The sequence below is a fragment of the Dermacentor variabilis genome, chromosome 8, assembly GCF_050947875.1.
Source record: "Dermacentor variabilis isolate Ectoservices chromosome 8, ASM5094787v1, whole genome shotgun sequence".
NCBI lineage: Eukaryota > Metazoa > Arthropoda > Arachnida > Ixodida > Ixodidae > Dermacentor > Dermacentor variabilis.
The window spans coordinates 143,562,379-143,706,557 of NC_134575.1; the positions used below are offsets into that span (position 1 = coordinate 143,562,379).

Consider the following 144,179-nt stretch of genomic DNA (forward strand, 5'->3'; position numbering starts at 1 on the left):
AGACGCCACAGACAAATCGAACTCGTTGGAAGCAACATCAGTTAATTGGCTTTAATGTTAAATAATTTCACACCAGAACTTCAACAATCAAGGGCGTGCTATTGTTTTCCATACGGGACGTGCACACGACGCCTGGAAACCATTCTATGCTCGCGCAGCAGCAGGAGCGAAACGCCGGTGTTGCACAGCGGCACAATCCAAATTTGTCGGACATCTCAATCTGTGCTGGAAACACTGGGAGGCAGGAAGCAAGGACAACATTAAATCCTACAGGCCAATAACTGTCACATCAGTCATATACAGAGTAGCAATGCAGATGGTGAAAAAGAGAATGGAGGAATGGGCAGAACGTGAAGAGATCTTGGGAGAACTGCAGAATGGATTTAGAAGGAACAGAAGGCTAGACGATAATTTATTTGTTATAACACAGTGCATAGAGATAGCGGCAGCCAGGCAGAAACCGCTATGGATAGCTTTTTCAGACATTAGAGGAGCCTATGATAATGTAAACCGAGAAAAGTTATGGAGCCAATTGAGGGAATATGGTCTACATAGTAAGATGATTGGGTTCCTGCAACAAGTTTATACAGATAATGAGGTAGAGATAACATGGGAGGGGGAAACTACAAAGCCAGCTAAAATAAGAAGAGGTCTCAGGCAGTGCTTGTCCATTGTCGCCCCTGCTTTTTATGATATACATGAGCCAAATGGAAAAGAGACTAGAACAGAGCACAATAGGAACCGACATAAGCTATAAGCTGGAAGGACAGAAGGTAGCTCAAGTACTAGCCGGACTGATGTATGCAGATGATATTGTACTGCTTGCTGACGCCCGAGTAGGGCTACAGGAATTAATGAGCATATGTGGAGAGGAGGGAGAAAAATTGGGACTGCAATTCAGTAGAGAGAAGTCTGGGATAATAGTATACAATGAAGAAAGGGGGGAACCATTGGAAATGCAAAGCACTAAGATTGATCATGTTGAAAAATATAAGTATTTGGGCATATGGCTAAACGAGGGCAAAAAGTACTTGGAAGAACAGGAAAGAATTATTATTGAAAAAGTGAAAAGGAACTCAGCTGTAATGAAACGCAAGGCACTATGAATAGGTACGAGGTGGTTAGGGGCGTATCGAAAGGGGTTATGGTACCTGGCCTCACATTCGGAAATTCAGTACTGTGCATGAAATCAGAAGTTCAGACATACATGGAAACGAGACAGAGAAGTGTAGGCAGGTTGGCCTTAGGAGCTCACGGGAACACCCCTAATGAGGGAGTGCAGGCGGACATGGGATGGACGTCATTCAAAGGTAGAGAGGCAATAAGTAAGCTAAAATATGAACAGAGACTCTCAGCACTGGAGGAAAAACGGTGGGCAGGAAAAGTGTACAAATATCTATACATGAAAAGTTTAAACACAAAGTGGACACTCAGAACGAGTAAGCTGAGGAATAGATACCTACAGCCGAGGGAGGGGGTCCAACTCGGTTCTAGTATGGGAAAGGAGGTGAAAGAGACGGAAAGAAAAATGTGGGAAGAAAGAATGCTCGGAAAGCCAGCGCTATCTATGTATAGGTCAAAAAACAGGAGATTAAGAGAGAGCTCTTATTTGATAACTCGCGGGGCAGCTCACTATTATTCGAAGCTAGGACGGGGGTTTTGAGAACGAAAACATATAGGGCTAAATTTGAAGACGTGGACCTTTTGAGCACAGCTTGCGGGGCCGAAATGGAGACCACAGAGCATATAGTGCTGAGATGCACAGACCTTCGCCCGACTCTGGCAGAGGGAACAGTGACAGATATGGAAGGAACATTAGGTTTTCCCAGGGAACGAGGGCAAATAGAGGAGAAAATGGTGGCAGTAACGAAAGGGAGGCTAGAGGATTGGTGGAGGAAGTCAAGGGAGAGATAATACCATAAATCGGGGAGATAATGTTTCCTATGATTTTTTAGATAGTTATTTTGGGGGGAGGAGGGGAGTGAAAACTAGTGTAAGGAAAAGAAGATATAAAGAAAGTGAAAAAATAATAGGAGGGGAAGCAAAAGGCTAGGTGGCGCCAGCCGCCGCCCGTTACAAAGGTTGTAGCCGCCATCCATCCATCCATCCATCCATGAAAAAACGGCCACTGCCGCCCGCAAGTTGGTTCTTTATTTTATTATGCTATGTCTCGGTCGTGGGTTCGTTATCCAGTTGTGCGTCATTCTAAGCCGTTCTGTACACTTATACTGGATATTAACTGGAGTCATTTGGCTGTGCGGATGCTGTTTGCCGTGTGTTGTGCATCAGTGCTTCGTGACATCGGCTGTATTGCGTGTTTTCGCCGACGGCTTACTACCACAATGGCAGGATCTGCGTTCGCCGCCTTCGTGTCTCGGTGCGTCTTCGTGCGTCGCATGTTCGGATAACACTTTTTCCGGTAAGTGAAATACATTGCACTTCGTTTTTAGTCAACAATGTGAATATATTTAGGTATTACCCGCGACAATTCTTGATATATATGGGCTCTTCTGCCCTGCGAGTTTTCGTCATTACTTTTATACGAGGGTTCTGCTTGTGTTCAGCCGTTCAGCACTACCGCGCTCCACGACTTCCGCAACACCAGTCAGAACTTTGCCCTGCTTGTTAGTCTTTGTGGTTAACGTAGCACGAGCCAACCGAAAGGAGTGCATTCGAAGACGACGTGCTGGCTGTAATGCTGAACCAGACTGAACCCGCCCTATTTTGTGTCCTTTTGTTCTTGCGTGTGCGCGCGTGTGTGTCAGTGACTATGAAGTCTGTAGCGTTCCCACTTTATAGCAAAAGAAAAATATAACTGCAATGTTTACTTCATCTATTCAATTTCAAATTAAATCGTCTGCTGATGTACAAATTTCTCTTGTGTTTTGTTCTAAATGAGCGGCAAAACCTTTAACCTAGTAGGTGCTTCATCTGGGAGTGAAATCACGACAGCTTGGCATTTATTCATGAGTGACTGTGACTGCTTCACCTTATTTGTAATTGCAAATCTGCCTTTCAGCTGACTTGATGCTATCTTATTTTGTTCATTTCACTCTGTAGACGGCTGGACATCGTTCTTGTACCTTGGCGCTAGCTGGATGACGGGACCTCATCATGATCAGTGTAAGCCAATGTACTGTACCCTCTCTGGTCCTTCCAGTGCATTTTATATGGGTTAAGGCCAGGAAGCGCTTCGTGGTAAAATAGCTAGTTGGTGTCTCACAAACGGGCATTTTTTTGCACTGGTCCATTATAAGCTGCCACTATTATAACCAATTTTCCGTGCCAGTGTACATACACAATTCTACTGATAATTAGTTTCCCTAAACCTTACAAAATTTGCCTGTAGGTAGTCATTGCTATGTAAGAACTCAAATATTAACTCTGTTGTGTAACACAAGTATTCCATACATGAGTGAAAATTTGCTACAACAGTGTACATTACACCTTGCTTCCCTAATGCACAAATGTATTCAAGCCAGTATTTGATTAGTTTGATATTCTAAATGTTTTCTGTGTGATTTAGTTTCTTTACAGGAATTTACTGTAGAACATCAGCAAGCAGTCTAATTTAAGATTTATGTGTGCTGTAAAAGGTGTGCTTTGCTGCTAGAATTGATAAAACGTGGGCCGAGGCTTCCGTACAAGGACAAACTTCAATTTCGCTCAACCACCGTCAGCACTTGGCTGGCGCTTGCAAAATTAATTACATCAGGTAGCTTGTGCCAGACTGTTTTTTAACCTTATTGTGAGGAGATCACAAAGTGATGTGTGGAGGTGCCTGCGTCTGAGATATAGATTGCGCTGCAACATATGCGCGTGTAGAACAGGCATGATGCTGAGGATTCCAGCAGTTTGCAGAGGTGCTTTTAACATTTTGTCATAACGGTAATTTTACCTGTGCTGTTTTTTATCACCTACTTCAATAATATTATTGGAGGTGTTATCAGAATTTTGCATTCTATTTGCCCTGGCCTATTAGCCTGCCACTTTTGACTATTCACTAGGTGGGAAATTATTCAGCATGGACCATTACTTGAATACACCTTCTTGTGTACAGTGGCTTCTCAATTGCGAGTCAACATAGATGCTCAGATTTACCTGAGGCTATAGATGCACTGATGAATCTGCCACCTATACGAATCACTTTGCACTTTCTCGCGCAAACAGCATGTTAACACTTCCAAGACAGTGGGCAATGTTATCGTTTGATCACATCATGAGATACTTTAAATTTTGTATGAAGCATCATCCAAGGTGTTGCATCATTTGTGTGATGTATTGCCCTAAGCCAATTAGGGTCACATGAAAATATATCACCAGAAGTGGTTGATCCAGCTAGAAGTGTTGCTTTGGAATACTACTTTATCACCCGTCCTCCTTTGCATGCTACCTGCTTACTCTGTACAGTGTCATGTTTAAGTTTGAAAGAAAGGCAACAGCTTGGCAGCGCAAAATGCCAAACTTGCTTTTAGTTCAACAATATAAAACGCTATTTAACTTTTTAATTAAGTTAGTACATCATTTACCTGCAGAGTGAATTACTGTGTTAAACTGATTATATTTTGCAGGAAGCTTCTAAGACTTGTTTGACCGGTTGATAAGTGGCTTTTTAGCCACAAAACACCATGTAATAATTTAAAGGCCTACTTTGACTCTGCTGTGCAACTTAATGACTATATGCCAGGAACAAGGTCTCCAAGTTGGGGCGCTGGCCAGCACTCCCAGGGTTCTACTAGGACACATAAATACCCAAGAAAGTGGATGGGAAAACGACGCCGCTGTAGCTCAATTGGTAGAGCATAGCACGCGAAATGCGAAGGTTGTGGGTTCGGTTCCCACCTGCTGCAAGGTTTTTTTTCATCCACTTCAATTTCCATTAATTTATCGTTTCTTTATTTCATTTATTAAGCACAAGTAATTTCCCCTATGTTGTCCTTGGTGTCAGTGTTTGTTGGATTCTTATGATAGGAAATACACTAGTCATTTTAAACATCACCGCATACATACCTTAAGATACCCGTAATTTAAGAGAAAGGAATGCTTAAATTTATTTTTAATGTGAGCCAAACTTCTTACTTGGCACATATTGCTAATTGAAGTTCCAATTTCAATATTCCCATTTCCTCCCTCGCCTTTTTTTCCCTCTTCTGTGCAGGTATTGCTTGCCCATGTCTACAAGAATCATCATGCGTGGCCTGTGACAACAAGCTTTTGTGGGCAGCTAGTGCCCTACTACGAAGGCTGGCCTACTCTGGCAGAGGCGGCAATCATCTTCAAGATTTATCCATGATCACCTTTGCTGCTATTTGTCACTCTTGTTAATTGCACTTTCTGCATCTTTTCTAATTTATTAGGTAATAAAGTATGAGTATGTGACATGGTGTGAAGTTGATGTCTTGCTGCATTTTCGCTTGCAATCATATTTTATGCATGAAAAGCTCATCGTACGGTTTATGAAAAAAATAACTGCATATTATTATTCATCTTTCAGTTCTGGTAACATGCAACGTACAAGGAATTCACTAATGGATGGTATGCCGAAGAACTGGTCATTATTTCTGTGTGATGCTGTGCAAGCATGTGGCGTTACTTTACAAAAGGCACCCACAAAGTAAGTTACAATTTACTTTTAAATGAAGCATGGACATCAGAAAAAATATATTTATATTGCTAGTTAGAGTGGTTCGCAGAGTCTTTTTCCAGATGTGTATTATCCTTTATTTCTTAACTCGTTGCACCACAGTGTTGTGTTTCGTATACCGGTGTAAGGCTATTGTGGCCCCTGTAGCTGAAACCAGGATGTAATTTTTGCCTGAACTGCAGCATCACTGACAAAATGTTTCCCTGCTAGAACCTATTTCAATTTGGTGGAGACTCAGCAGGGTGAAGTTTTGTCGATAATAACGTGTTTCATGCAGAGATGTTCTTGTTTAAGTCAATGGGTGAACATTGGAATGATATCAGCATGGAATACAGATCTTGTTTTATTTGCAAAATAATTCTGACAGGCGGCATTCAATTGATTGGTCTAATTAAAAGGACCAATTGACTAATGAGGCTGTGCTACACTATTCCCATGGTTCACATCTGGAAAAACTACCTGTGCATCACTCTATCCGACAATATAAACTTTTTTTTCTGATGTTCATGCCTCGTTTGAAATAAATTGTAACTGTGGACGAACGTCGCGTTACTGTAACAGCTGCCGCAAAAATTTGAGGGAATGTCTAATAAAAGTCTTCAGTTGTTCTTGTCAAGCTGTCCATTAGCCAACTTTTAGCGTAACGTTAGCAGGGCTTACTGAAGTACTTCTAGACGTCCATGGCTACAAAATGTCTTGATCAAGACAGCTACTAGGCTTTTGAATTAGCCGTTCAAGACATCTTTTAGACATCAAATAGCTGCTTGCGTGTTTCGTGGGTTCAGCTAGGATGCGTTCGATGAAGCAGGCTTTGTGCTGAAACCGCCGCCAACCTCTAGCCTCATCGCCGTTGTGACGGAATGAGTTCGGCAGGCCAACTATTGTTACCAAACTCCCCAACGCGGACCTGATCTGCTACGGGTGCGCGAGTTGCCGCGGAAACGTCGTTTTTCGCTCCTTTCCACGCACCGACCAAGACGCAAGACAACGCGTTACCCGGAACGGCTCCGAGTTCTATGAAATTCGTGTGGTGTCGGTTTCGGACCGTAAACACGTGTGTGTATGCGTGTGTGCGTGTATGTGTGTAAACCGTGCCGCGGAGAGGCGGCTAGTTTGCGATGACTAAATGAACGTTCGCATCACCTTGTATCGGGAGAGGACCGATTGTTTAAAAACCGCTGTTGTGCGGCTGCTCAGGTCACTCTCTCTCAAGCAGTCATGTTAGACTGATGTACTTTCTCAAACAGTCATGTTAGACTGATATAAATACTGTAAATAAACCCATATTCCTCGTTCTCGATGAGAAGCAGTCCTTCCCTCCATCAACGTCCTCAGCGTGGATAAGTTGGACGACGGCATGGGCCAGCTACCTTCTAATTCATGCCCGACTCCAATCTTGACAACGGATCACGAGCGATGAGATTGAGCCCCCAATCCTGACAACGCTGCTTCCCACGTCAGCCCGGCAGTGCAGGCGAGCTTGGCTCCGACATGCAGATAACTGCGCCGATATCACGAGCATTCGCTGAGCGTTTATAAAGCTGGAAGTGCGCACGGTGTGAAGTTGCTAAATGACGGCGTACTAGCGACGGACGCACAGAGACAATAGAAAAGAAAGACACTTCGCGTTTCAGTCAACCAGGTCGCGCGAGCTCAGAGATCGTTTGTTTCGTTAGCTCAAACATACATTTGCGTCTTCGTCGAGATTATTACAATTCAGCAATGACAATGGCGAGTGCAACTCAGCAATAACAAAAACAGAGAGACAAAGTGCATATGCCAATACATACCTATCACAAAGTGCAGCCCTAATCCAGGCTTCACGGCGCAGCCGATCGCGTTTTACCGACGGAAATCGGAAAATCCGCATTGCCCTGCTGGGATGGTCACGGGAGGTGCAGCTGTAAACGAGACACAACATTGGCATCGCGCCAAATTTCGATGACAATAATCTTCGAAAGGCGTTCCGTGCGCGCGGCAGCGAGAATGGCAAGGCTGACAAGTGAGGGAAAGAGCTTTATTATAGTTCCGCCGAGGACGCGAACTCGTCGCGCACCCGGCTAGTCCCACGTCGGGAGTGGCAAATCTAACCCACCCCCCATCACGTGCACGCCGGACAGCCAGGATTTGCTTGTCTAAAGCAGGGCCACGCAAATGCAATTCCCACTCTTCCTTGCTGAACATAGGGTATCTCGACCCGCACACCCGGAGCGTGTGTGCTAGAGTGGAGGTCTGCCGCTGGACGGACAGGCGTCGTCGCGATATACGTCGGGGTAAACCGCCCAGGATGACAACACACTGATATGGGCCGGTCTGTAAGAGTCTAAGAGAAACGGATGGCGCCCTATTGGCGGCGAGGAGTTACGGAGTCGCCATCTATCGGAAGCGCCTCGCTTGCGTAGTATGAGGGAACACGCGGCGCGCTACTCATAGGTTTTGCTGTCAGCGCTCACTGAAAACACCACGCGCGGGCTCTCCCGGTCATTTCTGTAAGTACTTTCGAAACGAGAGAAGTTTTTTACTGTCTAAATAATAATCTTGGGCAAACTGGAAGCACACAATCGTTTACAGACGCTATCTCTTTACCGAATACGTACAGTGAACGCCACTGCGCGCGGTCGCCCAAAGCCACCTAGAAAAAAAAATTGAGGACGCTTAAGCTTCGCCTTCAAGAGTGGAACGCGACAGCGTTCCCGTCGACCCGCCAAGGGGTATTGGGCTATGGCGCAGCGACTACGCGCCCCGCATCGGAAGCGGTGAGCGTCGAGCAACGCAGCGTTCGGCGCGACAACGAAATGAGCGCCTGAGCAAGCGATGCACGCCTGAGCCTTAGAAACAGCTCGTTTCTAAGGCAACAACGCGTTCACTAGAGGCGCTTTTGTACCGCTTTGAAGCATCGAACTCGTGGCTCAGTGGTAACGTCTCCGTCTCACACTCCGGAGACCCTGGTTCGATTCCCACCCAGCCCACCTTGGAAGTTGCTTTTTATTTATGAAGTGCCTGCCGTGATTTATCGCTCACGGCCAACGCCGCGGACACCGACGCCGACGACACCGGCTTTTCTGCGACACGAGCTCCTTAACGCTATCGCGTTAAAAAATGTAAGGCCTCCGCACGCCGGTGTGACGTCACGCTAGTCGGATGGGCCGGACAGTCGACGGCGTCGGCGTCTCCGCGCTTAGGTTCGTTGCGCTTGCAGTGTGTCTCTTTGCGCGTCGCGGATACTATGGCATGAGAAAATTGGTGCTGTCCTTAAAGTGACAGCAACCTATAAATTCAGATGCTTCGTTTCCAAAACAAGACACGTATAGCTGACGCAAAAAATAAGGGGGAGCCCCTGGTTCACTGCAGTCAACACCACCATAGAAAGCAACATTATTTCTTACCTTCCCTAGATTACTTGACTGGCGACATTTTTTTTTTGCGTCTATCGCAACACGACCTGCCTTATTGTGCTTGTGATGTTTGGTCGGGACTAAGACAAGCAAACTGCATGCTGCTTGGTCACTCAACTTTAGATGGAACGAAAGAAAGAGGAAAACTGCATATTGAACACACAGAATATACTTTATTCACAAATGATAAGAACTGCATTCAGAAACAAACATTTTAAATCTTCCATATACAATTATCATTCTCACTCTTGCATTGCGTAAAACAGTCCTCGCTAGACACACGAATATCGAGGTTCATTTTATTGTGAAAATTTTATCATTATAGGCTCACGCACAACTAATAGTCAAATAGAATAAGCTTCCGTCTTTGTTGTACCATTTCTTGTGGTTATTTTATTTCCACCCGCCTTGTTTGCGGGCCTTTTTGGTCTTTATAAAATAGTGAGATAATGGTGAAACGTAAGTCAAAAACGAGAGGCCTACTCTCAGTCCTAAAGGAAAACATGCAATTAATGGATTGCGGTAGCATGGAGAGTTCTAATCATAAACAGGTAGCACAATGCACTCAAACGCTAACATTTGAATTGGCCAAAATGCAGGGTTTAAATTTTGATAATGTAGGCAAATAAGTCCTAGCTACGCCACAGGTTTCTTTTTAGAAGGGTTCTGTCAACACAAACATATGTAGATGTTCAACAAAACATGAGCTTCATGAATAAAAGATAAATAATGAGAAACATGTCAGGCCCTCAAGGTCTGCAATTTTCGGTCGTTCTTGGCGTTGCGTAATTTGTCGTTTTCTGTGCGGCACAAGTTGTTCAGCAGTGTATTCGCTGCAGCACTTACAACATGCCCCATTACCTCCTGTGCAGGATGACCGAAATCACACACATCGACATCCTCAAAGTCATGAAGGGTAGCGAACACAAGGCCGACAAGAGTATCTTTCTGCCTAGGAAGGCTGAAAAATCGTAAAGCATATTCTGGTGTCCTGAGCTTGTCCAATATAATTTCAGTAAAGAGTACAGCATTAACTACAACTGCTCGTGGAAACTTCAGGCCACCCCTTGTCATCTTCGTGATTAATGCATTCTCAGGGTCATCTAGATCGACGTCTTGCATCACAAAGCTTTCACTGCAAGATGCGCATGTCAGCTTTTTTAGAGCTGCATGGGCACAATAGCCGGCAACATAGGTTAGTGCCGGTAGCCTTGACGTGTTTTTTTTTCTCAATGTCGGAGTCGGTCACAGTGACTTGAAACTGGCCGTTTCCTGAATGTACACTTGTCTCCAACGTGTTCGCGCTCGGTGGTAGTAGAATGTCCAAATCTGGCAGGTCCAGAACCTTCTGCAAACGCAATTTGTTTTCAGATTCATATATCTGCCTTATAGACACGTGGTAATTGGCACCAGACAATTGCCGGTACTTTCCAAAGCGATCCTCTAAGCTATCAGTTTGAAATTTGCCCAAAAGAACATACTCGAAATAAAGCTCTTTGAGACAGTATATGGCAAGTTCGTGCAAGGCATGGGTAGTGTGGCTGAAAGCTATGTGCGTTTCACGTGTCAAGCGGCCATTGTCATGTTCGAGGCTTCTCCAGTGATCAAGCCATTGAACTATTCTCTCTCAGAATTCTAGTTGAGGACATGACGATGAAACTATTGGACCTTGCAATTGATCTCGCAACCGCTGTCCTTTTCTTGGCGTCTTGACGTTAACAATGTTCCACCAAGTCAAAATGGTGTCGACATATTGAGAGGTTTCCTTTGCATGCTGGAACGTTGCAACACTGAGAGCAGCAACAGTAGATGAGTTAAAAATCTTTAAGGCCAGTTTAACGTTCTGCCGTTCCATGTTTGAATGGTTCAGTGCCTTCCAAGTGAGCGTTGGTGCCAGCTTCAAGAGCTCATGCTTTTCAGCTTCGTGCAGCTGGCATAATACCTTGAAAGATGCTGTAAGTATCTTTGGTTCAGCCTCATCACTCTTCGGTTCAGGAAAGTACATGCATTTGCCAATGTTTCTTTGATTCAGCCAGTTATTTCTTATACACTTTAGTATGTGAATTGGATCCACCACAAAAAACAGGGGTCGTGATGGGTCAGCAGGATGCTGGTAAACAATGCTGACACTTGCCGGCTTAGCGAAGTAGGACATGGCTTTTCTGTTTATGGAGTTATTGTCCGAGATCACTGCGATTATTCTAAAACCAGATGCCTCTAGATCAAGAACAATCTTCCGAAGGAAGTCGTGCAGCGCCTTAGCATCGATTTGTGCCACAGGAAGGATGTGTGCAACATCCTTGTTTGAAGAAAGCAGGCTCTGTATCATAAATACGCGGGCAGTTTTTGCTGCAGTCGATGAATTTACCGCAGCACCAGTAACCAAACCAGCCTTGTAATCAAAAAATGATTCAAGGTGAATCTCATCAATCATTAACGTTACAGTCTTTTCATGCTCTTTATATGTGCTTACAATACGCTTTGCATAGGAAAGAAAGCTACATTCTTGCTGCTCCGTTTCAGGGCGTACATCGTACGATGAACAGTCTTCTGATCGTATCAGGATGCGGCATCTTAAGCTTCATCGAACTTCTCAGGAATCTATATGCATGAGGTGAAATTGTGAACAAAAGGCTAGCAAAAACCAATAAATCGGGGGGATATCGGCCAGCATCATTCAAAACAAGATCAACTTGACTCTTCAAGAATTTAAGCACTTCCAAATGCCATTCTTGCAACTCGCATGCGAAATGTTTTCCACTTACTTCCTCTAGCAATGTCGAAGCCAATGTCAGTAGATGACTGGCCTTTTCAGAACGCTCAGTGCTGATATCCTTACGTGTCTGTTCGATCATGTGTAACACACTTTTCAAATCTCTCAAGTCGCACAGCTTTTCAAGAACTAAAACATCACCACACTTCCTCACACCCGTTTCACCAAAAAATACTTCGACGCGCAGGTCTGTGGACACGATCACCGAAGTACGAACTGCACGAGCAGATTGAAGTGACAAGTCCAAAAAGAAAACCTTGGAGCCCTTCTTCAAAACTGTCCAGAAGTCCGAACACTGAAAGCTTGGCAAGGCCTTCAGCAAGTCCGCAAAGCTACCAATCCTCTTCTGCTTGGGTTTGCTGAGAAAGCATTATTGCTTTTTGCAAATATGTGGCTTCCAAGCGCGCTCTTTTGGCAGCCGGCGCTTCTCGAACGCACACTTGCGGACGCGATAAATAGGCAGGGCAATTGGGAAACAAGCTCGGAACTGCAGTTTTCTTCAGACGGATGTTTTTCATGGCAACTTCGACCACTTTTCCTGTCTTGACGTCCGTGTAAGATGTCGTCTTCAAGTAATCCGATGGCAAGAAATGCTTTTCACAGAGCTGAAAAAAAAATTGCTGTGGCTTAGCTAAGGTTAAGCCCAGGATGCGAAGCATACTAGCCTTTATTTTAGTTGTTGAACCACTGTTTAGCCTGGTGAACTGCTGTTGCTTGGCTATATTTGGTTCGGCTAGACGAAGAAACAACTCATGCGTTACTCTGCTTATTCCTTTATTTTCAAACCAATATCGGTATTCTTGCGTCTGTAGTAAAACCATCTCTTCTGCGAGCTGCTCCTTTCGTTTCTCGCTTTGCCTCTTCCTGTGAGCACATTCCTTTTCGAGACGCTGTTGCCTCTGTTCCGGAGTTTCTTCGGCACGTATTCTCCGCTTGGTTGCATTTCGCCGCTCCGAGCGAGTAGAAGTACTCCCAGATACACTCGCAACTTCATCCTTTACCTCGGACTCTGGAGCAACGCTGCTGTTTAGCCGCGTACAGTGCACGTCGCTTGGCAAGCCGAACTTCTCGTTCTTCGGCCGTTTCCGTGGCTCTTTGTAACTTGCGCTTTGCGGTCTGACGAGCGGCCCTTTCCTTTCCCGCCATCGCACTATACAACTGGCCTCGACGAGAGCGCGCCGCTCTTTTATACAGCTGTTATGACGCCAGTGCCCTAGCGGGAGGAACGGGAGTTAGGCCGCAGCACCGGCTGTGCGACCGCAGGCGAGCGCAACAGTTGAGCCAAAGCCACCTAGAAAAAAATGTAAGGCCTCCGCACGCCGGTGTGACGTCACGCTAGTCGGATGGGCCGGACAGTCGACGCCGTCGGCGTCTCCGCTCTTTGAGACAGTATATGGTATAAGCTCTTTGAGACAGTATAAGCTCTTTGAGACAGTATATGGCAAGTTCGTGCAAGGCACGTGTCAAGCGGCCATTGTCATGTTCGAGGCTTCTCCAGTGATCAAGGCATTGAACTATTCTCTCTAAGAATTCTAGTTGAGGACATGACGACGAAACTATTGGACCTTGCAATTGATCTCGCAACCGCTGTCCTTTTCTTGGCGTCTTGACGTTAACAATGTTCCACCAAGTCAAAATGGTGTCGACATATTGAGAGGTTTCCTTTGCATGCTGGAACGTTGCAACACTGAGAGCAGCAACAGTAGATGAGTTAAAAATCTTTAAGGCCAGTTTTTCCTGTCTTTTCCTGTCTTGACGTCCATGTAAGATGTCGTCTTCAAGTAATCCGATGGCAAGAAATGCTTTTCACAGAGCTGAAATAAAAAAAAAACAAGCCGTTACAGGTATGAAGCTCGACGAAAATGTTGAATTTACAAGCGCGTCGACAGGTGCAGAGACCCATCTATTGTGCACGCGTGCACGAATGCATTGCGCACTATGCTGACGAAACCTATTCGTCTGGAAACCCAGAATAACAATAGAGAGAAGAAATACTTACCACTGTGTACTTCGTTGGCAAGAAGTCCTTCCGAGGAACTGCTCTCGTCCATGCTTCCCGAGTGGCTCGGTCAGATGGGAACTTGTGCACTCGGACACTTTGTCCTCCGTCATAATTGGACTTGCAGTTTGGTGCGCAACAACAGCCAGGCATCGTTGCGCTTCCGTGTACGACGAACCACGCACAATCGAAGAAAAGCAATCGCGTTTACGGTGCAGCATGCCACACCAAAGCCACCAAGCAAATGCTCCACGCGTTGCCGCTCTAGCGTTGCAGCCACGGAGAAAATTTGTTTTCAGAACGGGCGCCGCGTTCTAGAAACGCAGCGCTCCCCCATCCACCGCTACCATCCGACTTTCGTGACGTATTGACAGGGGAGAGGAGGTGATGCGGAGGCCTTACATTTTTTTCTAGGTGGCTCTGGGTCGCCGCGATGGAGTCTCCCGAACCGGCTTCTTGCGTGAAAGGTAGGTAAACGCTGAGAGCAAACTATGTGAAATACGTTCTTATAGTGTTTGTATAACTAAATGGAGCGTAATAGAACGAAGCCTCAATGCAGCGATCGCGCAGATTCGCAGCGACCGACTGCGCGTCTGCATGCTTGTCCGCGCACTGTTTCGCTTTCTCCGCGCGCGCGTTCTCGCACCGTGCCATGAGCTTTATGCCGCAGAATATGAGCATTTGACAGTATACAAGCAATCATTGTGGCGTGGGAGCTATCAGAGCTGTAAAAAAAATAATTTCATTGTAGAGACTTCGACGCCTACAGGGACTATGATGTGCCGTCGCGACGATTCAATCTTCTTTTTTTCTTCTAAATTCTTTGAACTTTCAATATTATTTCTCGAGTTGCATCGCACTGTATGTTTATCGGTGTTCTCAGCGTGCAATTTCCCGGTGCTCCTTTTTTTGTAATCCAGTGCATTAATTCATAACACGAACATGACCATATGCCATACTTTTTTTAATGTGCTTCTTACCGCTGCCTTTCCACTCCACTGAACTTGCCAGTATCTATAGCATCGACAAGTTCATATACCAAACCGTCATGACATTAGTCGGGCAGCGAACTCGGGCGAGCGTCTCAGTGTGCGTTTTCAGAACATCGCAGACCGGGCACCGTAGCAGAAATCTTCCTCGCGTCTGTGCTTGCTGCATACCCGAGTTGTAGCCGATGACTGTTGGCCGGTTTTATGTTTCGCGAGCCAAGCTTCACGCAGCTTCTTCTCCTGCGGCTACGTGTGAAAAAAAGGCTGACACCGGCGTCCGTTACGTGCGTCCGGCCCTGCGGCACCGAGCAGTAGCCTACCACGTTGCGCGCCTTCAAAGGCAGCCACTACCTATGGTAGTGTTTCCAAGCGTTGTAAAGGAGACGCTCGAAGCGGGAAAATTTCGCCACTAAATGAGGACCGCAGCGTACGAGGGAATTTAAAGTCGTTTTCAGCTGGTTTCGGCGCTCCCGAAGCAGCCGACGCCATAGAGTTTCTCACGACGCGGCCGCTATGTCCACGTGATCCCTCCTAGAACGTCACGCCGACGGTGGCGCTAGCTTTTCCAGTGGTGGAGCTCGAGGCCAATTCCACTCACCAGTGCAGCGCCTGCCACGGCCGTACTAGGCCCTAGCCGTACTCCACTCACTCGGAGGAACTCGGAGGAGGGGTCGAGTCCGGCCGTGCGCCTGCCAAATTGCTTCGGTCCTCAGCCGCTAGGGCACTGCGCATGCGCAGTTCGGCGTCGCAAAAAGCGGGATGCGCCAACAGATTCCAACTAGCGCGCGCGAATTTCCTACTTTCATCACTCCACCTGGTCTTATGCCGTCCTCGACTGCGTTTCCCTTCTCTTGGTACCCACTTTGTAATCCTAATGGTCCAACGGCTATCTAACCGGCGCATTACATGACCTGCCCTGCTCCATCTTCTTCTCTTGATGTCAATTAGAATATCGTCTATACCCGTTTGCTTTCTGATCCAATCCGCTCGATCTCTTTCTGTCTCAACGTTATGCCTAGCATTCTTCGTTCCATCGCTCTTCGCATGGTCCTTGTTCTCGAGCTTCTTTGTCATTGTCCAAGTTTCTGCCCCATGCATATCTCAGAACCAGTAGAATGCGCCGCTGATTGTACACCTCCCTTTTCAATTAAAATAGTCACCTTCTAGTTATGAGCTGACAATGTATGCAGCCGTATGCGATCCAACCAATTTTTATTCTTGTATGAATTTCCTTCTCATGATCAGGGTTCCCTGTGATTAATTGACGTAGGTAAACGTACTCCTTCACATACTCTAGAGGTTAACTGGCGATCCTGAACTCCTGTTCTTTTGCTCGGCTATTGATCATTATCTTTCTCTTCTGCATATTATTCTTCAACTCCACTCTTACACTCTCTCTGTTAAGGTCCTCAGTCATTTGTTGTGACTTGTCTGCATTGTTGCTGAATAGAACAATGTCATCGGCAAATCGAAGGTTGCTGAGATATTCACCGTCGATCCTTGCTCCTAAGCCTTCCAAGTTTAATAGCTTGAATACTTCTTCCAAGCACGCAGTGAATAGCATTTGAGAAATTGTTTCTCCCTGTCTGACCCCTTTCTTTAGAGGTATCTTCCTGCTTTTCTTGTATAGGATTAAGGTAGCTGTAGAACCTCTGTAGATATTTTCCAAGGCATTTACGTAAGCGTTCTGTACTCCTTGATCACGTAATGCGCGCCTCTATGACTGCTGGTATCTCTACTTAATCAAATGCCTTTTCGTAATCTATGAAAGCCATATAGAGAGGCTTATTGTACTCTGCGGATTTCTCGATAACCTGATTAATGACATGGATGTGATCCATTGTAGAGTATCCCTTCCTGAAGCCAGCCTGTTCCCTTGGTTGACTAAAGTCCAGTGTTTCCCTGATTCTATTGGAGGTAATTGTGGTAAATATATTATATAATACTGGGAGTAAGCTAATGGGCCTATAGTTTTTCAATTCTTTAACGTCTCCCTTTTTGTGGATCAGTATAATGTTTGCATTGTTCCAGTTTTCTGGGACCCTTGCAGTCGATAGACAGTTCGTATAGAGCGCTGTCAGTTTTGCAAGCATTATGTCTCCTCCATCGTTGATTAAATCAACTGTTATTTCATCATCTCCTGCCGATTTTCCCCGTTTCATGTCTTGCAAGATCCTTCTGACCTCATCGCTAGTTATAGGAGGAGTCTCTGCAACCAGTGGCGTAGCAACGGGGGGGGGGGGGGGGAGGGGGCGTGGGCCCCGGGTGCAAGTGGCCAGCAGGGGGGGAGGTGTCATGTACGTCTGAAGACACCCGGAAATTGTTGATATCCTCGCCTTCCTCGACTACACCCTGGGGGGGGGGGGGGGGGGAGGTGACAGCAGACTTATGGGCCCCGGGTGCCAGACGACCTAGCTACGCCAGTCTGCAAACTGTTCATTACTGCTTCGAATGGAGGTATCCTTAACCCTATGGGTACTGTACAGGTCAGTATAGAATTATTCCCCCGCTTTTATTATACCTTCGACATTGCTGATGATATTACCCTGATGATCTTTGAGTCCCAATACCTTGGTTTGTCCTATGCCAAGTTTCTTTCTCACTGATTTTATGCTGTGTCCATATTTTACGGCTTCTTCGGTCTTTCTCACGTTGTAGTTTCGAATATCACTTATTTTCGCCTTGTTGATCAGTTTTGACAGTTCCGCGAATTCTTTCTTATCTCTTGAGTTGGACACTTTCATTATTTGTCGTTTCTTATTAGGCCCTTTGTTACTTTGGAGAGCTTGCCTACTGGTTGCCTTGGTGCCTTGCCTCCCACTTCAATTGCTGCCTCTGAAGCCAGCCTAGCTGCGGTTGCATTCCGTAGCTCTATGTCATCTTCATCTCTCTGTGCTAAGGCTGCATATTTGTTTGCAAGTACCAGCCTGAATTTGTCTGCTTTTACCCTTACTGCCTCTATGTTGACCTGTTTCTTCTTGGCCAATTTTGGTCTTTCTCTCTTCAAATTGAGGCGAATCCTAGCCCTCGCTAACCTATGATCACTGCACTTTACCTATCACTTCTACATCCTGCAATATATGTTGGAATCAGCAGAAAGTACGAAGTCAATTTCATTTTTTGTTTCACCATTAGGGCTTTTCTGGGTCCAGTTTCTGTTGCTACGCTTCATGAAAAGGGTGTTCGTTATTCGAAGCTTATTCCTTTCTGCGAATTCTACCAGCATCTCTCCTCTAGCATTCCTAGAATCGACGCCGTAGTTGCCAATTGTTTGTTCACCAGCCTGCTTTTTCCCCACTTTTGCATTTGCCGTTCGTCATTTGCCGTTCGTCATTTGCCGTTCGTCATTGGAAAGTTCCGGGCTTGCAGCGATAAAGAAAGGAAACGCATCAAGGCAGATGACGATTATTTTTGTGTGGCAGAAGGGGCAAGCCAAAGGGTGTAAACTGTTCGTAGAGTGTAAAATATCATAATACACTCTAAGAACAGTTTACACCCTTTGGCTTGCCCCTTCTGCCACACAAAAATAATCGTCATTTGCCTTGATGCGTTTCCTTTCTTTATCGCTGCGAGCTCAGAACTTTCCAGTAACGAATGGCACGCGCGCTATCAGCATAGAACAGTTTACACCCTTTGGAGTGCCCCTTCTGATAACGCGCGTGCCGTTCGTCACTTGAAAGTTCCGGGCTTGCAGCGATAAAGAAAAGAAACGCATCAAGGCAGATGACGATTACTTTTTTGGGGCAGAATGGGCAAGCGAAAGGGTGTAAACTGTTCTTAGAGTGTATATTCTTACCTGTGGTGAAGAGAAAGACGAAGAAGGCGCTCTTGTGTCGGCTGTGCGCATGATCAGCGTTCATCTACTGCCAGTGCTACTAGACTGTGCCTAGTGCCTCGTAATAAATCATCTTATTACATTTGGTGGAAGGTGCTGCACTCCCCGACCTCACCCTGGAACTTCGCAGCCGCACTTTAACATCTGCTCCAGCCGCTACTATGAACGCCGCTCCCAACAATCCGCTTGGCGCATCTGCCGCTCCTGTCATGTGCGGCGCCGTGCAACGGCAGCGGGACCCTCCTGTTTTTAGCGGCTCAGGTGAGACTGACGTAGAAGATTGGCTCTCGACCTACGAGCGCGTCAGCGAACACAACAAGTGGGATGACCCGACGAAGCTCCGTAGCGTCATCTTCTATCTTGCTGACGTTGCGAACCTCTGGTTCCACAATCACGAACGGGAGCTGCAAACCTGGTCCGCTTTCAAAACTGCATTCGCGGAAGTCTTCGGTCGCCCAGCCTTGCGAAAACTCCGTGCTGAACAACGCCTCCGCCAGCGCGCTCAACAGCCCGGCGAGACTTATACTAGTTACATTGAGGATGTCGTTGATATTTGCGCCCGCGTCGATTCCACCATGACTGAAGAAGACAAGGTGAAGCACATCCTCAAGGGCATCGAGGACGACGCATTTCAAATGCTCCTGGCGCGGAACCCTACTTCTGTCGCAGCTGTCGTCACTCTTTGCCAGAGCTTCGATGAGCTGCGTCGACAAAGGGTCCTTGCGCGCAGCGCTCTTGCTCCTGGCGACTCTCTCTCGGGCCTCACGCTTCGCTCAAACACCACGCCAGCAGCATCGCTCTCTGTTGAGATAAAGGATTTCATTCGGCAGGAGGTGGCGCGCCAATTGTCTATGCTGCCTCTCAACGATGGACCTCCCCTGCCTGAAACATCTCTGGCTGCTCCCATTAGGCGGGCCATTCGCGAGGAACTTGCTGGGTCTTTACCTTTCGCCCCACCCTGCCCTCCCGTGGCTGCACCTCTGACTTATGCCGAAGTCGCCGCGCGACCTGCGCCGCCGACGTTCTCGTTTCCGGCGCCAATGCGACTTCCTGCTGCACCTCCTCCCGCGTCGCCTCCCGTTCCATCTCGACGCCCAGTTCAGACCTCTTGGCGCACACGCGACAACCGTCCCATATGCTACGCTTGCGGTGTCGCCGGCCACGTTGCGCGCTTCTGCCATCGTCGCATGCCAGCTGCTAACGCTCCTGTCGCACCACCTGGGTATGCCTATTCCCACGATACCGCCGGGCATGCGATGCTTCCCGACCACGAGTTTTCGCCGCCTCCTCGACGCCCTGTCGGCACCCATCGTTTGCCATCACCGCGTTGTCGCTCGCTTTCGCCCTTGCGTCGCCGCCAGTCACCTAGCGAGGGAAACTAGTTGCTGCAGTTCCGCAGGCACGAACTGCAAGCTTCGCGACTTCTACAAGGCCTGCACAGTCGCCACGCAATTTATTGGACGTTTTGGTCGAAGGAACCGCCGCAATTGCGCTTATTGATACTGGGGCTGCAGTTTCTGTTATCGACGAAAAGCTTTGTCGCAGCCTCCATAAGGTCACAACGCCGTTGTCTGGTATGCTTCTACGCACCGCGACTGCGCAGCATATAGCCCCGGTCGCTCAATGTACTGCAAGGGTGGTCATCGAAGGCATTGTCTACGTTGTTGAATTTCTCGTGTTGTCATCATGTTCACATGACATTATACTCGGCTGGGACTTTTTGTCTCACCATCGTGCCATCATCGACTGCGCCCGGGCCGAAGTAGCGCTTTTCCCGCTTGCCGATGCCCCGCTGCCTGACCCTTCTGAACAAAAAGCCTCCAAGCTCACTATTGTGTCCGATACGGACATACCACCCGACATGTGTGTGCTTGTGCCCGTCTCTTGCTCTACCGCGCCAGACGCTACAGTACTTTTTACACCGTCGCCAATTTTTCTACGTCGCAAGGCCCTACCTCTCCCATTTGCCGTCCTCACCACTGTGTCTGGATTATCCTCAATGCTTGTGTGTAACCCGTCTCACTACCATGTGTCGTTACTGCGCGGCGAATCACTCGGTCGTGTTCAGCCCCTTGACCCGCTTCACATTCTCGATGTTTCCGACGACACTGCCTGTTATGAACTCGACGCCCTCACTTCTCCTGTGCCGTGCACATCATCATCATCATTGACGTCGTCGTCGTCAAACGTTCTTGAATCTGTCGTAGACGCCGATCTGCCGCCTCCATATCGCCAGCAAGTCTTCGCGCTTCTTCAGAATTTTCGCTCGTCGTTTGACTGTGACCAACCATCTCTGGGGCGTACGGCAACCGTCACTCACAGCGTACACACTGGTTCCCATCCTCCGTTACGCCAGCGACCATACCGCGTGTCGGCAGCCGAGCGGAAGATCATTAACGAGCAGGTCGACGACATGCTGCACCGTGGCGTCATTCGCCCTTCCCACAGTCCTTGGGCGTCTCCTGTAGTATTAGTACGCAAGAAGGACGGGTCAATACGCTTCTGTGTGGATTACCGTCGACTCAATAAGATCACTCGTAAAGATGTCTATCCGCTGCCTCGGATAGATGACGCCCTCGACTCCTTGCAAGGCGCAGAGTACTTCTCATCTTTGGATCTTCGCTCCGGCTATTGGCAAGTGCCGATGGCAGATGATGACTGTGAGAAGACAGCTTTCATCACGCCCGATGGCTTGTACGAATTTACCGTAATGCCATTCGGGCTATGCAACGCGCCCGCTACTTTCGAGCGTATGATGGACACCATCCTTTGCAACTACAAGTGGAAAACATGTCTGTGCTACCTTGATGATATCGTGGTGTTTTCGCCAGATTTCCCGACGCACCTCGTGCGCTTGCGTGAGATACTGACCTGCCTCACCTCTGCTGGCCTCCAACTTAACATCAAAAAGTGCCGTTTTGCTGCTCGCAAGTTAACAATATTGGGTCACGTTGTATCGAAGGACGGCGTGCTTCCTGACCCAGCCAAGCTTCGCGCGGTCGCAGAGTTTCCGACGCCCACTACTCTTAAGGCGCTCCGCAGCTTTATAGGGCTCTGCTCTTACTTTCGGCGTTTTGTGCGCAATTTCGCGACTATCATCGCACCACTGACCAATTTGCTTACCGCTACCAACGGCATCTCCGCGTGGTCAACTTCCTGTGACGAAGCCTTCCAGCAACTACGTCGCCTACTCACTTCGCCACCGATTCTTCGACACTACGATCCCACAGCGCCTACAGAGGTACATACGGACGCCAGCGGTATCGGACTTGGTGCAGTCCTCGCACAACGGAAAGACGGCTATGACGAGTACGTCGTCGCGTATGCGAGCCGAACTTTAAAGAAGGCAGAAGCCAACTACTCAGTAACCGAAAAGGAGTGCTTGGCCATTATTTGGGCGCTCGTCAAATTTCGTCCATACCTATATGGTCGCCCTTTTGACATTGTCACCGACCACCATTCACTTTGCTGGCTGTCCTCGTTGAAGGATCCGTCCGGTCGCCTAGGGCGATGGGCACTCCGCTTACAAGAATATGATATCCGCGTTGTCTACCGATCGGGCAGAAAGCACTCTGACGCCGATGCGCTTTCCCGATCGCCGCTACCTTGTGATGTGGCTTCAGTGTCTCCGCTCTTCGCATCCATGTCAGCCTTCAACGTCGCTGATATGCCGGACGAGCAGCGTAAGGATCCCCTGCTTTCAACTATGCTGAATTTCCTCCACGACCCATCCGCCACATCCTCTTCTCGAACACTTCGTCGCCAAGCCGCTCACTTTACTGTCCGCGACAACGTTCTTTACCGCAGAAATTATTTGCCTGATGGTCGCAAATGGCTCCTGGTGATACCACGACACATGCGTTCTGACATATGCGCTTATTTTCATGCTGCTCCTCATAATGGTCACGCCGGTGTTCTGAAAACGTATACTCGGCTAAGGCAGCGTTTCTACTGGCACGGCATGTATCACTTCGTGCACCAGTACGTACGCGCTTGCACGGCGTGCCAACGGCGTAAAATTCCACCTCGCCCTCCTGGTGAGCTACAGCCGCTACCCTGCCCGGCTCGGCCCTTCGATCGCGTCGGCATAGACCTATACGGGCCACTTCCCTGCAGTTCCGCGGGTAACCGATGGATAATTGTAGGTGTCGACCACTTGACGCGCTACGCCGAGACTGCCGCACTCCCGGCAGCCTCTGCGCGCGAAGTTGCGTTCTTCATCTTGCGGAACTTCGTTCTTCGACATGGCGCACCACGCGAACTGCTCAGCGACAGGGGACGTGTCTTCTTGTCCGAAGTCATCCAAGCCCTTCTCGCTGCATGCAGCATCGTTCACCGCAAGTCTACAGCCTACCACCCGCAAACGAATGGCTTGACAGAGAGGTTCAACCGCACACTCGGTGACATGTTGACTATGTACGTCGCCTCGGATCACAGTAACTGGGACACTGTTTTGCCGTTCGTCACGTATGCCTATAATACGGCCACACAAGCTACCACTGGCTTTTCGCCTTTTTTTCTGCTGTATGGACGCGAGCCCTCGTGTACTTTGGACACAATGCTCCCATACCGACCCGATGCTTCCGAATGCACGCCTGTGTCTGAAGCCGCCAAATACGCCGAGGACTGTAGGCAGCTCGCGCGAACCCTTACGACCGCTGCTCAAGGTCGTCAAAAGCTGCGGCGTGACAGTGACGCGCTTACACCAGTTTTCCCGACTGGTTCTCTTGTTTGGTTGTGGGTCCCGCCTCACAGCCCTGGCCTTTCGACCAAACTCCTCGCACGCTATGATGGCCCCTACCGCGTCATAGACCGTCCCTCCGCTGTCACCTATGTTGTAGAACCTGTGACTCCTTCACCCGACCATAGGCATCGCGGGCGTGACACGGTTCATGTCAACCGACTTAAGCCGTACTATGACCCCCTCATGCTACCTACGCCGTAAGTCGCCAGGATGGCTCCTCTTCTCTCCCGGGGGCCATTGTGGTGAAGAGAAAGACGAAGAAGGCGCTCTTGTGTCGGCTGTGCGCATGATCAGCGTTCATCTACTGCCAGTGCTACTAGACTGTGCCTAGTGCCTCGTAATAAATCATCTTATTACATTACCAAACGCCCGCTACCCGCCATGTACAGTTTATGCGGTTACACTGACGGATGGATGGGAGGATGGATTTTATGAGCGTGCCCTTTAATGGAACGGCGCGGTGGGCTGCGCCACCAAGCGCTTGCTATAATAAACTGTCTAATGTCCTACCTAGGTTAAACAATAAAAAAAGAACCCCTATGAACTCCCACAAACAAATTTTCTGATCCCCCGTTGGGAACTTTGCTTTTGTACATCTCCATTTTTTGTCATTTACCTACTTTTCTTCCACCAATCTTCCAATCGTCTCTTAAACTAATCTCTATTGCCCACATGTTTACTTTTCCATTGCTCTCGCTGAACCCAAGGGCTTCAAGGAGGCCAGTGGTGCCTAAGTCGACCGCTGCGCAGGCGTCTTCACATTCTAATAAAACATGCACCATCGTTTCCCCAGCTTTACCACAGCATGCACATGCTTCTTGTTCTTCCTTCTTATATCTCGCTTTCTAGGTGCATGTTCTAAGGCATCCCGATTTCGCCTCGAGAAGTAATGAGCTTCCCTTTGAGTTATCATAAATTGTTTCTTTCCTGGTATCATTTTTTCCTCTTAAGTAGTTACTCATGGCAGGTTCTTCTCCATTGCTACCACCCATGAGATTATTTCAGCTTCTCTGACTTTCTGCTTGACGTTCTTTGTTGCTGTGTTGCCCACGCATACTTATAGGTAAGCTTCCTAGTTCTTTTCCTCCACCGTGAATCAATGTTTTTCCTGTACACTCTCCCAGCCCATTTACTTTCTTCCATATTCCTCAGTCGTTCTTCATAATCAATCTTACTGTGAGCTTCCCTCACTTCAAGACTAGTCCAGCCCATATCACCCTGCACAACTTCATTTGTAGTCTTTCCGTGAGCGCCCAATGCGAGGCGTCCCACTGACTTTTGGTTCCCATCGAGTCCTGATTGTACGCCTGATTGAAAGCAAACAACCGCATTTCCAAAAGTAAGTCTTGGAACCGTTACACCTTTTCATATATACCCCGGAGCACATCGTACCTATTGTATCCCCATAGCGCTCTGTGCTTCACTATGGCTGCATTTCTCTTACCCTTCACTGTTGTTCTTTCCTGTGTGTCCATATATCTATTGTCTTCTTTTATTCATATACCAAAGTACTTACATTCTCTTACCCGAGGTATTTCCTGGTCCTGTATTGCCACTATCTGTTCACTGTTTTCATTGAATACCATAACAGCTGATTTTCTAACACTAAATTTCAAATCTAGATTGTTGCCTTCCTGTCCGCAGATATTAGCCAGACGTTGCAAATCACTTTGCTTGTTAGCTAGCAACACAATGTCGTCCGCACAAAATAAACCTGGAAGCTGCTGCTCCACTATTGTACCCGCTTGCTTGTATGAGAGATTAAACGGGAATGTGACAACAGCTCCTCTGGCGGCTGCATACCACAGGAGGTTCACACTGCGCCTTGTATCTGGCGCTGGTTCCGGTACTCTCTTCCATGCTCTCTTCGCGAAGCAGCCGAAGCGCCGGCGAAATGGTCAAATACAAGCCGAAAGCACGTCGAAGGAGCCGAGTGTGTGTGGCTGGTGTGATGATAGTTGCGCTTTGATGAGTGAAAAGTGCCTGTAAACATTTCCGAAGATGAGGCGCGCAATCTCCAAGTGAACTGAAGAATCTTTTGACGGTGTTGTCATTTCCGATCGGCGCCGAAAAGCTGTAACGTACAGCTTGAGCGGGAGCCGTGCGGTCAAACGGTGCGGTTTGCATTCACATTGCGAACGTTAGCTCGAACGGTTTCAGCTCGAATCGTTCTGTCGGGAAACGGAACGAGAGAAAGGAACGCGCGGATGTGATCTTTGTAAGTTTTTGTCGCCCATGCCTTCCGCCCAAACCGGTAAAATGTCGAAACGCGCTCCGTGGTCCGGCCGGCGGCGCGGTGTTTAAACCGCACTTTCCGCTCGAAAAACCCGTTCAGACTTCCGCTCCTTTTGTCAGAAAACTCCGAGTGCAAGTAACGGTTCCTTGGAGCGGTGTGTGCTGAATCGACGTTTGTCGCGAGCTCAGTTGATCTCGGGAGTGCTGCCGCGTCGCAAGTATCCCTACGAGGTTCGTACAGCAGATGTTGCATGCGGGGGAAGTGGGATTGCCGCGTGATCGTTGCGTGCGCCGAGCTGTGTCTAAAAGCATAACTGGGAAACTTCTTTGGTGGGTCACGTGGTGCATAGTCAAGGAAGGCGAAGCAGCTAATAGCTAGCTGCTAATGTTGATTGGAAAACAAGGATGCCGGATTCACGTCGGGTTAACGAATGAACATTTATTTGTCAGCACATTCCTGCAGAAAATCACGAACTTGTGCGGGACATGTTACGCTATCCCGAGGTCTGTACATAGCATTTGCACCATTCCAACTGTCTTCTTCACTTTTTAATCAGTTAATCGTATTACATAGTGGAGTACTCGTACGTTCTTTTGTACAATATTGCCGCAAGAAGCGTTTTAACACTTATGGGGACCCCATTTCGTATTTCTTTCTCCCACGTTTCTGGAGTGAAATTAAACAGTAAAGACAATTTTAATTACAATCCTTCACATAATTAATGCCCCCTACTGCTGATAGGTTTTATTTCCCGTTTTGTTTTGTTTCCTGCCCTGCAAAGGCACTGCATGGTCACTTAACAAGGCGTTTACTTAGCTGTGAGCTTTGTGGCAAGCTGATGACTGCATTGCCAAGTGTGTTACAGGTCCATTCAAATGGCCTGCACTCCGTGAATCATGAGGGTGGAACCAATAAAAGAACTGACACAGGAGAACCACATTCAATTATTCTTCAGCAAAGTTCTCCTGCCGTGCAACAGTTTTCCTGTTTAAATAGCTGTAATAGACTGCCACAGCAAAAGTTACGACTTCTCTACTCTGTTCTACGCTGTACTACAATCTCAGGTGGCCATGGGTAAAGTTTCCCAACAGTGCTTGTGGGGCTGCATTATAACTCTCGGACCTGTTGCGTTACTGTTTGCTATTATAACACTTCGTCTCCTAGTGTCTGTACCATATTGTCATGAATTTGTTTTGTTGAGAAATTTTTTTCATCTAAGAAATGATGGAATGATCTTCAAGCTTGCTTCTTTTGTATTGTCATGTTGACCCACTTATTCTCTAAGTACTTGACAAAGGAAGGCTACATGTATGTCATAGCTTATGCAAATCCAGAATACTTTTGGAGGCGTAATATGGCTTTTCCTTAATGCCACTAATCCTTTTATACATATTACTTGTCAGCCTGCGCTCTTACTTCAGGATGTGCAGCAAATTCCAATATTAGTTTGGCAAGTTTGACGTGGTTGAAATGAATATTGCCATTTCTTTCACAAATTAAAATGTCCATACGCAGTGAATTCACTGTGTTTCCTGCTTTTTGCAAGAGAGCTAGAGCAGGCTTTGTGCATGCAGTATCAATCTGAGCACTGAGCTGCGTGACACAGTGCAAGGACGTTGACTGCTCCAGTGCGCCCACCTGAAACTCGCAAGGAAAGTAATGCATATTGTAACATATGCAGTTTCACTAGCTGTATGATTTATTTCTGTCACTCTTTGTGATGTACATTGGGCAAGAAGTCCTCACGTATACAATGAAAAATACAGGAATATGTGTTGGATGCCCTATGCACGTAGCAATACCCTTAGGGAAACAGTTAAAATCTAAAGTTTGCCGGTAGCCAATCTGGCCGGGAAAATACCGGGTCTCGTTTGATGTTAAGACACCGTTCACAAGTGTTCCAGTGAAACTGGCTGTAAAGGTTTGCACCGCTGCCTTTGAATCTGACGGGTTGCTGCCCGAGGGGTCTCCAATTGATGTTCTAGGACTTCTTAGGTTCTGTTTTGTCGAAAACATACTTTGTCTTCCAACTGAATTTTTACCTGCAAACGCATGGTACACAAGTTGTGAATTCATCTATCTCAGTCTCTGCTGGAAATCTTGTCTTTGAGGACGTCGGGCATTTGCATCTTTTAGCCCTTCTCCAAAGGTTTTCCTTAGATATGTACATGATTGCTTCTGCATAATTCACAAGGATGCTCTCACTGCTTTCACTGCTCATCTTAACAGCATGGAAAAAGTGATTCAGTCCAGCAAGGAGCAAATGGTTGTCTCTTGTTTCTTGGTGTTGGTGACTCTGGCTTTTCTTCCTATGTCTACAGGAAGCCCACACATGCCAGCCATTACCTGCATTGTAACTCGGTACATCCATATTCACACAAAAGGTCTGTTCCTTCTATGCTGTCCAGCAAGCAAAAACCGTTTACACAAGAAATGAGGACTGCATGCTTGATATTGAGAGCGTCTGTGAAGATTTTTGTGTCCTTTTTGTCCTCGGTACAGAAAAAAGTGTCACTCCCAGAAAGACAGCGCTGTATGTAGTCTCCAAAGAAGCGAGCTTCCATTCCATATGTCCCTGGCACAAGTGAGACCACTGCTCGTATCATGCGCAGACATCAAAGTTGCGCATGAGTGAACTCGCAAACTAAGGAACGTTTTAGTAAGCGTAAAAGACAAGTTGCCGTAGGAAAATTTCCCCAGTGTAGTCTATTCATAATGTGCGAGAGCTGTGATTACAAGTATATTTGGGGAATAGATGACTTCAAGAAACGTGTGAAACAGCATTAGTATGATGTCAGGAAACACCGCGTGACCTCGAGTGCCCTTGCTGGACGTGTGGAATCTACAGGCCACAATATTGACTGGGCAAGTGCATGTGTTCTGGCCAAGGATCGAAGAGACGCTTGTGTCACACCTGCATCTAGAATTCTCGCACATAAAGACCACGGTGCACATGCTGAATAGAAATGATGGGACACTTCTGATGGTGTACACTCGCTGCTTGCGTCACGTACTGAAACATGCATACGCTGTGTCTCTGTTATGGGTTTTATTGGGAACAAGGCTGCCGTATGGGAAGCCAAAATGTGATTACATTTTCAGTTATCTTGGTTGGCATATCTTTTCGCACTTCTTCAATAGGAAAACAGTTCACTGATGTAAGTGAAAGTCTTGAACAAATTGATAATGTAAAGGAACAGTGAAGCAATGTTTACTCTAAAAGCTGGTAAGCCACTACATCTTGCAAAGCACTGTATTGCTCCAAAATTGCTTGCATTCCACAACATGTAGCCTTCTTCATTGCTAGTGTTCTTGCTCTTTTTTTAGATATCACATTATGTGCCCATATTAAACAGTTTGCATTATTAGGACAAACTCTAGTGTTAACAGGCAACTGGTTTCCATTGCTTGCTGTGTATAGGGATGCAGATGTTAATCCTCATGCAGAATTGTTCATTGGTGCATAGTAATCACAGGTAGCTGTTAGGAGGCAGCAACAGAACAGCTGTACCTACCTTTACTCCATTCTACTCCAGAATGCTATTTTAGCAGGAAAGTGCTCTGTACCTTGAAGCCAAATGAAGCATCAGAAGAAAAGCCTTTTTCCATTGATTCAGCCTCGGTATAAAAACTGCAACTAAAGCCTAAAGTGTGCAGCCATGTTATCACCATACTGAAGGTCGAATGAGTGACCATAGCTATGAATATAGCTGATGCTGCTTTCGGTAGTAGTATTTGAAAGTTCATTTCTACATAACATCAAGAAGACAAAAGAAAGAAAATTACTGCTGACCACACTATAAATGTCTAGCTGCATCTGAACCTGAATACACCTGAACGACTGTCAGCAGTGGCTGTGGGTTTATGGGAAGAGACGGGGAAAGGGGATAGTGAAAAGGGTTGAGTAAGCGGAAACGAGCTATTTACATACTATACAATGAGCTGAAGGTATTAAATAAATAAACAAATGCGACTATGACACCCCTGAGGGTAAAATAAATTATGACAATGATGATGGTTCTTCATCTGCGGTTCTTGAGCCTGTGTTGCGTTTTTGTACTGCTGCTATGTGGTCTTTTTTGATTGTGTCGTTTGTGCTGCAGTGCGATAGTCCTTGTGCCAATGTGGCACGCAGCTCGCTTGAGGAGTTTTGTATTGCTAATTCAGAGTATAGTACTTCTGCTTTTCAATGTTTATGTTTCTGAACCACGTTCCCAGTGTTTACATTACTCAATTGTGCCTATAAATATTGTTTTGTTTTCAGTGAACCTTTTGTTTGCTGGAGCATCTTGCCATTGCTTCTTTCTTATCTTTGCTTGTGTTTGCACTTTGTTTCTTAAGATGATGCTACACCAACTTGCCAAAGTGCCAAAGTATAATGTCGGTGCAGTAGAAATTACACATTGATTGTGAGGTGTGCTTTCAGAATGTGTTCTTTTTTTTTGGAGTAACTACTGTTTGCTGCGTGAGCAGAGGAACGTGTACCTTTTTTTTTTCATTCCTTCTGTGTAGCTGAGTAGAAACGTTCAGTTTCTTGTATGCAATATATTTCCGCTGTTTTCGTGTAATTATTCGCAGGTTATGCAACTGAGCATAAGCAAGTTCAGACTGGTCTGAGCTGCTTTTTTTCTCCACAGTTTAACTGTAAATAAACTTTTTTTCTGCTGAACTGGAATTAAAAAAAGTTGTGGTTTGACAATCTAGTCACAGTGCGTCTCAGCTGGGGTGGGATGACGTTGACTGACCTTGCGCAGGGCCCAGGGTAGAGAACCATGGCAGCCAGGCGTCGTCTCATCGACATCGGTGCCAACCTGACCGGTGGGTCAACACTCGCTCACCATGGGGAGCGGGTTGTGCACATTGCAGAAGTTTATGCAAATCCCCTTCAAGCAGAAGTTCTGTTCTTTGCAAGCTTAGTTTCACCACAATTCTTGCACCTTCGGAAGCACTGAACACCTACTGCGTCAGAACAGATTAAAAATTTTACACCAAAGCTAGTAAATTGAGTTCGGCAACAGGTTCCAAGCAGCAGTGAAGGCCAGCATGTGACAGTGGTGTTGGCACCAAATGACGAAAAGCAGCCCGCAATGCACCTTGTGTCAGAACTCCAAATTTGCTTGGAAACTTTATTATGAAGAGTTAGAAAAATTACCCTGTGAACACCTCAGTCAAGCAGACAAGAACTTTGTGCGGTATATCTTAGCCACCAATCCCTCATTTTTGTTTCTCACGTCATGTTTCGACTCTTAATTGGAGGTCAGCTAGGAGGGGTCCAAATCGACAAACATTTCCTGGGTATTGTGTCCTGGGCTTTTGGCCAAATAAATTTTGGAATCCGTTCTGATGAGCATGTTTGCACCATGCCCTGTCTTTTCTTAAATGATAAAAAGTACCCAGGTCTCCTTTCAAAACTTGGATACTATATTTAAGCACACGAAAAGGATTAGTGAATCATTTGCAAAGCCTTGAGCAGATTTCTGGCAGGGGCAAAACGAACTCCTAATACTTTGAAGGGTGTGAGAAGTCATGCATACAGCTTCCCTGTTCTTTGATGCATCAGTTGCTCAGACTGGCATACACCTGCAAAGGTATTTCATTTCTTCATTTGGTTTTGTCAAGTTTACAAAATGTGGGCTCTTGTGAGCTCTCTACAGAGATGTCGGATGTGAGAACATCCACTATTACATGTCCAGCATACTTGGGAAGCAAGCATCAAGCCACTTGAAAAATGTCGCTTGTCGTGAGCATAACAGTTGGCCGTGTAGTAGGTTTGCCGCTTCTGAAGATGCACTCTCAGTGAAAGTGTCGGTCGGGACCTGCCTGCTTACATTAGATTAAACGTAATAGTTTTTGTTATGTATATAGTAACATGACTATATGCTTGATGTAAAGCAATTTCAGAAACAATGAAAGGAGTGAAACTGCTAGTACATTACGTCATACTGGCACCAAGAGCTAGTATTCGGATGTCGACCTTCTAAGTCCTTCCACTAAAACACTTTGTATACAAATGTGCAGCAAAGGTCCAGGAAGAATTGTCTAAGAAGTATGCGGCACATTTTAAGCATCATTGTTTTCATCAGTGCCTTTGCATTAATTCTCAAGATTTTACACACGGCACCTGCAGCAGATATTCACTCGCACTCATATGAAACACAGGGCTTCAAAGTAACACCACCAGCTATATGCAGAAAGCTTCGGGAACTTAAAATTTACAGATGTTATTGTGTATAGTCGGCTCCGTGAATGTAAAACAGAATGCAAGTTTGTTTCTTAGCCCACCTTGGCTTCTGATGTTTTAGTTCAAATGCACACTAAAAAATTCAGCACCGGCAAAATAGTAGTAACTAATGGTAAGCTGTGGTGATGATGATATGTGGTTTTGATTGGCACAAGTGCCAAGTCTGGCCAAAGAGCACCATACAAGTGATTATGAGTATTCAATTAACAGGTAAGCTATGGTAATGTTTGTTTGGCAGTGTTTGGGCAGAAGCTTGAGGCATCGTGTTTCACGATGTCATATGCAGCTCTATTGTAGACTTGAAACAGGTCAGCCCACAACTTAAGCTACTAAATGATGTGTAAATAAGAGTTTCACCTATAGATAACTCTTTTCGGCTCAACTATCTGCATTAAGATCTTGTACTAGCTTGTCATTTCAAAATGAATATAGTTTAGTACCACATTTTGGTATATTACTTGCCAGTTTTATGGATAATAAACAGAAGTACTGTACTGTTCACCCAATTCTAATATACCCACACTTGTAATGAGTGTATGAGTCTTGTGGCCAGAAAGCTGAAATGAAAAAAAGCAATGTACCTTATTCACTCGTGAGATTTTCATCAGATTCAGAGTTATCGTGATTTGTTCTTAATTGGAGAAAGGAATTTTATTGCATTCGAGCTGCAGTGGAGAAGACACCTCATCGTCGCTGTCGGATGCTTCCTTGTGACTATCATTAGCCTGTAGTGTGTCATATTCAGTGTTGGCCATTGTATTTGAAATATCACATTTCTTTAATGCCTTGCCGATCATGGTAGCCTAACCAACTTACAGAGTGGGCACAAACGATCCTGCAGCTACTGCAGCTCCTACAGCTGCATTGCCTTGTGAATTGGATTGGATTCAGGTTATTGAAAAGCAGGCGTGTAAACATGAGAAGGAGCGAAAAGGACCAGTACAAACACTTTTTCATTCCTTCTGGTGTCTGTATTTGCACGTCTGTCTTTGTGTGACACGAATCCTTACCAACATGCTCAACTCTCATTCGGATTGGATTGCTGAAATATTTAGTGCTAATGATGATATCTTACTGCTATTGCAGTGTTAATTATGTATTCTTGTGCACACGTCACTTCTTTTATTTGTGGCAACTGTCATAGCCTCTGTGATGTTAATCCCCATCGATTGTTTCATACATTAGTCAGTCAATGAAATAATGAATCAATCAGCCCAGTCCTTTGATTATTTTCAGATGCTTTCAATTTGGCCTTGTTCTTGGACCTTAGTGAGGTATTTTGCATGTGCAGACCCTATGTTCCGTGGCCTGTACAACGGGTCACGCAAGCACCCTGATGACTTCGACCAAGTGTTGCAGAGGGCACAAGCCAACGGAGTGCATAGGGTGAGTTTCTTTAGTTACTCAATGAAGTGACGCTTTTCTTTTCATAGTGCAACATGACACCTCTTTGCCACCACACTCCCCCATCCACCACCACATCAGCACTGAATTAGCGCTGTCAACATGACAGAAGTTTTACCCTTGTTCTCCTGCACAATGGAAATTTATCCAGAAACAAGTCAAACAGATCCTTCAATAAGGCCTCTTTTAGTCGTTTTGTAGTTTCTGGGTAGCTCCAGTTTAGAAAAAAAAATACCATTCACAAAAAAGAAGATTCATGGAGATTCTACATTGACTATTGACACCTCAACTCGGGGATGGAGGAAGATGTATATTTCCTCCCACAAATAGATGAGACAATTGACAGGCTACATTCTGCCATGTAAGTTGCCATGTTGACCTGTGCTCTTTGACCTGCTCTTCATGTGACTCCGCCATACAGTGTGCCAGTATTGTTGCGGGGATTATTAACATGACAGCGTTAACGACCCCGTGTTGCAGAAAATCTGGTGTTGGCAGCATTGTTCATGAGAGAAAAATCATCCACCACCGTGCATCTTGAACCACGCAGGGCCTCCGCATGGCGCATATGCATTACTGAACCACAGTCGATGACCCATTTTGCAAACATGCTCGATAATTCGCTGGTAGGCTTGGCATGAGGCACAACCCTTTACGCTTTTAGCGATGTCACCATCAATTGCTGGCCTCCGAGCATGGCTTCTGGCAATTGACTTGCTTTTCTCAATGCCAGGATGTCCACCATAAAGAACAGTCAGGGCTTTGCCTTGCAGAGATTTTGGGATAACAACTCTGGAACTTCACAGCAAGCAACCTTCATGGAGGCTGAATTCACTGCTTGCTGTGAATGGATTGCCCTCTAGTCCAACTGGAAGCCCTTCTCCTCACAGGAGATCAAGAACTACATGATCCAGGAGTGGATCATTTCTTGTAGCCTCTGCTACAACAGTTGGTGACAAGAGTCCTGGGCGTGATTGTTCAAGTGTGAACACTAATTGGGGTGAAGCTTGCACAGGAACAGGATTATCAGCACTCAATGATCCCAGTAGTAGTTTATGATCTGTATAAGCAGTGAAATGAATGCCCCACAGGTACTGGTGGAACTTTTCTACTCCAAATATGAACTGTAGTGCCTCTTTGTCAATTTGGCTGTAGTTTTTCTCCGCACAATACAAACTTCGGGAGACAAAGGCAAAGGCAGTTCTTGACCATTAGCTTCTTGATGTGCCAAAACTGTGCCGATCCCATACAGAGATACATCAGCACCGAGACACAGTGGTTACTTTGGATCGAAATGTACTAGGACAGGAGCTGATGTTCCCTACGGCTTCACTGTAGTGAATGCATCTTCTTGCTTGTTTCCCCACTCACATTTTTTCTTGTTCGTGAGAAGCAAATGCAGATGGTGGGAGGCACGCAGAAATGTTTGGAAGGAAACGCCTATAGGAATTCACAAGCCCCAAAAAGCTTTGCAGTTCCTTGACGTCATGGGGTGCAGGTGCATGAAGGCTTGCAGATACCTTGCTCAAGCTTGGAGATAGCCCTTCTTTGCTTATTATGTGTTCTAGTGTCATGGGTTGTTGATCTCGGGGGCATGCGGATGCTACAAGAGATGGGGTTGCGAGAGGCAGAGCAGCACCACAGATTTTTATTACACTATACCCCAAACTCAAAATAAGACTCACTCAAACTATAACACAGCGAAGAAATACTAACACTTATGCAACCTATTTGATAATCACTACACATGTCCTTATTCAGCTACGTTAGTCCTTGGCACTCACTACGCGAAAGTCAGGCCGCCCTAGCCTATGGCTGCGACACTACTAGAAAGGACCGTTATTACTGGCTTTTGTCGTCACATGTATCGTCCGAGTCCGAAGCATGTCGGATCTTCAGTGTTCTTGCTGACTCCGTAAACATTGCTGCCTTGGTGTTGGCCAGTCAACTTGTCCATCTCTGATGCTGGTGTTCCAAACTCTATCGGTGATGTGCACTCTGGCATCACCGGTTAGGCCTAATTCCGGGTTCTGCCCTACTTCTTCGGGTACCGACGAGATTCCCCGCGGACTATGGTATGTGCTGGTCTGCCTCTGAAGGGGGATCCTTTCTGGAGTGCCCGGCGCTGTCGTGGGAGGCTGCAACCGGTCCATGGAGCCTCGCTCGAACATCACCGAGGTCGACAGCTACGCCCTGGACCACCAGCGTCACGAACTTGATCGAACCTTCATGGCTCCCATCACCACTGCGATGCTGATGACGCTACAACCTTCTTGGCCCAGAGCCACGTCGATCATCAGTCAGCTTGGCGCCAGATCCCAGCTCGGCACCACTTCTCCCTCGATCACCGCTTGGGTCATGCACCTTGAGGGCTCATGCCCTTCGGACCGATATATTCAAATCGTCCTCCTCCTTTCTTTCTGCACCGCATTCCTCTTACATATGATAAGGGTCCCCTTTTGAGGAGTTCTTTTTTTTTTTTTTCAAAAAATGCCTTCTGTCGATTTTCATGGTGGCGAATTTGACTTTCCCACTGTGACTTAGGTGCTTTTTCTTGTGTCGTCGTGGCTCACAACATATCACCACACTGTCATGCACACTTCAGCACAAGCACTGTTAACAACGTTTGTGAGTTCATTGTTCCCACCACTTTACATGTACGTATACATCTGCTCCGTCCGCGTTATGCTCTTGATACTTCATCACTCCATCGCCCTACTCGTAAAATCTGCCCCCAGATTCTGTCATCCTTTAATGTACTCTATATGGAAGCGGTATTCTTTCAACGTGAGGCTGCATCTCATTATTCTGCCATTAGCTTAGCTTTGCTCAAAAACTCTAGGGGCTGGTGTTCCGTTTGCCAAATAAATAGATGTGGAACTTCTTTATTGCTCATACAAAGGCGACACATTCCTTCTTTACAGTTGAGTATAATTTCATTCTGCATTGTTAATTCGCCTGCTTGCAAAAAATACCGGATGGAGTCTCTTGTCTTTCTCTGGCAAGAGTACTGCACCTAATGCCTTATCGGAGGCATCAGTGCATAGCACGAACTCCTTCCATATGTCAATTCACATTCCTCGAATATGTGAATCAACTCTCTCAACTTCTCTACTTGTGTTGCTGCTAGGGATTGGTTCAACCTTACACTCTCTACCCCCATGGTCTTCTTATCGATATAAGTGTGCACCTCCCTGTGGTCCTCCCCGTCCACTCTTCTTAGCCACTGGAACAATAGGTGCAACCCAAGCTGAAGAGGCAACTGCTCCTAGAATGCCCTTCCTTTTGTAGGCGCTGAAGCTCTTGTGACACCCCATCCTTCACGGCAAAGGGTAGGGAGTGTGGCTTGAAAAACTTGGGTACCACATCTTCCGGAACATGAATTGTGGCTTTTGGGCCCTTGATAGTTCAAAGGCTCTGTTCAAATACCTCAGGAAATGCTTGAATAACAACGTTAACATCAGAAACAGCCTGAACATCTGCTTCCCAGACGGCAATGTCAATGCCCATTTCTCGAATCCATTTGTGATCTAGCAGTGTTAGTGAACCTTCCCTAGTCAGGAACAAAGGTAGGACTGCTTTTCTGTCGCAGAACTGTACTGCGACATCTGCTTTGCCCTAAACTTCGATGAGCTCGCCTGAGTCTCTGCAGGAACACATCCAATGGCATGACAGTAAACAACAGTACTAGCTCCTGAGGATGTTTTTTTGCAGTAACAATAATGCTCGCCCCGGTGTCCAGCTCCAGAGGGAGCGGCTTGTCACAAACGCTGATGGTCACGGTGAAAGGGGGTGAAAGTGCGATGGTGTCGACTGGCCACATGTCAAACACATCAGCAGGTGCGTTGTTGTATACAGTGTTGACTTGGTGCATTCCACTTTAAGTTTTGTGAGCTGGAAGTGCAGAACCATGTAGTTTTGCAGACATGCCCTTCCGCAATGAAGCATGTTTTTTTCTTTGAGTTGGACGCTCGAGCAATGTGTCCCAGCTTCTGGCAATAGTTGTACGTAGTGCTCATGTGCTTGTACTGAATCGCGAGGTGTTCCTCCCCACAGTGGTAGCATGCGACAAGCCTCTTATAAACAGTAAACAAGTGCTTACTACATCAATAAGCTTTTATTTACTGAATGAGCCAGCAAATTCTGTTTCTTTTTCGTACAAGAGTGGTGTGAAAGGTGCAATTCTCGTATCTCGTGGCTGACATGTGCTCGCTACGGTGAAGACCTTGCAACTTTCTTCACAGTGTGCCTCTTCATCGTGAGACACGCTTTTTCCTCCCCCGAGTGCATCTCAATTATTATTTTGCCATTGAGCTGGTCGTCAATAGATTCTCTGTCCATCAAGATGTAGCCAGTGCTCTTCATCCTCGACAGCTCCCGCCATGTATGTGACATCATGCGCGCATCCATTACACTTAGTCAAAATGATACTGTTGCAGCCACTGCAGACCAAATGGTGGTCATTTTCATCGCAATCGAGGATGGCGACTACACATATATAAGGGCACGTGCAAAACACATTGGTATGCAGGGGGAAAAATGCAAGAATAAGGCCTGTAAAGGCACAAATAGGCACAAAGTGTTCCAGAGTTCCAGTCGTTCACGTGTGGTTTCGGCTGATGGCTATGACGATGCAGACTCCACCACTTTGTTTTGGTTGGAAGCTACAGCCGATTTTGCTCTGTTTTGGCACACATTTGCATGCTCGCCGATCTCTGAGGGTTGTCCGAATTAACTGGAGTGCAACCACATTTGTCCAAATTAACGAGTGCTTGGCTCCATTAAATAATGCATGCAAAGCCCTGTGCCCCTGCTAGGGAGAAAAATTAATCCTAAGCTTTCTTTTCATTTGCGATCCTTCGAACATGACACTGTTACAAGCAGCTGTGATGGCACAGAGATATCCTGACACCAAGCTCAGAAGTGCTTCGCAAAATAAAAGGTAACTTATTATCAGTACAGATTATGTAGAAACAGCTGACCGCCTATGCCTTTTCCTATCCGCATTGTTGTGCATGCCAGACTGTGCTTCAGATGAGGCTTGAGCTAGGGGGCTTGTGAACTTCAACCATAGATTTTCCTACACGTGAAACACAGAAGTGCTTCTATTACACAACAGTTCATCTGATCTGAATGAAGCTAGTTTCACATAAGAGAGCAAGCTGAATTGTAAAGACTGGTAGAAGCAGAACTTTCATTTAGGGCCTCAATTACCATGTTGGAAAAGAAAATGTTTTTTTTAATTTACAAATACAGTGAAACCTCGTTAAACCGTAGTCGGCCGGAGCTCGGAAAAAGTACGTACTAAACGGTAGTACTGTTTAAGCGAAATAGCATGAGATCGCCCACTTTTCCTGTCAAAAACCGAACTCAGAGAGAGTGCAATGAAAGGAGAAAAAACATGCAGTATTTATTCACTTCGCGGGACGTAAGTGTTATTTTCGTTTGATGTCGCGGCGGCCTAGCACGACGACAGCGGCCTCAAACTTACTGAAGCTGCGTGTCAGCTTCTGAGCCAGCCCCCTTCCTCTCCGCAAACACTCGCACGGCAGATTCCTCGTTGGCGTTACGTATTCTCCGTGCACGCGCGCAGTATTGCTGCATAAGTCCCAGGGCGCCTTTTTCATTGCCGGGTGCCGGACTTCGGAAAACTTTTCGTTTGGAATAGTTACGTTATCGCGCCCCTGTTTTCCTTGCGACGATCGCATTCATGAGGCTGACGTAACGCGCAGCTTCTGCCACTGCCGGGCCTGAATAGCCCGTGCTGTCGCTTTCCGTGTCGTCCTCATCACTGTCGCTAGTTGACACTTCGGCAACAACAGCGGCAACGATGGTGAAAAGTCGAACCTCGTAGCCGACATCTCTTCGCGGTCGCAGCAGCGCTGCCGAGCAACTTCGCATTCCAAATGCCACACACTGTAGTCAACAGCAGATCCATGTCGCGGGCCAGCGCCGACTTCTTCGTGTCACGTTCAGTAGCACGGACGATGTCTAACTTTTCTTCTATGCTGAACATCCGGCGTCTTTTTTATCCTAGCTTAGGCATGACGCGAGTCCTCGCTTGCATGACGCCACAACGCTCTCTGGCACGGCGTCCATGCGGCGTCGAAATGATGTTGATGTTGATGCGGCTTCACGTGCAAACGCACTGGGCGCTTGGAGGCCGTTGTACCGATCTCTGAGGCTTGTTGTTCTGCCGGGCCGCCCGATGGAGACGACGCACCGCCGTGTTTGCGCGACGAAAAGTGGAAACGCTACGTTTTAACCGATGCGTACGCAATAAGCTGGTACGGTTTATGCGGATACAAAATACGTTATGTTCAATGGCCGCTGAGTCGGGGAATTGACTTTACTACTTTTAAACCGAAACTACTGTTTAAGCGGGTACGGTTTAACGAGGTTTTACTGTACTGCTGTCTCAGTTTCTGAGACATAGCAGGAGTGAGTACAGAGTAATAATAATAAAAAATACAATTACAAATACTTTCAACAAAATTCACCAGAATACAAGAAAACATTAACAGAATACATAATTACGCAATTCATTTTCAAAATGCTCAGTACCGAGTCTGCGCAGAGACCCATCAAGTTTATTCCATAAATCCACCGTCTGCGGAAAGAAGGAAAACTTAAAAGAATCAAGATTCGACCTGAAGGGCACAATGTTCAGGGGATCAGATCGTCGAGTACAGCGTGCAGAAGCTGCAACAAAAGAAATCGGCGCCAGGACATTCAAGCCGGTGTGAACTATCTTATGTAGAAGGATAACGCAATCAGAAGTACGCCGATGTTCGAGAGATTGCAGCATTAGAATGTGTGCATGCGAAGTAGGCGAGAATTGCCGGTCATAGCGACAAAAAATGAACCTGATTGCTTTTTTTTTGGACAGATTCTAACATAGCTATGTCGTGTTTGAGGTGACGTGACCAAACAACCGATGCATATTCTAGCATGGGCCTGACCAAAATTTTGTGCGCAGTCAATTTGCATTCTCTTGTTGAGTTGCTTAACGTGCGTTGGAGATACCAAAGTTTTCGACGAGCCTTATTGCAGATTATTTCAACATGCTTGCGCCATTTTAAATTTGATGTTAGAGTTACACCGAGGTACTTAAACTCTGTAACAGGTATTAGACTGACTCCGTCATTAGCATAAGTAAAAGAAAGGGGCTGTTTCTTGTTTGAAAAGGTCATAGTTACAGTCTTTTTTAAGTTAATAGACATTTGCCAGGTTTCACTCCAGTTACAAAACAATGAAAAAACGTTATTTAGCACAACCTGATCATGAGCATCAGAGATGGTGTTGTAGATAACGCAGTCGTCTGCATACATTCTAAGTTTAACTTGAGTATCACCAATGATTTCTGCTACGTCATTTATAAAAATAATTAACAAAAGCGGCCCCAGCACCGAGCCTTGCGGCACCCCAGATGTAATATGTACCTCTGACGACTTCGCGTGGTTAAACGTAACAAATTGAGAGCGCGACCATAAGTAATCAGCTATCCAATCAACCAGCTTGCTGTTACCAAAAAATGTACGAAGTTTAACTAAAAGCTTAGCATGGCAAACCAAATCGAAGGCTTTAGAATAGTCAATAAATATGGCATCAAGCTGTCCTCGGCTGTTAAGGGAAGAAGCAATGTCGTGTGTAAATTCAAGCAACTGTGTAACAGTGGAATAGCCAGAGCGAAAACCGTGCTGCGATCGGGAAAGAATATTGTTTGCATTTAGATATTCCACAATGTGCTTGTGAATAATGTGCTCCAAGAGTTTAGAGCTGGTGAAAAGTAAAGATATTGGCCTATAATTTGGTATTATTTGTTTGTTTCCGGACTTGAATACGGGCACGACGTTAGCCAATTTCCACAGCCAGGGAACTGTTGTAGAGCCTATTGATTTTTTAAATATTATAGTCAGATAGTTTGCGCACCATTCCGAGTACCTCTTTAGGAACATATTTGGAATGCCGTCTGGGCCTGGGCTTTTCGTTACATCGTTTTAATATGAGGTTATGTACTCCGGAGGAGATAACATCAAGATTTGGAAGAGAGGGCAGATTGCGGCACGTGGAAAATGGGGGATTGGTGCCATTATCGGTTCAAGAAAAACAAAAATCAAGGGGGACATTACAAATCAGTAACTAAGCACTAAAAATGGATACAGTGAACCCTCGTTAAACCGTAGTTGGCCTGAGCTCAGAATAAGTACATACTAAGGGGTATTACTGCTTGACCGAAATAGCATGATGTTGGCCGCTTACCTGTCAAAAACGAAACTGTGACAGAGTGCAATGAAAGGGCAAAAAACATGTATTTATTCACTTCGGGCAACAAAAGTATGTTATTTTCATTTGATGCCACGGTGGGATAGCAGCGACGATGGTGGCCTCAAACTAGCTCAAGCTACGAGTCAGCTTTTTCACCAGCCCCCTCTTCTCGACAAGCACCCGCATGAGGCTGATGTAATGGCACTGAAGGCACAGTAATGACATGCACAGGTCATACGCTTTGCTTTTTATTGTACATTGTGCACCCCCTGGTGGTGTCAGTTACTACGCTTCCTCCCCCCTTAACACAACAGATTAACAGCATATAAGCAGTTACAGTTCAAGGAGAAAACCGAAACACCGGACGGCATTCCCTAGTGCTCCGACAAAGCTGAGGTGTGGAAAGAGGTGGGGAGCAATTGGCATGTGTTGATGTTATGGTGTCACTGGCCTCCAGTTGATAGGGCTCGCCGAATAGTAGTAGTTGACCCTCCAAGCTTGTCGCTGCTTCGGGCAAACCACTGTCAGTTGTAGCTCCGGTCCCTGAGGATAAAGTCAAATGTGGTTCCGAGCGTGCGGTAGAAGGGCTGGAGCACTGACGGTTGTGCTGGTTGGGCATCGACTGTGGCCTTACATGGTCGAGACGCCGGGTCCATTGTCGCCCATCATCTAATTGTAGCTCCTCCTGTGAATTGTGTTGCCTGGTGATTACAGCAAGAATCCAGCTCCAACCTGGCCGAAAATTCCTGGTGAATACTCTTTCTCCTGGTTGTGCTGGCACCCTACGTTTCGTTCTTTGATCGTACTCCATCTTCTGAGTGAGTTTTCTGGAGGACTGTTTTCCTTAGGTCCGGCTGCAGCAGATCCAATGCACTCCTGAGCCTCCGTCCCATCAACAGCTTGGATGGGCAACACCTGGTGACTTAATGGGATGTCGACCTATATGATAACAGTATTCATGCAATTTGTGCACGAAGCCGCACCATTAGAAGCATGGTGATAGGGCAGTACTAGCATCCTCTTGACGCCGTTCTTCAAGAATTTTTCGTACGCTTCACTCACGAATGTGGGTTTATTGTCCGATACCACCATGTTTGGGAGGCCCTGATTCGCAAACATGACCCGCATGCATGCAATTGTACATTCCGCTGAGGGTGATGGAAAGGGAAAAACTTCAGTCCAATTGGAGAATGCACCAATTGCAATAAAAAAATAGTTATTCCAGTAAGGTCCCTCATAGTCCAAATGGATCCTTGACCAAGCCCTGTCTGGGAACGGCCACAGCATCATAGGCGCTGGTCTCAATGGTTTCTGTTGTTGGCAGGCAAAGCACTCTTGAACCGTGGTTATGATGTTGCAGTCTAACGACGGCCACTGCAGATGAACTCGGGCAGTGGCTTTCATTTTTGTGACCCCAGGGTGGCTCTCGTGTAGTAACTCGAGGACTTTCCCTTGGAGGCTGGAGGGTACCACGACACGGTTTCCCCCGAGCACACAGTTCTGACGCATACTCAACTCATTGAATCGGGACACGTATGGCCCCTCCTCTGATGTCAACTCTTGAACATGACCAGACCATAAATCCTGTAGCACTCTTGACAACACTGGATCTCTTGCAGTGGCTACTGCAACACCTTTGATGAGAGGACACGGGGATAGACACCTTCAAGCATGAATACCTCCATAGGCACCACTGGAGAGCAATCAGTTGTTGGCAAGGGGAGTTTATTCAACCCATGTGTATGGGCTATCAGGCCTCCAGGCCTATAGCTCAAACTGTAGCTGTGCCCTGCCAGCAGCAACGCCCAGCAAAGAAGCCTCGGCGAGCATGTTTCCGGAATAGGCCTTCCAGCAACAGGCCCAACAAGGGTTTGTGGTCAGTAGTCACTTCAAATTTCCGTCCCCAGAGATACTGCCTGAACTTTGTGATGCCAAACACGAGAGCAAGTGCCTCTTTATCCAGTTGACTGTAATTCTTCTCAGTGGCCGTGAGGCTTCTTGATACAAAGACTATCGGTCGCTCTTCTCCAGTAGGCTCTCTCTGTGCCAGGACTGCCCCTAGGCCATCAGGGGAGGCATCAGTGATCAACACCGTGGGTTTGGAGGGGAATCGCCAGGGTAGAAGGAAGACTCAGCGCCATAACAGAAGGCTACGCAAGAAAATTTCTGAAATCAACAAGACGATAGAGGCTCATTGCAAGGTGCTATGCAAGCAGCAATGGGACGAGCTGTGTGACTTGGTAAAGGGCCAACTCAAGAACGGTAAAATCTGGAGTCTCCTCAGGCACCTACTGCACGATGGCAGCACCAAGTCCAATCAGAAGAGAGCTTTGGCGAAAGCTGTCCATTTGTCCACCGACTCGACTCCAGATGAGGCGGTCATGGAGCAGCTCATAGACAAGTACCTGGCGGCCACAGACAATCCGGTGCCCCCCCAGTTTCCCGAGTATGAAGGGCTTGATGTGCCGTCTATGGATGAGGATTTTGTTGTGGCTGTAGTCAAGCGGGTTCTTGCATCCCTCAACAGCAGATCTGCCCCTGGGCCCGACGTGGTCACCAACAATATGCTCAAGCGTCTCGACGACGACTCAGTCGAGTTTCTTACACACAAGATGAATGAAATCTGGTGCAGCGGCCTCATTCCCAAGAGCTGGAAAGCAGCCTACACAGTACTCATACCCAAGCCACGTAAGGCACCGAGCATCGGCAACCTAAGGCCCGTCTCCCTGACGTCGTGTGTTGGGAAGATGGCCGAGCACGCCATGCTTAACTGCCTCACTGACCATCTGGAGTCTAACGAATACTATACACACAACATGATTGGCTTTCGGTCAGGTCTCTCGACTCAGGACGCCATGAGACTGATCAAGCACCAGATCATTGACTCTACCTCTGCCGACACTAAGGCAATTCTCGGCTTGGATCTGGAAAAGGCTTTTGACAACATATCGCATGTCTTTATTCTCAAGAGCCTGACAGAGTTTAACTTCGGCAAGTGGGCGTACAATTTCGTGTGCTCCTTCCTTTCCTCGAGGTCCACTAGACTCAATATTGACGAGTTTTTGACCCATGAAATTCAGCTTGGGCCAAAGGGAACACCTTAGGGGGCGGTGATCTCCCCAACGCTGTTCAACATCTCCCTGATCAACCTGTCGAGGGCCTTGAACAAGATCCTGAACATTAACCACACGATCTATGCGGATGACATCACTATCTGGTGCTCCAGCTGATGTGAGGGTCCGGTCGAGGCTGCTTTGCAAGAGGCCATTGATGTGACAGAGCGGTATCTTATCCCCACCATGCTAAGGTGCTTGCCCACTAAATCCGAACTCTTGCTCTACAAGAAGAAGCCCAGAGGCAGTTCTCACCGGTCCTGGAAGCCAGCAACACAGAGCCACATTACGTTATTCACTGGTAAGGGCTCCCCAGTACCGCGGGTAGACACTATCAGGATCCTAAGAATGTTTATTGAGTCGAACGGGGCCAATGGAGCCGCTCTAGAATGCATTTGTTCCAAGACCGAAAGTGCTCTCGGCCTGATCCGAAGAATCGCCAGCAGGTACCGCGAAATGAGGGCGAACAATGTGATCCGAATTATCCACGCCTTCGTGCTATGCCACCTTGCTTATTCAGGGGCTATGCACAACTGGCTCATATCAGAGTGCAACAAGATCAATGCCCTAATCAGAAGAGTCTTCAAGCTTGCCCTCGGCCTTCCTGTCTGAACGCACATAAAAGACTTCCTCAATTTGGGAATTCACAACACGTTCGAAGAAATCGTTGAAGCCCAAGAGTTTTCCTAGTTTGTCAGACTCTCTGGTACCCCAGCGGGCCGAGCCATACTTGGCAAGCTGAGACGTAACCCCACGGTCGTCAGTCTCAACGCTGTGAAGCTGCCCAGTGACGTAAGATCCAAGATTTACATGCACCGGATGCCACGCAATATGCATCCCACCTACAATGAAGGACGAAGATGAGCCAGGGGTAAAGCTCTGCTCACCAGTGCCTGCTTGAACAAGGACCGAACATGCTTCATAGATGCTGCTTCGTACTTTCAAGAAGAAGCCTTCTCCTCAGTGGTCATCGACTGATTCTACAGTCCTTAGCTGCGCTACCATCCGCACTTCTAGTTCCAGCATTGCAAAGCAGGTTGCTATTGCTCTTGCATTGACGGACAGTGTACATGACACAATTTATTCACATTCTAAGGCCACTGTCAGGGCCTTTCAGATGGGGATGGCGGCTCCCCAGGCTCTATGTATCATCCAAAATGCTAAAGACATCAAACATCACTCTTTCGCCTGGTTCCCTGCGCATCTTGGAACCATTGAGGGTGGCTCGATCAACCCCAACGAGGAGGCGCACTCGGCTGCACGAGGTTTGACTGACCGTGCGCTGGGTAACGCGTCCTCCCCTGGCCGATTCGAGCCTCTCTGCTCGTACAACAAGATTTGCAAACATAATTATCTGTCAAGAAGACTCCTCCCTTTGCCGCACTCCTTGCTGTGCAGGGCCCAGGCAGTCACTCTCAGACTTCTGCAAACAAGCACTTACCCGAGCCCCGCGGCGCTGCACAAGATGTACCCCGAACGGTTCCCAAGCCCGGACTGCCCTCTGTGTGGTGATTATGCAGACTTCGAGCATGTCCTGTGGGGCTGCGCCTCTGCCGGTCCCCTTTTCACCCAAAAGGAAATGATGAAGCTCATTAGGGCCCAGGACCAGACCTCTCAAATCCTGGCAGTCCAGAGGGCTCGCAAGAGGGCCGTCAGGTTTCACCTGATGGTCCCCGAGTGGGCTAAGCCAGGTGACTTTGAGTTTGCTTGTGTCCATAGTGGTTCAAATAAAGTTGTTTCACTCACTCACTCACCCACTCGTTCGTTTCTGAACCTCTTCTACAAGGCAGCGAAACACACTTGGCCCTAAAGTGAATGTTAAAAGTTGTGTATACTAATCTTAGTTAACTAATATAGCGAAATATAAAAAATACTCTAAGAAACGCCGCATGATGGCAAACCATATGCCATTGGTTTCATTCAGCTGCAGCTAACCACTTTTTTTAATCCTTGGCACAAGTTATGTGAAACACCCTGTATAAGTTATTTACACATTTTCTTGTGTGGGCACAACAGTGCGTAGACAAAACTGATTTTATCATCAGAACCACCCATGGCAGAAAATAACTTGCAAAACAACCAAAACACAGGAAACTGCTACATATCAAGGTGGGCGAATTCATTCATGTGTAAAATGACTGGCTTGACTAGCGGAAGCTTCCCCTTTTTCTTATGTGTGTTTTTTAACCAGTTCTTTCTGCGCTCTGCTGCATAGGCACAAGAAAATGTGTATCTGCTTATAGAGTCTGTGTCCAATAAATATTTTCATTTGTGTATGAAGCACTGCACTGTCTGCTTTTCATTTCAGTCTCTTTTTGTGTGTGGGCTGGTGTGCTTCAACATCGGTCCATTATGAACTTCGACCAACCAGCCAGACTCGCCATCTTCTTGCATTATATTTCTCCATTCCTGTGTAGTATTTACTTAAGAACTGTTGAGGTGGAGGCTCTTCACAGTAGAATGTCATAATTCTTAATATCACAATGCTGGTAGAAAAATGGAACACGAGCTAAACTACACCTGCAGTTCCAAGTGCTGTTTCTTGGGGGATGGCACGTACCCATGCCACAGATCTGAAAAAAAAAAAAAAAAGAGAGCATGCGGCAATTATCTTCTCAATGTGTTAAAGCGGTACTGATAGACATTTTCAAGGTTGTAGAAACTCTACCTCACACATTTAAAAGGGATGACACCTAGTTAGTAAAAAGGTTCATAAGCACTTATAAAGCACTTACTAGTAAAAACTCCATATAACAAACATCGATATAGTGAAATTCTCTGTATAATGAAGTATTTAACATTTTATAAATTATTGTCCGTAGAACACCATGTATTTTGAAACATTAATACAACGAAATGTGCTTTACATAATCTCAATGTAATGAAATTTCACTGCTGTCGCAAAGAAATACCGAGACAGCAAATTGAAACTTCTGTGTACATAGATCATTAAATAAGTTGAATTACACGCGGCTGCTTCCAAATAAACCTCTCGAATTGTGCGCTGTGCAACCAAGAACGATAACCAAAGCGGAGCAGCGTCATTTTCCATGTAAAGTCTAAGTGCAATAAGATTGTATCATGACCTGTGCATTGTATGCGAGTGAAGGCGTGAGCCTAGAAGGATGGTGACTTCATGAGCGTGATTTTCTCGCATAACCAGGCGCCGAGAATGGAGGGAAGTTGGGGGCGAGAGGAAGAGGGCAGGTTGGTGCCTGTCTCCTTTTCTAGCGTGACCGTGGTTGCATACGTCTGTCAGTGCGGTTGAGTGCATACGCAGCCCACGTGCCCTGTTTTAGACGCAATCTGGCAATATTACATGACTGGCAATATTACATGACTGCAACGTTGCAATCTCACTCAATGTGTACACAGTCCCTTTATACATGAATTATGGTACACTGTCAATAAATGCGTAGAAGTCAAATAATTTTACTCGACAGAGTTGGAGACTGTCTTGAAAGGATGCAGAGATAGCAGGAATATCCTTTCCGCATTGTTTCATGAGTTCTTGTTAATACAGAGTAATAAAGTTTTTACTTGATGTACAATCAGTATAATGATACATTAGTTGTTTTATAAAAAGGTTTAAATCACCGGCCCAAACCACATGAACAAGTTAATTACTAGGTGCAGGCATAAAGCGGATTAAAAAAAGAACTACTTCACCGCTGCTGACAGAACAAAACATTGAACATGTGCCGAAAATTGCCTTTGCATGGTCCCTTTAGTGAATCTGTCATGTGTAGCACCACTCTGCAGTCTGATTGAGTGAACTGGAGTTACATTGGGTAGGCAGCATCAATTGACCCGAGTTCAATTTCTGTGGTTCTTTCCTCGCCGCTATAATGGACAGAATAAGCAAAAAAATTCCCACCCACGAGCGATGTGGAAACCATGACTCAAGGAGCTACACAAGGTTTTTTTGTTTGTTTGTTTATTTATACTGTCAGCCCAAGGATGGACCATTACAGGAGTGGATAGAAATACAACAAAGAAGATACAAAATATCGCTACATGTAGAACAAAAAACAATACAATAGCAGTATATGCATCAGAAACAAATGCTATGATGCAGTCATATCCGGAAAAATAAGATTCTCCAAACCAGCAGTAAAAGTACTGAAAGAGGAACATGTGACAAGTGGATTGGGTAATTCATTCCATTCTTTGATTGCCCTCGGAAAGAAACTATACTTGAATATATCATTCCGTGCAACTGGCGGCTGTATGTATAAAGTGTGCTTGTGTCTGAAGTGTCGATCTGGTGAAATTATGCAGAAATCTGTTAAAATAATTTTTGACCTGGTTATGAAAAATTAGATATAAAAATTTCAGTTGGTCAAACTTAGTCCTTAGTTCTAAAGCGGAGAGGTTTGCACGTCTGCATAGTTCAGTAGGAGAGTGCACGGTCTGGTACTTATTAAATATGAATCTGGAGGCGAGTCGTTGAACTCTGTCCAATTTATGATGGATGGTTACAGTGTGTGGGTCCCATACAATGTTAGTGTATTCAATAATTGGCCTTACTAATATGTTATATGCCAAGCTTTTCACGTCAGGAGTTGCGCTGCACAGTCTTCGCCTGAGACCCCATAAGACTTTATTTGCCATGCTGCACACCTGATTGATATGCGTATTCCACCTCAAACCTTGAGTAAATATTAGCCCTAGATATTTATATTCTGTTACTTTTTTTATTTCGCGTGGACCGATGCTGGTATTTGTACCGCAAAGTGACCTTCTTTCTTGTTACGGTCATACAAACTGATTTTACTGGGTTCAGTGACATTTGCCATTCATTACACAATTTTAATATTCTTTGTGAATTGTTGTTCAGTTCTAACTGGTCACTTAAAGATTCGATCCTATTGTGAATAATGCAGTCGTCTGCAAACAACCTTAGTCAAACAGTTATATCAGAAGGCAAATCATTAATAAATATAAGAAATAAAAGAGGACCCAGGACACTGCCTTGGGGTACTCCAGACAAAACTGGTTTGGGCATGGATTTAATTTTGTTTATTTCAACATACTGCTCACAGGACTGAAGTAGGATTTAAGCCACTTAGTAATATTTGGATTTCTAAATATTTCATTCATTTTTAAGAGGAGTTTAGGATGTGATACTTCATTGAACGCTTTGGTGAAGTCTAAAAAAATTAGGTCGACCTGTCCTCGGCAATTTAATGTTTGTGAAAGATTGTGAACGGTTTGAACAAGCTGCGTTATTGTAGACAACCTCTTGCGAAAACCATGTTGTGCTGGTGATAATAAATTGTAAGCTTCCAGGTAATTTGACAGATGTTAACAAACTATATGCACAAGCAGTTTGGAGCAGGTACTCGTAAGAGAAATAGGCCTGTAGTTTCCTACCTCAGATGTGCTCCCACTTTTGTGAACTGGAATTATTTTAGCTTGCTTCCAGGCTGTAGAAAATGTTCCCTGGGTGAGTGAAGATAGAAAGACTATGGTAAGATATTTAGCAACCCACGGAGCATGCCTATATAGCAATTCAATCGGGATGCTGTCAGGGCTGGGGGATTTCTTAATGTTAATGCGCAGAGAAGGTTCAGGACTCCTGCCTCGTTGATGAGAATGTCAGATGCTGAAGGGCGGTCAGAGGTGTCAGGAAAGTACGGAAGTGTGCCATCATCATCGGTGAATACAGAGGAAAAAAAAGAATTGAAATTTTCTGTACGTTGTTGGTTATTCCTTTCATTCTCATCTTTGTGTTGTTTATTAGAAGGGTTCACATATCTCCAAAATTTACTAGGTGTGTTATGAAGGAAATTTTTCAGTGTTGCATTAAAGAATCTCTCCTTGGATTCCTTGATCAGACGGTTTAAGTTGAGCCTCATGTTATGAAGCAAAGTCTTGTTTTGGGCGCTAGGATCTCGAGAACAAGGTTTTCGTTTCCTTTTGGGTTATCCATAGGTTATTTTGTTTACATTTTTTTATGCCTATAGGGATAAATCGCGTAATGCAATGCATTGTAACCTTAAAAAAAAAGTCCCAGAGATTGTCAGTGCCACCATTGGATTCATAAACAGGCATAAAGTTATCAAACGACCTTTCAAGATAATCCAAGACACTAACATCATCAGCAGCTTGAAAGTTTAGATATTGGATGCTTGAATCCTCGTGCAAAGGGTACGATGACATGTTCAGAGACAGAATAACCATTTTATGGTCAGATAGCCATTAATCAACAAGACAGTCAATCACATGCGGTGTTAAAGCATTTGAGATTAATATAAGATGAAGTACAGATAACCTTGTTGCACACACCCTAGTATATTGGTTAACAAGCTGGGTTAAATTGTAAGAATATATTAAATCCAAAAACATCTCAGAAAATGTAACATCTGTGTCTCCGGCTACATATGAATCCCAATCAATAGCCAGTACATTAAAATCACCTAGTAACAGTATGCTATCTTGCTCTTTCATGTGCGTTTTCATAAATTCTCTTAGCAGCAAAATGTGTTCTACTGGGGAGTTCGGAGGCCTGTATACCGCTCCGATGAATACAGTGCAATTATTCAATTTTGTAGTAATCCATACAGCAGCCTCAATATTTCCTGGTACTTCTAAAGTGGAAAATGTGATATTTCGTTTCACCAGGAGGGCCACGCCTCTTCCATCTCGATCCCTCCTAACCAGCGAATATCTGGGTGGCGCGATTTCGCTATCGAGTATATTTTTATGCAACCAGGTTTCAGCGATTACAGCAATGTCAGGTGTGTGATCAATAACTAGAGCTTCAAGTGCATGCGCTTTGTTTATCAGGCTTCTTGCATTTACTTTGATTATTTTGAAACCAGCATGTTGGCCCTGCATGCGTCAATTATCACTTGCTCCTGTATCAGTTCGCAGTTTGCACCTTTCCTCACATTCTTCATTCCAGCTGTACAGCGTATCGTGTACTTTTAATTTATCAAGAAGAAGCTTTACCTTCTTTCCTGCCTTCTTCTCCTCACTTGCCGAAGCCCATAGCTTTTTTCTTATTCCTTGTACTCTTTTAGAGAAATCTTCGCTTACACTGTAATCTGTGTCTTTCAGTTTTGTGCAGTTTTGCAAAACTTTCATTTTATCCCTATAGTCTGCCACCCTCAGGATGACTGGTCGAGTTCTACCAGAGATCTTCTTGCCTAACCTATGAATTCATTCAATAGAAGATACATTCACTGTCAGAGCAGCGCTGAAGATTCCGTCTTTTACTTTGCTTAATAGGGTGTCTTCGTTTTTAATTCCTCTAATGATAAGTTTATTTCGTCGTGAACGATTATCCTGATCATCCAGATGTTTGACCAGAGTAGATGTTTCAACGCTGTGGTCAGCCACAATTCCTTCAAGAGTTGCGAGCCTGTTCCGAGTCTCGTCTAAGCTTTGTACCTTACTCTCGATAACAAGAAGCCGGCTCTGCATGTCTAGGATTTTTGTTTCAAATGAGTCTTGCTTGTCTTGAACCGCAGTGAGTTTCGACAAAATGTCTTTCTGGTTTTGGAGCATTTCCCTGCACATTAATTCTGTTACTGGTCCTGGATTTTTCTCCACATTCCCAGAGAGACTCAACAACAGGCCCGCAATAGAAAAACAGTCGCATATACAGTCAACGACAACCTGTGGACACGGCAGCACTATAAGACCAAGAACATCACTATCGAAGTCATTTTTTCGCTCACCAACCTGCATGAACAGCAGCACGTCAGACAACATCGTCACGGCGATGCTGCCGTGTCCACTGAAGCTGGTAGGCGATGGGCATGCTTTTATAGCATACAGCTGATCCCTTCTGGGCATGCGTCCTGACGTCATCGTGCCCCCAGATGGTGACCCAAAAAGACCAACCACGTGTCGATGCCCCTGGATACCGGTGAGGTCAGCAAACTGGCCGAAGTATCCGCCTACGTAGAAGTGTCGCGGCAGGCCAGCATCGTAACGAAGCGTGATGTTTCCAGCATCGAAGGGTTTTGCAGCTCCTCCAGCGATGAAACTAAGGCATGCGCAGAGAACCTGCATGAACAGCGGCACGTCAGGTGACATCGTCACGGCAGTGCTGCCATGTCCACTTTGTTCACTACGGATTTGAATGTGCATACCTTTGAAAGTATACACATTCAAATCTCTATACAGTTAAACCTCAATATAACGAAATTCTCGTCGATATAACAAAGTATTTAACTTTTCATAACCTCTTCTCCATAGAACACTATGCATTTAGAACCTCGATAAAGAAGTTTGTTTGTGTGCGATTTCAATATTACGAAATTTCGCTTATGTCGCAAAGGAGTGCCAAGACAATCAATGGTAACTTCCGTGGGCGCAGATAGTCAAATAATTGAATTACAACCTGCTGCTTACAAGCGCACCTCTCAAACTGCGCGCAGCACGACAAGAACAACCGCCTGAAGCCACATCATGTTTCGTATAAATTAAGTCCAAGTGTGATCAGATCCTATTGCACCCTGCGCACTTGTGCTTTAGGTGCGAGTGAAAATGTGCGAGGGTGGGACAAGTGAGATGGTGGCTTCACGAGTGCTGCCTTCCAGCGCGAGCAGAGGGAAAGTGTAGGAGCAGAGCAAGTTTACTGTAATAAGCGCGCGTAAGGAGCAGGGAGGTGAGGAGGATTAGTTGGCGTGCTCACAATTTCTGGCACGCCTCTCGGCTGTGGCTGCGCATAGCTGTAAGCGCTGCAGAGTGCATACGCAGCCACGCACGCTGCTTTAGAGGTAATTTGCCGCGCATGCAAAAAGTGGGCATGCCGAGATGACTTGTCGTCATGTGTGCTGTCTTCTCCCATGTTTAGCACTGGAGGTCGCATGATCGTGAGTTTCGGAGATGCATTGAAGTGAGAGGCAGATAAAGTGTTCGCTCCCCTCTGCCGGCGCTTTTCATGGTAGTGTCTTCCCACTGCGGGAAATACCATCAAATGCGAGGGATACCATCAAATGTGAGGGCAGAGTGGATGCGAAACCATGACTTGCTTAGCTTCGTAATGCCAATGTGAAGGTATTGTTGACATGGCATAAATCCGTAGCTTTCACCGCCATTTCTCAAATCCTACGTAATTAAATTTTTTCGCATTCAAATTTGCTTTTTACAATTGCCCAATAATTTGGAAAATTTCGCGGCCCCTTCTGTGAAAGAAAAATTCCACTGGTGACTGTACTTGTTTGCATAAAAGGTTGAATATCAGTGTAACAAAATTTCAATGTAAAGAAAACTGGCTTAGTTATATTGAGGTGCATGCTTGGAGTGATGCCTGACACCAGCAAAAGATGCCGAGAGCGAGTGGAGCTATACTAATTCAGGTACAACCAAATTAGGAAGGCCCACTAAGCTTCAGCAAAGACACTCCCTCACCAGAACAGGAATTGGCCTCCCTAGTGCAGTAGATGGCCACCCCCTCTCAAGTGACTCCAACAACTAAACCATGGCCCTCAGTCCCCAGTAGCTGCGGAGCACTTGACCAAGGCAGCGATCAGACCTTTTACGCACCAGAGGGTGCTAAGAATCTCTGGGCCCGGACAGGCCGCCAATGGAAACTGACCCTGTCAACCTTTAACGCCCGAACTCTGTCGAGTGAGCCTAGCTTAGCAGGACTCTTTGAGGAACTATCAGACATTGTTTGCGATATAATTGGCCTTAGTGACATCTAAAAACTGGTGAAGCTTATACAGTGCTGATTAACGACTATGTACTCTGCTATAAAGGTCTCCTAAATTACAAGCAATACGGGGTAGAATTCCTAATCCATTAGGACATAGTGGGCAACATTGATGAGTTCTACAGCAATAGTGAGAGGGTAGCAGTAGTCGTAATCAAACTTAATAAGAGGTATAGATTAAAGATAGTTCAAGCCTATGCTCCAACATCCAATCACGATGATGATGAAGTAGACCAGTTTTATGAAGATGTTGAATCAGCGATGAGAAAAGTTCAAACTCAGTATACTGTAGTAATGGGCGACTTCAATGCAAAAGTGGGGAAAAAGCAGGCTGGGGAACAAGGAATTGGCAACTACGGTTCTAGGAATGCTAAAGGGGAGGTGTTGATAGAATTCGCAGAAAGAAATAAGCTTCGAATAATCAATACCTTTTTCAGGAAGTGTAGCAAACGAAAGTGGACCTGGAAAAGCCCTAATGATGAAACAAGAAGTGAAATTGATTTCATAGTTTCTGCCGATCCCAGCATAGTGCAGTATGTAGAAGTGATAGGTAGGGTAAAGTGCAGTGATCATAGATTAGTGAGGGGCTAGGATTGACTCAGTTTAGGGAGAGAAAAAGTAAAATTGGTCAAGAAGAAACAGGTCAGCCTAGAGGCAGTAAGGGTAAAAGCAGGCAAATTCAGGCTGGTACTTGCCAACAAATATGCAGCCTTAGAACAGAGAGATGAAGGTGACGTAGAGCCAATGAATGAAACCGTAACTAGACTGGTTTCAGAGGCAGCATTTGAAGTGGGAGGCAAGACACCAAGGCAACCAGTAGGCAAGGTCTCCCAAGTAACAAAAGACCTAATAAAGAAACAACAAAGAATGAAAGCATCCAACTCAAGAGATAAGATAGAATTCACGGAACTATCAAAACTATTGAAAAATAAAAAAAATGAAGAATGTTTGAAACTATAACGTGAGAAAGACTGAAGAAGCCGTAAAAAATGGACACGTCCTGAAATCAGTGAGAAAGAAACTTGGCATAGGACAAAAAAAGATGTATGCATTGAAAGATAAGCAGAGTAATATCATCAGCAATCTCGAAGGTATAGCAAAAGCAGCGGAAGAATTCTATACTGACCTATACAGTACCCAGAGGAGCCTTGATACCTCCATTCGAAGCAGTAATGAACAGGTTGCAGAGACTCCTCCTATAACTAGCGATGAGGTCAGAAAGGCCTTGCAAGACATGAAACGGGGAAAATCTACAAGATAAAATGAAATAACAGATTTAATCAAAGATGGAGGAGACGTAATGCTTGAAAAGCTGGCAGCTCTCTATACGAATTGTCTATCGAATGCAAGGGTCCCAGAAAGCTGGAAGAATGCAAACATTATAATAATCAACAGAAAGGGAGATGTTAAAGAATGGAAAAACTATAGGCCCATTAGCTTGCTCCCAGTATTATATAAATATTCACTAGAATAATCTCGAATAGACTAAGGGCAATACTGGACTTCATTCTACCAAGGGAACAGGCTGGCTTCAGGAAGGGATGCTCTACAATGGATCACATCCATGCCATTAATCAGGTAATCGAGAAATATGCAGAGTACTATAAATCCCTCTATATGGCTTTCATAGATTACGAAAAGGCATTTGATTCAGTAGAGATACCAGCAGTCATAGAGGCATTACGTAATCAAGGGGTACAAACTGCTTACATAAATACTTCGGAAAATATCTACAGAGATTCCACAGCCACCTTAATTCTATACAAGAAAAGTAGGAAGATACCTATAAAGAAAGGGGTCAGACAAGGAGACACAATCTCTCCTATGCGCGTGCTTGGCAGAAGTATTCAAGCTATTAAACTGGGAAGGCTTAGGAGTAATGATCGACAGCGAATATCTCAGCAACCTTCGATTTGCCAATGACATTGTTCTATTCAGCAACACTGAAGACAGGTTGCGACAAATAATAGAGGACCTTAACAAAGAGAGCGTAAGAGTGTGGTTGAAGATTAACATGCAGAAGAACAAAGATAATGATGAATAGCCGGGCAAGTGAACAAGAATACAGGATTGCCAGTCAGCCTCCAGAGTAGGTGAAGGAGTACATTTACCTAGGTCAGTTAGTCACAGGATACCCTTATCATGAGAAGAAAATTCATAGAAGAATAAAAAATGGGTTGGATCACATACGGCAGACATTGTCAGCTCCTGACTGGAAGCTTACCGTTATCATTGAAAAGGAAAGTGTACAATTTGTGCATTTTATCAGTGCTGACATATGGGACAGAGACTTGGAGACTGACAAAGAAGCTTGAGAACAAGTTAAGGACCGTGCAAGGAACGATGGAACGAAGAAAGCTAGGCGTAGCGTTAAGAGACAGAAAGAGAGCGGTTTGGATCAGAGAGAAAACGGGTATAGCCGATATTCTAATTGACATTAAGAGAAAGAAATGGAGCTGGGCAGGTCATGTAACGCGCAGGTTAGACAACCATTGGACCATTAGGGTAACAGAATGGATACCAAGAGAAGGCAAATGCAGTTGAGGACGGCAGAAGCAGGTGAATTGCAGGTGCAATGAAATTAGAAAATTCGCAGGCGCTTGTTGGTATCGGTTGCCACAGTGCATAGGATCTGCATAATTTTTCTTCTGTTGCTCTCTCTGCTTTGTCAAGTCAAGTTCGAATAAATGAAAGTGTTCCTACCTCAAGTACGGGTGCATGATAGCTTTGAGATAGCTGATAGCACGGGACCTTTAACTCTTGATTGGAGCGGTGGCTGTTCTGACTCTAAATACAAGCCAAGCTTAGACTTAGAAAATGACAGCTTGTCATCTGAGGAAGACACTTTGACCTCATCGGATTCTGACACAGACTTCTAAAAAAAATCCGAAGTGCAGTGATGTTTTCCTGTCTGCTGCGCATTTTATTCCTTTTGTCAGATAGAAATGTGAGGATTATATTAAGAGAGCATTTGCCATTATGCATGCCATCTTTTCCACTTCTGCATAACGAAAAATGAACAAATGTGCTCGTTTTTGAGTATCCAAGAAAAAAATGCCAGGTGCTGGGGATTGTGTCACCTCTGTAAAAACTCGACACTGAAAAGGGTTTAAAACAGTGTTGACTCATTCTTCGGAGTTGCATGAATTTTGTTCATGATCTCTTTTTGTGCCTCTTTTTCTTCATTGTGCACAAAATTAGAAGGCTGATTGTGTGCTGTTTTCGGGCACATAAATGAATAATTCAATTCAACATTATGGAACACAAGGAATTTGGAAATCCAATTTTGCTTCTCGTGCATGGTAAAAGTCCGGTGCTATTTCTTGTTGCCCTACGTAGATACTGGTGACGGGAGGCAGCCTGGAGGACAGCCGTCAAGCTCTGGAGCTGGCTAGCGCCCACGGCAAGTGGCTCGCCTGTTCAGCATGCACGGCACTGGTTGCTAAGGTTTCCATCATGGCAATGGCCCTGCGACATGGGCTCCTCACACGCCGCGGTAGCGTTGTGGCTATGCGGTTTCAATGAGCTCGATGTCACAGGATCTCTGGTCCAGTGACTGCATTCCGGTCGTGGGTGAAATGAAAAAATGCTCATGTACTTAGAGTTAGGTGCGCATTAAAGAACCCCAAATTATCAGAATGAACCCAGAGCCCCCACTACGGTGTACCTCATAATCATAGCATTGTTCTGGCACTGCAAAGTTGAATCGTTCTTATGTGGACTCCCTGGATGCACCAGCACAAGGCAGTGACTGTGATAGCACTGTCTGAGTAAGCTAGGATGAAACTAATGCTGATCGGAAGTTACTGCTGGTGCACATGGAGTAAAAGGTACGTGAGGACATCAATAATGGCTGCCACTATGGAAGTCGCTGTGTGCTTATGTCGGACTAAAGCATGATGGCTTTTAAGCTTCTTGATTAAGGAGGTGTATGAACGACTATTCAGCACAACACTGCTAATGTTCCTATACAACAGCTCGCAAAATTAATTGAACATCTTGCAACTGGCGCCCAGTGTCTCAATTTACCGGAACTTAACATTGTGCCGAGCTGCTTGTTGCAACAACACAGTGACAAAAGCCTCGTGTTGTCTCCTGGAATGGTATTCTTAGTTGGCCACATTTAAAAATATAGCTTCCAGTAGGTGCTGATTGGCTAAGTCACCAAAGAGAGCACTGGCTGCTTCAGTGAGGCATCGCACGAGATGTCACATCATGCAGAAGTGAAATGATTGACTGAGAATGTGACCTCTGGCCTACTTTCCATAACTTTAATGAATAGCATAGGCACCCATTCTGTTACTCTGAAAGACCACTGACTGTCTGCTACACACATACATTACCAGAATGTGCTTAACTTCCTCTTTATCTCAGCATGAATACCGGCTCTATTTGTCTGCTTTCTGGTCCATTCCGTTGCCTTCTTGTCTCTTAGTACATGTGCACGTACCACCCCTACCAATGCAGGGGGCCTGCTGTGGAGCACGGTCGGCTGCCACCCAACCAGGTGTGGGGAATTTGAGGGTCCACATGGTCCACCTGACCGCTACCTGGAGCAGCTGTCAGGGCTGGTGCGGCAGGGTGCCGGCAGGGTGGCTGCCCTGGGCGAGATGGGACTCGGTGAGGCAGTCTACAAGAGGTGCTAACATATGGTTGGCTGGTTGGTTGCTGTAGGTCAGAGTTTCCAAACTTTTTGGCCAGAGGGCCAGATTGGCAACGAGTGACAGTGTTGTGGGCCGAATAACAAACACTTAAATAAATGTTGAATTGTATACTTAAATAAAAAAATTAATCAATAAAATTATTTAACATAGGTGACAGTACTGGACGTAGACTAAAAACGGCATTTCATTATTTTGACTTGCTTCATTCAAATAACTCTTTATTTTAATTAGTTGCGTTGACCTTCTGGGATTACATCCATAAAGGGAATGAAGTAACCACATTAGGGTTATAATTTCCCTTTTACTGCTACGTCTTGGTGGATATACTGATATTGAATAAGATTAAATATTCGTTGTGACAAACAGGCTTGTCCTCATGTTCCAGCAGCATGCAAGTTTTTTTGCTTGTTCACATATATTCTGTCTGCACCATGCAGATATCTACAGGACATTGAGGAGGTCTGGGAAGCATTGCTATTCTTTACAAACACGAATGCTTTTAACCCATCCACACTTCTACAAGCCATTCGCAGGTGGAATCATCTTCCAGATGTTATCGCCTCTGATAATAACCTGAATACGTTTCGTCACAAGCATGAGGTACATTGTTTGCAATACAGTAGTGCTGTAACATGGATTCATCATTTAATTTCTTAATCTTCTTATTTTGTCATCTGTTGTTGCATTTTCTTTTCACTTGCAGTCAAACGCCCTTTTAGTTCTTTTTTCGCAGGCTTATTCTGTTTTATTGCATTTTTTTCTTCTTTTTTTTTTCACTTGTGTTGGAACCTTGTTTTGTATTTGGCAGTTTACTTTGTTGCATTGCATTTGGATGTTAATTTGCTTTGTAATATTGTTCCTTACTAGTTTTCTTAACCTTTCATTGTAATAATGAAACCTCCCTTAACTCAGTGCCCTTTGGGTCTATAAGGTATATTTAAATAAATAAATAAATAAATAAATAAATAAATAAATGGCCCTTTGTTTTTCTGATGTGTCGTTACTGCAACTTCCGTACTGATTCTAGTCCATAGTGCTTATGTTTCACTAGTGTAGAACCGTTGGACACTTGGTGTAGCATTGCCAATGATCATCATCAACCTATCCCCTGTCCTGCACCAGCTGATTCCACCTTGAGCATGCAAATTTCTTAATTTCATCACCCCATGTAGTCTTTTGTTGTCCTTGACAGCGCTTCCCTTTTCTTGGCACCCATTCTGTAACCTTAATTGTCCACTGGTTATCTTTCCTACGTGTTACATGGCCTGCCCAGCTCCATTTTTTTCTTTCAATGTCAATTAGAATATCGGCTATACCTGCTTGATCTTTGATCCACGCTGCTCTCTTGCTGTCTCTTAATGTTACGCTTATCATTCTTCGTTCCATTGCTCTTTGTGTGGTCCTTAACTTGTTTTTGGGCTTCCTTGTAAGTCTCCAAGTTTCTGCTCCATATATGAGCACTGGTAAAGTGCACTGATTGTACACCTTTCTTTTCAGTGATAATGGCAAGCTTCCAGTCAGGAGCTGACAATGTCTGCCGTATGTGCTCCAACACAATTTTATTCTTCTGTCTATTTCCTTCTCATGATCAGGGTCTCCTGTAATTCACTTGGATAAACATACTTCTAAAAAAAATTTGTGTGGTTTTACGTGCCAAAACATCAATCTGATTATGAGGCACTGCATAGTGGGGGACTCCGGAAATTTTTACTACCTAAGGTTCTTTAACGTGCACCCAGATCTGAGTACACGGGTGCTTTCGCATTTCACCCCCATTGAAATGCGGCCGCCATGGCAAGGATTTGATCCCGCGGCCTCATGCTTAGCAGCTCAACACCATAGCCACTCAGCAACCACAGCGGGTTGTAGACATACTCTTTCACGAACTCTAGAGGCTGACTGGAGATCTTGTTCTCTTGCCAGGCTATTGAGCATTATCTTTGTCTTCTGCATAATAATCTTCAACTCCACTCTTACACTTTCTCTGTTAAGGTCCTCAGTCATTTGCTGTAATTTGTCCCCAGTGTTGCTGAACAGGACAATGTCACCTGCAAACTGAAAGTTGCTGAGATATTCGCCATTGATCTTTACTCCTAAGCCTTCCCAGTTTAATAGCTTGAATACCTGGCTTTCTGACAACGATTTCAATTTATACGGTTTTCCATCTTACAGTTCTGAGTACTATCATCGTCCGTCTAATAATCATGGAGGTGCTGCTATTTTCATTGCTTCGGACGTCACTTATACCCGTAGGCACGATCTTTCAATAAATGTTCGTTCCTGTGAGGCTATTTGGATTGAGGCTGAACAACCTTTCTTTGCACATAATCGGAAAAATCTTATTCTTGGTTCATCTATCGATCCCCATCATCTTCTGTCACTGACTTCCTACTTGCTCTTGACGTCATACTTAACAAATTATCATTCGAAAACAAGAATGTTTTAATCATTGGCGACATTAACATCAACTTACTCGATACAAATACCAGCGCATATTCTGCCTACTCGGACTGCTTTTTCGGATATAGCTACGAGTCGCTTATTAACCGCCATACCAGATGTAGCCATAACGGAACGCAAACACTTCTTGATCGTGCGTTATCTAACATAACACCGTCCCCTGTGTCTGGAGTAGTGCCTACTGATATAACCGATCATTTTCCCATTTTCGTTACATTTAACAGTCTAGTGCCAACCCCCAACATCTCTTTCAGTACATCAGTATTTAATCAAGATACATTTATTGATACCATTAGCAATACTAATTGGACTCAGGTCAATCTATTGGAAGATCCGGCAGCAGCAGTTGACAAATTCTCTGCGTTGTTTTTACATGCCGTATCAATAAGCACCCGGACCGTTAGGTGTAAGAATAAATATAAGTATGCCTGCAACCCGTGGATGACGTCCGCATTACTGACCAGCTTAAGGAAAAAAGATAACCTATACAGGAAAACTAAGCGGCAACCTTTTAACTCTAAGCTGGCTCTGGGTTATAAAAAATATTGTTATGTTCTTAACACGCTACTTAAACAGGCTAAAAGGCGCTACTATGATAATGAATTTAATAAACACAGCAATAATCCAAGAAAGCAATGGAAGCTTCTGAACGTATTCATGAATAAATCTTCTACGCCTGAACAATGTTCTAAAATTAACCTGTATGGTACAACATACCGCGAGCCCACTCATGTTGCCAATGCCTTTAGCGACTATTTTGCTCTGACACAAATAAATAACAACCCAGTCACTCAGCCAACCTTGTCTAGGTTACCTCACTCATTTTTTCTTTCCCCTGTTACTGTTCCAGAGGTGTATTTAACAATCTGTAGCCTTAAAAACACAAGTCCAGGTTTAGATAACATTTGCGCATGCCATTTAAAGTTAGTTGCTAATATTATTTCTGAACCAATATGTATCATAACTAATCGCATTTTCGAATCTGGCACTTTTCCTCTATGTGTAAAGAAGGCTAAGCTTATTCCCGTATTTAAGAAGGGTACCAAAGACCTAATTTCTAACTACAGACCAATATCTACTCTTTCGTCTTTAAGTAAGATTATTGAACATTTATTAGTTAAACGTTTAAATAACTACCTTGAAGAATTTAATATAATTAATCCCTGTCAGTTCGGATTCCGTTCCGGAAGTTCTACTTGCTTAGCATTGCTCTCTTTAACCAATTTTTTTAAGAAATCTATAGATTGTGGTAAATTCGTTGGCTCTGTCTTTTTGAATTTCACCAAAACTTTTGACACGATTAACCACAGCATTTTGTTCACTAAACTTGAAGCATACGGTATTACTGGTCCCGCTTTAACTCTATTAAAAAGCTATTTGTTGGATAGGCAGTACGTGGTTTCTGTAGCGGGTGCCCTTTCTCAAACTAAAATAATTAACTTAGGTGTACCCCAGGGGTCCATTCTTGGTCCATTACTATTTATTATTTACATTAATGACTTACCTGACCTTTTACATTCATCTCACTGCGTTTTATACGCCGATGACACCACCATATCATTATCAGACACATCGTTAATCTCATTAACATCAAAGTTAAATGCTGCGCTAACTGACGTTATAGAATGGTGTCTCAGTAATTACCTAATTATTAATCCAGAGAAAACTAAATATATATTATATTTAATAGTGGTCACAGGGTCCGAACTACTCCACTAGCGTTAACACTTGGTCCTCATCAAATTCCACCCGGTGACTTGGTTCTATTCCTCGGTGTTCTCCTGGGGCGCGATCGGAGATATTTTGTTCGATACGCGTTCTGTTCGGTTGCTGCGACGTCACTAAGTGGCAGTATGCAAAATTTGTGACAACGGGGCGGAGAGAGCAGCCAATCAGGAAGCGGTGACCTCCCCGGAAGTTTGCTTCCGTCGTTTGTCGCCTGCTTGCAGACAGTATACTGCAAAACGAAATGTTTCTTGTCTTCCAAATGAATGAAATCTTTATCTAAAAAATATATTTTTTCTTCTCAAGCCCAAACACGTTTTCAAATAGTAGTACGTGCGACTACTGCAATTTATAACTATTAGTTTCTTTGCGTCGTCCCTAGGTGGCGTCGCGCACAGCGAGAAGAAAAAAGAAAAAGAAACGACGGGAAGAGTGGCGCACTTTTCAGGAGGCCGCGACAACATTCCAGTGGCTCACTGGCACCGGTGATGGGGTCGATTTCGCTGTACAACCAATGAATTATTTGTTTCGAGAAACAGAAACAACGCTGGAATGCACTTTCCACCATTTCTTCAAACGCGTTTCGCACCGCCACCCGCTCTCCTCCTTCCTCTAGAAATGCCAGCGCAACAACCTAAGTTCCCAACAGAAGCGCCATTTTCTCGAATTAAACTATGGATTGGATCCAAACGTGCCATGTCGCAGCCGCCGGTTGAATCCTATCCAATCCACCAGACGCGCCATGCGAAGCCGTATGATCGCTCCAAACTTCCCAGCTCCCGTCGGGTTCGGCGCCTAGCAGACGAAATGCTCGGTGGGAGGATGATTGACAGGAGCATGTCGTCATTTTGACGTCAGCAAAAACGTGGCCGCGCCCCGCGGCTGGCGACGTCGGCGCGGAGTAGGCCAATCGCGCGCACCGGTAACTGAACGAACACGCCGAACAACCATCTCCGATCGCAACCCTGGACGCTAACCTCAACTTTGACTCCCACGTTAACAATATTAAGAAAAAAACGGCATTTGGCATTCGTGCTCTAATAAAAGCATGCGCCTTCTTTTCTTGCAAGGCTCTTTTATCACTTTACTTTGCTTTTATCCATAGTCATATTAACTATGGAATCGCTGCCTGGGGCAACACGTACAATTGCCACCTGTCATCAGTTCAGCATTTACAAAATCAAGCAATTCGTATCATTACTAGCAGTGCTTGTCAGTCAAATGCATCCATTTTGCTCTGTCAAAACCTCATTTTAACGACCGTGAACTTGTTTCAATATAATTTAACAATCTTATTTTTCAAGTTACTTAACAACCAATTGCTTTACGAATTCGTTAACCTAAATGATTTACATAACTACAATAGAACTGGGTTTGCCTTTAACAGAAATTTTTTACTGCCTCGTGTCCGTACCAACTATGGTAAACTAACATCATCTTTCGCTGGCATATCCTTGTGGAATCACTTACCATCAAACATAAAATCACTCACATCATTCTATGCCTTCAAAAAATCCCTTAAAGAGTTTCTTTTGACGCAGTGACGCAATTATGGTTCCAAATGTTTTATTTATTATCACTATTTCTCTTATGTTTTGCTGTTCACATGCTTGCTGTTGCCTTTAGTCGTTTTGTTCATAATGCTTCTTTTTATGTATTCTCATGTTTTTTGTGTCTGTTGAAATTTTGTATATGTATATTTCTAGCACACTTATATTTTTACTTCATGTTCATCTCGGCCTGCCGATCATATTTTTCTCTGTTTCGTTCTGTTCCTTCTTTACATAATTTAAAGGTTCTGTTGTACGCCGATATTATTTTTATTTTTTGTTAGTAGTACTGTACATTGTAATCATAATCACTTTTCTGTTGTTGCACTAGAGCTCTTCGTTTCTGTTAGTGTACATTCTATAAATTTTATTTCTGTCCTGCCACCTATGTAATTTGATTTCTTATATTTACCCACCGAGGGTCCCGGTTACAGTCTTCGACTTTGGGACCCTCGTCTGTAAAACGAAAATGTAACCGTTTCTTTGTTTGTAATGAATAAACTTGATTTGAATTTAAATTTAATTTGAAAGTATGCAGTGAATAGTATCGGAGAGATTGTGTCTCTTTGCCTGCCCCTTTCTTTATAGGTATCTTTCTACATTTCTTCTGGAGAATCAAGGTAGCTGTGGAATCTCTGTAGATATTATCCAAGATATTCATGTATGCCTCCTGTAAGCACCAGCCTGAATTGGTCTGCTTTTACCCTTACTGCGTCTAGGTTGGCCTGTTTCTTCTTGACTAATTTCACTCTTTCATTCTTCATATTGAGAGAAATTCTAGACCTCACTAACCTATGATCACTGCATTTTACCCTTCCAAACACTTCTACATCTTGCACTATGCTGGGATCGGCAGAAAGTATGAAATCGATTTCATTTCTTGTTTCACCAATAGAGCGTTTCCAGGTCTACTTTCTGTTGCTGTTGCTGAAAAAGGTGTTCATTATTCGGAGCCTATTCCTTTTGGCGAATTCTACCAGAATCTCTCCTCTAGTGTTGCTAGAATCGACACCGTAGTTGCCAATTGTTTGTTCACTAGCCTGCTTCTTCCCCACTTTTGCATTGAAGTCACCCATTATTACAGTATACTGAGCTTTCAGTTTTTTCATTGCCAATTCAACATCTTCATGAAACTGTTCTTTTTCTTCACCATCATGACTGGAGGTTGGAGTATAGGTTTCTACTACCTTTATTCCATAGCTCCTACATAGCTTTATTATGACTACTGCTACCCTCTCATTAATGCTGCAAAATTTGTCAATGTTGCCCACTATGTCCTTACAGATTAGGCATCCTACCCCATACTTTCTCTTATGTGGAAGTCCTCTGTAGCAGAAGACGTGGCCATTTGTCAGCACTGTACAAGCCTCACCAGTTCTAACCTCGTTAAGGCTGATGATATCCCAAACAATGCCTGATAGTTCCTCAGAGAGTGCTACTAAGCTAGCCTCGCTCAACAGACTTCGGGTGTTAAAGGTTGCAAAGGTCAATTTTCATTGGTGGCCTGTCCGGGTACAGAGATTCTTAGCACTCTCTGCTGCATTACAGGTCTGACCGCCACCTTGTTCAGGTGCTTCGCAGCTGCTGGGTACTGAGGGCCCTTGGTTAATCGAATGAGTCATTCGGGAGGTAGTGGCCATGTACTGCACCAGGGAGGCCAATTCCTGTTCTGGTGGAGGAGTGTGTTGTTGAAGCTTCGTGGGCCTTTCTGATTTGGTTCCACCTGGAGTAGTATAGTCCCACTGGCGCTTGGCATTTCTTTTCCCTTTTTTGCCAATGTCAGGCGCCACTCCAAGCCTGGAGATGTAGTTGACTGGAGGAGGATTCTAACTTACGACTTTCACATTGGAAGTTCAATGTTCTATCTCTGCTCAAAAAAGGAAAATAAACAAAAAAGGAAAAGGAAAAAAAACAAAGAAAAAAGAAGAATAGAGGGGTGGGAGGATTTGAATTTCTGACTATAGCAACCGAGATAGCTCAGTTAGGTAACCCTGTAGGTGGCGAGGCCACCTTATGGTGCAGAACACCTGCACAGCGGATTTTACATTCCTAAAAACGCCCTTGAATTTTCTGCGATAGGCGGCTTATTGTTGCATCTGGCTGTCCCAGGCATTGAATAAGTCTTTTCAGACCCAGTCGCCATCGAATCAGGAATGGTACGCTATGCCTCTTATGTACATCAAACGCATCTGTCCTCTAGAGGTGGTGTGATCAGTAAGGCATGGTTTGAACACTTCGCGCAGGGGGACAACCATGCATGAAATATTCACTTGAACAAATCTTGTGCCATGTCGAAGGCCAATCCATCGAGTGTGACTAAGGTGCGCTGGCAAAGACATATACCTTAGTAGATATGGACACTTTTGCTTAGGGACAAATCCGAAGAGTCCAACGCCGGATTTTCTGCGAAATGGTGCCCTTGAGGTGCTCACGTTAAAAGAATAATGTGCACATGCCTTCGCTTCGATTGCAAAAGGGGGGCATCTAAGCAAGCATGTTTCGGCAGCGCGCTTCAAAAGTTGCTGCAGATAAATTCTTATACATTTATTATGTTATGAATTGTACAGTGCTAACATCTAGTTGTGTATTAAGTTGCCTGAATATGTTTGCGAGATAGATATGAGCAAATTCATATGTAAGTAGGTTTACGAAGGGGAAATCTCGTCCACTTTTTTAAAAACACCATGTATATCCAGTAGATGAGTACTAAAACAGGTGTTAAGAATTTGTCCAGTTTAGATTATTTTTTGGGTGTTCTCACTAGAAAGTCAGTGCAAGATATGTCAGTAGTGTCAGTCTAAGCCCTTTTTGTAAACCCTACATGCCTAAAACGTTCCTTGAATTATGTGTGATAGACGGGTTTTACTGATTGCGATAGGTAGCAGTGCGTCATTACAGATTTACAGATGGTTCTAACAACTTGGTTCTGAACTGCACATAAGCAGACAGCCGTGAACGCGGCTAAGTACACTAGACATTTTCAACAAGCTTGAACAGCACTGAAACGAGAATGGAAGGAACTACGTAAAACAGTGCAATACACAGGGCAGAGAGTGCTCTTGTTGGTTTGTCTTGCTCTCTGTCCTGTGTGCTGTGCTATTTATGCTTGACAATGTTTAAATTCTTACAGTCAACAGTAAAAAAAAAATAATTGTGTAAGTTGTAGTGAAAGCTTACTCAATAAAATTAGTTAGAAATGTTGTGCGACTACCCGTTTGAAAAGCCACCCCATTTTCTTTTCTTTGTGATTACAAACACGGAGCCTTAATTGCTATACATGTATTACTAAAAAGCACTTTCCCCCTTGTCTCGTGTCTATTTTATTTCTTTCATGCCATGTAGGTTTTCTTTTCTTGCACTCTTAAGTTATGTCAGTTGCTATAGTTTGCGGTATGTTTTTTTATGACCAATAATCAATACCGCAATGGATACCTTACTCTGTAGGAAGACAAGTTACTCGAGGATATTATTAGTTGCGCAGAAACATCTTTGACTGGACGCTAAGCTAATTTTTTTGCATGGTTGGGTCGATTAACCTGGTTGAATAATTACTTGTGACTGATCGACTAATTACTAAATAATGAATCGACAAAATTGTTAAGCCCTAAAAAGTCATTAAGTGGGGTTGAAAACTTCAGAGCTAGGTGGTTGCAAGTGTTCTATGTGAGAACTCTATATCTACGTAATGCCCACAATGTGCCCATAGTTCCTACATAGAACACATCAGGCATATCAAAGGCCTTCTAGGGTGCACAGGAACCTCCATAGTTACAGGAAACGGGAGATGAATTGAAATCACACATATGGCAATGACAATGTGTGACAGCACCCCAACAAGGCATGAAGTACAATATGCATCAAGTCGCAAAAAAATTTCACATAATTATGAAAGCTTTAGCAACATATAGTAAACCTTTAGGGGTAAATTTTTTTCGCCAGATACGACCCCCTTGGGTCATTCTTTTTTGCAAGATTTAAACTAATCCGAGTGACCCACTTGCACAAAAATTTACTGCAATTTTTTTAGAGTGACCATAAATTTCCGCCCGTGTGTTGCAGAATTTAGGTTGCCCCGCTACAGTAGGTATGTAAACGGTCTTTTCAAATTTTTTTAAGTTGTCCTTTCCTGTTATTGTACCATCTACAATAACAGGAGTGAGTAAAGGAGCTTTAAAGGGTGTTCCAGCTAATGTTAGCCAAGCTGATCAAAGAAAGAAGATTCAAAGAACAGTGTGCAAAACACAATTTTACTTACATTGTTCGGTCATCGGAGGTCTGACGACCGAACACGATAGGTTCTAAGATAATATCTGGCACCATGTATTTTAAATATTTCTTTTCTTTGAACAGCTTGGCTAGTGTTAGCTGGGGCATGGCACATGTGCTGTAGTTCCGAGGGCCAAAAGCGGGCTAAAGCTCTCTCATTCTAGCGCGCCTGGGTGAAGTCGAGAAAACTTTGGTGCGTCTTCTGACATGGTGGCGTGAGGCTCCCGATTCCTCGGCACAGCCTCAGATGAGGCACCGTCGTGACGTGATCATGTAACTACAGTGAAGCCAGCTCCCAGGAAGCAAGGAAATAGCGCAAGGTTTTGTGGAGAAGTCCTGCTCCCAGGTGGAATTGCAGCAAAGGCTTTGCGGGCCGAGCCATCATAGGATGGACCACCGCCAGCCTCGGGCTAGTTGGGAGGCATCCGCGAGCCAGGTCCAGCGTGCGCCGTAGTTTGGAGACCCCTGGTTTAAATGATTGATTGATTGGTTGTTTAGGTAATTGGTTTTGATTGATTAAGCTGGTACTGAGGCGATTTTTCAACCATGTCAGGGTTATGGAAATTCTATATTCCTGAGACCCTCCTGTCTCGTGTCTGATAGCAGAATTTCTCAGCAAATTAAAAACAATACTGTATAAATGAAAAAATTAAAATTGCAATAGTCGTCATACATTTTACACTGACCAAGTAGGTCAAGTTGTGTAAGAGCTTAGGCCACTAGGTATGTGGTCGGATGTCGTGATCCTGTCATGTTCGTTGCATCATCATAATTTGGAAAAGAGAAGGAAAAGCTCATTTGGGAAGGAGAAGAGAGGTCAGGATAAGCATGGCTCATTGTAGATACTCATTGTTAGTCAAATGTCTCATTTTTAATGTTAGCCCATGGCCAGGCCCAGTCCTTGGAGGACATCACTGTCTTAAAGTTCCTGTTACATAGATATGCTCTCGCAGAAGAGTTTTGTGGCATTCGAAGGTTTATATGGTGTGGTTTCTAGAGACTGCTACACATCTCTCATTGAGAGGTGCCGTTTCATTCTGACAATCTACCAAAGCTTTGTTTACATTAATTCCCAGAGCCTAGATGTGGTCCCTAAACTGTAATGAAGGACAGGTTAGGGGCAACGGAAAGACTATCTGTCTTCTTCTAATGTCCCTATCCAGTTGTTTGTTATGCCTTAATGGGACCCTGAAATGATTTTGACGATATTGTACAAACATGCTGAGTCAATAGGGTAGGATCTTCTAATCGTCAAGTGGCACATTTAACTGCTCTGCGTACAGTGTGTAATTTATAAGATTTTAAAAATGTGCATCGCTACCAATGGCAGTGGCACCGTTCCCCTGAGCTTTCAGCATCTCAATTACAATCTACGTAGCCCGCACATTTGATGTCAGTTTGGCGAGCTATCTGATTAGCTACGCAGCTTGCATCATCGATAACTTATCCAACGTTATGGTGATCAAATGTTGTTCGCAATAGTAGTTGGAATGTTTGTTAATTTGTTTCTGTAAAAGAAAGTATCAGAAAGAGAATACACAACAACAATTTATCACTACACTCAAGTACTTCTGACAGACAGCAAGGGCACTATAACATAAATCTACTCGAAACTTTTCTATTCCAATTCTGCAATCAGCCCTCCGCAGTTGGTCAAAAGTTCTCGGGTTGCACCCACATCACCTGCCTGTCATGCAACATCACAAAACCGCAAAAACACATCACGTCAAAGTGACGTGTACGCGTTAAAGACGCATTAATATGCCGAGCAAAGCTGAATTTCTTCTGAATAGTCGCAGGCAGCATCATTCCGAAAGGAATAAAATATGGCTGCCGCCGATCGCTCAGGCACTGGCTACTCGCACCTGCCAGAGAGCATAGGTTTATTTGCGTATAATAAATCTTTTTGCGTGGCCGTGTAACATTTTCGAGCACTTTTGGCACGTTTACGGCCTCGTTCTCCCAATTCTTCTTTGCTAGCAATCTGTTCTAGCGTCATTTGTAAGCTTCCATTGCATGCCGCCAGAATTTTCGACCAGCCACCACTAGCTAAGTAAGGGAAAGCGGCCCAATTGCAGACGCCGGCACCACCCTCTTCATCCGGTTATCAATTTTCAGTGCAGTGGCTCGGCCCCATCGAATCCCTCTCCACTTGAGCATGCTCCTAGCCTCTTGTCAGCCAATTACAAAAGACGAGCCGCTCAGTGTAGGCAATGTTATTCGATTTTCAAGCAAACAAAAGTGACCTCCTATGAATGAGGAGAGCGTTTGATTGGTCTGTTCAGACAACCTGGGGGTGACCGCCCGATGCTTGCGTCGGCAGTTATGCAAGTTTGACGTCAGGAGAATGGAATAAAAACATATTGGGTAGTTTTACGTTATAGGGCCCCAAGTGCCGTCTGCTTGTGTTACAACACGCTCCATGTTGACATTTGCTGCACGGTGAGTGTTAGTCCTGTGGTTTCTTTTCATAAAGGCCACGAATTGCTCTTGCTGCGTTGTGGGCTACAAATCTAGCGATTAGCGACATGTCAAGCTCCGACACCGTGTACCTCTGCAAGGCAACAGGCGAGCGGAGTACCTGATCAGTATCCAAACAGTATGTTACCAGATCAATGGCAGGATATATGCGTTTGTGGCTGTCACTTCACGCTAGAGGATTACTACCACAATAGAGAGTTTTAGCATGTTCAGTGCTTCAGTAAATGCAGTTGTCAGATAGGCAGAGGTGCCAACATGAGCAGCCTGCAGGGTGCCGCCACCTGCTGGCACAGTGTTCAACTAGACAAACACACAGCTAATATAGCAATAACCAAGTGTATTCAACATTGCTGCTTGTGTAAATTTTCAGCAGCAGCCTAATCATGAACATAATGTCTCTTTAAATGTTCAAAATGTTCTACACTTGGTCGAACCTTGATATATCGAACAGCACAGTGATCGCGAAATAGTTCGATGTAGCCAGAATTTGATATATACAATCATGTAAAAAATGCTTCAAAAACTTCTGTGAATCAGTCAATGAACCAAGGACCCTGCAAATCGAGCAATGAACTAAGGATGCGAATCATTGTTCGGAGTGTGCATTCGGTTGCGCCGTGCGCAGTTGGCCTAGGCCGCATCGGCTTTGTCAGCCGGGAGTGCACGGTCGATTGCGCCACACACAATTAGCATAGGATGTGCCACTTTCATCACCCGCGTGAAGTCGGCGCGGTCTAGGCTAATCACGTGCGACACAACTGAATGCGCACTCCAAACGATACCCGATCATGCCCCAATTGTGGTGCAGTAAATACTCACTTAAAGCTTCACACAAAGTATTTATTTATTTGGCTGAAAGTACTTTAACAGCGTAGTCTGCTTCTTATTGGCAGGCATGTGGTTAAACCTGAGTCCTCTACATAGTCTTAAAAGATCCACAAGCCATAGGCTGGTTGTGGCGTAGAAGGGCCAAAGCACCTGCAACCTCAGTTCAAGTCCAGAGCAGGGCAACATTAGTGCCTGCGGCATCAACCTTGGCAGCGTCTTAATTTGGCCGTTATTTCTGCTGCAATCTCCACGTCCGTCAATCGAAGCATTTTGAAACACTGTCAATAACAAAATATGAAGCGGCGTCTATGAGTGAGCCCAGAAAGCACGTGCTGTCGCATGTCTTTATGGATGCAAACCGCAATTCCTTGTGAGGCGCGGCACGCACAGAGCACTGCACCAAGGAGGAGTCAGTGCAGCAAATGCAGTGTGTCGTTGACGTCGTCATACTAGCCAAGCCGCCACGTGTGTGCGCCGCTAAGTTCGAATGGCACCCTCGGCACGATTGATGTGTGCAGTTATAGTGCGCAGCAGTTGGGAACGCCCATCGTGCTACCGCTATCTTTGAGAGTGTTGCGGGAAAGCTCACTGCCTGTCAACAATGCACGTGGTCTAGGGTGGCTGAGTTCGATATATCCATTTTACGTCTGAGCCTGTTCGAAATAAAAAATTAAAGACACATGCCTTTTTCCAGGTGATATAGAAAGTGTTCGATATAAGCAATAATTCGGTATATCCATGTTTGATATATTGAGGTTTGACTGTATTAGTTCTGTGCCACCAGCTGGTGGCATCATTCAGGGTGCTGACATTTATGCTAAAGCCCCTTCATTGCAGTGGTAGTAGTGTGCAGAGTTACTCCTCCACCCATTTGTCAAAACACCCAGCTTGCCTGTGTTTACCAGGAAACTGGACATGCTCGGCGGTGTGACAGAACGTTTGCGATGCACGCTGCTTGCAGAGCTCTCGCTGGGCTGCCAGGCAGCTAGCGGAGAGGCCTCACGCGCTGGCTCCAAGGCAACCGAAGCGGACGTCACGACGTCGCATCGTGACACAGAGCCAGTGAAGGCAGAGCTGCCTCGATCGATCGGTGATTGAGTTGAGGAGAAAAAGCATGGCTATGGAGGAGGGTAACTTGTAATATTTGTAGCTCTCCTAATATCAGATGCTTCACCTAAATTGTGGCCCGAATGTTTTACTGTAGCTGTACGCTACGTGTACACAAAATTTATTCTAACCGTTTCATGGACTCCTTTAGCCATGTGTCTAGCCTTGAGGTTTCACCAGCTTGCTCGACCACAAGGTTACTGGATTCCCACACGTGTGGAATCTGCGTAAAATTAACATTTCATTCGAAGAAAGCTTTATTTGCATTGCTTTCACTTTTAGGCTAAGCTATGTTCAGCTGTAATGCGGAAGCTGAAGCTTTCACATCTTGGGTTTTAAAAACTGTGGTGGCTCTGTGCCCGTTATGAAACATGTATTGACAGTGGTGCCAGATTTCTCACTAGGTTGTATTGTAAGAAACTCTGTGGGTAACAGTGTTGTTTCCCAATTGTGTTGCGTGCAGACTATGAGCGGCTGCAGTTCTGTGACCGTGAGACGCAGCTACGCTACCTGGAGCTGCAGCTTCAGTTGGTGCGCCCCAGCGGAGGCCTGCCACTGTTCCTGCACTGCCGCAAGGCCGCACCCGACCTGCTGGACGTTCTCAGTCGCAACAGGGGCCTCTTCACTGGTGCCGTGGTCAGTGCCACCTTACTTCACATGACTTGGGCTGTCTGTGCCTTGAGAGACTGTACCGAGTGTATTTATTTAGACTACAGTAGGACCTTCTTGAGGGCTCCTTGGTTCATGCTTGAAGGGAGATTAAAATTGCAAGAAAAAACAAGGACAAGCGAAAGGAACACCACTGCGCTCGTGGTGTGTTGTGTGTTTCTTTCACTTGTCCTCATTTTCTAGCGCAGTTTTAGCCTCCCTTCAATTATTCAGACTACACAAAATATTTTAAAAATTGCCTGCAGCAGATAGCTTAATTCTAGTCATTGGCTGGAACGCTCAAAAGAGGTGGACACTACAGAAGAAATCGAAATGTATATTCGTCTAATAAACAAGAAATTGCTGAATCACTCTTTAATTACCATATTTTTGCAAGCATAACCCATTCAAATAATTCAAAAAATTTAAAGGTAAAGTCAGGGTGTGAGAGATGAGAGACAAAACTTTATCGAAAGTCCTTGCTGGGTTTAATGGAGGCGGGGGAGCTGGGAAGCTAGCCCCACTGGAGCCTCCCTTCCTCAGGCAGTGGCCACACCTTAAGTGTCGGCGGCAGTGGGGGCCAACTGGACTACCCAGAGTTAGTCCTCCAGACATTCACTGAGCAGCAAGGCCTCTCACTGCTCCGGCATGGTGATTCTGAATGTAGGATTGGGGCTGTGGTTTGATGGTGCGTGGTGCTGCAGGACATGCCCAGATAATGTGGTCGAAATCTGCGCGTGGCGCATGGCGTGTTTTGCAGCGCGGTGTGAAGGCGTTAGGGTAGATGTGATGGTAAAGGGACGGTGTAGGAAACCTGTGCAACTGTAAGAGCTGCCACATGGTTGATTGATATACCGCAGTCAGCACTTTGCTTCACTATATCGAAATGTTGTAATATTGAAATTCGACCTTTTATGCAAATAAGTATAGTTGCCGATCGATTTTTCTTACAAGGAAAGGGGCCATTGTATTTTGTGAATTATTGGGAAATAAAAAAAACAAATATAAATAAAAAAACAATTCATTTTGATGAATTCGGGAGCCGGTGACGAATGATACCGTTTCAAGCCACGTTGATAAGCGAAGTCAGCCAGCCTTTCCCGTGCGGAGTACTCCGCCCCCGCGGCTGATAACATCGGCCATGCCGGGATGACGCTATCATGAAAAGCGCCGGCGGCGCGGAGCCTATGTTTCGTCTGCCTCTCGCTTCAACGAGTCACTGAAACTCGAGATTATGCAACCTCCGATACTAAACGTGCGGTAAGACAGCTTACATAGTGCCATGCCGTCTCAGCACACCAACTCTTTGCACACGCGGCACATTGCCTATAAATAGGGAGCACGGCTGCATATGCTCTCCGTTGGCCTTACAGCCTTGCGCAGCCGCGGCGGAGACGTGCGCCAACCTACTCCTCGCCTCGTTCCTCGTGCGCACTTGATTGGGTTACTGCGAGCTTGCTCCCTCCCCGTCTTTCCCTTTGTTCTCACAGGGAAGCGGCACTGGTGTGTGAAGCCACCACCTTTCTCACCCTCACACACTTTCACTCGCACCTAAAGCACGAAGTGGGCAGGGCACGATAGGATGTTATTGCACTTGGACTTTATACCGAACATGATGTGGCTCCAGTTCGGTTCTTGCTCTTGTCACGCGGCATACAATTTGAAAGCTGCGTTTGCAAACAGCCACTTCTAATTCAATCATTTGACCATCTGCATACGTGGAAGCTTCCATTTATTATCTCGGCGTTCCTTTGAGGTGGCAGTGAAATTTTGTTATATTGAAATCGCATGCAAACACACCTTGTTATGTTGAGGTTATAAATATACGGTGTTTTATGGACAAGAGGTTATGAAAAGTAATATACTTCGCTATATCGAGGTTTAACTCTATTGAAAATATTTTCTGAAGTTGAAGCCCTTGCACATTTATACCAACAGAGGTAAATTTCGTGGTTTCGTGGGAAGAACAGGCAACGTGCCGCGGTTATTCGTCAGAGGGCTGCCTTCATTCTGCTTACGCCACGACGTTCTATATAAAAAGAACTTTTCACCTAGTGGCAGCAGCTACCTACTCGTCATTCCCGCATCTCTTCGCGACGAAGTCCTACATGCCTGTCACAACGAGCCGACCGCTGGTCACTTGGGCTACACTCGGACATTAGCAAGAATTAGGCTAAAGTACTATTGGCCGAGACTTGCGTCGATCGTGAAACGTTACACACAGACATGCCTGGATTGCCAGCGCCGCAAAGCCCTACCCGGCAAGCCAGCTGGACTGCTGCATCCTGTTCAGATACCGCAAGCGCCGTTCGAACAAATTGGCATGGACCTTTTAGGTCCGTTTCCACTGTCTACTGCTGGAAATAGATGGCTAATCGTCGTCACGGATTATCTTACGCGATACGCTGAAACAGGTGCTATCCAACGTGGAACAGCAGCCGAAGCAGCAAGATTTTTTGTCGAAGCCGTCGTCTTAAGGCATGGCGCTCCCGCAGTGGTCATAACAGACAGAGGATCTGTGTTCACGGCTGCGCTTCTGGATACCGTGTTGCGACTAAGTGGTACCACTCACCGAAAGACCACGGCTTACGATCCCCAAACCAATGGGCTGACAGAACGTCTGAATAAGAGTCTGGCAGACATGATGAGTATGTACATCGACGTCGACCACAAGAACTGGGACGAGATTTTGCCATATGTTACATTTGCATATAACACGGCTCGCCAAGAGACAACACGCGTGACGCCTTTCAACCTTGTTTACAGACGCGAAGTGACAACCATGTTGGACGCAATGCTGCCGCACGAGTGCGGTGACGACGATACTGGTGCCGAGGAGTTTACTCAACGTGCAGAGGAAGCCAGGCAGCTTGCGCGTTTGCGAATCACACAACAACAGGAATACGATGCCCGACACTACAATCTTCGACACAGACCCGTCACGTACAACGTCGGTGACCAGGGGTGGGTCTGGACTTCAATTCGTCGGCGCGGGCTGTCTGAAAAGCTCCTGCGAAGATACTTTGGCCCGTACACAGTTCTGCGCCACATCAGCGATGTTAATTATGAAGTTGTCCCCGCCAGCCATAACTGCTCCAACCGCCGGCGGCATCTGCCCGAGGTTGTGCATGTGCTTCGTATGAAGCCATACATTTCCTCATGACCTCAACTTTGCACCGTCTGTGCACAGCCTTCGGACGTTGGTGCATCGGGACGATGCCTCTTTTTTTCAAAGGGGGGGCAAATGCCACATCCTATATGGTCACTGCGGGTATGTGCCAGGCGATGAGAACGACGCTGAAGTAGCGCGTGAGTGGAAAAACAGAGTCGACAACGACGTCGCGTTGACTGCTCTGATAAAGTGCTTCCATACGTCCTCTACGCCGGCTTTCCCGTCTTCTACTAGGCTGCGACAATATTTTCTGAAGTTGAAGCCCTTGCACATTTATACCAACAGAGGTAAATTTAGTGGTTTTCCGGTCAAAGCTGGATCATTAAGAATTTGGACCTTGTTGTCTTAGGCCACACATTACCTTTGGATATTGACATCATGTCCTCGTAAAAGTTGTGAAGTTTCTTCCTAGAAACACTTGCACAAGGACATGATCATGAGCATGATCTGTATCGTGATCCTTGTGGGGATTATTATCGGTATGGCATGGGCACGATACATATGTTGAAATTACCTTATTTAGCGCGTAAGAGGTCTTGAGCTCTAATATTAAGAACAAAAATTCAGCAATGTTACCAGGCACTGTGCATGCAGCTGCACAGGAAGCAATTTATGGAGTGTGCTAATGAGGTCTTAAGCTCAAGAAGCAGGACTGATGAGGAATGAAGTGGAACTTGATCGGTGGTGCTGAATCTGCAATAAGTATGTGGGCAGCCAGTGTTTGCATTATTCTGTGCATCATTTGCAACACCTTCCGCTGTTTTATACGATAGTCATATGCGCAACTCATGTAAGAGCCACACCTTGCAAAGATTTTTACAAGAAATACCGAGGGGTCTTAGGCAAGTAAAAATAGTAGCCAATTTAAGTTGCATCGAGTGAGGAGAAAGCACTCACTACTCTCCATTAAAGGATAATGTATTGTCATGCTCCTGCTAACAGTCCTGGAGTCAGATAGGCAAATTTAGTGACACTTTCAGCAAAGGCAATTCACTGCAGTGAGAGTCACTGTGGTGGTGTGCAGCTTGATGAGAAAGGAAAGTCTCATTTAGAATTGATGGCATTGCTGATCGATAAATCAGCCAGCACATTATATACCTACTTGTTACTGTAGCCAACATTTGCAGTTGCAAAATAGCCCCAACACGGATCATTTCTCAGGAGCGAAGACCAGACAGCATTTTATCCAACACCTAAGCGATGCACCGCATGACAGCAGAGAAGTGTCGGTGCCTGAAAAACAATGCGGATTTTGTTGGCAAAGGTAGAATTGCCATTTTGTTAATGGGGGTGCATAGAACACATGAAATAACAAAACAACTGGCTCCAGAACCAGTGCCCACCATCTACTGAGCATTGAGGCTATGCGCTTAGACGATCGCAGTGCTAGGCAAGGGCATTCTACTGCAGTGTCACTAAACCTTTCCGTGCGAAAGCCTGCGAATGGCGTCAACAACAATGTGCACTCGCTCAAAGGGACACTAAACTAGCCTGTCTGACAGGGGTATTAGAGGGCTGTGGCTCGGCATCACTTCCAAGACACAGTCTCCACCCCAGAAACTTTATTTAAATGACAGTGCTATCAAAGGGAAACCTTTCATGGCATTGTGCTTGCCATTTGTTTGGGTCGTGTTGTTCTTTTTTTGGGGGGGGCTTTCTGTATTTTCACTTCTTTCATGATAATGCTTGCTATGCTTCATAGGTGGCATACAGCCCATTTGTGCTGGCTAATTTTTGCATGTGAAGATTGCTTAAGCTGCAGCATTACAGTCGAACCTCTATATATCAAACAGCGTGGTGATCGCGAAATAGTTCAATATAGCCAGAATTCAATATATGAAGTCACGTAAAAGACACGTCAGAAATTTCTGCAAATGAATCAATGAACCAAGGGTGCGATAGGGGATTGTTGTTTGGAGCGCTTAGTAAAAAGTATTCAGTGGTGCCTGCCAAGGATGCCTTGGCAGACGCCACTGAATACTTTGTTATTGACAGTGTTTCAAAATGCTTTGATGAGTCAGCCCAGTGAGTGCGCACTGTCTTTGTGGATGCGAACTGCCAGTTCTTGCGAGGCATGGCAAGCGCAGAGCGTGGCACCGAGGAGGGGTCAGTGCGACAAATGCAATGCGTCATTGACGCTATCGAACTAGCCAAGCCAGCACGTGTGTACGCCGTTACATTCTAATGGCGTTCTCGACGCGATCTATGTGTGAGCAGTCGGGAACGGCCATCGCGCCACCGCTATCTTCGAGGCTGTTGCGGGAAAGCTTATCGGTTGTCAACGAAGCGCACGTGGTCTGGGACAGCGGAGTTTGATATACCCATTTTATGTCCAACCCCGTTCGAAATAAAAAATAAAAAATGCATGCAATTTTCCAGGTCATATAGAAAGTGTTTGATATACGCAATAATTTGATATATTCATGTTCAATATATCGAGGTTTGACTGTATTTTGTTTACGTGCAAACCACCAATGGTTTCTTTTCTCCATTTTTTTATGCCGTAGCTGCATGACGGTGTAAAGGATAGCAAAGCAAGGCAGAGGGCTTTGAAGCAGCTAAGTTGTAGGGGTGAAAACAGTCGCTGCCTCTTGTCTCGATAACAGACAATATTGAAAGATTTGCAGTGTTGGATCCTCACCAGAATGAATGGGGCGTGGCCATTGTCGCTGGGACACTTAGTGTGGCAAAGTACGGAATAATGGCCGTAATGTGTACCTTGAATGCCGCTTAGGCTGTTGAATTCCATCGCCATTGTGAATGTGCCACCTCAATCTGCATTTTGAAGCAACTGTCGCTGCCATGCCCTTGTACATTTTAGGTAACGGCATTGTGGGAGTAACAGAGTTTCATTCTTGGTGGTACATCTTTTGTAGTGCTTAACGCAGAAACTTGGGATGAAACGGACAAAAGTCAAAACACACGAGCACTTTGTGTCACTTGGCTTTTGTCTGCTTTGTTCCAAGTTTCTGTGCTAAGCACTAGAAATATAGCCCGAGAGGTTCACGTTCCCATGTTCCCTGTTAACTAGCTCATTCACCTTAAAATGTTGGGAGAACAGCATTACGTAAGTGGCAACATTTCAGCTGGTCATTCTTCGTGTCTTCCTTTTCTGGCAGTGTCATGGGCAGTGGGGAGAGAAAGAAGTGATCTATTGCAGGCCGGATTCCAGTTGTTCAATGAAGTCACTGACTTGTGATTTGTCATAGGACGGTTTTGTAGAAGCAACCGAGTTTTTAAAACTGAGCTTGCAACCCCTCAACAGTGTTGTGAATACAGGATCAGTGCTCTACACCTTTGGTTATGCTGAGTTCTTTGCGTCATACCTAATGTCCATCTGCGCACAACTTCCTGCAGATACTTTGTATATGAAGTCTCATTATCTTGAAAATGTGAAACGTCTATGGCATCCTATATGTGATGGCAAAAAATAGCCAAGGTAGCGACAGTAGGTGGAGATGACAGTTTTGTCCCCAGGAAAGCTGTCTGTGTTGTCTTGAGGAAGCAAAAAGTAGGGGAGCAGAAACTTTAGACCCATTGCTGGTGGTTGTGGTTCCATTTTTGACATGCCTTTTATGTTTAATAGTGTGGAATAATGTTCTTTCTTTGTAACTCATGTAAGAAGTTTGACTGCAATTATTGCAAAGCCTAATGTCTCTTTTATAATTTTTCAGTACAGTTTCCTTATAATGCCCCTGAATGGTAACAGCAGATTCAGTATGTATGCCCTCAATATTATTTAAAGGGAAGCTGAAACGGTTTTCAATTTCCATGAATTGCTGGGATTGGGAAGAGCATGCAGACCTAATAATTTACGGTTCCGAAATTTTTTTCTTCGTTTTGTTAATATAAGGGGCGGAAATCGCTTTCTAAAGCACCCCCGCGGACACGCCCCCAACGCTTCCCGGAGCGCCGGGTGAGGTGGTTGCCAGAGGAGAGAACCGGCGAGAGTGGCGTAATTCGCGGGGACCGAGCTGCCGGACCGGCGTGCTGGCATGTGCTGGCATGCCTCTTTCCGTCCTGCGCTTTATTTTTTATTATTATTTTATTTACAAATACTGCTATCCCATGAATTGGGACATTGCAGGAGTGGTACAGAAGATTATACATAAACAATATTAGGAAAGTGCATGATTATACAAATGTGAGTGTATTGATTTACAGAGAAAACAGTACAGTGTCATGAAAAAAATACATGATTTGGCAATTCTCGCACAAAATTATCAACAGACATTTAACGTAACGTGCCATCTAAATCGTTCCACAATTCAACTGTGAAAGGAAAAAATGAAAATTGGTAGCTATCTAAAAGCGGCATAAACGGCACGATGTTAAGCGGGTTGGAACAGCGCGTGACACGTGCTGAAGAACTGGCGAAAGAGAAGGGGGCGTCAACATAAATACGCTTGTTGATAATCTTGTGAAGTAGGATAATGCGATCACATGTTCGTCTGTGTTCAAGTGTGTCAAGTGATAACGTGGGGGCGTGAACTGTGGGAGAGAAGTGACGGTCGTAACGTTTATATATAAATATTATTGCTTTTTTCTGCACATTTTCAAGTTTAATAATATCTTTAGCGGAGTGTGGCGCCCAGACCGCCGATGCATATTCAAGTACAGGCCTTACTAAAGATTTGTACGCCGTCAGCTTACAGTTTTTGGTTGCATCTTTTAATGTACGTTTTAAGAACCCGAGTTTCCTGAGTGCCTTGGAGCAAGTTAAATCTATATTTTTTTTATTATTTTTATTTTTTTTTTTTCCTTTTTTTTCAATTCTTTATTCAACATCGTCATGAGGATGTTGGGTGCATCGACAAAAAGCCAGAAGAAAGGCTTGACAGAGGTCGACGCACCCTACAATGACTTGGCAACAGTATCGCAGTGTATCATACAGCATGTGTAAAGCATATGCAATAACAACATTGACACAAATGAAACGGTATTTGAACATTACAGGCAAAAACAAAAGCAAGCACAAAGCACTATGACATAAGTGTCAGCAGTACATAAATTAACATCAATTCACAGCGCGTTATTTAACGTCTGTGGAAGAATGTATCTAAGCATTTGGCGACCATAATTCGTTCGCGTTTTAGGCACAAACCACGTGAGGCCAGTGCGGGTAGCATACTTAAGTTCCTTGCATTTCAACATTGCAAAGTCTAACATGAATGTATTATTCTGTCTTATACTTGTTTTATACCGCCTTAACAGTAAATTTTCATGCAGTTGGGGAAGGGGGGCGATGCCAAGTGACGCAAAGATCGGTGCGGTATGTTCAAATCTCGAAGCATTAACAATATTTCGAACAATTCTCTTCTGAAGCATGTGCAGCCGTCTGATATTGGTAAATGACGTGGTGCCCCAGACCAAGATACAGTAATTAACGACTGAAGAAAACAGTGCATTGTACAGCATTTGCTTAACACGCTTCGGTAGGAAATATCGCAGTCGGGACACGATACCAACAACCTTTGACAACTTGCCCAGTGACGCCTAGATGATGCCTAGACCAATTCAAGTTTGAACAGAATGTTACACCTAGGTACTTAAACTCGTTCACGTGCGTTAGCTGGTGTGTGTTGTTAGTGTACGAAAAACGAAAAGGATTTTTCTTGTTAGTGAATGACATCGATACAGTTTTGCTAAAATTTCACCTCATCTACCATGTGTTGCTCCAATCACAGAAAGAAGAAAACACATTGTTTAGAATAAGCTGGTCGTATGCATTATTTATATTTGAATACAGAACGCAGTCATCTGCATATAAGCGGATTTTAACTGACGTGTATTAGTTATCTGGACGACGTCATTAATGTAAATGAGAAATAAAAGTGGTCCTAGAACTGATCCCTGCGGGACGCCAGATGTTATATGGACAGATGTTGATTGAGAGTGATTAAACGTACAAACTGTGATCTTAATCGCAAGTAGTCCTTAATCCAGCCTATTAGTCGGACGCCGTGAGTTCCCTTGAAAAAGGCACCAAGTTTGGTAATGAGCTTACTATGACAAACCAAATCGAATGCTTTTGAATAGTCGATAAAAATGGCGTCCATCTGACCGCGATGATTTAGGCATGATGCAATATCGTGCGTGAATTCAATTAACTGCATGAGAGTAGAAAACCCAGCCCGAAAACCATGCTGTTTATTAGACAGAACATTATTGTTAGACAAGTACAAGACAATATGTTTATGAATAATGTGTTCCAATACCTTGGAGCAAGTGCATATTAACGAAATTGGTCTATAATTGGAGAGGCTTTGTTTGTTACCAGACTTAAATACTGGTACTATATTAGCTATTTTCCAGGTTTGTCGAACGGTTTCAGTTTGGAGGCATTTTTGGAAAATAACAGTCAAGTACCGGGCGCACCACTCAGAATACTTTTTTAGGAACATGTTAGGTATATTATCAGCTCCAGCACTTTTAGTCGTGTCAATTTGCAACAAAAGATTCAGAACTCCATTATAACTTATATCCAATTTCGGGAAGGCTGGCAATTCAGTAACTAGACTAAACATCGGTCTAGAATCGTTGTCGCTGTCAAATACCGATTTAAAATAATTATTAAAAGCTTCAGAGATAACAGAAGGGTTAGAACATATAGTTTACCATTAACAACAAAGGATGAAGAACAGCGACCAGACGGAGTAATTGTTTTCCAGAATTTGTGTGGGTTGGTTTCCATGAATGTTGTTAGTGTGTTCTCATAATAAAATTTCCCAGCGTCATGCATTTTGGTTCGTAGAACCGTTTTCACGGAAACTAGAAGCGCACCATCACTTATATGCTGTGGCTTACATCGCTTGCGAAGTCTCTTTATGCGACGGATAAGTTGGATAATTTCCCTGCTGTACCAGATATGTTTGGGATTTCTTTTAACACACTTCTTGGGCACAAAGTTACACAGACAGTCATGCACAACTTTATAAAATCGCTCAACCAACATGTCAATATTACAGCTGTGTTCACTACTAAATAAAAAATCATCAAAATGTGACGCCAGAGCACCAAGTATCATGACATCATCAGCACGAGTGAAGTCAGTAATCATGCTGTATTCTGGTCTTTTGCATTCAGGTGCAATATTCAATTTAAGAACGACTACTTTGTGATCAGACAGACCATCACCGACTTCACATTCGAAACCACATTTAACCAACTGCTCATTCAAAAGCACAAGATCCAGCAACGAGTCACCACGCGTAGGAGACTGGACAACTTGTGAAAAATCGAAAGAAACTACTATGTCAATAAGCATGTCACACTGTACTTTGTCGCGACCAGTTGATACGAGTGAAGCCCAATCTATGCATGGCAAATTGAAGTCCCCACACAAGACCATTTTGTAGTTATCTCATCTATGTGCTGCGATATAATCATTCAGAGCAGGAAACACATTGTAATCGGAATTTGGAGGACGATATATTACACCTATTACTAACGTTGACAAGGAAATATTAACTTTGCACCAAACTGACTCAGTTTCTGGAAGCTCGGGTAGCAACTGAACGACACTACGAGAGATCTGCCACCGCCGCCGCTCACGTTTGTTTTCTTTTGCGATTTTCGTAAACTGTTCTTTCCTTCTGTGCTGCGTGAGTGCCTACAGCCAAGGGCGCCCAACATGCCCTCGTTATGTGCAGCATTCGTCTGCACGAACACAGGCGACCATTAGCAGCCATTAACGTCTGGTAACAGTTTTAGCGTAGCCGGATAGCCTTACGACAAATGCGGAAACGCGTTGTTGCTAGCGTTGCTATACTCCATTTCATACATCAGGTGCAACGCTGTGGAGGCTTGAGATACTTCTTGCAGTGGCTGCGTTCGCACTTAGAAAAAGTTCGGTGTTTGTTGACCCGATTTTTGGGCAAATTTTCTATATATAAGCTCAGTTCTGATTGAAAAAAAAAGTAATTTACCTATAGAAACAATCCGTGTACTTATACGGCTGCTAACACATTCTTTTAAATCAATTTTCTTTTCGGTATTTTTTAAATGCAGCCCATCGCGGCAGCTTCACGTGCATGCTCGCGCGAGCAAACGCCGCTGGCACACTGCGAAGCATAGACGGAAACACGCGCAGTAATAAATTTTGGTGACCGGACTTCGTGCGTAGCTTCCACAGTGTTGCAGCTGAGGTATGAAATGGAGTATAGGCTTGCCTAGTGACATTGGACGTACGGTTCCAGTTATCGTGTTTACCACCCGGCGGTGCTAAAACTGCCTAATATCTTTATGTCGACACTAGCATGGAGCACGCATACCGATTCTTGATCGAGCCACAATCGCAAAGGCGTCGAACCATAGTATGAATATTGCACATATAATACCACTGGCCATCTCTGGATGTGTATGATAAGCAACTTCCATGACTGTACCTCGCAGCACTGCATGTGCGCGCTTTGAAACGCCGCACTTATGTTCGCGATCGTGTATCAACACTCAAAAAACCACGGGACTTTAGACAAGCAGCGGCAAGATGCTTGACATCGCGGAATTGCACCCGTGTTTACAATCTAATGAGAGGTTAGTGCTTCGGAATTCTTCCAGCAGCAAGTTACCAGTGACACTTTAGCGCATTTTTTCTCCCGTCATTGGAACGTGCAGCTACATGAAAAACAAATACGTACCAGCTAAGATTTCCAACGCGCAACAAGGTGCACACATCGCTCTCGCTGTTGGCACACTCAACATCGCCGTTGCCGCCATCGTTTTCCGTATCCGCTGTCGGTGCGAACATTTACGGCGAAAATACAAGCTGTCCGAAGCAGCGGGAACGTTCCATAACGCTTACAACTCAGCTATGAAGCCAGAACAGAACAGCGTGCTACGCTCTGAAACGGCGGCGCCAACCGGCAATTGCCGCGAATGACATCAAAGCGGCCCCGACCAATCACGGGCAACAGCGGCGTTCGCGCGATGCCCTGAGGCGCTGGTGCGCGTTTTCTTGAAAAAAAAGCTGCTTGCGTTTGTTTCCGCCCTTTTTGAACCAGATATTCGTGTTCAGGGGACTTCAAAACTGTAGAATGCCGCAGAGAACTCATTTTTTTCTAAAAGTGTTTCAGCTTCCCTTTAAGGAATCTATAATCAGTGGTAAAGAAAGTTTCTCTGATGAGCAACATGGTAACGCACCACATACATGGGACCCTTATGTGTGCCCACTTGCTGTACTCTCACGTGAGTGTGACAGTATTTAAAATAAATGAATAAATTATTCTTACGCATCTGTTGTGACTTTTCATGCCAGTGGCTAGTAGTCGTTTTGTTTGCTTTCATCTTGCAACCCTTGCACTAGAGTGGATAGAAGTTGCAAGAGTGTGAATCATGGCTAGTACATGGATTTGCGTAAAACTCGTGCATCTGGCCTCAAACAGCTTTGCGACTTTGCATGTTGATCACTTTCAACAAAATATTCTATTATAAATTCAACAATTGTCAATGATTATGCATCTGTGCAAAGTCTCATTGCCTTCTACATTTAGACAAACAGGATCGCCTCAAGATTTAGGGCAATAACGACAGACAAAAGCACAGCAAGTAAAGCCACAAGTTATGTCCGAAACCACAAGCATAAAGTAAAGACAAATCGATGTTGTACTAACCCATTATTCCCTTGGTAGCTCGGCAATTGCATTGTCAAAGTTCCTTCCAGTAATCTGTGTTGAAAACTCTATGAGAACAACTGTTAACTTCCCCTTTGATTTCTCTGGCTTCATTCTCAGTTGGATTCATATTGTTGCCACTGTGAGAAACTTCTGACGCAGCCCACCTATGATTGGTTTTCCAAGTTATAATTTCGATTGTGTCTCTTTTTAGTCCTCGTCTTAATTTTGCACCTCAAGCCCTTCCGGTCATGTACCAACTAGCTCGAAGGCCGATGCTACTAAGCCAAACACACTTTATTCAACTTCCATTATAGCCAATTGCATGACAGTACATGTATACGCTTGGCTGTGTCACTTTTCCAGCCACATGCTCTCTGCATCCCTGGAGACTTTCTAACCATCAACGTGCGAACTGGGCATGTGCGTTAATGTTGTGGAATCACGATGGAGCTCTTTTGCTCTATTGTCGCACATATTTTGCACCCCTTCACAAATGTTAACATAGCATCGAGGATAGGTACTCCCTTACGGTGTTACAGGCCTGTGTCCAGTTTCTTGTAGGGGCTAGATTTTCTTGGTTGTTATAACGCGGTCATAATATCAAGACCAGATGGTGGATTGAGGTGGATAGGAGCAGGCAAACAATGCTCTCGCATTTTAAAAATTTAGCCCGTCTGTTTTCCCTGTTCTTCTCGCTTATACCTCACGTTACTTAAGTTCTGCTGGGTAGTGTTGTTCCATTCGTGGGTAAACCTTGTGTTGCAGGTGCATTCATTTGATGGCAGCAAGGAAGAGGCAGCTGCGTTCCTGGACTTGGGCCTCTTCATTGGCATCAATGGCTGGTGAGCACTCTTGCCTCCTCCTGCCCACTTTCAGCAAACCAGTTAGCCAGACAAAGCTGAACAGAGGTATAGGACTTCATCCTCGTTATTTTGTCTTTCTGTGTTGAAATTCATTCCTCACTCAACCACTGTCACCATCATCCCTTTGTTGTTCCATAATACCATTATACTTTTTCATCGACCGTTCTTCCTGTGTGGTCCTTCATGGGTTTCTACAATATGAGCCTGGGACATTTAGAAACGACAATGTGATGATGACGATAGGAAGTGAGCGAGAAAGAAATCGCAACAATCTGCTTCCTTCTGGCATACCTGCCAACATTACCTAAATTTCCATAGAGTTTATGAAATTTGGCTTATTCTAAGATGTTACTGATGTCGCGTCGAGTTTTGCTAGAAATAAATACGATTTGCAAAAAAATAGTTTCGCCTTTCATTTGTTCACGTTACCTTTGGAGTATTCTTATGGCAAAAGGACACTAAATGGACACTTGCTTTGAGAAAGTTTACTCTACTCACAAGTTCCTGAAGCAGGTGAAATTGGCAACAGCCCATAGACAGTGCTTTTCGTTTTCTGCTGCAATGCCATAGACGAGCTGCTTTTGTCTCAGTGTTCTGTTGTGCTTCTAGTAGAAGGCAGCGCACACTTCATGGGGCAGCACAAGCAGTAGTGAGTCTTTTCTTGTGGAGAAAACATGTGGACAGCTAAGATCTTTAACAATAATTTGACCATTTCTTTTCACAATTTCGGATGCCGTGTTTATTTGATTATAAGGTGTTCACAGTTGCAAGGCGAAAGTTCAGTTGGGAGACTGAAATGAAATGCGCACACTCCCATACGGTGATATAGATAGCGGACAGATTAGTTGGACTTGGCGGGGATTCCCCCAAAATACTGAATTAACACAGCCAAAACACAAAATGACAACCATGGAATAGAGGGCAAGGGAGCTTTAACACATGGAGGGAGGGGTAGGGAGGTGTTCCCTAGGAGATAACGAAACTGGTTTGATGATAACGTTCTCTTGAGGGCTGGCTTTAAAGCAGCATGCGCCGTGGTGCCGTGAAGCCATGCTATAAGGTGAAATTCACACTACTGCGAAGACACACGTCAAAGCAGAATTTGCATATGTCTTACTCTCTGCCTTTACTGTTAAACGTGTGAAATTCTTGGTGCAGGTTGTACGGGTGGAAATACGGTACTGGCTTCCCTCCTATTTTGGTTGGTACAATTTTCAGGGCCGTTTATAATCTGGATCGCCTGAAATGTGGCGCTGCTGCCGCCATAACTACACAGTAACTGAATCTATTATCCTGAAATGTAAGGGAGGACTTGGGGGCTAAGGGCTTTGGAAAAAAAATGTCACCTTATACTCGAATAAATACAGTAATATCGTGTCACAGAAGATATTCATGAAAAGACAGCTATTTAGAAAGCTTTGTGCATACATTCTGACCTTTGAATGCCATCTTTGTGAACCACTTTACGTTTTTTCCGCATGGCACTGCTGGAACCTAATGTGACTTGTTTTTCTTTAAATGTCATTGTATTCAAATGGCATTAAATCTTCCCAAACAAGAGACAGGTTCGCAAGAAAATGGAGGCATAAAGTGATGAACAGTGGCAAAGCAAGGAATGTTGACTGAGCCAACATTTTGGCCGGGGGACTTGTCTTTGTCGGCGCAGCAACAGCGTTTCCTAAACATTATGCATTAAACTTTGCTAAAGTTAATAACGAAGTTGCTCACTACAGTTTTCTGTGTGACTAGGGCTTTAGTCTAGCCACTTGCTCGACTAGTCACCCCAGGTGAAGACAACTGGCTTACCAGATTGTATTTGAGTGACAGCTCCTTCTTTTTGACAGCTCCCTCAAGACTGCCGAGAACCTGGCGGTGGCTGCCACTATCCCCAGGGAACGACTTCTCATCGAGACAGGTGGGCAATGTGTATGTGCACTGTGAGCATAGGATGACAGAGTAAGTCGATGCTCACTCACCAATATCTTCAAAGACTCGGTCACACTCATGTGCTATCACACTCGGCGGCGGTTGCTCGTGTTCATAGTCACTTCCATTCACACTTACCAGCACCCAGCCACGTTTATACTCGCATTCACTCCCACTCCCTGGCACTCACTCACCTACAGTCACTCACGTTCATACTTGCATCCACTCAGTATCACTGTCGGTGCCTCATTTGTAGTCCCGCCTTTTTATATTCATCATTATCATCATCTTCCTGTACACTTGTACCTTGATATAACAAGGCTCTCTAGTATACAACAATTTATTTAACTTGTTCATAAAACACCATGTACTTGGAATCTCAACACTATAACAAAGTGTGTTTATACACGATGTCAATGCAGTTCAACCTCGATAAACCATAGTAAGTAAAATCTGCACCTTGCTTCTTTATGTAGAAGTTTATTTATATTGCTATGGAACAGTATTTGCGATCACGAAAAGGCGAGCAGTGGGAAGACGACGATGACGATTAGAGGCTAGCGTGGGCTGTTGCCTCTTGACAAAGCACAGCGTATTTTCTTGTAAATATACTTGTATATAGCTTTTCATCTGCGTCTTCCTACGTAACATATCTAGTGGAGGTGGACACTCCCTGTACCTCGTCACGGAGCTTCGCAGTGGACAGTACGTCGAGCGTTCCTTCATGGCTCCCGGCGACGACAACTCGAATCCGCCGGCTCCAACACCTGCTGCCACTTCGACGACCTACATCACTCTCCCCGCTCCCCGTGATGCTGGCGTATTCTCGGGCAAAGATGGGGAAGATGTCGATGACTGGATCAGCCTGTACGAACACGTCAGCCGCAATAACCGGTGGGACCCTACTATCATGCTCGCCAACGTAGTCTTTTACCTTGGTGGCACACCTTGAGTTTGGTTTCGGACGCACGAAGATGAGCCCACCAGTTGGGATTCCCTTAAGCAAAAGCTTCAAGACTTATTCAGCAACCCCTACGATCACCAACTTGCCATGCAGAAGGCGTTATCCGGCTGCGTGCAGACGTCAACACAGCCCTATGTCGCGTACATTCAGGATGTCTTGGCTCTGTGCCGCAAAGTTGACTCACACATGACTGAGTCAGACAAGGTTTCCCACATCCTCAAATGCATTGCCGATGACGCCTTCAACTTGCTCATTTGCAACAGCGAGGCGACGGTGGATGCAGTCATAAAAGAGTGCCGCCGCCTGGAACTCGCTAAAAGCCGACGTATTGACCAGTAGTTTGCCCGTCTCCCTAACACCCCAGCGACATCTTCCTGTGCCAACGCTCCTTGTCCCAACAACACTGTCGATGTTACCAGGATCGTCCGGCGTGAGATCGAGGCCGCCTATCCGGCTGCCTTCGACTCCAGTCCCACCAACACATCTGCAGTCACGGTTTCCCTGATCCAGGCGGTTGTCCGCCAGGAATTCGCAAACATGGGTCTTCACACCATCTGCTCGGCCCATCGCCCTGATACCCGCCTGGCTTCTTCGATTCCGCCCCGTCCCGCATCTTCTTACCCACCACGTTTCCGCAACCCATCTGAATGGCGCACTGCTGACGACAAGCCCATTAGTTTTCACTACCATCGAATCAGGCATATTTCTCGGCACTGTCGCAGTCACTGGAGTTCCCCGACCCGGTCTGCTTATACTGCCTACTCTTGCCCCCCAGGTGGTTCTTCTCGTCCCTATGCCGCACGCTCCGATAATGACGCCACTGATTCTCCTGCATGGAACCGCCCCTTATTCTCGTTCGCCTTCGCCCCAACGACGACAGTCTCGCTCTCCCCAGCCCCGCCTCTCCTTTTGGCCGACTCCCTTCGGACGCCGCTCCCAGCCGGAAAACTAGACGATGGAGCGCCTCGAGGTGACGCTGCATTGCTCCCTACGCCGCCAAATCCTCTACTCTCGTTGCCCACTCATCTGAACCTTCTTGACGTGCAAGTCGACGGTGTTTCTGTGTCTGCACTTATAGACGCTGGGGCGCATTTGTCGGTAATGAGCGCTGACCTTCGTAACCGGCTCAAGAAAATTATCACGCCCGCCACGACGCCTGTTCGTGTCGCTGAGGGTGGAACAGCCCTCATAATTGGTATTTCTACCGCCCACGTCTCCTTCGCCAATCGCTCCATTATCGTGTTATTCACAGTCATCGCCCACTGTCCCCACGACATCATCCTCGGCTTAGACTTCCTCTCCGCACATTCTGCTCTCATCGATTGTTCCGCCAGTACTCTCCGCCTTGACCTGCCTGTTCTGGATCCCGCTGAACCACACCCCAGTCGCTTCAGTTCCGTCGACTTTGTTCGCTTGCCACCTTCAGCACTGACTTATGTTGACTTAGTGTCATCCCCACCAGTCCCCGATGGTCACTACATCGCGGCTCATGTGCAAGACGTCCTACTTACACACGGAATCACAGTACCTCATACAGTTTTATCTATTATGGCGAATTGCGTCTGCCTGCCAGTGGTCAATTTTGGCTTGACGACACAAGTGCTGCCACGTGGGATGTCTCTGGCCCAGCTTTGCACATTCGAGGATCACTCAGTAGCATCCATTGCAGTAGACGACAATTCATCCGATCCTCCTCTACCATCGCAGTCGGCAACTTGTACCATCGCCGACTTACAGAAGATGATTGCGCTCGACTTGCCGTCCAAGCACGCTCGTGAGCTCTATCGCGTTCTGTTTTCCTACCACAATATTTTTTACTTTAACGATCGTCCTTTGGCCCAAACTACAGCTGTTAAACATCGCATTAATACCGGCGATGCCCCTCCTATTCATCATCGCCCGTATAGAGTGTCACCAGCTGAGCGTCCAGTTATTCACACAGAAGTTCGCAAAATGCTTGCCAAGAACATTATTGAACCGTCATGTAGTCCATGGGCATCACCTGTTGTACTGGTCGAAAAGAAGGATGGCTCATGGCGCTTTTGCGTGGATTATCGGCACCTTAACAGGGTTACCAAAAAGGACGTGTATCCCCTACCTCAGATTGATGACGCCCTTTACTGCCTCCACGGTGCTCGCTATTTCTCCTCTATTGACCTTCGCTCCGGCTAGTGGCAGATTGCCGTGGACGATCTCGACCGTGAGAAGACTGCTTTTGTAACACCTGACGGTCTTTATCAATTTAAAGTGATGCCGTTCGGTCTATGTAACGCTCCTACAACTTTTGAACGCATGATGGACTCCCTTCTTCACGGTTTCAAATGGTCCACATGCCTCTACTTGGACGATGATATAGTATTCTCCTCAACGTTCGCTATGCACCTCGAGCGCCTCTCAGCAGTCCTGGACGTTTTTCATCGAGCCGGTCTGCAACTCAACGCATCGAAGTGCCAATTCGGCTGTCGCCAGATTACCGTCCTTGGGCGTCTCGTTGGCGTGAACGGAGTGCAACCAGACCCAGGCAAGATCCATGCTGTTACGCACTTCCCTGTTTCGAAGTGTGTCAAGGATGTGCGCAGCTTCATCGGCCTTTGTTCGTATTTCCACCGTTTCATGAAAAATTTTACCGCCGTAGCACGACCACTAACCGAGCTTTTGAAGAAAGACGTCCCTCTCCAGTGGGGCGATAACGAGGCCTCTGCATTCACGCTTCTAATCGACCTTCTCACAACGCCTCCCGATCTGGCCCATTTCGATCCTTCTGCGCCTACCGAAGTCCGTACTGATGCCAGCGGTCACGGAATTGGCGCAGTACTGGCACAACGCCAGCGCGGCCACGACCGTGTTATCGCTTACGCCAGCAGACTCCTCTCGCCCGCGGAGCGCAATTATTCCATCACTGAGCGTGAGTGTCTGGCCGTAGTTTGGGCGGTTGCGAAGTTCCGCCCATACTTATATGGCCGACCCTTTTCCGTTGTCACAGACCATCACGTGCTTTGCTGATTATGCTCATTGAAAGATCCTACAGGAAGACTTGGTCGCAGGGCTTTACGCCTCCAAGAATATTCGTACTCTGTCACCTACAAATCTGGCCGGCTACACAAGCACGCTGACTGCCTGTCTCGCTACCCGGTAGACGAGCCTGACGACGCCGACAGTAGTACCGCCGACGGCATTTTCTCTGTGTCTGCCTTCGCTAACATCGCCGATGAGCAGTACCGAGACCTATCACTGCGAGCACTCATCGAGCATCTGCACTCTACACCTACCGACGCATCCATTTGCCGATATGTCCTCCAGGGCGGCATTCTGTATCAAAGGAACTTCCTCCCTGACAGCTCTGATCTTCTTGTCCTGCCAAAACATCTACGACAGACTGTACTCTTTGAGATGCATGATGCACCCACTGCAGGACATCTTGGGGTAACCCGCACGTACGACCGCGTCCACCACTGCTTCTATTGGCCTGGTCCCGCTCGCTCCGTCCGACGCAATGTTGCTGCCTGTGATCCCTGCCAGCATCGGAAAACACCTCAGGTGTTACCTGTCGGTCATCTCCAGACGATCACCGTCCCTGTGGAACCGTTTTTTCGTGTTGGATTAGATCTCCTCGGTCCCTTTCCCACATCATCCTTCGGGAACTAATGGGTAGCCGTTGCAACTGATTACGCCACCCGATATGCTATGACGCGGGCTCTCCCTACCAGTTGCGCCACTGACGTCGCGGACTTTCTCTTGCGTGACATTATCTTAGTGCATGGCGCCCCGCGACAGCTGCTTACTGACCGTGGTCGAAACTTCCTCTCGAAAGTTATCGCTGACATTGTGCGTTCCTGCTCCATTCAACACAAGCTGACTACCTCATACCATCCTCAAACCTGACAGAGCGGTTAATCCGTACTCTTACCGATATGCTGTCCAAGTGCGTTTCAAAGGACCACCATGACTGGGACATTGCACTCCCTTACGTCACATTTGCGTACAATTCTTCCCGGCACGACACCGCTGGATTTTCTCCATTTTATCTACTGTATGGTCGCGAGCCTACCTTGCCCCTAGACACGGCACTTCCTCCTGCTGCGATCTCAACAAGCGAGTATGCACGCGACGCCATCGCCCTTGCTGACCATGCACGCCAGCTTGCCCGTGCTCGACTGACGGCCTTGCAAACCACTCAGCAGTGTCAGTACAATGCCCGCCATCGTGACGTACAGTTTATATTTTCAAGCAATAACCGAAGGTCGCAATGTCTTATTATGGTATTTACCTAATTCAATGCACATATTTCTTCTTTTTTTACGAGAACTGGGTTGAAAATTGCCTGCGTCGTGCAATTGTATATGAAACCAAAATCGCCCTAACGGCATTTGTATGCTTTACCGCATAACACGGCTGTATAGCGGTAGAGCAGTCTTTAGGTAACTGGTTGCCATTGTGCAACACATTATTCTTGCTGAAAAATCCGGTGCGCGTTAGATTTCTGCTTTGCTTAGGAGCTTTAATGTCAATTCAACGTTAGTTTTCTACTTTGGACAAATAGATAGTGGCGACCCAACTGATTCGGGGGCATGTTAGAATCGGGCAAATACCGGAAGATGAATCAGTGGTGTGTTTTGGTGGTTTTCTGCAACTTGTTTCATTCGACCTGCTAAATACTTTATCCAGTTTCATCAGTCCCGTCAGGGTCGAATTAACGGAAGTCAACCACACTGAAATTAAATCGTTGAAACAAATAAGTACAATCGTCGATGGATTTTCCTTCCACTGAAGGGGCCACAAAATTTTCTGAATTATCGGGCAGTCAAAAATGGCAAGTTTGAGGGAAAAAATCATTTTGTTGAATTAGAGGGTCTGAGCAGAAAGGTACGGCTTCATGCTATCTCGAAGATATCTTCACATTAACAGTACGAAGCGAAGCCAGCCACACTTTCGTGTCCACTCCGACCCCGCGTCTAACAGTGTCGCCGACAGTGGGACAACCCTATCATGAAAAACGATGGCAGCGGTGAGCTATTCTTCACGTTCCTCTCATTTCAACATGTCTCCAAAACTCCAGATTACACAACTTGTGGCACTAAACACGTGGGAAGACGGCACACAGTGCCACGCCATCTCAGCTCACCCAGTCTTTGCACACGTGGCAGGTTACCTCTAAAACAGGGCGCGCATGCTGCGTATGTGCTGAGCCATGCTGACTGCCTGCTGATTTCTTTGCAGTGGCAGTGAAACTTTATTATATTGAAATGGTATATAAACACACTTCATTATATTGAGGTTCAAAGTACAGGGTGTTCTGTGAACAACTAATTATATAGAAAGTAAATACTTTGTTAAATCAAGAATTTCGTTATATTGAAGTTCGTTGTATCAAGGTTTAACTGTTTGAGAAAATTTCACTTCTGCCACGAAGGGATACTAAGACAATAAATGGAAACTTCCCCAGATGAAGATGGTTAAATAATTGAACTACAAGCGACTGCTTGCGAATGCACCTCTCACATTGCATGCTGCATGACTGAGAGCAACTGCCAAAGCCGTGGTGTCATCTCCCATATAAAATCCAAGTGTGAGGAGATTCTATCGCTCTCTGCGCACTGTATGCTTTAGGTGTGAGCGAAAACGCTTGAGCGTGAGCCAAGAAGGGTGGCTGCTTGATGAGCGCTGTCTTTCGGCACGAGCAAGGGGAAAGGGGAAGAAGGGGGTGAGCTTGGGGTAATGCTATCAAGCGCACATGAGGGCGGATGGCAGGCTGGCGCGCGTCTTTTTTTCTAGTGCGGCCATGGCTGCCAGTGTGGCTGGGAACATACGCAGCCATTGCGCCCCGTTTCAGAGGTAATCTGCCACGTCTGCAAAGAGTAGGTGTGCCGAATGGCGTGGCTCCATGTGCGCTGTCTTCCCGCATGTTTAGTGCTAGAGGTTGTTTAATCACGGGTTTCGGAGACGCGTTTAAGCGGGAGGCAGACAAAGCAGTCACTCCCTGCTGCCGGTGCTTTTTACGATAGTGTCGTCTCTCTGCAGGCAGCACTGTCAGCTCTGGGGGTGGAGTGGACATGAAAGCGTTACTGGCTTCACTTCGCACCAATGAGGTGGAGATTGTTGAAACTGCATAAAGCTGTATCTTTTGTTGCTGACTATTCAATTTAACAAAAGTAATCTTTCTCACGTTCAAATGTACTTTTTTCCCGTTGCCCAATAATTTAAAAAATTTAGTGACCCCTTCTGTGTAGGAAAAATCCATTGGTGATTGTACCTATTTGCAGACAAGGTCAAATTTCAGTGTAGCAATATTTTTATATAATGAAGCCAATTGACAATTTTACCGACTTCATTATACCGAGGTTTAACTGTATAAAAGTCCGCTGCAGGATGAAGACACCTTCCAACCATCTCCAGCTGCTCCTGTCTTGCACCAGCGGACCACATCTTAATGCCTGCAAATTTCGTAACTTCATCGCATCACCTAATTCTCTGCCTTCCTTGACTGAGCTTCCCTTCTCTTGGCACCCATTCTGTAACACAAATAGACCACCGGCTATGTTCTCCAAGCTACTCACGACCTCTTCGTAATTTGTGTCGACACAAACTCGTCGGCACTCACTGCCATTCGTACTCTCCCCCGCTTGCACCGTTTGTCACTCGCTAACACTCTATCTGATCACTGGATGTGAATGCACGCTCTGAAGTGTTTTCCGCAGTCACTGCTTCTTCTATCACCTCTGCCCCTTCTTCCTGCATACTACAGACTGCCTTTGAGACGGACTCTGTTGCGATGAATTCTCTCGTATGCAGTTAAGGCATCCTTGGTTTACTTCAGCAACGCGATAAAAGGAACTAGCTGCCATGCATTTCTGTTGTCATTGTCATGCTTAAACAGCCACATGCCACTTAATTATGGCCGTATGTACAGAATGTTGTGTGCTAGAACCTTGGCAATTGAAATTCAACCAGAAAGTTAATCAAATAAACTCATGTTCAAGCTAAAGAAAGCGCCCTTTTAAAGAAAACGCCTAGTCTTCTTGTGGTACAGCTGCAGTACCATTAACAGAAACGTATCGCTGAGCGCTAGTGTCGGCCTTACATACCACAGTAAAAGCTCATTAATTCACACCTCATTAATTTGAAATTTTGGATAATTCAAACTTACTGGCACTGTTCTGCCGAGATCCGTAGAACTTCATCTACTAAAGAGCTCATTAATTTGCATGAGAATTGGTCGTGCCACACAGATAATTCAAACTGTGTGCCACCGTGGCCGGCTCATGGCTCGCACTGGTTGTCACTTTCCCAGATGGCGCGATGTGCTTATCACCATCATCATCGATCCACGCCCCAGCAACAACTCCCTCAGATCTCAAAGGCTGTGCTTTAAATGATTGAAGGAGCCAGAAACACATCATGGCCACCATGTTCTTACGTTTATTTTTTCAAGTGGTCAGTTGCATCAGCATCAAGAGTGGAACATTCCACTGATTTGGCCAGTCGGGCAACTTGCCAGTCACAAAGGTCGAGCAAGTGAGATAAGCTGCGCCATTTTTTATCATCTTTGTTGTGTACTTTGGGACGTTTCTGCCATGCCGTCCACACCTACACTGCATATGCCACCATATATTCGTTGCGTGGCAAGTACCGGAGGCTGGTGGACCTGAGCAGAACGATCGCATTCCTGTTCAGGTACAGACCTCAGGTCTGTTAACAATGTGCGAATGCATGGCTGGAGATACCATCGAAGCCTTCTACTGGCATTCAGGTTATAAGCAAGATTACACATCGAGTGCCTAATCAAACACACCCTGAGCAGCGGCACGCGACGCATAATTTGCTGATAACGCCAGCTTATTCAGTTTTGAAGAGGAAGATGCTTTCCAATACATTTGAACTCTTGAAGGGGAAAGTGTAGTAGAAAACAATCGCAGATTTCTCTCATAAATATAAGGTGATGGTTCAAGAGGTGTTCCCGCTCCTTTCATCTTTAGCTATAACCTTCTCTTATCACTTCTGTTAGTTAGAACTTTATTTATTCGAAATCAGTGAGCATCCCCGTGAAATTCGAATTAACAAGCTTTTACCGTATGGCTGAACGTTGACATATAGTGCATACACATATAACAAATTATTGGATGTAATGAAGTAAAGTTAAAATGTTTATGGTCAATATCAACGTGTATTGAATATGCGCTTATAATAAATGTTAGATATAGCAAATATATTTTTTGTGTTGCTTGTAGTTTTATTATAACAATGTGTTTGACTGCATTTTCGTAGCAGTGTCTCAGAAGCGCGGTTTATGGAGAGAGTGCTGATAATTCAGTCTTGGAATTCAAAAATAGATAAGTGTACCCGTTTGCTTCTATGAACTGTGACTGGTGACCTGCGGCTAGCGTTAAGTGCAGGACATCTACCGTTGCAGCAGCAGCTACCTCTGGTGACCATCATTGTGTAACAACACGGCTTTGCCTATACTGCCTATTTCAATCTAAATTCAACGTTGCCACTTCCACTCTATTGTGGCAGCATGAGATTAATGGTAAAATCATCCTTTGCTTGGTCTCATCTCATGTTGAAGACAAAGTATTAGCTGCGATTTGTTGTTATTGAGATTAAGTGTTTGCTGTTAGGCCAGAAGGGCTACGAAGTGGTGAAAAGTGTTTTGATTTGCACCTATCTGATGGAATCACAGTATTTAATGTTGTCACGCATTGGTACTATAAAACTCTAATTTATTTCTGTATGCTAAAACGTTGATCACACAGGATGTCTACCGTGGTTCTACGGTGCATACACTGTGGGCTTAATGTGTCCCGCTAACTTATCACTCAATGCTAAAATACACAGCATATGACATTACACTGACTAGAGATTCATCAAATCTTGGCTTCTGGCTCAAGTTTGTTTGAAAGGAGTTCCGTGAGAATGAAAAAATTTTATTTGAAATAACGACTGCGTAATTTTCAGACTTCAAGTTCAGGGGACTTTTTTAAAATTCAAATGCATGTATGGATTTTCCAAGGCCAACAAAGCAGTTCAAGCTGTCCGTTGATTTGAATTAAGACATATTGAATTATCAGGAGTTCACTTTATCAGTAGGAGCACGAGGTGTACGTAAAAATTCTTAAAAACGCCAATAAAAAATGGCAGTTATTGTGTGCTGCGCATCGACATTTTGCTACGTACTATCACAGTAAGAGGCTGGAAAGTATACGTAAAAGAGGGTTTAGTTTTTTCTTCTTTTTTTTCATGTACTTGACATAGATGTGCATCTATATGCAGATTGCCCGTGGTGCGAGATCCGTCCCACACATGCCGGAGCCAAGCTGATCCGAACATCATTTCCAGCCAAAAAGAAGGAGCGATTTGAGGCCGGATTCATGGTCAAAGGCCGCAACGAACCTGCAAACCTTGTGTGAGTCATGGGGTTGACAGTTGGGTGCTGCTTAGAGTGAATGCCATTGTTACGAAATGCCCGATAAGACAAAACACAAGACAGGCTCATATTAATCATGGGCGAGGTAAAATGCCACCTTCCAATGTGGAGTAGCCAAAGGGGTTAGGCATCTTGGCTTTGTTTACAAACAAGGCAACAAAGTGTGGAAGCTGGAACGTCTAACCCCTTTGACCCCTCTGCATTGTTGGCATTCTGTCTTGCCTATTCCAAGGAAACACTAAGGAGAAAGAGTAGTTTAGCTGTGCCAGTAAATTAGCCTTCCACAAAAACCAAAAGTACTCTTACTGAGAGAAGAGGCATGACAAGCCAGACAAAAATACAAAATGAAAGATGGGTGGCGCCGCCGCCTTGTAATTTCTGGTCCAGCTCGCCATGATGTCATCTGATGCCATCTGCTTGTTCCTAGTTAACTTTTTATCGCTGAAAATGGACTACATCGTATTTATTCTAATAGAGCCAGAAACTGAACTCGGGAAGTTTCAAGAACGTTTACTAAAACTGAACCGCCGAAACGTGAAAAAGATTAGGAGTGTGCAAATATCAAAACTTTCGGCTACATTCGAACCCGGCTATATCGAACTCGCAAAAAAACGCCTATCAGTTCGATATAGAGCATAATTCGATATAAGCCTGCTAAATAATTGGATGTCATAAAAGCACATACCATTTACAAAATCACTTTATTCATGAAACTAGCTGAGTTTCGCATGAAATAGTCCTGCATTTTCTTCTGCTCTGGCAATTTCGCTGCCTGCGACGCACGCACTGCTCCACATTGTCCAAGGAGTTGGAGCAGCTGAGGCTGCAACCTTACGCATTCGCACAAAAGCACTGGGCTAGTGCGGGCTCACCAATTGCTTCGGAGGATGTGGGAAAAGGACCGTCATTGCTTTCCTCATTGTGCCCACTTTCACTTGTGCTTGGTACAATATCGGCAATGTAGTCTTCGTTTTTGGGCTCTCCCATGGTCGCGACACCATCATTTGCACTCACAAACTCGTCCACCGTTGATTCGTCAACAGCTACCGGGAATTCTGACAGCTTACTCCAAACTTCGGCAACACCGGCAACGGCTTCGTCGCATTCATCAGAATTTACAGTCATCAACGAGCACGCACAAGCTGGCACGGCTGAAGCAATTTCCAATGTACCACTCGTACACGGCCATAAGTACGCGTTGGGCGCCACGGGCACCGGGTCACGAGTTTCTTCGCTCTAGCACTAATCTCCCCCTTATTCTTCAAGATCATGCTGAGAGTGCTCCTCGGAATCCTGCATGCTGCGGGGACACCCGATTTGTTACCGTGTTCGACCCAATTTATGATTTCGAGCTTCACGACAAAAGGCGAATTCTGCCGCTTCATCACGGCAACAATGTGGGAGAAGGCCCACAACAAGACGCACACACAATGAACCAGAAAAGCAGCGAGACAACTCGCACTTTCGCCATCTTGCACGATGAGGGCACAAGAGCCTCTGATTGGCTGTCTGAGCAAGCGCTGCGAGTGGGCCAGGATAACTTCTTGCTCGCTCAACGCAGCGCGGTCACAGTAGGGAGAGTGGTTGGATGGAGCCGTGCCGCCAGGTTTCCCTGCCACTGCGAGGGAAAGCCAACATCTGGGGGCATTTTTCCGCTGCTTGACGTTTGATATATCGGGTGTCGCTGCTATTTTTGTTCAATGTAAGCGGAATTTTCGCTATATATACTCATGGTAACTGTACCTTGTCCAGAAATTGTTCGATATACAGAAGAATTAGATGTAAACGTAGTTTGATATAGTCGGGTTCGACTGTACTTTTATGGGCATCTACGACTACAAAATTAGAGGTTCGCAAATCAGGGAAAATCTAGGATGGAAGTTGCTGCCCACACGCAGAAATATAATCAGGTTAAAGCTTTTACACAACATTAACAGCGGCAAGACAGGAATCGATAAGAACATATTGTTACGGTTAATCTTAAACCGGCTTTATTCAAGGGACGAGATTGATGGTAAAGTCAAGATGGCGTCCCGAGGCTGCACCAGCTCACGTCTTCTTCCTCTTCTCCTCGCCCGGCTCATGCCGTAGCAATCCCCGGTTGCCAGACGAAACCCGCTGGGCAAGTCCAAATCACTCGGAAAGCGTAGGGTGAAACCGCTTAAGAAGGGCAGCATGTACTAACTGGCTCCGGCTAGACCAACGACCAGCCGACGTCAAGCGTGCCACCACGTACGTCAAGTCACTCAAGTGATCTACAATGACGAATGGGCCCGTGTACTGGGGTAAAAACTTTTCGCATAAGCCACGTTTACGTTGCGGAGTCCACAACCACACAACGTCTCCTTTGGCGTATGAGACAGACTGGTGTCGGCTGTCATAGCGCTCTTTCGATCGGTCTTGCGATGCCACAGTACGAAGACGAGCGATACGCCTGGCTTCTTCGGTAAGACAAAGCGTCTTGGCAACAGAGTACTCGCTGTGAAAGTCAAACGGTAGTATACTGTCAATGCAGCTTAGCGGTGAGCTTAGCGGTGAACGTGCGTAAAAGAGATAAAAAGAACCGTAATTGGTCGTCTCATGCTTTGCAGTATTATAAGCATAGGTGATGAAGGGGAGTACGTCATCCCAGTCCTTGTGATCGGAAGATACGTACATGGCCAGCATGTTAGTTAGAGTTCTGTTCGTACGTTCTACAAGCCCATTTGTCTGAGGGTGATAAGGCGTTGAATGACGAAGCTGCGAACTGCAGAGACGAAGCAGTTCTTCTACGGCGTCCGCAACGAACTGACGACCGCGATCGCTAATGATCACACGGGGGGGCCATGTTGAAGAATAATGAATCGAAGCAAAAACGTTGCAACGGACGCAGCTGTTGAAGATGGTACGGCCGCCGTTTCCGCGTAACGGGTCAGATAGTCGACACATACGATCACCCATCGGTTGTCGTTAGATGATCGGGGAAATGGGCCCATAAGATCGATACCCACTAGTTCAAATGGCAGGCGAGGCGGTGGCAGAGGTTGGAGAAGACCTGGCGGAGCGTTCTTAGGGCGCTTGTAGCGTTGACATTGTTCGCAACTGGCGACGTAGTGCTTGACTGTGTCCCACGTTCTGGGCCAGTAAAAACGCTCCTGTGTCCGGTTCAAAGTTCTTATGAATCCTAGATGGCCAGAGGTCACATCGTTGTGCATGGCTCTCAGTATGTCCATTCGCAGACTCTGCGGCACCACCAGAAGGAAGTGTGCGCCTTTAGCCGAATAATTGGTCTAGTAAAGCAGGCCGTCACAAACACAAAATCGACCGGTGGCTCCAGGACGTGATGCGGCTACAAATAGAGGTTCCAAACTAAGATCATTTTCCTGCTCTGCTTTGAAAGTCATCGAGTCTGGGAATATAGAAGAAATGGGAGCAAAACAGTCATCAAAATTGTCTTCGTCACACTCCGTCGTCGTCAGAGGAAGGCGGGAGAGACAGTCCGCATCTGCGTGGTGGCGCCCAGACTTGTAGGAAATAACGAAGTCGTACTCCTGCAGTCGAAGAGCCCAACGTGCCAGTCGTCCACTCGGGTCACGGAGATTCACCAGCGCAACGCGTGGTGGTCAGTAATGAAAGTGAATGGGAGTCCGTAGATATAGGGTCGAAATTTGTGGACAGCGAAAACAGCTGCCAAGCATTCTTGCTCGGTCACAGTGTAATTGCGTTCCGCGTTAGTCAGAGAGCGACTAGCATAAGCCACAACGTGTTCAGCTCCTTGATGACGTTGCACAAGTACGGCACCGATGCCGATGCCGCTGGCATCTGCGTGCACTTCCATAGGTGTGGATACATCGAAGTGACGCAATATGCGCCCTGACGTTAGTAGAAATTTTAGCTGACAGAACGCGTCGTCGCAAGCCGATGTCCAGTTGAAAGGGATGGCTTTTTGGAGAATACACGTTAGGGGGTACACCACGTTGGCGAATCTTGGAATGAAGCGATAAAAATATGAGCACAGGCCCAAGAAAATCCTCAACTCCCGCACTGACTTCGGTGCTTCGAAGGAGCTGACTCCCTCAATCTTCCGTGGATCTGGCCTCACACCGTTTTTGTCGACCAGATGCCCAAGTACTAACGTCTCGGTTTCTCTGAAACGACATTTCTTGGAATTTAGGATGTTTGACACAATCCAGAACAAGATTGAGACGGCCGTTATGTTCACTCAATGTGCTGCCAAAAATCACCACATCATCGAAGTAGCACAAACAAATTTCCCATTTAAGTCCTCGGAGGATAGTATCCATGAATCATTCGAATGTTGCTGGCGCATTACAAAGGCCGAACGGCATAACGTTAAATTCATAAAGACCGTCTGGTGTCACGAAGGCCATTTTCTCCTTATCGTCTGGGTGCATGGGTATCTGCCAATACCCTGATCGCAAATCCAGTGATGAAAAATAGGCAGCGGAATGTAGACAATCGATGACATCATCAATTCCAAGAAGTGGATACACATCCTTTTTGGTGACCGCATTCAGTTTCCTGTAATCAATGCAAAACTGCCACGATCCATCCTTCTTCTTTACTAAGATTACTGTTGCTGCCCACGGACTAGAAGACTCTTGAACAACACTTTTCCGCAGCATGTCTTTCACCTGTTCAGCAATAACTGTCCTCTCTGTTGAAGAAACGCGGTAAGGCTTTTGCTGAATGGGGTGCGCAGATCCGGTGTCACTTCTGTGGCGAGCACGAGAATGTGGGAGTGAAGCCTGCTTGTCGCCTTGTGTGAAATTGAACACAGAAAGATGTGCCCACAAAACTTGTGCGAGAGTGCAGCGCTCATGTGAGGGCAGTGCCTTGTTGATCATTCGTAGGATCTGCTCTTCAGAAATGCTTCGTTGGGGATCGCTAGTATGAGACTGCTCCTCCTCGCTTAGAACTGTAATGGAACTGTAAGTAATCTTGTCAAATTCAGCAAGCTTCATATCACGCGGGAGAATGGCAGGGACGCAAGAACAATTGAAAGCCCACAAATTTGAGGCGCCATTCACTACTCTCACGACAGAGCGTGGTACAAGTACATCTTTCTTTGTGCAGCTCGACGTAAGTGGCTGGACTTGCGCATCAAACGATGAAAGGTCGGCAGCAGCGAAATTGACAGGGATACGTGACAGTGACCAAGGCAGTAGCAGCAAATCGTTCGAAACAACACAATAGTTTTGCACTGGTAAGGATGTGTCGGCAAGGGTGGCGAGAACACGCTATTCAAACTAATTTGTTCACAAAGTTCACAGTTATTGTTCACAAAGTTCACAGTTCCGTCGCCACTGCTGCCAAGTTGTCAGTGCTATTCAGTGTGTTGCCGCATCTGTTTGTCATTTCCATACCTCTGTTCAAAAAGTCAGTAACTGATTTGTTATGACAAAAATCAAAGAGGACGTAAAGATTGAATGCCTGAAATTTAAGGAAGAAATACAGCAGGAACTTAAAATGTTCCGCGAGACTGTAGAAAGAGATTTCAGAAATGATATACGAGAATTGAAAAGAGAGCAAACAAACATGACGAAAAGTATTGACTATGCTCATGACACAATCGCGGACTTAAAGAAAAAACTGGACGAAGCTGTCGCAAAAAATGTTCAGCTCGAAACTGTAAATGCCGCTCTGCGCCAAGAAAACGCCACCCTAAAAAACTCTTTGAATGATCTAGAGCATCGAGTAACTAGCAGTGAGCAGTACTCCAGGAATATGAATTTGGAGCTACAGGGTGTCATTAAGAAGGAAAACGAATCTGTCAATGACCTGCTGTGCTAACTTGGTGCAGCCATCGGTCAGCCGATTGCTAGAGGTAACATGGAAGCATGTCACTGCGTACCAAGTAGAATAGAGAACAAAAGCCACATTGTTGTTCCGTGCAAGTCTCGTGTACAGCGCGATAATGTACTGAGAGAAGCCAAAAAGGCACACCTCACTAATGCAGACTTGGGCATAAGCAGCTGAACACCTTTTTCGCCGCCTGTGTACGTCAATGAGCATCTTTGCCCGACGCTGAAAAGGCTGCTGTCACTTGCGGTGAAAAAGAAATATGAAATGAAATGGAAATCAGTGTGGTCCTTTAACGGAAAGTCATGTGCTCGACAGTCCGACGCAACACCTGTTGTGCGCATACCAAGCGAGCGCGACATCAATAAGATTTTTGTAAGGCAGGGCGGTTGTTGAGCTATAGAGTAATGTGCTTGCCTGTATGTATAGTAACTTGTTTTTTTCTTCTTGATATGGGGATTATCTGGAGATTGCCCTTCCCCAATGCGTTAGCTCACGTCGCCAAACAAGTGACTCGGTTCTACATATTAACACAAGATCACTTAACCACAAGAAGGATGAAGTCGCAATTCTTTTGGAACAATTTCAGTTAACCTTTAGCGCTATCATGTTGACGGAAACTTGGGGAAGAAATGATGATCAGGCATTCAATTTGGACGGTTACAATTTATTTTCCCTAAATTGTCCAAACAAACGAGGTGGGGGTGTGGCCCTGCTCATTACAACAAAAAAGAATTGCCATATTGTCCCTCAATTTACTGTAGTAACTGATGATTATGAAATACTAACAATTCATTGTAAGCTTGAGCTGTTTTCTGTACTGTATCGACCCCCAGGTGAAAGTATTGCCAATTTCTTGCAGTTCTTTGAAACCTTTTTGGAATATGTTTGCAATAACAGCTTACACCTGGTTTCTGCAGGAGATTTCAATATTAATATGATGGAAGAAACCAATGTCACCTGCGAACTAAGCACCCTGTTAAATTCCACTGGATTTACTAACTTAATTACGACGCCCACTCGTATTACATGCTCCACAGCACCAGCTTTAAATCTTATTGTGACAAATATTGACACTATTGTCTACAGCACAGGTACTATTATATCTGATATTAGTGACCACTGTCCTGTCTTTCTAAATTACGATAACGAACCACTAAATAAAAATTTACAACAGGAGCAGCTGATTATTCAACAAATAACAGCTGAGAGTATAGAATTATTCAAAAACGACATAATGAATCAAAGCTGGTCCACTGTAAAGGAGAAGAAAACTGCAAATGACCCTTATGATGATTTCATTAAAATTTTTATTCGTATCTGCGCGAAACATTTTCCTTTCAAAACTTTCAAACCTGTAAAAAAGTCTAAAAAATCTTGGGTCACCCGTGAGCATCTGAATATGATAAAAAGTAAAAATATCTGTTATCATTCATTCTTGCGCACACGCTCTATGGAAGTGTTGAAAGAATTGAAGAAACTTCGAAATCGAATAAATGCAGAACTTAGACGTGCTAAAGAAGCCTGTTATCGTCGTATTTTTGAAAATGCTAGTCGACAACGATGTAACACCACTTGGAAGCTCAGCAATAATATACTTGGGCGTGAAAATAAACATGCTCTGCCTGAATCCTTAACACTTGGTGGTCGCGATTTAATTGGCACATCACTCGCAAATCACTTCAACAACCACTTCCTAAACGCGGTAACTCCATGTAATGAACATATGGAATTGGCTACAGGACGCGGTAATATGAAGCAGAGCATCTTTCTTGATCCAACAGATAAAAATGAAGTGTGTCACACTTTTATGCGCTTAAATAATACTAAATCACTCGATGCCGATAATTTGCAGATCTCTCCTATAAAACACGTTATACATTTCATCACAGAAGTTCTTGCACATATATTTAACTTAATTATTGAATCTAGAGTTTTTCCAGAAGCTATGAAAAGAGCCAGAGTATCAGTCATTTTTAAGGGAGGCGATCGTAACATAGAAAGTAATTACAGACCTATTTCTGTCCTTCCTGTCTTCTCTAAGTGCCTAGAAAAAATTATTTTTGTTCAAATTACGTGGTTCTTGAATAAATTTAATGTTCTAGCAGACGCACAGTTTGGCTTTCGAAGCAGCAGGTCTACTGAAACTGCATTGCTGACACTGAAAGAAGCTATAGTTCATCGCATTGAAAAAAACTAATTCACACTTGGTATTTTTTTAGATTTCAGCAAGGCCTTTGATTCCCTCGACCACAGCATTCTTTTGCACAAACTAGAATCAAATGGCATTCATGGTAGTTGCTTATCTTTACTAGAATCCTATCTTCAAAACAGATTCCAGAGTGTACACATTAATAAATGTAGCTCGTCATTCTTACCTATCACTTGCGGTGTACCGCAAGGGAGTATTCTAGGTCCCCTGATGTTCAATGTTTATATCAACGATATCGTGAACATGGACACAACAGTTAAGTACGTAATATACGCAGATGATTCAACGATACTTATCTCGGACATTAACCTTCCTCATCTAATATCCAGAGCTAACGACGTACTTTCGGAGATTTCCTGGTAGTAAAAAATCAATAGACTAAAGATTAATCCAAATAAAACTAAAGCTGTTATATTTCATGCTAAAAATAAAATAGTGCCTACTCACCAGCCGTTAATTCTTGATTCACAGCAAATAGATATTGTTGATACGCATAAAATACTTGGGGTTTACTTTTCATCGAACTTAAGTTGGGATGCTCACGTTAATTACCTATGTAGGAAAATCTCATCTGTAACAGGAGTCGTGTCTCGCTGCCGTAGTCTGCTGCCACTCAAGGCCAAACTTCAAGTATATCACGCATTATTTAACTCACATTTAAATTATTGTACGTTGATTTGGGGCACAACAACAAAAAGAAACACAAATAAAATACTTGTTCTACAAAAAAGGATAATTCGCTACGTTGGAAACATTGAACGTCTGGGAACCACATGCAAATCATTTGAAAGGTTCAGTATAGTTCGGGTTGACAACATTTATTCATACCGCTTGTTGAACACACTCTACTTTTCAAACAGGGAACTCTCGGACTTTATTACAGCCTTATGTCTAGAGCGTCGTGTTATTACAGTACCTACAAGAAACACCCATATATGGTGTATAGCTCAATTTCGTACAACTTATAAGTATCAAACTTTGGCATACAACGTGCCAACAACACTAAACACGTATGAAAACACAACCAGTTGCAGTAAAAAACAGTTACGTTCTTTCTTTTGTTCTGTTGCTTGCTAGTAAAAGATTCAGTATCTATAAATATCTACTATATATAATATTGCTACGGCATGAGCCGGGTGAGGAGAAGAGGAAGAAGAGGTTAGCTGGTGCAGCCTCGGGACGCCATCTTGACTTCACCATCAATCTCGTCCCTTAAATAAAGCCGATTTAACGTAAACCGTAACAGTTTTGTGGTGGAGGTGCGGGGTACTTCGACCAAGACGACGGAGCTGACTGCCTCAATCTTCCGTGGATCTGGCCTCACACCGTTTTTGTCGACCAGATGCCCAAGTACTAACGTCTTGGTTTCCCCGAAACGACATTTCTTGGAATTTAGGATCAAGCCGGCTTGTTTGACACAATCCAGAACAAGACTGAGACGGCTGTTATGCTCACTCAGTGTGCTGCCAAAAATAACCACATCATCGAGGTAGCACAAACAAATTTCCCATTTAAGTCCTCGGAGGATAGTATCCATGAATCGTTCGAATGTTGCTGGCGCATTACAAAGGCCGAACGGCATAACGTTAAATTCATAAAGACCGTCTGGTGTCACGAAGGCCATTTTCTCCTTATCGCCTGGGTGCATGGGTATCTGCCGATACCCTGATCGCAAATCCAGTGATGAAAAATAGGCAGCGGAATGTAGACAATCGATGACATCATCAATTCTAGGAAGCGGATGCACATCCTTTTTGGTGACCGCATTCAGTTTCCTGTAATCAACGCAAAACTGCCACGATCCATCCTTCTTCTTTACTAAGATTACTGGTGCTGCCCACGGACTAGAAGCTCGACGTAAGTGGTTGGACTTGCGCATCAAACAATGAAAGGTCGGCAGCAGCGAAATTGACTGGGATACGTGACAGCGACCAAGGCAGTAGCAGCAAATCGTTCGAAACGACACAATAGTTTTTCACTGGTAAGGATGTGTCGGCAAGGGTGGCGAGAAGCGCGCTATTCAAAGTAATTTCGCCTGTGCCACAGTTAACGGATGCATCACAATCCTGAAGAAAGTCAATCCCGAGAATCACATCATGAGTACACCGCGGTAGTACGAGAAATTCTGTTTTAAGATCTTCTCCTCCGAATAAAACACTTGCAACACAAATACCAAGGGGGACTAGGCACTCTCCACTGAAACTTCACACCATCATTCCATGGGAACATAACTTTCCAACCCAGCCTCTCTTTGAAAGTCACACTCATGACAGAAACGGTAGCACCAGTATCCACTAATGCTGTTTCAGGTACACTATCAATTAACACACACACTATGTTCTTCACCATCATAATAGGCAGAGGAGTATTTCGCAGAGACGCAGACTGTCCGGCGGCCTTACCTCCATCAGCCGCACCGGCCAGTTTCCCAACGGCGGTGCAGACGTAGCATGTCGCCGTGGTGACGGTGAACGGCGTTGGCGAGTGGTTGGGGGTGTCAGGCTGCGGTCTGAAGCTGGCGAGCCACTCCTTCTACTATACTGACGGAAGGTAATCCGAGGTGGCGCGCCTGTGGTGTTTGCAGGGTCTATCGGCCAACGGTCGTCATAACTATCACGTCCAAAATTGGGCCAAGTTGGTGGTGGGCCATATGTTGTTGTCTGTCGGCGCCGGCGACAAAAACGAGCAATGTGTCCTGAGGTGCCACAGCTGTAACATACAGGCAATGTGTGACTGACGTTGTGTGCCTCGGAGTCAACCCTGGGACACTGCAAATAATAAACGCAATATTCCGAATTCCGATTCGTGGTGGTAGCTCGACGAGTTCGTTGATGGTGCGTCATGTCGTCGGGAAAGGTACGTTGGTGCTGTCGCAGCTGATTGACTCGACAGTCTGCAACGCCTGGCATGGCAGACAATGCTGACACAGCAGATGCATGTTCTTGAGGTTGGTTGGAAGTGCAACCAAGCTGTTCGACATCCACCCCTTTGGTGTGTCATTCAAGTTCTTCGTGGACAATTTGTCTTATAGTTGCCGCAAGGTCAAATTGAAAGCTGTAGTTGTCGTTTTCGTCAACGCTTGCTACCGTTGTGACATTTGCTAGCCTGCCAAACTTTGGCGTGATACGGCGCAGCTTCAACGCCTCAAATGTGCCGCAATGCTTGATGAGGTTGGCGACCGAGGCGAGACTCTCCTTTCCGATTAAATAATTGTAAACTTCCTCGGCTATGCCTTTGAGAAGGTGTCCAACCTTGTCCTCTGCGGACATTCGAGGATTGACAGTCTTGCAAAGCTTCAGGACCGCATCTATGTACGTAGTACAGGTCTCACCTGGGACTTGAGCGCGCTGAAGCAATGTCTGCTCCGCCCGCTTCGTTTTTGTGGTGGAATCGCCAAAGCACTCTGTGAGGTGAGTAACGAAGCTGTCCAATGTTGTGAACGTACCTTCGTGGTTCTCAAACCACACTAGCGCCGTGTCTGTGAGGAACAGAACCACATTGTCGACCTAAGTCGTGGAGTTCCAGCCGTGGTAATTACTCACAAGCTTGTAGTGGGTGAGCCATTCCTCCACGTCCTTGCCGAATTTTCCAGAGAAAGGGCGGGGCTCCATCTGATGCATCCAGGCGCCGGTTGTTCACACTGGAGCAGCCAGAGAAGGCTCTTGGTCGCTGCCGTGGGACATCGGCATCTCAAGTGGTGCTGGAGGCAGTCGAGCGAGGCGTTGGCTCCGGCGTGGCACTTGCTGCTGCAGCTCCGTCGTCTTGGTCGAAGTATCCCGCACCTCCACCACAAAACTGTTTCGGTTAATGTTAAACCGACTTTATTCAAGGGACGAGATTGATTGTAAAGTCAAGATGGCGTCCTGAGGCTGCACCAGCTCACGTCTTCTGCCTCTTCTCCTCGCCTGGCTTATGCCATAGCAATATAAACCAACTCATTATCAATCTAAAAGACGCGACAATTCCAAGAAAATAAGGGCCTACCAAAGTCGTATTAATGTATTTAAGTTTTCATTTTTTCCGCGAACAATTGCAGAGTGGAATTTGCTCCCAGATGAGATAGTGTCTGCACCCAATTTTTCATCTGCCATAGAGAACTTTACGTGAATCTGTTTTAGACAATATTTCCAGTGTGCCATTTTATGCATTGTGTAACAAATTTTATAATCGGATGTTGTTAGTATTGGATGTGTTGTCTTTCTTTACTAATTACGATTATTGTATTTCTAATACCACAGATGATATGATGCCGTTGTTCGTGAAGTTGACTTTTATGTTTGTAATTAACCCCCCTACGATAATGCCCAACTCGGGCGCTGTAGGTATTTGTAATAAATCAATAAATAAAATAGAAAAACTATAGAGGGGCGTCGAGATCAGCTACCTGAACTCGCAGAAAAATTATGGACACCTGGCTAGGCACGCGATAAATACTTGGACATGTACATCTATGCGGTTCAAGAAGACATTATAAAAGGTACGAGAGGCATTGTCCCATCCACAGTAACCACTCAAAAGAGGAAGAGGAGGCGCTGCAAACCTTACGTGACGATCAGACAATTGTCATTCAGCCAGTTGACAAGCGTGGTGCAGTGGTGGTACTTGATCGGAGTGTTTACATAGCTGAAGGTTTCAGTCAACTGGGCAACTCTAACTTTTATACAGAACTCCCAAGCAATCCTGCTGACAAATTTGAAAGCGAAGGAAGGGACATCCTAACCACTCTGCACAAGGCAGGGCAGATAACCGGTAAGACGTTCAAAGCATTGATACCAAGAAACTCTGGCCCCGGCCGTTTCTACTCACTACCCAAAATTCACAAAATAAACAATCCCATTCGGCCTATCGTTTCCAGTAATGGAACAGTGACTGAGAAAATATCCGGCTTTATTGATAGTCTCGTTAAGCACATTCCATCTTCATTCCGCTCGTACAATAAAGACACAAATGACTTCCTTCGGGAGGTATCAAACCTGACGGTACCGGTGGGGGTTTACTTGGTCACTGTGGATGTCGCATCTTTGTGCACCAACATACCTCATGCCAAGGGCATAGCCTCCGCAGTTTCAGCTTATGCTGGCTCCAGCCTACCTAGGCAATTAGTGAAATATTCAGTTGAGACTGTTCTAAATTTAGTACTGAAATCTAATAACTTTGAGTTCGAGGACAAGCATTATCTGCAAATCAGCGGAACCGCCATGGGAACGAAGATGGCGCCAAATTACGCAAATATCTTTATGGCATCGTTAGAAATACCCTTCCAAGACTGTCCATCATAACTCTAGTCTGCTCCATAATCTATGCATTATATTCTGTGTGGTCATTACGAGTGTGTAAAGCTGCAATTCCACTACGGCAGGCATTCACATTTGTACACATTCGTATGGACGCACTAAACCGTTTCTTCCACCACTTTAGGTACTGTGACACTTCTTTGGAATTCCCCAGGTTCAATTCGTCAGCAATGTTCAGTGCTGGTTTTTATAAAAGCCGGTACTGACCACACGACCAGCCCTCTGTTTGCCTTCCAAGAATTTTAATAGGGCACCATAGACCTCTTCATTGAAGACATGTGCTCCGTCACTCAGCTTGCATTTCAGCCACAATTTTCCATAGTTCAAGTCCGGCATGCTGCAATCACCAGTGGGACCCTGGACTATGGGACCCACCCACTGAACCTGGATCTAATCTTCAATAAAATTTGTATACTGCTACTACTTGTTACAGGAGTTCATACTTTGAGTCCCACTCATGCACTCTTCTACTGACAATATGAAATTCATGCGATGTCCGACTTGCGTTCTTTCCAAGGCGCTGATGCTGTTGCACGACCCCAACCTTTTTTACCAACTGTGTACGAATGCATTGTCCTGACAAGTGGACCGAGCAAATGCAAGCACTACAGTGCAAATAATGTGGAACTGACCAAAACAAGAGGCACTCTGTCTGGCTTGCAATTCGCTAGATCCCCCTTTCCAAGGCATCTTCATTCTTGGTCCTTTCCCCTCATACGTTGTTTTTTAGGGACCCATTTAACACTGCAGCCCTTCGACTGTGCCGTTATGACTCGCTGCTGGTGTCAGTCACTTCACATTCGAGGAGGCAATGACTTCCCGTGGTGATTAGCAGCCTGTTGTGTCATTAGCATGTTCTTTTCTTGTTTGCTTGTTTTTTGCCTAAAATAGCATGACAGGTGCTTGATGTGTCCCTGACTTGTTTTTGAAATGATCCAAAAGCGTGGGATGGGTACTTATTGGGACATGGGTCCATGCTTGGTATTTCACAGTAAATGAGAATGAAATATACAGTCGAACCCACTTACGTATAATGATACCGGTTTTAACAATATATCAGTTATAACAATGAGAAGCTGCTGCACCGTCAACTTTTGTATGTTTTCTATGGTGAAATAACCCACTTACTATAATGCCTCGATGCCGCATTATCGGTTATAACGATGAAGTCTGGCTGCTGGGTGTCCTAGCCATAAGGTGGTGAAAGGCGAAATCCTTGAAAATAAAAAAAAGAAAATGAGACATTCAAGCTGCTGACAGCCGCTGCGTGCTTATTTTCCAGCCGTCTCCATGTGCCTCTCTCCCGTTGCCCTTGCCCCCCTCCGAACACAAATGGACCGTGTCAACTGCGCTGCTCCCAGCTTGCTCGCATGTCGCTTACTGGCTCCTCATTCAGCGCAGTTCTGCCAGCAGCTTAATTGCTCGCGTTCGTCTTTTTTGCTTCGAAATCGTTCCTGGCCACGTGGTTTCTCAGTCTCGTTTGACTTTCCGCCGAAACAGAAAATGGCTGATCTGCCCGATGATCATCGGCAATGCATGACGTTGCCGGTGAAAAGAAAGTGCACGGCTACAGATTTGGAAACTAAGTGCTTCTAATGGATGAGGCGATTGTCGCGAACATGTTTACATCAGTGACGGCGACGACAGCAGCGATGACGCAGTAGGGCAGGCTGCCTCAACGTTGTCCTCACAGGAGGGCCGGCAGACGATTTAGTCCCTCCGAAGCTTCGTTTTTGCGAGGCACCTTCCACTGCACTAGGTGGAGCACCTGGGTGCTTTGGAGAAGGATGCAGGCAAGCTTCGCGTAAAGCATGCAAGGCTGACGGACATGGGGTTTTCTCGTGCAAGCTAGTGAGAAGTACGTGGCGAGATGCTTGTGGCGATCTCGCCTCAGTGTTTCTTCTGAATTTCTGAAGCTGACAGGCTGTCACAGCAGCCTTCTCACAATTCCTTAAGGCCCTTTTCGGGGCCAATGAAGCAATGCCTTGGCAGTGCTCGTATATCGCTTGCCACCTGTGACCCCTCTTTGCAGTTGTTCTTTAACGCCGACAGCCGTGGCTTGTTACATGCAATCGTAGCGCCCAGGAAGCAGCTAAACGAGTGAACACAATCAGCAGCCAGATAGTGGGAGGTGGCGGTGAGGGGCACCGCCATATAATTTTCTCAAAACAGCTCTACCATCCTCCTATTTTGATTTTTTCATGCAGCCCAGTTATAACAATTATCGCGATTATAACAGTGGAATTTTCGTGGCACTTGAGTATTGTTATAAGTGGGTTCAACCATATTAGTTTAGTATGGGAATATAATCTTTAAAAGCTCCGGTTTCGTTCATTTGACAAGCAATGGTTGGAACAATAATACAGAAACTTTTGTACCAAGTGGAAATGCTAACTTTCATTTTGCATGTTAACTTTGTGCCAGAAGCTCAGCTTCGGCACTTCAGCCTGGCACATCGGCCTGACATCATGGATTTTCAACTATGTTTAGCCATTTGCGATTTTAGTACATTATGTGGGCAAGTAGTCATCTCTTTTCGTGTTGTTGCATCTACTGTAATTATGTTACCTACTAGCCCAACTTTCTGTATTAAAGTATTTATATATAACATTGTGGGCTAAAGGCAATGATGCAGACAAGTCAATGTGAAAGAGAAGTATAAAGTGAAACTGAGGCTGTGGTTTCAGATTTATGAGCAAACCATTTAGTGTTTAGTGTTGTTTCAGGATAATGTCACTGTGCCGTAACATATATAAGTATGTATGTATGTATGTATGTATGTATGTATGTATGTATGTATGTATGTATGTATGTATGTATGTATGTATGTATGTATGTATGTATGTATGTATGTATGTATGTATGTATGTATGTATGTATGTATGTATGTATGTATGTATGTATGTATGTATGTATGTATGTATGTATGTATGTATGTATGTATGTATGTATGTATGTATGTATACATGCATGCAATTTCGAATTACCCCTATTCTGCGCCAACCGATTCCAACTAGCACCCATGAATTTCCTAATTTCATCGCCCCACCTAGTCTTGACTGCACTTCCGTTCTCTCGGCACCCATTCTGTAACCCTAATGGTCCACCAGTTATCTAACCTGCGCATTACATGACCTGCCCTGCTTTTTCTCTTTATGTCAATTAGAATATCGTCTATACCTGTTTGCTTTCTGATCCAAACCGCTCGATCTCTTTCTGTCTCAACGTTATGCCTAGCATTCTTCGTTCCATCGCTCTTCGCATGGTCCTTGTTCTCGAGCTTCTTTGTCATTGTCCAAGTTTCTGCCCCATGCATATCTCAGCACCGGTAAAATGCGCTGATTGTACACCTCCCTTTTCAATGATAATGGTAAGCTTCTAGTTAGGAGCTGACAATGTATGCAGCCGTATGCGATCCAAACCATTTTTTATTCTTGTGTGAATTTCCTTCTCATGATCAGGGTTCCCTGCGATTAATTGACCTAGGTAAACGTACTCCTTCGCAGACTCTAGAGGCTAACTGGCGATCCTGAACTCCTGTTCTTTTGTCCAGCTATTCATCATTATCTTTCTCTTCTGCATATTATTCTTCAACTCCACTCTTACACTCTCTCTGTTAAGGTCCTCAATCATTGTTGTGACTTGTCTGCATTGTTGCTGAATAGAACAATGTCATCGGCAAACTGAAGGTTGCCGAGATATTCGTCGTCGAACCTTACTCCTAAGCCTTCTCAGTTTAATAGATCGAAGACTTCTTCCAAGCACGCAGTGAATAGCATTAGAGAGATTGTGTCTCCTTGTCTCACCTCTTTCTTCATAAGTATCTTCCTACTTTTCTTGGGTAGAATTAAGGTAGCTGTGGAATCTCTGCAGATATTTTTGAAGATATTTACGTCAGCGGTCGGTACTGCTTGATTATGTAATGCCTGTATTACTGCTGGTATCTCTACTGAATAAAATGCCTTTTTGTAATCTATGAAAGCCATATAGAGAGGCTGATTGTATTCTGCAGATTTCTCAATTACCTGATTAATGACATGGATGTGATCCATTGTAGAGTATCCCTTCCTGAAGCCAGCCTGTTCCCTTGGTTGACTAAACTCCAGTGTTGCCCTTATTCTATTGGAGATTATCTTGGTGAATATTTTATTTAATACTAGAAGTAAGCTAATGGGCCTATAATTTTTCAATTCTTTAATGTCGCCCTTTTTGTGGATTAGTTTAATGTTTGCATTCTTCCTGTTTTCTACGTATACACTTCCAATACACTTCGTATACAGTAGAGAGCTGCCAGTTTTATATGTACAGGTACCAGTACATATGTACATACATACATAGAAAGGGCTCCATTGAATTCTGGAGAGGTTTGCCCTGTGGCACGCCTAGCATGTAGGACGCTATTCTAAGTGGGTATGGTGAAAAATGAAATAGGCACAGGTCGCAACAGGGATACACAGGATACACAACAGTCACCAAGCCATAGCATATTTATAAAACAGTGGGTGCATGTGTAGAAAAATAATGGTCGATGATGTCATGTGCAGGCAAGTGCTGGAAGTCTTGGCAGGTATCCATGGGGAAGACCCTGATGCCCTGGCTAAACAAGTGCACATCAACACATGCCGCCTCTTCTTTCCTGGTGAGGAGGAACTGGTGGCCAGTGACCCAGCACAGTTCCTTCAGTAAAATTGAATGAGCTGTGATGAAGACAATGCAGGGGAAACCGTGTTTCGTCACATAAATATGTCTATGCAAACACTTCACAATGCCTTTGTGTCATTTACGATGTGCAGAGGCTGCTCAATCGTTGATATTCCTTTTTAACAAGTGTTTTGTACATCTGCATTTTCACAATCGTGCATGATGTGCCAACATTTGCAATGCTAGACTGTAGTCTCTTGTCTGCCTTCTCACTGTCGCACATAGCATTTCAATGCTTGCAATGGCAGAGTCTAGCCCTTCACAAATCATTGCAAACTGGTGCTACTATAACATCTTTCTTTTCTCTGCAGGCTCTGATTTCTTCTCAAAGCATGTGCAAAGTGGAGCATCTGATTGGCTTGCCTGCACTTGCTTTGAAGTGCATAACATGCTGCCACTGCTCCGGTAATTTAGCACTGTTGTGGCATGTTATCAGTTACATGCTTGCCAAACTTAATAAAGAAAGAACATTTTGACCCCGAGAAGAATTATCATTTATGGAAAAACTTAACTGACACCTTAATAACACGTGGCAACCCTGCCTCAACGACTCCTTTCTGTAGCTGCTGGCAGGCAACAACATGAGTTTATGCTATTGCCATCTCCCCCCGCCCTCTTAACTGACACCTTAATAACACGTGGCAACCCTGCCTCAACGACTCCTTTCTGTAGCTGCTGGCAGGCAACGACATGAGTTTATGCTATTGCCATCTCCCCCCGCCCTGGCAGCAGCTTGCATCCTCTTATAAACGAAAGCAACTTAGCTTTTTTTTCTTAACAAGCAGGCTAAAAATTGTGCTAACTGCTATACTAATGTACGTAGACTCCAAAATGCAATCTTTCTGTGAAATAGGAGTGAGAGCAGTGCAGCGGCAAGTGCAAAATTTTTTAGAGTGCAGCTCTTAGGGTACCCGTTCCTGCGGCGAGCATCTGCATTGTCCCTCGGCATAATTGAGTGAACGAGCAGAGCGGAAGATGAAAGCGAACGCCAAGGGCAGCAGGAGAAGAAGAGCGTAGTGCCGCACAATACTTGCGACAAACGCTACGAGATGGCACCAGAGGAATGCGCCGTCTAAAGTCCTTTGATAACTTAAGGTACCGCCACTCTTCGAACTCTGCCGCCGCCACGCGACCTCCTCGCCCCTTGTGCCTTCCTCAAGGGGGAACCAGTTTTGTGCCCATCTTTCTGCACGATTGATCTCCCTGCCATTGCCCTTGGAAACATTTGGGTCTTGCGTTTTGCTTGAGTTTTTCGTTGGCACCATTTTTCTCCTTGGCTCGATGCAGCAAACATTTTGTGCTGTGTTTCCTGTGGTGTTGTGCTAGCGCTGGTTCGTGCTGTAGTGCATATAACTGCAGCAAGAAGCCTGAAGATGATTACAGTTTTTACGAGATCACAAGGAAGGCATGACGGCTTGCACAAGAAGCAGTGACTGCACAACATTAGTTAAAAGAACTTTGGTCCGACAAAAAACGGTGTTGTTTGTGAAGTAAGGCACATTTTTAATTTTTGTATCAAAGCGTCGCCTAATGCTATATTTTTAATGCATAAGCATTCTTTGGCGAGTACCCCAGCCTGTCACGCGAAAAGTGTAATGCCTTGTGTCTGCACCAAAATTCATAGTTTGCGAAGTTGCGACAGCTAATTGTTTCAATTGTGTAAATGTAAATTACTGGAAGTTTCATAGGCGATACGAAACAATTGAAACAAAAAGAAATGATCAGATAGAATTCCCATAGGAATGCATGTGCGCCATAAAAATGCATGGTGAAGCCTATAGTAGGGGTGGGCCAACTTGAATTTCATTGTGGGCCAACTTAAATTCACTGGTGGCCCAACTTGAAATTTGGTAATGGACAAATGTAAATGTGGGGGTGGGCCAACTTAAATTGGGGGTGGGGGGCAATTTGAAATTTAGGGTTGGGCAAACTGAAATTGGTGGTCAGCCAACCCAAGTCAGGAGCTAAGCCAAGTTGAAATTTGGGGGCTGGGGAACTTAAATTTGGAGGTGGGCCAACTTGAAATTCGGGCGTGGGCGAACTTGAAATTTTGGGGTGAGCCAACCGTGATGTTGGATCCTTCACTTTCATGTCACAGCGTTTCTGCGTTGGCTCAACCACGGTGGATTCATATCTGCGCAGTGACAACTGCCCCCGTCGACTTACTGGATGTTCATATTTTCAACTGTAGCGATGTCGTGGTCCAGCATTCCTGACACGTGCCAACCACTCAAGTGGCGTCTCACTGGACTGTCCAAACATCGCGAAGCCGAGTTCCTGTACGTTGATGGCCAGAGATAGAAAAGCATGCCTGACATGCTGGTCCTTCAGTAAGTGAGATAGTGGCAGCATTACAGCCATCTTCAAGCCACGTCTTTTTCTTATGCAGGTACGTTACGTTAACAATGTGTATTGAATACGTTCCGATAATAGATTTTTGCTGCAGTTTTCTCGCTCACACAGGAAAATCTTTATTTTTTACGCATTGTGGTACTTTTTTTTTGCCCAGTGTTTTGCTTTAAGAGTATTTTGCTTTGTGGTGACATTGAAGGAAACCCGGCTCCTAATATAAAAAAAGAAAATGGCTGAAAGTGATACTGGCTGAGGGCCTTCCGCCTGCACCAACAGCCCTTCAATGGGTACCATAGATAACACAACTATCGATGCATCTTTCGGTACAAGTGAGCATCAGAACGTTTCTCACTTGTTATTAGAAATACTTGCTGGCAAAAAAATATTGCGCAGAATATAGAAGAAATGAAGGGTTCTCACCAAGCGTTTGGTGCGAGGTTAGGCTGACTTCACACTAAAGAGGGCAATCTTGAATCACTCTCTAGTGATTCTGACAGACGTGCTGGCAAGCAAGATGGGGTTTCCGAGATTAGCTCCCTCAACAAAAAAGTCGATTTGCTTATCTCAAGAAATGAAGACCTGGAAAATCGTTTACGTAAGGTAACATTGTTTTGCGTGGACTTAGTGAAACTGCAGATGAAAGCAATCAAGTATTATTGAATAATTTTTCCCACTTTTTCTCCGATAAACTGCAGGTTGACTGTGCAAATAATGAAAGATGTCACAAGCTTGGAAAACTTAGAACGGACGGGTCCCGTCTTGTCATTATAAAATTTCTTGATTATCGTGATAAAGTCTGCATCTTGTAAAATACATCTAAGTTGACCGAGTCTGATTTCCAGATAAGTGATAAGGCTCATGTATGTTTGTTCCATCCAGAAAACGATTAGGGATGCTGCAGCCTCTTTCCGTTCAAACGGTCATGCCGTACATTTAAGATGTTACCATGCTTTTGTCAATAATGTCCGGTACAACTGGGACAATGATACTAATTCCCCTGTCAAAGCATCTGGCAGGTCGAATGGTTTGTTGCGTAGCATAACTACGAGTGCTCGGTGACTGCCACATTGCCCATGCAATAACCTAAACTTTTTAAATGTTAATGCAAGAAGCCTAGTAAATAAGTATCCCGAATTTGTTTCTTTAATTTCATCGTACTCTCCCCGAATTGTTTGTGGAACTGAAACTTGGCTAAGTGGTGATATACATGATGTCGAAATAACACCACCAGGTTTTACCGTCCTTAGATCTAAACATACCAATGGTAGAGGAGGAGGTGTACTACATTTATTCATTCTGACCTTCATTTCTCTGTTATTAAAAACCCTGCTGGCATAGAGTCTGTATGGAGTAAAGTGCACTTGGGGAATGACTGTATACATTTGCGCATACTGTCCTCCTGGGTCACCACTTAATCAATTGCACATTTTAAGCACTTTCATTGACGAACAGGGTTTCTGTTCCTTCAATTTAATAATACTTTGGGATGTCAACTTGCCAGGAATTGGGTGGTCATTCCTCACAGTTTATGGTCCCGAACCATCCATATTGTTACGCGCTATTGCTGCACACTAAAGCACGCATCCTGCCGAGCATGGAAGAATGCACCAGAAAGACAGCGAAGACGACGATCAGGGTAGCGCTCGTGTTGTTATTCTGCCATCTAGCGTGCAGCCGCCTCTCTCTGAATATATTCTGTAAATACAAATTCCTTTTCAAATACATATTCCTTTTCGCTACTCTCATCCCCATGGCATTTTGGTGGAGGTGCTGGCTACCCACGCAGTACAATGGAGCTCCGCAGCGGCCGACGCTTGGCTTTTTCCACGATGGCAGAAGAGGGGTCGGCGCCCACCGAGGCAACTGCAATGACAACGGTCGTCCTGGCTTAGGTAAAAGACCCAGGCACATTCTGCGGGACTGAAAATGTCGACATTGAGGACTGGCTACCCCTGTACGAGCATGCAAGAATAAGCACTAGGATGAGGCGATCTTGTTGGCAAACATTTTACCTCAAAGGAACAGCGAAGATGTGGTTTGAGAATAACGAAGACAAAATTGGGAGTTGGGATGCATGCAAGGAAAAGATGCATTCCTTGTTCAGCAAGTCTGCAGGTAGAAGGCAGCAGCAAAGAAGGAGCTGGCATCTTGTGTGCAGACAGCGACATACCTGACTTAGTGCTTGTCCTTTGCCGCAAAGCCGACGACGGCATGACGGAGTCTGAAAAAGTGGGCCACGTGTTAAAGGGCATAGCAGATGATGCCTTGAATCTGCTAATCTGCAAAGACTGCGATACTGTCGATGCCATCATCCAAGAGTGCAAGCGCTTTGAGGCCGCCAAAAGTCGGCGCATTGCCCATCATTTCGCTCGACTTCCGAACAATACCCGCCGTGGTTGCTCAGTGGCTATGGTGTTGGGCTGCTGAGCACGAGGTCGCGGGATCGAATCCCGGCCACGGGGGCCGCATTTCGATGTGGGTGAAATGCGAGAACACCCGTGTACTTAGCTTTAGGTGCACGTTAAAGTACCTCAGGTGGTCAAAATTTCCTGAGTCCTCCACTACGACGTGCCTCATAATCAGAAAGTGGTTTGGCACGTAAAACCCCATAATTTAATCTTTTTTTTTTACTTCTGAACACGGCAACAACGGGGTCTTGCGAAGATGTACTACCTGAGCCGTCGGCGCCGCTCACCGTAGAACAGCTGAATAAGATCACCCGACATGAAATGAACACTGTGTCTCCTGCTTGTAAGTTCGGCCGTACCTGTAACCATAGCTCCCAGATGGTGCCACTAGTCCAAGCTGACGTTCATCAGGAGCTCTCCAATGGTGGCCTGGACTCTGTGCGCCGCAGCTCCTTACCAGCCGATCGACTGCCATCCTTCACTTTCACACGCCCAAGGTCAAAGGCCGCCGTTCCGTACTCGCAATCCAGCCAAGTGGAGGACTGCTGATGACCGTCCTATTTGCTTCAACTGCCGCCGTTCTGGACACATGTCCCGCCATTGTAACAGCCGGTGGTATTGGCATCAGGCGCCCTATGGATACAACCGCCGCCCCACCGTTGATCATGGCCGATTTCAGCCCTACCGCGAGCCTCCTCAAATCACCGGCGACGACGCTCCCTCCATCCGTATCGTCGTTCACCATCCTCATGTGGTTACCAGTCCCATTCACCGCTGTCTCGTCGCCAATCATCTCGTTTGCCCCAATTCCGCCGCCCTACGTCGCCGACTGAATGACTCCCTCTGGAAAACTAGACGATGCAGCTCCCAGATATGATGCTGCGTCGAAGACTCGCCTGCCAAATCCTCTGACCACACTGCAGACCAGACGGAACTTGATAGACGTTAAACTGGATGGCGCGAATGTTGCTCTAGTGGATACTGGGGCTCAGATTTCAGTGTGAATTCGGAGCTTCGTCGCCGCCTTAAGAAGGTCCTAACATCACCCACAGTACCGTTCATTCGCATCGCCGATGGCGGAACGTTACCCTTGCTAGGGATGTGCTCCGCTCGAATAAGTGTTGCTGACCGATCCACAAGCGTACTACTTGCCGTGCTCGAGAAATGCTCCCATGAACGCATCCTCGGTATGGGTTTACTGTCTGGTCGTTCTGCCCTTATTGACTGTGGGACCGGCTTGCTTCAGCTAGACCTACCGTGCTACCATGACGCTCCTACTGCACGCCAATCGCGCTTGTGCTCAGTGGATTACATTCGTCTAACTCAAGCCGTTATATATGTGAACTTGCGGTCTTTTTCTCCCATTCCCGATGGCGATCACATCTTGACCCCGATCGTTGACGTCTTATTCGCCAAAAATGTTGCTCTTCCTCACACACTTGTTAGAGTTACGGATAATCGAACGTCTCTACCGATACTGAACTTTAGCTGGTGCACGCAACTTATCCCAGGCGGCATGACTCTAGTCCACATCTCATCTATCGATGAGTGTACGGTTTCTGCATTCGTCACCGACGCTTCTTTGTCCTTTACCCCTTCCCCTTTCTCGCACAATCTCGCCGACGGTGATATTGACAAGATGATAGCGTCTGACCTTCTTTCTGCTCAGACAGCCGATATGCGGCGCATAGTGAAGTCCTACCGCAACATCTTCGACTTTAATGACCGTCCTTTGGGACAGACATCTGTGGTCACTCATAAGATCATTACTATGGACGCCAGCCCAATCAGACGACGTCCTTATCGCGTGTCTTATGCCGAGCGAGAAGTGACACAGCGATAAGTCGACAAGGTGCTCACCAAGGATATCATTGAACCTTCATGCAGTCGATGGGCATCACCGGTCGTCCTAGTCAAGAAGAAAGATGGCAGCTGGCGCTTCTGCGTGGAGCTACCGCCGCTTAAACAAAGTAACGCGCTAGGACGTCTACCATCTGCCGAAGATGGATGACGCTTTCGACTGTCTACACGGCTCTGCCTACTTCTGTAGGTCAGGATACTGGCAGATATTTGTCGATGATCAAGACCGTGGAAAGACCGCATTTGTTACGCCCGATGGGATTTACCAGATTAAGGTAATGCCCTTTGGACTGTGTAATGCCCCAGCCACATTTGAAAGGATGATGGACTCCCTCCTTCGTGGATAGGAATGGTCATCATGCCTCTGTTACCTTGATGTTGTTTTCTCACCACATTTGAAAGCCGCCTTAGCCACTTGTCGGCAGTTCTTGAAATTTTCTGGCAAGCAGGCCTTCAGCCCAACTGTGCCAAATGCCATTTTGGCCGTCGCGAAATCACTGTGCTTGGCCACCTTGTGAGGGTTGAAGGCGTGCAAGCTGATCCAGAAAAAATTCGCTTTGTCAAAGACTTCCCTATGCATACTTTGTTTAGCACAAAAAGACAGACACAAGAAAGACGACAGGACAAGGCGCCTGTCTTTTTGCGCTGAAAAAGTATTCATGGATTCGCACCAACTAGCCCGCCAACGCATTGTGCTGAACTTCCCTATGCCATGTTCTACTAAAGACGTACGGAGCTTTGTCGGCTTGTGCTCCTATTTTCGACGTTTTGTCAAGAACTTCGCCAACGTTGCCCGTCCACTCACGCAACTTTTGAAGAAGGACGTGTTTTTCTTGGGGTCCTGAATAGGACACCGCGTTTAAAAAATAAATAAATAAATAAATTATAGAGTTTTACGTGCCAAACCACTTTCTGATTATGAGGCACGCCGTAGTGGAGGACTCCGGAAATTTCGACCACCTGGGGTTCTTTAACGTGCACCTGAATCTAAGCACACGGGTGTTTTCGCATTTCACCCCCATCGAAATGCGGCCGCCGTGGCCGGGATTCGATTCCGCGACCTCGTGCTCAGCAGCCCAACACCATAGCCACTGAGCAACCACGGCGGGTCACCGCGTTTCACACGCTCACGACTTTACTTACGTCACCACCCATCTTGGCCCATTTTGACCCGTCAGCCCCCACTGAACTCCGCACCGACGCCAGTGGACATGGCATCACCGCTGTTCTTGTCCAGCAACAACAAGAACGAGACCGCGTCCATGCCTATGCCAGTTGCCTTCTTTCCTCTTCAGAGTGCAAATTTTCGATCACTGAGCGCGAGTGCCTCTCACTAGCTTGGGCTGTCGGCAAGTTTCGACCATACTTGTTCGATCGCACCTTTAAGGCTTTTTGAGGGAAGAAACCATGCGCTTTGCTGGTTGTCTTGCCTCAAAGATCCCACTGGATGACCTAGCGGACTTCTTCGTTCTCCTCCAGTGGTGTTCCGCCATTTCCCACCTTGCTCCTATACCCTACTCCGCCCCAGAGCAGGTCCCCTAAAGAAGCCGTACTCGCGTCCCGACAAAGATAACTGCGAGTAATCCCGAACGTGTTACCTACTGCATTTGGCAGTGGAACTGCCGGGGCTTCCGGCGCAAACGAGCACACTTAGAGCAATACATTGCCTCCCTTGCACCACATACTTCCCCCGATGTTATCGCATTACAAGAGACTGGAGAACTGGCTAAGCTGTCGGAATACGCGGCATACACCGCAGTTTGCGATGATAACCGCAGGCCCTAAGTAGCCACACTAGTTAAGCGAAACATTCCGGTTATACAGCATCACACAGGTATTGATACAGCAGGCCACATTTTTCTGGAGATCATCCCGTCTGCAAGGCGCATGCAACAGAGCCTCTTCATCCTCAATGTGTACAGCAGCCCCAAAGAACAACATAGGTTTCTGCGACTTTTCACCAAAGCGGATCAAGTAGCCAGGGAAGCCCCTCTGCTCATTGTAGGGGACCTAAACGCTCCTGCGGTGGCATGAGGATACCCCGTGGACCGCCGAAAGGGAAGACAACTATGGCTTGACGGACAGAATCTAGGTCTTACTCTTGTCACGGATCCAACTTGTCCCACTCGTATGGGAAACAGCGTTAGCAGAGACACTACTACGGACTTGGCATTCGCAAAACGAATTCCACAAGCAGACTGGATCAACCCGCAAGAAAACATGGGCAGCGACCACTATTTAATACAAACAACAGTTCGAGCGGGCCCGCGAAGCCTAAGGGCCGTCAACTCCGCATAACGAACTGGGACGCTTTCCGGCAGGCCAGAGCCCTCACCTCTTTCTCCGGTACCCAACCCCATTTCGAAGATTGGGTCGCATCCTTGCTGCAAGACGCGAGCGAAGCCACTAAATTGGTGCCTGAGGAGGCCAATCTGCAGGAGGCAGATAGCAAGTTGCTGCATAGGTGGGAAGCCCTCGCCAGTCTGCAACGCAGATACAAACACAACAAGCTCAACCGAACGCTCAGGAAACGTATTAGCACTCTCACCCTTGACATCGAAAACTATGCACAACAACTTACTCGTCAAAATTGGCACAGCACATGCGACAGCATGGAGCGGCAACCAAACCTGCCCAAAACCTGGAATAACCTCCGTTGCCTCCTCGATCCGGCAAAAGCAAGAACACACAACATCACAACTTGCAAAAAATTGTTCGCACCCATCCGGGCACGGACGCGCAAGTTCTTCAAGAGCTGATAGACCGATGCGTAGGACCTCAACCAACTACACCCGCTCCAGCATACACTGACCCCGCTAACGACCACCTGGACGTGCCTATACAAGCAGCAGAGGTACGTGAAGCCATCCTCGCACTCCGCCCTAACTCGGCCCCGGGACCTGATGGTGTTACTAATAAAATGCTTCGCAACCTGGATTAGGATTCTATACTAGCCCTCACGGCTTATTTTAATGTGTACTGGGAAACTGGAAACCTCCCCTCACAATGGAAAGAAGCCAAAATTATTATGATTCCGAAACCAGGGAAGCGCCTCCTACTCGAAAACCTCCGCCCTATCTCCCTTCATGTGTCGGAAACACCGAGGAAGGAAACTCAGGAGAGTCCTTGACGCCACTCCTTGTGAAGCGAAAGTGAAGCCGGAAGTTGGCGTTGCTCATGGCGTTGCTCCGCCTATCGGGCCAGCTCTCCTCTCTTGTTTACATTTCTCGCGAAACCACGCCGCGCTGCGCGCAACCGTGCTGCTCGGACCCGCGCGCTCGGCAGCAATACTAAACAATCGTTAGCACGTTAGCATGGTTCCGCCAAAGAGGGCAAAATTTCCCGCGAATATTCCTTTGCCCGTTGCCTTTGCCGTGGCGCGGTACATTGCGTACAGCGTTGCATGCGCGTTCATTTCACGAACATTAGTTCCTCCTTTCCCACCTGGCCACAACAACATCCGGTAGAGCATGGTCCAGATAACGCAGCGCAACGAAACACGGAGACCAACGCAAACCTGTCCGCACAGCGCCTTTGCCACGGTACGAAACCTACGGAGCAACACGTGTGAGCGCACAGAACAATAACAAAGCCGCCATTGTGGCCCAAAAGGCGGGGCCACTACAGCAAGGAAAACAGCAAAACCTAGGAGAAGGAGAACCTACTACGTCATTTCCTCCACACTTTTCTCCTATAGCGCGCGGAGGGGGTAGGGCCTCTCCTCAGTTTCCTTCCTCCATGGTCAGAAAGGTCCTCGAACACTTCATCCTCACACGCTTACACAGACATATGTACGACAACGGCCTCTTCCCCAATACCATGGTTGGCTTTCGCCCGAAACTTTCTGCTCAAGATATTATGATTCAGCTCAAGCACCAAATTATCGATGGCGATAAAAGCTGCAGGCTGGACAGCAGAGCCATCTTGGGGCTAGACCTAACCAAGGCCTTCGATAACGTCACGCATGAGGCCATACTGAACCAACCGGCACAATTCCATGTTGGACATCGAACATATAACTACGTGAAGAATTTTCTTACAGGTCGCACGGCCACCATTATTATCGGAGGGTTGCGGTGTCCAATTATTCACTTCGGCAGCAAAGGCACACCGCAAGGATCAGTTCTGTTCCCTTTTCTGTTTAACGTGGTCTTGCTCGGACTGCCGCCTGCATTAGCTAGCATCCCCAAATCAAGCATGGCCTCTACGCAGAAGATATAACCCTATGGGTCACCGGGGGCAGCGACGGGGACATCCAGGACACGCTGCAGCAAGCCATCAACGAGGTCGTTGCATATGTAGAACCGCGCGGCCTAGCGTGCTCCCCACAGAAATCGGAGCTCCTTTTGTACAACCCTAATTGGGGAGGTAGACGTCCAGACCCTCACCCGCCCGAGATAGAACTCCGCGTGCACCAGCAACGCATACCTACTGTACCTAGCATCCGTATCCTTGGCTTACGGATCCAACAAAACGGCTAAAATACGAAGATACTCAAGCAATTAGATATACTCATGTACACCAAACCACTCGCCTCATAGCACGCATCGCAAATCGACATTACCGCATGAAAGAAAACAACCTTATACGCCTGGTAACCACCTACGCCCTGAGTAGGATCACCTATGTCGCCCCGTACCTCAGCCTCAATGCAACTGACAAGCTCAAACTCAATACCATGATCAAGGGGCCCTATAAACAAGCCCTACATCTTCCCATCTCCACCGCTAACGAGAAACTGGACGCCCTCGGCATTCACAACACCATAGACGAGCTTACTAGACATGGACGAGCGTATTAGCCAATACGAACGACTCGCCAATTCCACCACGGGCAGGCACATTCTAGGCACCCTAGGCATAACCTACACCACCCAATTCGGACCAAAAGTACCCATCCCTCCAAACATTCGCGCTCAGCTAGTTATTCCCGCCCATACCTCGCAATATGCACCCTGAACACAATCCGGAGCGACGTGCAGAAAGAGCTAAACAACTACAAAAGCGCTACGACCAAGCCGCTGACGTAGCCTACGTGGACACAGCGGAACACCCCAACCAAAACGCCATGGCGGTAGTCGCAGTCGCGGTCTCGCAGTAACGCCTCGCTGCGGCCGCATCAATACTCACCACGCAGCCCGAAGAAGAAGAAGAAACGGCCATCGCTTTGACCTACGCAGCTACCAATGCACGCTGCATCATCAGCGACTCAAAAACGGCCATTTGCAACTACACAAGTGGACTGATAGCGCCCCAAGCGCAGAAGATACTCTCTGGCACTCCTCCCTCAAGGCAACGCCGCGTCCAGATCATCTGGGCCCCTGGTCACTCGGGTCTGGCAGGAAACGAAGCCGCCCACGATGCCACCCGAGCTCTCGCACACCGGGCGCATAATCCTTCTCTCGAGTCTTCGAATCCCGACCAGCCCTCTGTTCTGCATCGCGGTCACGCGCGGGACCGAATGGTCACGTCCAGAGAAATTCTCCTTCACTACCGCAGAAAGCGGTTACGCTACCCCCCAGCACACAAAACACTGAATAAATATCAATTCACCATTTGGTGACTCCTTCAGACGCGAACTTTCCCGAACCCCGTGCTTTACAACCGTATTTACTCCGATGCATACTCCCCACTCTGCAAAGCGTGCGAGGCCCGCGCTGACCTCGATCACATTATCTGGCAATACCCCAAAGCCTCACACCAACACCTACCGCACTAACACACGCATCATAACTACGGCCAAGCAGTGGGAGACTTTGCTGCTCAGCTTGGACCCAGAGGAGCAGCTCTGGGCCGTCCGGATGGCCGAAGACCCCGCCAGAAAGCAAGGACTGGCCGCTGTCTGAGGAAGGCAGCGACTGGGAGTTAGTCTCCCGACCCCCGCTACCCCTGAACCCCATCAAGGACATAATAAAGTTATATCTCTCTCTCCAGCCCCCCCCCCCCACTTCAGCCTCCTTCTCTATTCTTTTCCTTCTTCTAGTCCACCTCGTGACAGTCATCAAATGTCCATCTGATCACGTCACTCTTGACACTTGTTTCGGAAGGTTTTGCAGCTGATGCCAACAGTGGTAGATGACCATCAACTTCAGCAAAACTGTCCTTTTAACATCTTCAAGGCGTCGTTCTATATCCCATTTTACATACTCCTTTAACAGCCAAACCTTAAAGAGAGTCAACCGGTATAAATATTTGAGAGTTCTTTTTTCACGCGATATATCTTGGCCTTTGCACGTTGAACTAACATGCAAAAAGCTCTTCGACGCCTCGGTTATTTGCAGCTCACGCTCCGATCAGCATCAAAACACACTACACTGTTAACCTATATATCCCTAATATACTTCGTTTAGCGCAAAAACAACGGACACAAGAAAGGCGACAAGGTCCGTTGTTTTTGCGCTAAACGCAGTATCTATGGCCCGCCAACACATTGTGCTGAACATGGAATCCCCATCATAAAAAAGACATCAAATTGTTAGAATCAGTACAGAAAAAGGCTGTCGGGCTTATCTGTCGTTGTTACGATAGATATTTTTCACTCTCTTCCATCATTTCTAACTTAACTTGTGGGATTCTCACCCATGCTCTTGGGACAAAGGAACGACAGCACAGTAGTGCGAACTATCACAAGGCCATTTATTGAGCCTTTCGTAGGCCAATGCCTGCTACCCGAGTTGCTATGCACAAAACATGCCGATGGGCGCTCGACAAATCGAGGAAGTCCGCGCATACGGTCACGCGAACGGTGGCGCGTTCGAACGATCGTCTTCGTCCATTCCGGTATAGGCCTCGCGAGACGGTCTCGCAGAAGCATGGATCGGCGCCCGCGCGTAATGTCCACGCCGCTTGCCGATCCGGAGCAAAAGAAGAAGAGCCTTCTGCTTTTTGCGGCCAAGTAACTCCGCCGTTAGGTGGCGTTAGCAGAGCAACACTCTCGCCATCTCTCGTACTACCCTGGAAGCATATCGACCGCGGCCGTAACGCCACATGGTGAAGCCGGATTACAGGAGACGGAAGCTATGCGGGAAAACAACATATCAGGGGACGCGTGAGTGTCGCGCATCCCCACATTAAACCACTACATATACCCGCGAAACATGTCACACGGTTTAACATAAACGTGTGCTTCGCGAACGAGGTAGTACATGCAACAGAGGCCGCGCCGAGGAAATGTCCACACGCTGTCCATAACATGCGAGCCGACATTGTCCTTGGGGTACACCGCTGGCGCCCGCTGGTCACAGCAGCACCTCTGCAGACTCGACGGCACGACTTCAGGCCAGGACTGCGGAAACGGCGACGTAGTAGTCGGTACGAGAAAGCGTCACTCGCGCCGAAGCGCCCGGCTGGCGAGAGTCGCAGTAGCTGCTGGTGACTGCCAGCTTTTTTCTCTGCCGCCGAGGGTTGCGATCTGGATACAGGCGGCCGCCGAAGTCGCTGCGCCGAACTGGCCACATCATCTCCGTTGCCCAGGGTAGCTCGATCGTAGTCCGGAGCAGCAGCGCAGACGATGTGCAGCTGACAGCAAACCAGGGGTGACTCCACTCACGCTGCGTACACTCAACGCACTCGGCAAACACTAAAGTAGCGCAAGGGAGAGAAATTGTGCATGCGCATCGCCTACGTGGTACGATGTTCAACTCGGGTAGCAAAAGACCAGGCGGCTACTCAGATGCTAAGTTCACGTTGTAATATGAGGATTTATTCTAAGACGCAAGAGGCACAGTCTAGTTGCACCGGCAGTACACGAACGCTGATCGCGCGCACAGCCGACACAAGAGAGTCTTCTTCGTCCTCCTCTTCACCACAATGGCCACCGGGAGAGAAGAGGAGCCATCTTGGCGACTTACGGCGTAGGTAAGATGACGGGTTCATAGTACGGCTTAAGTCGGTTCATAATGCAAAAAAAAAAGAGGTGAGGCGTGCAGACAGGACACAGTTGATAGTCGGCGTTCGTGTTGTCCACTTCTCTACTCTTGTGTCCTGTCTGCACGCTTCACCTCTTTTTTTGCATTATGAATCCTCACCAACTAGCTCAGCTTTCTGTCATTTTAAGTCGGTTGACATGAACCGTGTTATGCCCGCGATGTCTACGGTCTGGTGATGGCGTCACTAGGTTCTACAACGTAGGTGACAGCGGAGGTACGGTCTTTGACGCGGTAGAGGCCATCATAGCGTGCAAGGAGTTTGGTTGAAAGGCCAGGGCTGTGAGGCGAGACCCACAACCAAACAAGGGAACCAATCGGGAAAACTGGTGTAAGCGCGCCACTGTCACGCCGCAGCTTTTGACGATTTTGAGCAGCGGTCGTAAGGGTTCGCGCGAGAAGCCTACAGTGCCTACAGTCCTACATTCCTAAGTGCCTACAGTCCGGCGTATTTGGCGGCTTCAGACACAGGCGTGCATTCGGAAGCGTCGGGTCAATATGGGAGCAGTGTTTCCATAGTACACGAGGGCTCTCGTCCATACAGTAGAAAAAAGGGCGAAAAGCCAGTGGTAGCTTGTGTGGCCGTATTATAGTCGTGACGAACGGCAAAACTGTGTCCCAGTTACCGTGGTCCGAGGCGACGTACATCGTGAACATGTCACGGAGTGTGCGGTTGAACCTCTCTGTCAAGCCGTTCGTTTGCGGGTGGTAGGCCGTAGACTTGCGGTGAATGATGCTGCATGCAGCGAGAAGGGCTTGGAACACTTCGGACATGAAGACACGTCCCCTGTCGCTGAGCAGTTCGCGTGGTGCGCCATGTCGAAGAACGAAGTTCCGCAAGATGAAAAACGCAACTTTTGCGCGCAGAGGCTGCCGGGAGTGCGGCCGTCTCGGCGTAGCGTGTGAAGTGGTCGACACCTACAATTATCCATCGGTTACACGAGGAGCTGCAGGGAAGTGGCCCGTATAGGTCTATGCCGACGCGATCGAAGGGCGGAGCCGGACAGGGCAGCGGCTGTAGCTCACCAGGAGACCGCTGTGGCATTTTATGCCGTTGGCACGCCGTGCAAGCGCGTACGTACTGGCGCACGAAGTGATACATGCCGTGCCAGTAGAAACGCTGCCTTAGCCGAGTATACGTTTTCAGAACGCCGGCGTGACCATTATGAGGAGCAGCAAGAAAATAAGCGCATATGTCAGAACGCATGCGTCTTGGTATCACAAGGAGCCATTTGCGACCACAAGGCAAATAATTTCTGCAGTAAAGGACGTTATCGTGTACAGCTAAGTGAGCGGCTTGGCGACGAAGTTTTCTAGATGAGGGTGTGACGGATGGGTCGTGGAGGAAATTTAGCGTAGTTGAAAGCAGGGGATCCTTACGCTGCTCGTCCGGCATATCAGCGACGTTGAAAAAAAAATTAAATCATGGGGTTTTACGTGCCAAAACCACTTTCTGATTATGAGGCACGCCGTAGTGGAGGACTCCGGAAATTTCGACCACCTGGGGTCCTTTTAACGTGCACCTAAATCTAAGTACGCGGGTGTTTTCGCATTTCGCCCCCATCGAAATGCGGCCGCCATGGCCGGGATTCGATCCCGCGACCTCGTGCTCAGCAGCCCAACACCATAGCCACTGAGCAACCACAGTGGGTCAGCGACGTTGAAGGCTGACACGAATGCGAAGAGCGGAGACACTAAGCCACATCAGAAGGTAGCGGTGATCGGGAAAGCGCATCGGCGTCAGAGTGCTTTTTGCCCGATCAGTAGACAACGCGGATGTCATATTCTTGTAAGGGAAGCGCCCATCGGCCTAGGCGACCTGACGGGTGCTTCAACGAGGACAGCCAGCAAAGGGAATGGTGGTCGGTGACAATATCAAAAGGGCTACCATATAGGTATGGAAGAAATTTGACGAGAGCCCAAATAATGGCCAAACACTCCTTTTCTGTCACAGGTTAGTTGGCTTCTGCCTTCTTTAAAGTGCGGCTCGCATACGCGACGACGTACTCGTCATAGCCGTCTTTCCGTTGTGCGAGGACTGCACCAAGTCCGATGCCGCTGGCGTCCGTGTGTACCTCTGTACGCGCTGTGGGATCGCAGTGTCGAAGAATCGGTGGCGAAGTAAGTAGGCGACGTAGTTGTTTGAAAGCTTCGTCACAGGAAGTTGACCGCGCGGAGATGCCATTGGTAGCGGTAAGCGAATTGGTTAGTGGTGCGATGATAGTTGCAAAATTGCGCACAAAACGCCGAAAGAGCAGAGCCCTATAAAGCTGCGGAGCGCCTTAAAAGTAGTGGGCAACGGAAACTCTGCGACAGCGCGAAGCTTGACTGGGTCAGGAAGCACACCGTCCTTCGGTACAACGTGTCCCAATATTGTTAACTTGCGGGCAGCAAAACGACACTTTTTTATGTTGAGTTGGACGCCAGCAGAGGTGAGGCAGGTCAGTATCTCACGCAAGCGAACGAGGTGCGTCGAGAAATCTGGCGAAAACACCACGATACCATCAAGGTAGCACAGACACGTTTTTCACTTGCAGTTACGAATGACGGTGTCCATCATGCCCTCGAAAGTAGCGGCCGCGTTGCAGAGCCCGAATGGCATTACGGTAAATGCGTACAAGCCATCAGGCATGACGAAAGCTGTGTTCTCACAGTCATCATCTGCCATTGGCACTTGCCAATCGCCGGAGCGAAGGTCCAAAGATGAGAAGTACTCCGCGCCTTGTAAGGAGTCGAGGGCGTCATCTATCCGAAGCAACGGATAGACATCTTTACGATTGATCTTACTGAGTCGACGGTAATCCACACAGAAGCGTATTGACCCGTCCTTCTTGCGTACTAATGACACAGGAGAGGGCAAGGACTGTGGGAAAGGCGAATGACGCCACGGTGCAGCATATCATCGACTTGCTCGTTCATTATCTGTCGCTCGGCTGCCGACACGCGGTATGGTCGCTGGCGTAAAGGAGGATGGGAACCAGTGTGGACGCTGTGAGTGACGGTTGCCGTACGCCCGAGAGATGGTTGTTCATAATCAAACGACCAGCGAAAATTCTGAAGAAGCGCGAGGACTGGCTGGCGATACGGAGGCGGCAGATCGGCGTCTACGACGGAATCAAGAACGTCCGACGACGACGACAACGACGACAATGATGATGATGACGTGCACAGTCCGGGAGAAGTGAGGGTGTCGAGCTCATAACAGGCCGTGTCGTCGGAAGCATCGAGAATGTGAAGCGGGTCAAGGGGCTGGACACGACCTAGTGATTCGCCGCGTAGTAAGGTGACAGGGTAGTGAGACAGGTTACACACAAGCATAGAGGATAATCCAGATACAGTGGTGAGGACAGCAAACGGGAGAAGTAGGGCCTTGCGACGTAGAAAAATAGGCGACGGTGTAAAAAGTACTGCAGCGTTTGGGGCGGTAGAGCAAGAGACGGGCACAAGCACAGACATGTCGGGTGGTATGTCCGTATCGGACACAACGGTGAGCTTGGAAGCTTTGTCTTCAGAAGGGTCAGGCAGCGGGGCCTCGGCAAGTCGGAAAAGCGCCATTTCGGCCCGGGCACAGTCGATGATGGCACGATGGTGGGTCAAGAAGTCCCAGCCGAGAATGATGTCATGTGAACATGAAGACAGCACGACGAATTCAACAACATAGACAATGCCGTCGATGACCACCCTTGCAGTACATTGAGCAAGCGGGGCTATATGCTGCGCAGTCGCGGTGCGTAGAAGCAGACCAGACAACGGTGCTGTAACCTTGTGGAGGTTACGACAAAGCTTTTCGTCGATAACAGAAATTGCAGCCGCAGTATCAATAAGCGCAATTGCGGCGGTTGCTTCGACGAAAACGTCCAATAAATTGCGTGGCGACTGTGCAGGCCTTGTAGAATTCGCGAAGCTTGCAGTTCGTGCCTGCGAAAATGCAGCAACTAGTTTCCCTCGCAAGGTGACTGGCGGCGACGCAAGGGCGAAAGCGAGCGACAACGCGGTGATGGCAAACGATGGGTGCCGACAGGGCGTCGAAAAGGCGGCGAGAACTCTGGGTTGGGAAGCATCGCATGCCCGGTAATATTGTGGAAATAGCCATATCCAGGCGTTTCGACAGCAGCGTTAGCAGGTGGCATGCGACGATGGCAGAAGCGCGCGACATGGCCGGCGACACCGCAAGCGAAGCATATGGGCCGGTTGTCACGTGTGCGCCAAGGGGTCTGAACTGGGCATCGAGACGGAATTGGAGGCGACGCGGGAGGAGGTGCAGCTTGAAGTCGCATTGGTGCAGGAAATGCGAACGTCGGCGGCGTAGGTCGCGCGGCGACTTCGGCATAGGTCAGAGGTGCAGCCACGGGAGGGCAGGGCTGAACTGAAGGTAGCAAGTTCCTCGCGAATGGCCCGCCTAATGGGAGCAGCGAGAGATGTGTCAGGCTGGGGAGGTCGATCGTTGAGAGGCAGCATAGACAGTTGGCGCGCCACCTCCTCACGAATGAAATCCTTAATCTCAACAGAGAGCGATGATGCTGGCGTGGAGTTGGAGCGAAGCGTGAGGCACGAGAGAGAGTCGCCAGGCGCAACAGCGATGCGCGCAAGGGCCCTTTGTCGACGGAGCTCATCGAACCTCTGGCAAAGAGTGATGACAGCAGCGACAGAAGTGGGATTTCGCGCTAAGAGCATTTGAAATGCGTCGTCCTCGATGCCCTTGAGGATGTGCTTCACCTTGTCCTCTTCACTCATAGTGGGATCGACGCGGGCGCAAATATCTACGACATCCTCTATGTAACTGGTGTAAGTCTCGCCGGGCTGTTGAGCGCGCTGGCGTAGGCGCTGTTCAGCACGGAGTTTTCGCAAGGCCGGGCGACCGAAGACTTCCGCGAATGCAGTTTTGAAAGCGGACCAGGTTTGTAGTTCCCGTTCGTGATTGTGGAACCAGAGGTTCGCAACGTCAGCCAGATAGAAGAGGACGGAGCGTAGCTCCGTCGGGTCATCCGGCTTGTTGTGATCACTGACGCGCTCATAGGTAGAGAGCCAATCTTCTACGTCAGTATCACCTGATCCGCTAAAAACAGGAGGGTCCCGCTGCCACTGGACGGCGCCGCACATGATAGGAGCGATGGATGCTCCAAGCAGATTGTTGGGAACCTCGTTCATGATAGCGGCTGGAGCAGTTGTCAGAGTTCGGCTGCGAAGTTCCAGGGTGGGGTCGGGGAGTGCAGCACCTTCCACCAAATGTAATATGAGGATTTATTCTAAGACGCAAGAGGCACAGTCTAGTTGCACCGGCAGTACACGAACGCTGATCGCGCGCACAGCCAATACAAGAGAGTCTTCTTCGTCCTCCTCTTCTCTACAACGTGAACAAACCGCTTTCTTGAGTCGAACGAGTAATTTCAATTCGTGCTAGGCTAACTAGAATTAGGGAAGCAAAGTGCAACACCTCAACGCCACGGTCTGCCATGTTGTGTCCCTCCACGGGCAACAGGCAGCTTCGTAAAGCCTTCGGCACAAAGCGTCGCTACCCTTACAACGGGCACCCAAAAAACAACACCCAAAATGGGCGAAAAGCAGGCAGCCGCGAGGAGACGTCAGCTCTGTGAAGTTGTCCTATCCTGCTTGGTGCACACAGCATCCGAGTTGACGGCGCCCACTGTCCCAGACGGTGTCGGAGCGCCCGGTGCCAAGCCGCAATACCAGCCAGCCCGTAGCGGCACCCGGCTCCCAGAGTCGCGACTTCATCAGAGTCAAATAGAAGCTATTAATATAAGAAATTCGGACCACCCACGAGGCTTCCGTACTCACTCGCTTCTGGCTTGTCAATTTTCCGCGGGCGCTAAGCCTCGCTCTCCCAGGATGCAGACCACGTGGCTCTCGTACCAACGAATGTCATAAAAAAAAAGCACTTGCGAAAAGCTTAGCATGTTGAAAAGTTCAAACACTACAACCGTCGCCTCGCTCAAGAAAGCACGCCACAGACGCTAGCGATCAAAATCCACGCTATTCCTAGCTTCATTTTAAGAAAAAGGTCTCGAACGCAGTAAAACTCAAAGATATTGTCCGATGCCCCAAGAGGCCCACGTTGCGCAGCCAGATGTGGGGCCCTCACCGGTGCTCTTCGGACAAAGGAACGACAACATAATAGTGCAAACAATAACAAGGGCATTTATTGCACCTTTCGTATACCAATGCCTGCTAGCCGAGTTGCTATCCACAAAACATGCCGATGGGCGCGCGACGAATCGATGAAGTCTGACTCAACACGACTGGATAGCGAGCGAATATGTTCGCCCCATGCTGGGCACCACCGCCTGATCGTTCGCGCGTACTGTCACGCTAATGGTGGCGCGTTCGAACGATCGTATTCGACCACTCCAGTATAGGCCTCGCGAGATGGTCTCGCAAAAGCATAGATCGACGCACGCGCGCGACGTCCATACCGCTTGCCGATCCGGAGCAAAAGAGGAAGAACCTTCTTTTTTGCGCCAAATAACCCCGCCGTTAGGTGGCGTTAGCACAGCAACACTCGCGCCATCTCTCGTACTACCCTGCAAGCATACTGACCACGGCCGTAACGCCACGCGGCGAAGACGGATTACAGGAGACGGAAGCTATGCGGGAAAACAGCATAGGCGACTCGGGAGAGTCGCGCATCCCCCAAAACTTAATCACACTCCAGAAACGTCGCCACTTTGATTATTCGAAGTTCTTGCACATTTATGTAAACTCGCCACGTTTTCTTCCCAGGATTATAGTTCATTTGGAGGCCCCTTAAATACTCGTCAGCCATCATCATCATCATCATCATCAGCCTGGTTACGCCCACCGCAGGGCAGATGCCTCTTCCATACTTCTCCAACTACCCCGGTCATGTTCTAATTGTGGCCATGTTGTCCGAGCAAACTTCTTGATGTCATCCGCCCACCTAACTTTCTGCCGTCCCGTGCTGTGCTTCCCTTCCCTTGGAAACCAGTCCGTAACCCTTAATGACCATCGGTTATCTTCCCTCCTCATTACATGTCCTGCCCATGCCCATTTCTTTTCCTTGATTTCAACTAAGATGTCATTAACCCGCGTTTGTTCCCTCACGCAACCTGCTCTTTTCTTATCCCTTAACGTTACACCCATCATTCTTCTTTCCATAGCTCGTCGCGTCGTCTTCAATTTAAGCAGAACCCTTTTCGTCAGCCTCCAGGTTTCTGCCCCATACGCGAGTACTAGTAAGACACAGCTGTTATACACTTTTCTCTTGAGGGATAGTGGCAATCTGCTGTTCATGATTTGAGAATGCCTGCCAAACGCACCCCATCCCATTCTTATTCTCCTGGTTATTTCAGTCTCACTATCCGGATCCGCGGTCACTACCTGCTCTAAGTAGATGTATTCCCTTACCACTTCCAGTGCCTCGTTACCTATCGTAAACTGCTGTTCTCTTCCGAGACTGTTAAACATTACTTTAGTTTTCTGCAGATTAATTTTCAGACCCACACTTTTGCTTTGCGTTTCCAGGTCAGTGAGCATGCATTGCAATTGGTCTCCTGAGTTACTAAGCAAGGCAATATCATCAGCGAATCGCAAGTTGCTAAGGTATTTTCCATCAACTTTCATCCCCAATTCTTCCCACTCCATGTCTCTGAATACCTCCTGTGAACAAGCTGCGGATAGCATTGGAGAGATCGTATCTCCCTGTCTGACGCCTTTCTTTATTGAGATTTTGTTGCTTTCTTTATGAAAGACTACGGTGGCTGTGGAGCCGCTATAGGTATCTTTCAGTATTTTTACATATGGCTCATCTACACCCTGATTCCGTAATGCATCCATGACTGCTGAGGTTTCGACTGAATCAAACGCTTTTTCGTAATCAATGAAAGTTATATATGGAGGGTTGGTTATATTCCGCACATTTCTCTATCACCTGATTGATAGTGTGATAATGGTCTATTGTTGAGTAGCCTTTACGGAATCCTGCCTGGTCCTTTGGTTGATAGATGTCTAAGGTGTTCCTGATTCGATTTGCGATTACCATAGTAAATACTTTGTAGGCAATGGACAGTAAGCTGATCGGTGTATAATTTTTCAAGTCTTTGGCGTCCCCTTTCTTATGGATTAGGGTTATGTTAGCGTTCTTCCAAGATTCCGGCCCGCTCGAGGTCATGAGGCATTGTGTATATAGGATGGCCAGTCTTTCTAGAACAATGTTCCCACCATTCTTCAACAAATCTGCTGTTACGTTATCCTCCCCAGCTGCCTTCCCCCTTTGCATAGCTCCCAAGGCGTTCCTTACCTCTTCCGGCGTTACTTGTGGGATTTCAAGTTCCTCTAGACTATTCTCTCTCACATTATCGTCGTTGGGTGCCACTGGTACTGTAGAAATCTCTATAGAACTCCTCAGCCACTTGAACTCCCTCATCCATATTAGTAATGATATTGCCGGCTTTGTCTCTTAACGCATGCATCTGATTCCTGTATATTCCTAGTTTCTTCTTCACTGCTTTTTGGCTTCCTCCATTCCTTCCCCTTTGCATAGCTCCCAATGCTTTCTTTACTTCTTCCGGCGTTAGTTGTGGGATTTCAAATTCGTCTGGACTATTCTCTCTCACATTATCTTCGTGGGTGCTACTGGTACTGTATAAATCTCTATAGAACTCCTCAGCCACTTGAACTATCTCATCCATATTAGTAACGATATTGCCGGCTTTGTCTCTTAACGCATACATCTGATTCTTGCCGATTCCTAGTTTCTTCTTCACTGCTTTTAAGCGTCCTCCGTTCCTGAGATCATGTTCAGTTCTATCCATATCATAGTTCCTTATGTCAGCTGTCTTACGCTTGTTTATTAACTCAGAAATTTCTGCCAGTTCTATTCTAGCTGTAGTGTTAGAGGCTTTCATACATTGGCGTTTCTTGATCAGATCTTTCGTCTCCTGCGATAGCTTACTGGTATTCTGTCTAACGGAGTTACCACCGACTTCTATTGCACACTCCTTAATGATGCCCACGAGATTGTCGTTCATTGCTTCAACAGTTCCCATTCCGAGTGGTTGGAAGGCATATGCACGCGAAAAACTTCCTAAAAATTTAGACACTTGAGAAAAAGTTTCGTTAACATCCGATAACATGGCAATCAGCACTCGAATACGACAAGAGGAATTATTGAGACATGGAAAATTTCCTTGAACTAAGTCTGGTTTGCGAGAGAAATGCTTCTAAGTATGGAATATTTTAAAAGATGAGGGAATATAAGATATTCTCCGCGCTCACCGAGAGGATGGCGTCCGCACCAGACTAAACCATGCAGGCACCTTACTCGTCAGTATCATGCTCTAAATATTATTCCGCATAGTTCTCGTTCAGACTTGTTTTTGTAGTTTTCTTTTCCCTCGTACGATTCAGTGCTGGAATGCATTTCACGGGAAAGTACGCAAATGCGCTTTAGATGAATTTCTTACTGTTTTTTAATTGTTGTAATGTACCTGCGAAATTCATTGTTCTTTTCCTACTCCCGCTACAGTCAAATGTTTGGCTGCAGCACATATAAATAAATAAATAAATAAATAAATATGGGGTTGGGTCAACTTCAGATTTGAGGGTCGGTCAAATTGAAATTCTGGGGTGGCCCAACTTGAAATTTATGGCTGGGCTAACTTCAATTTGGGGATGAGCCAACTGAAATTGCGGGTATGCTTGCGCATACTCAGACAACTCCAGTGGTGTTTCTGCATAATTTTTCTATTCTCCCGCCCTGTTCATCAGCGTTTTTGATCCACAATTTGCAAGTTGCATAAAAATGGGGCTGTCCTCATTATGCTGAATATTCTGCTGGGATGCAATCGACTCGCACGTCGTCTACTGTTATTCAGTCGGAAATGCAGCGCTATACAGGCTCCGTTTTCCGCTGTGAGCAACTATGTGCAAAGACACAGCTTCTAGTTTGCACCTTTCGTGATTGTTAGGATCCGTTGCCTGATTGCTGAAAGTCGAAATAGCGGCTTGTGAAGGAGGTTTCTTTCAAGCTTACTTGGATGTGTGCGTCAGTCACTTAGGTATAATGAATGCAGGGCCTGAAAAAAATATTAACGGCAAATATACCCGTTGTATTGCAGGGAATGAGCGCTAGCTAGACTGCATTACGTTTTTCCACTTTTTGAATTTGCTTTGAATGTATCTGTCACGCAGGCATGAGAGGCTGACGATTATTATTTACTTTTCTCACGGCTGCAGGAATTGTGCAGGGAATGTCCGCATGATCGCGCACGCTTGCTCGCAATGAAATTTCGCAAGCGTCCTATTCATGTTAGAGACCATAGCGCAAAAGCTGCTTTCACACTGAGAAGACAAACACATGGACGGACGAGGCACTCTCGACTGATGCATTAAAAGCAGGCGCGCTGAGTATAGTACCTGCGGTGCACATGCACGCACAGGTAAGGAAAAAAAGCCGAACAATGAGGGATGTGCCAAAAGCAATGCTATATCAGATGCACATAGTAAAGCATTTTATCATGTGGCAGAAAAAAATGTCCGGAGTATAGAACTCGCCTCAAAGCTGCTTTTACATCAGTAGGCCATCTTATTGCGGCTTTAAGAAGAAACGAACTTCCTCATAAACTTTACCTTCAGCATCCTCTGCGCTTTGATCACCATTTCTCAAAATTTTCTAACCCCTTGGGCGCGCGATTGGTCCCGAATCATGCACCTCCATCGAATTCTGCGGGCCTCTCCGCGGGAGCCAGGGAGGAAAGGCGTGCGTTGCGCAGCACGAGAAGAAGCGAGGAGGAAAGTGCCGCGGGGAGGAGAGTGTTGCCACTTTCACATTATCAAGGGGCTTTAGCGCGTCTAGGATGGATGGATGGATGCTATGAGCGTCCCCTTTGGAATGGGCTGGTGGGTTGCGTCACCACCCCGTCCCCATAATAGCCTGCAAAGGCTATCAGTATACTAATGAATGTATGTCAGCGCCGTCTCCCGCCGCACGGAGAAGCGTGGTTGGATGGATGAGTAGATGCTGTGAGCGTCCTCTATGGAACGGGGCAGTGCGTTGCGCCGCCAAGCACTTGTTATTATGTTGCCTATTGTCCTACCTATCTTAAAGAAGAAAACAAATAAAAGGAAAAAAAACACGAAGAATTCCAGTAACCAAAATTTCTGAACCTCTATTAGGATCTTTATTTTTGTAGCCTCCGTTGTTTGTCGTTTCCCTACTTCCACCAATCTTCCAATCGCCTCTTAGTAATCTCCTATTGCGGACATATTTACTTTCCCCTTGCTCTCGCTGAATCCAAGGGCTTCGAGGAGGTCAGAGATGCCTAAATCGACTGCTGGGCAGTCTTTACATTCTAATAAAATGTGAACATATGCTTACATTTAGAAGCATGTGCTTCACCGCAGCAAGCACATTCTTCTTCTTCCCTCTTATATCTCCATTGATAAGTGCACTTTTTAAGTGCGTATAATCGCTGGCCTAAATCACACAGCCAACGCCTGCGCCACTGTCCTGTCGCCTTTAAGCGGCAGCACGCCCTGCTGGATGTACGAGAAACTTTTGAGAGCACTGCAATCACGATGCGCAAGCGGGCAGGTCACGTGTTTTTTTTTTTTGTATTTCTCGGGCATCTGCAATAAGCGGAAGAAC

The 144,179-nt window shown here is 46.1% G+C and overlaps 1 protein-coding gene across 6 annotated transcripts; it reads left to right on the forward strand.

Moving 5' to 3' along the window:
* Nucleotides 1–14,225: 14,225 nt before the first annotated feature.
* Nucleotides 14,226–118,073, forward strand: LOC142590642 (deoxyribonuclease TATDN1). Of its 6 annotated transcripts, none has more exons than XM_075703010.1 (10): nucleotides 14,226–14,278; nucleotides 30,370–30,433; nucleotides 33,148–33,242; nucleotides 57,654–57,717; nucleotides 58,782–58,934; nucleotides 73,859–74,031; nucleotides 87,595–87,671; nucleotides 89,537–89,607; nucleotides 99,850–99,982; nucleotides 117,856–118,073. In XM_075703010.1, the coding sequence occupies exons 2-10, from the start codon at nucleotides 30,388–30,390 to the stop codon at nucleotides 117,995–117,997; spliced, it is 954 nt and encodes a 317-aa protein (XP_075559125.1). In that variant the 5' UTR covers nucleotides 14,226–14,278; nucleotides 30,370–30,387; the 3' UTR covers nucleotides 117,998–118,073. The 6 variants fall into 6 exon arrangements, with proteins under 6 accessions (XP_075559125.1, XP_075559127.1, XP_075559122.1 ...); XM_075703007.1 differs by lacking the exon at nucleotides 14,226–14,278 and adding an exon at nucleotides 25,229–25,845; XM_075703008.1 differs by lacking the exon at nucleotides 14,226–14,278 and adding an exon at nucleotides 25,229–25,597.
* The last annotated feature ends 26,106 nt before the right edge of the window (nucleotides 118,074–144,179 follow it).

Excerpts from the sequence above, each read along its gene's own strand:
- LOC142590642 (XM_075703010.1), top strand. The coding sequence starts at position 30,388 with ATGGCAGCCAGGCGTCGTCTCATCGACATCGGTGCCAACCTGACCG. Across the intron at positions 87,672-89,536 it reads TTCATTGGCATCAATGGCTG|CTCCCTCAAGACTGCCGAGA; the intron begins GTGAGCACTCTT and ends TCTTTTTGACAG. Across the intron at positions 99,983-117,855 it reads AACGAACCTGCAAACCTTGT|GCAAGTGCTGGAAGTCTTGG; the intron begins GTGAGTCATGGG and ends TGTCATGTGCAG.